Source organism: Armigeres subalbatus, chromosome 3 (genome assembly GCF_024139115.2).
Source record: "Armigeres subalbatus isolate Guangzhou_Male chromosome 3, GZ_Asu_2, whole genome shotgun sequence".
Classification (NCBI taxonomy): domain Eukaryota; kingdom Metazoa; phylum Arthropoda; class Insecta; order Diptera; family Culicidae; genus Armigeres; species Armigeres subalbatus.
The window spans coordinates 228,551,499-228,695,677 of NC_085141.1; the positions used below are offsets into that span (position 1 = coordinate 228,551,499).

General features: G+C 38.5%; 2 protein-coding genes across 2 annotated transcripts; both read right to left on the bottom strand.

The window, feature by feature from the left end:
- Positions 1 to 38,303: 38,303 nt before the first annotated feature.
- Positions 38,304 to 53,603, bottom strand: LOC134222331 (uncharacterized protein K02A2.6-like). The gene is made up of 5 exons (XM_062701481.1): positions 53,556 to 53,603; positions 51,686 to 52,976; positions 50,749 to 51,482; positions 47,881 to 50,268; positions 38,304 to 38,451 (listed from the first exon to the last, which is right to left on the bottom strand). Exons 1-5 carry the CDS (start codon positions 53,600 to 53,602, stop codon positions 38,304 to 38,306), a joined length of 4,608 nt encoding a protein of 1,535 aa, XP_062557465.1. The 5' UTR covers position 53,603.
- A 2,498-nt stretch (positions 53,604 to 56,101) lies between these two features.
- Positions 56,102 to 114,408, bottom strand: LOC134222332 (uncharacterized). The gene is made up of 5 exons (XM_062701482.1): positions 114,321 to 114,408; positions 101,561 to 101,795; positions 94,968 to 96,640; positions 78,921 to 79,157; positions 56,102 to 56,562 (listed from the first exon to the last, which is right to left on the bottom strand). Exons 1-5 carry the CDS (start codon positions 114,406 to 114,408, stop codon positions 56,102 to 56,104), a joined length of 2,694 nt encoding a protein of 897 aa, XP_062557466.1.
- Between the last annotated feature and the right edge of the window lie 29,771 nt (positions 114,409 to 144,179).

Here is a 144,179-nt window from a genome sequence, read left to right on the forward strand (position 1 = left end):
CCCGACTAGAAGGTCATATCAAAATTATATCATCCTATGTTATTATGTTATACTAAATTTTTATAACAAAATTTGTTAGAAACTAGGTGCAGGATGTTGTTAAAATATCTAAATTTCTATCAAAAACTGCACTACTGGAAACAAAAAACTATCAAATTTTGTTACAATTTTATCATAAAAATAACATATTTTGTTAGAAATTTATAACAGAATCAGATACAAAATATATTGTTTCTGTGCAGATGGAATTTTTACAGGTCGTGAGAGGTCTATAGATTGTCATCAACAATCACTTTTTTTTTTTGGCTGGACAAGAATATTTTTCGAGAACATCCCGACTAGAAGAGCATAACAAGAATTGAACACAATTTTAACATATTGTGATATTTATAACTTATTTTGATACAATTTTGTTCTCAGTAGTCATTATCTTTCAAATGTTGTAAGTGGATTATATCATAATATGATTTGAAAAATGCTTAACACCGAATTGCCCAACAGTAGGCAATTAAAATAGACGTAGCAAAGTCTCCCAGCCATAGATATCACAACGTTGATATAATAATTTGAGAAGGTTGCCTTATTTGTAATGTTTGGCAATCCTACGCCTTTGCTCGCATAGCTATTTGATATGCCTACTACATAGCCCCGTTCTGAGTCGACAAATACGTATTTAGTTTTCTTCTATAAAGCATCCTCAGTATTTTGTTAGAAATATCTAACAGAAAACGAAAAGTATCTTTAACTATTCTATCCTACTTATTTGTGTAAATGTAACCAGATATGAATCAGTTCACTATAACTTTAACAAAGATGGAAAGTCGTGGATTCCAAGGGCCCTTTTGAAGTCCGAAGCAAGTGATTAATTTTTTTTTATCCAGAGTAGATGACACCCAGTTCTTTTTATACACGGATGGTTTTTACTCGATTACGACCTTTAGCGTCAATGAAACTATGAGTTAACCATATGAAAAAATTCACAAAAAATTGCAGAAAATTCAGGTGAATTTCTATATTTTTATATACTTACTGATATAAAACTGAACTGATTGATCAAATTCGGGAGCATACGCTCCACGATTATTGCTTTCAAAGCGGCACAAATGCTGGGTTATTACCTTATTGGAAATGGTATATAAACGGGAATGAAGCGATTTATCACAGACTACTACTTCTCTTATTATAACTCTATTTTTCTCAAAACAGTTATTTGGCTTTGAAAAGTGAAATCGAAATTCCGTACATAATATAAAATCAATTTAATAAAAATTCCGCGAAAAAAAAAAATTAAATTTCGTTTCGTTTCGAAAAATTTCGAATTAAATGGACCCTGATTTCGTATCGTTTCGAAGACTCGAAAGTAAATCTATATTTCGTTTCGTTTCGTTTCGAATCAACATAGACATTTTAAATTTCGTTTCGTTTCGTTTCGTTAGGAAAAAGTGTGTTATCGCATACCCTTAATATTAAGATCTAAAATCGGATCATTATTAATGTAGTTACACTAGGTACAAAACTATGGTGTCGCGTTACACGAATTCAATGTTTTACTGAAATAATGGATAACCGGCTTTCTGTGTACGTATACAGTATCACAATGGCCCAGAAATAGAGAATAAAAATTCTTTTTTGCAATTCCTGATCATAATATCTGGTTTACAGTTCGTCTTTGAGTGATAAAACGGCCTACTTTTCCATACCAACGAAATGGGTGCTTTAATGAACATTATGTAACTCAAATGGGTTGCATAATATTCATTATAACACTCATTTGGGTGCTATAATGAAAAACCAACATCAGAACAGTAGTTACATGACTTCATTTTGCTGAATGAGCTGGGGGAAGTGTTCAAATAGTGTATTCTTTGCGTCGCGTAATAAATGAAATACATTGATGAACATGACATCAAAAATTTCTAAAGGCAAGTACAACGATCGCTTCACGGCTCATCGAACTAAGCAATGTGGCACGGTGCCATGGAAACTGATTGTTTTCGGCAGCAAAATAATTTATTAGCGATAATAGCCATGTGGAATAAATTAGACTGTACAAATTTGGTACGAATTTATCAAATTGAAGTCCGTTTTTCGTCATTGCAAAAAATAGCGTGTGCAACTCGTTGCAAAACTCGATATTTTCAGCACTCGCAGTATTTATCCAACTCGGCTAGCCTCGTTGGATAAACGTACAACTCGTGCTGAAAAAATCATCTTTTTGCAACTTGTTGCACAAACTACTATTTTAGTATATTAGGGTTTGTACGTGAAAAACGTAACAAAATTGGGGATGTAACGTGGTGTATTATTTGATAACTGTCCATACTAAAAAATGAGTTCCCATGCAAAAAATGTTACGAAGTGGTGGGAAACTGCAAATTTTGGTGTTTCGTAGAACTCGTAGGGGTCATCCATAAATAACTCACGAGAAATTTGAGCTCATTTTTTGTTCGAATAGATTGTGAGGCTTTTTTAAACGTCTCTCTTCGCGCTTTACCCTTTTACGGACCTTCAGACTCTTTGCGGATATCATGTAGGACGTTTTTTGCTTCAATTGTTTATTTGAAAATCTCATTTGCCGTGAAGCGTTACGGAGCCGCAAAAATGCTTTTCGATACTAGTTTTATCTTGATTCTTGTACATATTTTTGGCTTTGGAGAGCAGAAAGACCCGTGCTTTTTCTTTTGATTTGATGATTTTTAGTATTTTAATTTGGTTTTTCAACCGAGATCCGCACGGCCCAATGCTTGGTTCATGAATTTCTACTAATATCCCAGTTGAAAACAAATGTTAATTAATTGCAACACTTAAAGGAGGCGCCGTAACCATGCGTCAATTTAGCCGATATTTCAGCTTATGGAATTTCACCGAGATTTACACAGCCTAGAGCGTTGGTCACCGGCAGTTGAAAATATAATGATATAAGGGTCTATTGAAAAGGCAAACAGCAAACAGCTTCTGTGTGAAACATTGGAAATTTATTGATTTCACAGTTATGTTAATCGAGATGAACCTGTTTAGTTTAGGGCTAAAATCTCGGTATTGAAAACATATTATATTCGATTTTTGTGTTTTATTTTACATCAGGACATCAACATTACTCTTAAAATATTAACTCAAGAGCGTAAGGTCGTAAGGGTTTAAATTGCACGAAAGCAACTCAGTGCACAACGCGTCCGCTCATGTGGTAAATATTGCTTGAGACATGAGACATACACCAATGTATTCTGACATGTATGAACAAAAAGTTAAAAACATACCACGTTCCAGTAGAAAAGAAGACTAAAAACAACAGAAAGATACATCTTTAACAGAATCTCCAGGAAATCCAGGAGGAGATCGGCCGGCTGAAAACTACGAAGCCCCTGGAGTTGACCAACCACCAGGGGAGCTGTTTAAACACGGTGGTGAGGCACTGGGTGATTACCAAGGTTTGGGAGGATGAGGTTCTGCCGCAGGAGTGGATGGAAGGCGTCGTGTGTCTCATCTACAAAAGGGCGATAAGCTGGATTGCAGCAACTACCACTACCAACTACTACTTGGGGCAGTACCAAGCGGGATTTATGGGTGAACGCTCTACCACAGACCAGGTGTTCGCCTTACGTCTGATATTGTAAAAATGCCGCGAATACAACGTGCGCACACATCATCTATTTATCGACTTCAAAGACACATATGATACAATCGGTCGGGACCAGGTTTTTCAGCTAATGCACGAAAACGGATTTCCGGATAAACTGATACGGTTGATCAAGGCGACGAAGGATCGAGTGATGTGAATAATTCGAGTTTCAGGGGCATTCTCGAATCCCTTCGAAACGCGAAGAGGGTTACGGCAAGGTGATGGTCTTTCGTGCCTGCTATTCAACATCGCTTCGGAGGGAGTTATACGAAGGGCAGAGATTGACACGAGTGGTAAGTCCGTCCAGTTATTTAGTTTCGTCGACGACATTGATATCATGGCACGTAACTTTGAGAAGATAGAGGAAGCCTACTTCAGACTGAAAAGCGAAGCTAAACGGATCGGACTAGTCATCAACACGTCGAAGACGAAGTACATGATAGGAAGAGGCTCAAGAGAGGTCAATGTTAGCCACCCACCACGAGTTTCTATCGGTGGTGACGAAATCGAGGTGGTTGAAGAATTCGTGTACTGGTGAACGCCGATAACGATACCAGCAAAGAAATTCGAAGACGCATAGTGGCTGGAAATCATACGTACTTTGGACTTCGCAAGACTCTCCGATCGAATAGAGTTCGCCGCCGCACCAAACTATAAAACGCTTATTAGACCGGTAGTTTTCTACGGACACGAGACCTGGACGATGCTCGCCGAGAACCAACGCGCACTGGGAGTTTTCGAAAGGAAAGTGCGGCGTACCATCTATGGTTGGGCGTAGATGGTGGACGGTACGCGGAGGAGGCGAATGAACCACGACTCGAGTTGCATCAGCTGTTGGAAGAACTATCCATCGTTCACACCGCGAAAATCGGAAGACTGCGGTGGGCACGTAGCCAGAATGTCGGACAGTAATCCAGTGAAAATGGTTCTTGGCAACGACCCAACGGGAACATGGGCTGTTCCCCGTCTGATTTCTGTGTGATCGCATACCCCAGTCCCTTGTTGAGGTGAGCTAGTTGTTCCTCCGTAAACTGCTGTGTCGAACGGTTCACGACGAATCCTTCGATGATCTGTACGGTGGGTTTGTCAGTACGGATTTCCTCTGCTGATTTCACTCGCAATTTGTTCAGTTTTTTCCTGTGCAGTCTCCGCTTCCGGTCTGATTCACATTCTTCTGCCCTCTTTACCTTCTTCAAAACAGGTCGAATGATTCCGGGTTATCCTTAGCTAACTTCAAATGCATATTATAGCACTCCAAAGTCACTCGTTCTAATTTAGCGTAATGCCTCTTTATCGATGTCTTCATGAACTCGGACTCTGCTTTCTTATTAATACTTTTAGGTACATGAGATCCCATCTTAATCTTATGGCTGACGGGTGTCAGCTTCTCTTTTAGGCACTTCTTAAGGAAGGCCACGTCCTTATTAATACTAGCGATTGTTCTCCTCAAATTGAGTATTTTAAGTATTTCGCTCATGCCGCTCGGATGCCATTTTCAGAAAAATATATTAAGCTCTTTTAGTGGAATGTATTAAACCGTCTAAGACGAATTAAGTACTGTCCATTTAATTCCACCAGTTAATTTTCGTTATCTTTGCAGATACGTATTTCGACCACAACTGTGTGGTCGTCTTCAGTGTCTCGTACTTGACTCGACTTGAAGAAAACAATCGCAACTTACACTATTTATACTACGCTAGGTACCTAATCTAATCTTATTTGCCTACTTTATTTACCTATACAGTAAATTACTTTATTGTTTAGGCAGAAACTTGAAGAGCCAAGAGCTGCCATTTCCCTGATCCTTATTCAACAGCGCTGTTTGTACCTGTCGGTGGATTTCCAAACTCTCAGCTACATCGAGTTTCCATGGGGAAGAGACATTTCTTAAGATTTTAATATTTGGGTGGTTCAAAAAATCGATTTTGCTCCACAGTGCTCATCTGATTTTTTACCATGTTCTGAGTGTCCTCTGAAAATTTGAGCTCATTTGGATTAAAACTGATTTAGCACAAGCCGTTTCAAGTTTGCATGCAAATTAGTATGGGGAAATTTATTTTTTCATTATACTGTTAATGACGCTTCCCTATTATGCGCAGGTTAAAAGAAAACCTACATAGCTAAAAGGAATACTCAACAATTTAAATCATAATAAAAGCTTTTTTGAACAATATTTAGCACGAATAGCTATGTTTTAAGCAGAAGTGAACCCCAATGCAGTATTATACAGCCCACAAAATTCAGGAAAAGTATTTTTTAACCATTTAATTTATTTGTTAGGCTCAGTCGTGTGTGACACTTTGCGGAGCCGCTATTCTTAAGTATGATATTATTACAGTGTATATCATCCTATCATTAACAGTGGATAGGGAAGCGACATAGACCATAATACTCGTGGCGACTCAAGGTTAAAAATTACTTAATTCAGGACGGACGGGGTAGGAGTATGGGTTTAGGGTTATTCCAGCTGCTCATCCGGGCATTTGACGTTGGAAACGGTTTTGCGTGGCGTCGGGCTCGATTTTTGTTCGGCATGGAGCATCTTCCGGATGGCCAGGGCTTTGTGGTACACGGAACAGAAAAACAGAATCGAACGGAGAAAAAAACTGAGAAAGAGATAAACACGGGCATTAGACTTTGATATCAGCCGAGCGAAGAAAGGCATAGATGGCCTGCATATAATCCACATCGCGATCTCCCAATACACCTCTTACTTCCCTGAAGGGTTGTTTACCTCGGGCCACAAGGGTATCCAATAATTGCTCTCTGGAGGCGTCATTTTCCGAGCAGAACCAAACTACGTGATCGATGTCATCGTAACCGGCTCCGCGCCTACATAAGTTGCTATCGACAAGGTTTATTCTGTAGAGATGTGCGTTTAGTGAATAGTGATTGGACATAAGCCTCGACATCACGCGAATGAAGCCTCGACTCAAGTCCTCACCTCTGAACCACGCTCGCGCAGAAACTTTAGGAACTATAGAAAATAGCCACCGTCCAAGTTCGTTGTGTGACCAATTCATTTGCCAATTTTGAAGAGTACTCTGACGGACTAATGGGAAAAACTCGTTGTTCGAGATTTGTCTATCATAAACCTCACCTTCCTGTGCGCCCACCTTTGCTAGCGTGTCCGCTTTCTCATTGCCATAGATTAGGCAATGGGATGGGACCCATACAAAGGTAATCTTGAATGATCTTTCGACCAAATCACGCATCTGCTCTCTTATTTTTGTAAGAAAGTAAAATGCGTGCTTAACTGGTTTCATCGACCGAAGTGCCTCGATAGAACTAAGACCATCCGAGAAGATGAAATAACGGTCTACGGGCTGATCGTAAATAATCCCCAAAGTGAAGTTAATTGCTGCCAGCTCAGCAACATAAACCAAACACGGTTCCTGAAGTTTTCGGAAGGTGGTTGAATTTACATTGAAGACATCGAAGCCAGTGGATCCGTTGATGCGAGAACCATCAGTGAATTATCTGTTCTTGCAATTGAGATGTTCATATTTTTCTGAAAAAATGGAGGGAATAGATATTTGATATCTGGCATTCCTTGAATAGCGTGTTTCATGGACAGATCGTATTCAGTTGAGGAATTGTCGTTGAGGAAGTTAACTCGAGGTGGATTATAACATGGAAGACAAAGATCTGACGATATGTAGTTGAGGTAGACCCTCAGGAATCTTGACTGACGAATCAGTTCAAGGATATTATCGAAATTTTCTAAGACAAATGTGTTACTTGTTCCACATTTGATCAGTATTCTAAGTGAGAGTTTCTCAGGAAAAGTTGCTTCCTGTCATAAATATCAATTAAATAAGGTACCCGGGGCTAGTGAAAATACGGGGTAGGTGGGTACTATGGCTGCCGAATAATCGGTGAACGTTTTTAATGGTAACAATGTTCTAGAAAGATGAAGCAGAATTATCAACGAATTTTCCTGACACCAAAATATTTGGAATCAAAACCATTTGCGGCACCATACTAGTGGTATTGTTTAATAATGTCTTTTAACTACCGATAAAATCTATTACTTTTATTTTTATTCAATGGATTTTCAACAAAATAATCGTTCCTAAATTCATCATTGATGTGGAAAGTGAATATTTTGCGCAATTAAATAATTGTGTGACATCAAAAACGATTTAAACGTTTTGATTAAAGCCAAAATATGCAGTTTTCACTTTCCCTTGATTTTTAACATACATGGGGCAAGTGGGACATATTTGAACATCATTTTCGATAGAGCCATTTTACCTGTTTTTAGATTCTTGTCTAGTGAAAAATAACTTCGACACTCATATATCATATGGATCTGAATCAAATGCAGTTAATATCTTTAGTTGTTAGGAAGTAGTGTACAGTTGATTTACCAAACGTGTATTTCTGAAAATCATTTCCCTCGTGGAAAAGAGCAATGGTTATAACTATGCAATTTTTTTCGTTTACAGTGCAAACAATCTCCTTATTCTACAATAGATCAACAGGTTTTGTCTTGTGTTTTGTTATTTTTAAACTTCGCATCAGATTAACAGGTTTTCAGATAAATAAAGTGCTTAAGACATAAATTGGCCATTTCGTTCTATTACAAATTTACAACACCGCCTGAATAAAGTTCTGATTTATGAAATAATTTGTGTTAAACAGCGAAACATTCATTCGAAAAGTGAATAAAGATTTGCTTATCTCTTCCATCTAACACCAATTTGGTAAGAAAGTAAGCTAATGTAAAGCCAGACAACAGACAATTAAACAGTAAACCGGCTGTTGTCTTGTTTTTATATCTGCTAACATTGTAATCCCTTTCTTTTGCCAAAAACAAAAGTCTGACAATCAATAAACCTCCATGCATGATCTGAAATACTACGACTCATAAATTACATGAACATTATATCTACATTCTTCAAATTAGTTTCGTTCGACAGTATAGAGCAGAATAGGTCCCACTTGCCCCGTTTGAAGCGGTAAGTGGGTCCTACAGGTAAATTTATTTATGTCATTACCAATATTTTTGTAACTGAATAAGTGGCTTACGACACGTCTACACTTCAACAACGGAAGCATATAATGATGTATCCGTGGTTAATGTCCTGAAATACCCTGTTTTCTAAGTATGCGTTAGCGATTTTGCTGAACTAGCGTTTTTTTAGGTCCCACTTGCCCCGGAGTACCTTAATGCAGTCGTACGCATGTTAGGCCGGGAATGGGGTAAGAAACCCTATATAGAAACATAGATTTATTTTCCCACTCCCACTTTTGGGTTGTAAAGAATGCACGGACGCAAATTGCAGAAACTCGCTAAAACTCTCGTACGACTTACTTTCATTTGTTTAATTTGATGTTTTTGTATTCAAATTAACATATGCCACGAATTCCTCTGACTACAAACTCTACCATGCAACAGAATTTTTATGCTACGTGTTCTACCAGGTGAACCTTTTACAAGGAAAATGTGGTCAAGCCTGATATAAGGACAATTTAACCGATTTCTTACACAAAACTTTGTGACTTCCCAGCTCCTGAAACTCTTTTGATTTTCTTGAAACCCTTTTGATTTTTTTGTTTGGTCCTCTATGAGGCCGAAGCTGATCGAATACAAAGTCAGCAACTTGGACCAACTCAAGATGGTAATTCTCAAAATCTGGGACGATATCCCAACAAACATTGGAAGCTGAAGAAGAGCTTGTGTCATGGCAAATGAGCTTCTTCAGCTAAAAAATTAGCTTGTTCAGCTTAAATTGTTTGTTGGGATACCTTTGCAGATGGGTTCGAGGAACGTTTGAAGCTCGTGAAGGAAGCACAAAACGGAGGTCATTCCAAGAGAAATTTCCAAGACCAAGAAAAATGCTTTAAAAACAGTGGACAAATGAAACAAAATTATTTAATCTCATTTTTAACATATTTGGAAATGTGTCCGAACTTATTGACCAGCCTGTAGTCAACATGCATATAATAAGTGATAGCTGTGTAAAGATTTTTAACATCCAACATTACTACACATTTATGTTATAGGTACCCCAGGTGTAAACCGCTCATTTAGAACATCAATATTTTGAACAACTTAGCTCCGTTCTATTTCTTAAAACTGAATTTTAACAATAAATAACCATTCGTACAGAATTGGTTGAATATTTGTGACGGAAACTTGCGTACCAAACACAGCCTAATCGATTCGAGCACTGATTTCGGTCAATCAAGTTTGACTCGGCACCGACCGTTCCATTTTGTGGAGATCTCTTTTCTTTCAATGCTCCTCATTCATCGTGTCGATCCGGAGTTGACTTCTCATTTCACACGAGGCATTGCATAATCTCGCAGTCGTATCAAACACCACTGTTCCTGCCGTTAATATCTCGCTCATACTTCTTCCTCCATCACAAAAGCCTAAATTATGCCCCAAGGCAAAAACCATTTTCAACGAGTTATTTTTGTTTCGACCGTTATTGTTCATCGCGGATGTATACATTTCGGCTTTCGGAGCAAGAAGTTTTTTCCTCGCGGAACCGCGCGCGGCTCTGTGCTTTGCATACCTGGTCAAGGTCGGGCTGCTGCTTATTGCGCGTTTGTTTGCCAGCAAAGTGTGAAGCATGAAGCCATTGCCGTCGTCATTGTAGACACCTTCTTGCCACTGCAGCAGCAGCAGCAGGACCGAAAGCGAACTGAGCTGACTGCAACCGAGGAAAAAAACCGAGAGATGGTTTCGCGTGTTTCCTTCCTTGTGTTGTGATCTGACGCGACCGAGTTCTCAGGTGTATTGCAGCTTTAAAATTCAAATGAAGCAGCAGCGGAAAAACACAAAAGTTCCGAGTTGCCGTTTTTCCGCTGCTGCTCTATTGTTCACCGTTTCTCTGATTTGACTGAGCTCTCTACCGGAAATGCCGGAGAAGGACGAACTGCTGGTTGCAGGAAAAACATTGTGATTTTTTTTCATCCAGTCGTCGTCCTTTCCATGTCAATTCGGTGAGAGAACTCAAAAATCTTTGAAATTGATATAATTTTGCAATTTTTCGGAGAGCTCGGAGTTGATGTTTCTAAATTAATAAATTAATAAAAAAAATTAATAATTAATAATTCCAAATTTGTCCAGAAATAGTATTAGTTACGTAATGATCTCCAATTCCTTAAACCAACTATTTAAATAAAATTTTCATAAATAGTTCTCATATAGAATATTATTTATCAATTTTTGATTAATAATACTCTGTATGTGAAAGACTGGTCGAATATGCTTCCAAAAAGTAGTTCTTTCTGGAGATGGAACCACTCTGACTATCAACAACGGACGCGTGTTACTGTGACGTACTGCTGCCCGAAGAAGGCACAAAACGATAATGACGGTGATGGGAAAAGTTTTTCATATTTTTCCCATTTTTACACTTTTACTCCGACATCGGGTTTTCTTTTTTTCCTCTTGACTTGAACGGTTCTCGCCCTTTTACAAATCCCAACTTTTTTGGGGGCTTCTGCCAGTCTCGAAATATCCCCTCGATTCGCACCGTTCGTCCGTGCGTCCGCCCTCCCTGGAGGTATCCGATTGTTGTTTGATTGTAAGGTATTGTGTGTGAGATTTCCGCTGATTTCCGTGGTGCTTTTTGTAGCACTCCACGGATAGCATTTTTCCTTGCGTTGTTCGGTGAGTCCGCAGTTGGTGCCACTGAGGGATTGAGAATTAAAAGGTCTTGAATAAGTTGGAGAAGGAACGGGAAACACGACTTTGGAAACAAAATGCTTTCAGCGGGGATTTTTTTTGTGTGGGGCAGGGGGTCAATGTTGTCACTTTAAAATTGCGTATTAATCATTCAAGGGTTCGCAGGTTTGGTTGACAGTTTGCTCACTGTCATGAATGGCTCCAATCGCTCCAATATGTATTGGGCTTTGTATCAAAACAAATTATTTTAATAGACATTTCCTCATAATTACCAAAAAATACGGCCTCTCAGGTTAGTGTTCATCTGGAGTTTTCACAGTTACAATAGTTTCTAAGCCGAGTTACTATTTTAGCATTCGTATATCACGAAGCTAGTATGATGCTACTCTTATACCTGAGGAAGTCAAAATAATTTACAACCCAAAAATTTCCTGGAATGGATCGGAAATCGATCCCAGCCACTTTCAGCACTCTTCAGCATGGTATTGCTTTGTAATAATCTCCTGTGGAAATACAGAAAAAAAATCCCGCGAAATTTCAAATTTCAAACATTTCACAAATTTACCGAAAAAATAAAATTTAATTTCCTTTTGACATTAAGAAGAATTTTCCGAGTTAGAAGAGTTTTCTGATGAAATTGAGAAGGACAGGACACACACACAATTTCTTTTATGGTCTTGGTTTGTTAGATTGAAACAGGGTTTGATCAATTTGAAGCTAAATTACAATAGTCATGGGAAAATGTGTACATGAAGACAGGAATGTTCGTTTAGTGTTTAGGCAGCATTATTGCCAACTCCTTCAAGTGCTCTCGTATGTTCTGATGATTCAATTTCCTGGTATGTATTGTCGCAGCACAAATCTTCTTTATCGCTCTTTCGAATTACTCCAGCTGGGGCTACAAACGAGCAATTTATAAGTGTGCTTTCCTACCTAACACACGCTGACTGGCATTGCCAGAGCTTTGGTCCAGAATTCAAATAACGGTTCTGCTCTCCACCTTCAATCGTCACGATTTATTGAAGCAATGAAATGTGACCCGCTTATCGCATCTCTCAAATCATCTCTGGTTGAAAAAAAAACAGTCTTTTTTTGCTTTCGTCGCTGATACCAACCGTACGAAGACGAGACGACAGTCCGCAAACCCGTATTCGATGGTACGTGTGTAGAGCGGGCCACATCAAATTTGCATTTTATAGCATCTCCGGTGGATACGAGTGAGTATCATCGGTGCCTCAGGTCTTTCTTCGCGCCCGGCCGCGGAGGAAGTGAGGCGAGGTCCGTCGCCGGTGCGGTGAGAACGGTTTATCAAAACAAAACAATCAACCGAGAAAGAGAATTCCTAAAATCCTATCAACGCCATTGCGACGGATCGGAGAGACCTGCATTACACACGCGATTCGGTGCCATCTTGCTCCTTTCAACTTGTCCTCCAAGACGCCGCCGCCGCCCTCCGTCGTCGTAGCCCGTATCCTCCAACGACATCATCATGCAAAGGAACTGAAAAGGGGGAAGGGTATTCAATATTGAGCCGCAGGGCCGTATAAAGGTTGATAATATTTTCGGTGGCAGGGAATGGCAGTTCGAATGTGAGAGAATGCGATTGCTTTTGCTCGGTGCACACTTACGTGACTGCTTTGGTCCCTTCTTGTTTTTAGCCGCCATAACTGTCACTCAATTCTCATATTCCGCATATCTCATGTCCAATTTTCGAGGAAGTGAATGGTGGGATGAATCTTTCAGATACGAGGACAAATCCAGCAAGGATCAATTTTCATGTCAACTTCTGTGGTGGCTTGATGAGCATTTCGACTCGGCATTAACACGAAATTTATTCCTTCAAATTTATTGCGATTTTCCATGTGAACATCGTATTTGCAATGCCTTATACGTTATGCCCCATGTCCGGCTCTTAAACTGAGATTCCTAATTTCTAAAGCCAACCCTGTAGTATCCCCGAAACCCTCGGATTTGTGAGTCTTAGTAAAAACACGTGGAGTCTCGTTTAGAGTTCAAGTACGAATGAATGTTTTTATTATCGAACACCCACACACAGAAGACCCCCAGTCACCCTCAATCTACAACCTAGGTGTTAACAAAGAAGGTGTTCTAGATGATGTAGTTTCGATACTACATTCACTTTCTTTCTTTTATTTATTTATTTTTTTAATGCTTATCGTCAGAGCTAATCTGAATCGCTTGTACAAAGTCTCGCATATAGGCGGGCTTTCGGATGACTCGCTTGATTTTCGATTGTTGTAACTCGGTCGAGTTTAAACGTTCCTCGTCCCGAACCTCGTCCTTGTTCTTCAGAAAAGTTTTCGATTTTCCATCCTTGTCTCCTGCCGAGTCCGAAATCGCATCTTCATTATCTTCATTATCCATTCGCTGTAGATGAGACACGTGTCTACGATATTTAACGCCAGATTCTTTTGAGGATATCATAACATCTCCGCCTTTCCGCTTGAGAACTTTGAAAACCTGAGGCTCAAAATTTGGGGATAACTTATTGCTTTTCGTCATTTTCTTTACCAGAACATCGTCTCCCTCAGAAATAGGATTTGGTTTGGCATTTCGTCGTTCATCAGCGTATATCTTTCCTCTTTCCTTTACAATTTTGTCCTGATCAATTGTTTCCTCGTCCCCATCTTTCGGTTGATAGATTGATGGTAGCCGATCGCGTATGTTATATCCAAACAGCATTTCTGATGGAGTTTTCTTCGTGGTTGAATGCGGAGATGAACGATACATTAAAAGATATTTGTGCAATTCTTCAACCCAGTCAGTATTTGTAGCTTGACTGATTGTCAACCTTTTCAAAAGAGATCGGTTCTGTCTTTCGACTTCGCCATTTTGTTGTGGCCAATACGGAGTTGTGCTGATAAGCTTTATATTGTTGGCAGTGCAAAAGTGACGAAATTCCTCACTGGCGAATTGTGGTCCATTATCAGCCGTAATAGATAAAGGAAAACCTGAAAGTCATTTAAAAAGTCCGTTGCCAACCACTGGTGTCTTGAGAACTCCTGTAGGTTAAGCACCACTGCTCTATAGGAGCCGTATTTCAAGACAATGGTTGCCACGCACTTGATGGGTCGTATTTGCTGCGGTGATCTTTTGGACAAATCTAAATTAATCTCTATTACTTACCACTGATAATTTTAGGAACAAAAGTTACATTGAGTAATTACATTCAATCATAAAAAGGACGAAACAGCTTGATTTGTTGGACCATGCATAATAAATTCGTTTATTACATTATAAGAGGGACAGGGGAAATGTGGAACACATGTTCATTCGAATAACTTTGTTTTTACTTGCGCATTTAACGATCACTTTTCGTTGCGGCCGATATCGATGCTCGTTGGTCGACTTGTGGAACGGGAGCGGCTTCAGGCAGGAGGGGTGTGTAGCGATGACGTACGCAGCCGGCGAGGGGCACCAACTGGCTTGCAGATTCGGTTCGAACAGGGTCCAACTTTGCTTCTGCGGCAACTCGGCCTCGTAACGAATGGCCTCACGTTTCACTGTGGGCCCGGGGAACGGTACCGTGTGCACTTTTCTACGCGAGTCTTTCAAAATCGAGCAGGATCTAAACTGTTTGGTCGGAATCACATGCGGTTTTCTTCCAACGGTCCTATTGTCCGGCTGTTTGTCTGTCTATTGACTACAGATAACCCACGGACACACGCTATACAAGTACCGCTTCTTTCTGACACTTCATCGACCTGGCTTTCACTCGCGACGTATATACGTTTTTACAAATCTGGACCGCTGGATTTAGCTTAAAGTCCACACTGATCCTACTCGATAGACCGATTAGCGGAATATTAACGTATTCGTGTGGCTTCACTAAACGGTTTCACTTTTAACTTTTAACTTTAGCTTCTCGAAACGCGTGGTCACTATAACTGTGTGACGGACGCTGCCGCTTTTCGTCGTTCCTCCGGGCCAGTTTAGAAAATACAAGAGGGCGGCCACAGGGAATTGTGGCCTTTTATATCATTTTCCCAGCATCCAAATCGTTTTTCCCGCTCATTATCCTGCACATCGCCATCTTCCATTTGCCCACTGTGATGACCAGCGATACTATAACAGTTGTAACGTTTTCGAGGGGTACATAGTATTGGGTTGATGCCATTTGAATTTAAATTGTCTTGCACGCAAGTTTTAATAAATTAATTAACAAATTTTAATCTACCTGATTTTTAATCTAGTGAAATAAGTTTTAAACAAAGATAAATAAATAAATAATGGACAAAATTATATAAATAAATTTACATATAATTTGTGGCATCAACATTGCTAATAAATATAAAATCAATATTCACTCAAACGCATAATAGTAACGGAGCATAAACAATAATTTTATATTTAAACATTTACTGACATAATATTTCCAACAAAACATATTTACAAAATTTAAACAAAATCAAGCTGACGTTCACAAAACTCTTGGTACATTGTAACCAGTAAACGGTTGGTTACAATCTTCCCGGAGACGGGGTAAAAAAAACATAGTTTTTTTTTTCAGTGCACAGTGCGACTACTTCTCCACCAGATCTCTCGCTCAATTCGTCAGATGATTTTTCGTAATAAATCAGAGGAGCTCTCTCTAACGGATTGTGCTGATTTAGTGGAGTGAGCCTGTCCACGTCACCTTAAAAAAACTCTGTACTGTTGTCAAAATCAGGAACAATTCTTCTCATTGACCAGGCCTTGAATCGGTTTCGAAAGAATCCATGTGGAGGCTATTCAAAATGCGTCAGATTAACAGCCTACTGACTGTCGCTATAACGATAGACAATGATCAGAAACCCAGAATCGATAACCTTCTTTAACCTATACTACACATCAACGGTGAACAGGTAGAATAAATTTCTCTTCTTCCATTTTCCTGTCTCAACTAAATTGGACAAAAACTTCTTACCTTTCACTGTGATCTCGTACAATCATTTCATTCATACTCCCCCTCATTCATTCTTTCTCTTTCATCACAGCTCATGTATTCATTTATATTAAAAAAAATTAAAACATTTTACGATTTAGGGTACCCTATTCTAGTCGTGATTATATCTCATCTCCGCGTCTCATTTTCATGAGAAACGTGATAATAATCAACTTATTTTTCGGCATTCAGTAATTTCCCTCAGAATCTCTCATAGACCGAGAGCAAAAGTTTGGAAACTACTGAACCATAGCACGGAAATTTCCAACAAACGGCTGCGTGCTCTATATCGTACAGCCCTGAATGTCGACTCACTGATGTTTCGGTTTCTAATCTGTCAAACGATAGCTCACGATAGCCAAACGACTGTCATGTTGTTTTGATTGTGAAATCTGAAATTTTCACGAAAGAATGCCCTTTTCACGAACAGGTAAGTATTTTACTAATTCCTTTGTTTTCTTGTTTACTTTTAGGTACAGGTGAGGAGGCGATAATGCTTTTAGATGCAGGCAAAGTAAGACGAAATTATTTCGGTGTTTGTAGGATGAAAAGCTGCTGTTTTCGATGGTTTTTTTTTCTGAATGCGAGGAAATAAAGTCAATGAGAAGAGTGTTTTGTTTATCCGGGCTTGAGATGAATGGCAGGCCAGATCCCGAGATTTTTACCTGCGAGATCCTCCAACTCATAGGATGAAGTGCCGTGTTTACTTTTCACCCGGCAGGGGAGATATTGACTACCATATTTGGCATTATAGTGATTCGCAGCGTTAGACAGTTTCATGTTTTTTCTATATATTAATTGCCCTGGTACGAAGGCTTTCGCGAATCTGCGATGTCGAAGATTGTAGGCTGTATTTGACAAGTTATGTGCCTTGGATAGATTTTTCGCGACGATGTCGTACAGTTTTGTGAACATTTGCTGCTTTCTAGAAGCTCGCTGTTCAATTGTAAGCTCTTCGTCGTGTCTGGCCAGGCGGTGATCCGTTCCAACTTCTGACAACTCATGGCCGTGTGTAATAAAGAACGGTGTGTATCCCGTGGACGAGTGTACACTCGAGTTGAGAAACATCTCAATTTCTGGAAGTTTTGAGTCCCAGAGGCGTTGATCTTCTTTGACACACGTTCTAATCGCTGCATTGATAGTCCGATTTACTCTTTCGACCGGATTGGCCTGTGAGTGGTATCGGGAGTTCAACCAATGAGCTATTTTGTACCTATCAATCAGTTCCTTGAATTCTTTGGAAAGAAAAGAGCTTCCATTGTCCGTAATTATGATTTCCGGCACAGAATTGCGCAGAAACCATTGATCCTTTAAAATAGTACATAAAGATGCACTCCCGATACTTCTCACAGGCTGAATTAACACCCACTTCGAAAAGTAATCGGATACAACTAAGATGTGCTGGTTTCCCCTGCGGCTCCGAGGGAGGGGCCCGATATAGTCGACCGAAATTATCTGCCAGGGGCGTGTAGCGAGTCGCATCTTACCCATTTCGGGTGCCACTGGAACAGAGGCTGGTTTGACTTCTTTACAGGTCGAGCATCTTTGGCAGTACCTGCGGATTTCGGTAGCCATCCGAGGCCAATAATACCTCTGCCGGATTCTAGCGAGAGTTTTCTCGTATCCAGGATGGAATACCATTTCATGGCACTCCTGCAAAATATTGGGGATTTCCGCTTCCTTTGGAATTATCTTCCACTCGAAGCAAGAATCATACGGATCATTGCGGGCTGACACAAACTTCAGAAGCATGTTGTCTTCCACCTTAAAATCAACAAATTCTTCTGGACGCGTTCTTACCTTTTGTAGCATGGAATCGTACCATGGTGTAGTCGGTGCACTTTGCACGACCGCAACACTTCGTGACAGGGCATCAGGAACCACATTCTCTTTCCCCTTCCTATGAACCACTGTCATGTTGTGTTGCTGCAAATGAAGTGCCCATCTACTGCATCGAGAACCAACCTTCCATTTGGTGGTAAGAATGTGCGTCAGGGCGGAGGAATCGGTTATTAGAGTAAAATGGTATCCTTCCACATACCCACGAAAAGCTTCGATCGCGAGGAGAGCAGCCAGAGCTTCCTTCTCCGCCGCGTGATAATTTTTCTGGGGTGTTGTTAGCTTGTGGGAAAAGTACGAAATGATTCGTTCTCCGCCCTCCTGCTGTTGAGTAAGGACCCCAGCAACCGCCACGTCGCTTGCATCTGTTTGAATCGCAAACTCTCTTGAAAAATCTGGACTGCCGAGTATGGGAGATGTGATAAGACATTCCTTGATGTCACAGAAAGCCCGCTCAGCGTCGTCATTCCAGCGAATAAGTTTCGATTTCGTCTGCAATAGGTCAGTTAGGGCTGCAGTTATCCCGCTGAAGTTTGGAATAAACCTGCGATAATAATTCGCCATTCCTAGGAATCTTCTGAGCTTCGTAACGGTATTGGGACGTTCATACTCTACGATCGGTCGAGTTTTCTCCGGATTCGTTCTTAGTCCGTTCGTGCTCAGAAGATACCCTAGGAAGGGAATTTCATTCACCCCAAACTTGGACTTTTCCAAATTAATGCTAAGGTTTGCCTCCCTAAGACGGCGCGCAATTTCAACAAGGAGCTGCACGTGATGCTCGAACGTTTCCGTGACGATGACGATATCGTCAAGATACACGAAAACGTTCGGTTCCAGTACACCATGACCCAGAACATTGTCCATTAACCTTGCCAAGGTAGCCGGACTGTTGACGAGGCCAAAGGGCATTCTGGTGTACTGAAACAGCCCTTTGCCCTGCACTAAAGGCCGTATATTTACGTGATCCGGGCTCCAAAGCAACCTGTAAAAACGCTTCGGATAAGTCGATGGTTGTGAGGTATCTCGCTTTGGGAAGCTGCCCCAAAATTCGGCCAGGGTGGGGCAAAGGGTATGCATCACGCACAGTTCTCTCATTAATTTTGCGCGCGTCTAGGCACAGTCTTACCTTAGAGGGTTTTATAACGGGTACGCAATTCAACGACCAATCTGAATTACTGCGTTCGATAATTCCGACATCTAGCAGTCTCTGCAGCTCAATCGCTACCAGTTGCTGTGTCTTCGGAGACATAACATATGGGAATTGTCTCACCGGTGGTTTATTCTTCCACTCATCACTAATATCGATGCGATGTTCAGTGAGCGGAGTTATGGTTAATTGTCCAGTCTTTGCTGGGATAAAAAGGAGCTTGATATCATCAATCCGACGGCTCTCTTCTTCCGATAGATTCGTTTCGGCGTATGGTGAATCAATAGAAGCCACATTTCCTTGGTTCTGTAACCTTTCGTCCTGCAGTATTCTGGGTTGGATTTGAAACTTCCTCCAGAAGTCCATGCCGCAAATGCAGTCGAGAGCCAAATTTCGAACTACCAGGGTTGGAACTATTTTAATTCGATCGCGGAAACGAAAAGGGAGTTGGACTTGACCTAAAATTTGAAGCTCATCGCCGCTCGCTGATTTTAGGGCTACATTAGTGGAAGGGCGGTGGAGTTTTTTTGGCTTCATTCGAGTGAACATTTTTCACTGATGATGGTGAAATTGCTTCCACTGTCTAGCAGGGCTTTAACGGCATACCGTACACTTTGACTGCCACGTATGGACGTTGGTCGTTAAGAAACGGGTAGGTTATATGACATACTTCGGTGGGGTGGGTGTAACAATCTTCGGTCGCTGACTCCCAGAAGACTGGCGGGTATCGTTTGAAATTCGAATAGTTTACGCTTCGGGATTCGGCGGACGGCGATTTTCGTTCGCTCGCGTGGCGTTTTTTAAGCAGTATGGGCAGAATCCGGTGGGGAACCCGTGCAAACCACAGTTGTCGCAAAACAGGCGACGGGGCTGCCGGCACATAACCACGTGATGGCCTGGAGTGCCACAGTTGAAGCAGGTATTATGGTTCGGAGGTTTATGTGAATTAACTACTTGTTCAAGAGTCATTTGCGGACGGGAAGATTTACCGGACGGACCAGCAATCGGCTCTTTCGAATCATTATTTCTAGGAGCGATCGGAGTTGAAGAAGCTTTGTGGAAACTGGAAGAAGAGGGATTGTTTTGGAACTGAGGTGCAGAGTTGCGATTGGTTTTGTTTTGGTTGCCCGACAAATCGTTTCCTGATATCCGCTTAGGTTGCTGGTTCGGATGCTGGAATGTTTTCTGGCGATTTCTATCGGTGATGTTATGGTTCTCAACGGCCTGCACACTTTTCTCGGTGCCGAACACTTTATTGTACGCTGAAAAATTCAACGCGTCTAGCTTTTGTCCGGCAGCCAAGAGTGTCTCAAGGTCCTGTATAGGGATAAACGTCATCTGCCGTTTATAATCGACCCTCATATTTTGCTGCAATATTTGTACTTTCTCATAATCTGAGATCTGTACACTCATCGTCCTGAATAACTTCTCCATTTCAAAGTAGTATTCATGGAACGATTCTTGCTTCTGCTGGCGTCGCTGGTAAATTTTCATTTTAATCAGCGCATCCAGGTCAGGGTGTCTGTAGGTGCGGCGAAGCTCGAACACCAAATGCTCCCAGTTCATTAAGCGGCCGGTTGATCTTTGCGTCATGTACCACTTCAGGGCCGAACCCGAAAAGAGATGTACAGCAGAGTCAAACAGTTCGCTGTCTGAAATGTGTTCAGCGAGGGAAAGAGCCCGAACTAGTTCAAGGAACTCATTTAGCTTTAGGCCCTGATCATCGCCGCTGTATTTTGAAATATTCCATTTGGAAACTGGCAGAGACTGGCGATGTTGATAGTGTACTGGGAATTGAGAGGGCGTGAACTGAATTTGAGCTGGTGGTGGATTTCGAGAGAGATTATTTGGCAAATTATTAGCTTGAGAGTTCGTGGGTAATTGATTTTGAAATGTGAATGGAGATGATTGGTTCGGAGCAGACGGCATTAGAGTTGGGTTAGGAAGTAGATTAGTATGGTGATTTGTAGGTACTGTTTCGAAGGCGGGAAAATTATGGCTATTGCTTGCTGATTGGAATGGGTTCTGGGTATAGTGTGTTGAAAAACTTGTGAAATGATCTGGAAACGGACTGTATGATCTATCTATGAGATGATTGGAATTCGAAATAGCGCAGAGATCAGTTTGAACTGCTGCATTTATTTTCGATTTCTGTTTTTCTAGCTCATTCTCGAGACCCACGATCCGCGATTCCAGCCAATGGATCCAATCGAGTTCATTCGTGCTGAACTGAAGCATTCTTTGAGACACTGGTGGACCTGCAAGATTTGGTTCAATTGTTTGGCCAGCATTTTCCGGCTCGTTGTCTAATTGCGAATTCTCCCCCTCCTTTCCTAGCGTGTTTTCTTCCTGCCTTTGAGTCGATTCAGTGACTAATCCCTGATCCGATGAAAAACGACCAAAACTCTGCTCTAACTCATTGACTATTTCCACTACCATACCCTGCATATGGCTGTGAAGGTTTGGAGATCCTCGCGAGGCTGTCAACAGCCTAACAATACGCGCTGCATAGTGTAACAAACGGTGACAAAAAATAGTTCTTTTCTCCTCATCCTGCTCTGTTTCTAACAGAGTTCTAATGTCCGAGCACCGCAATGAACACTCTTTCAGTTCAGCGGAGGGGTCGCTCGGGACATGAATTACGCTATTACTTGCACTTTCACTTTCCGTTTTTATACAATCTCGCAAGGATTTCCGCTTGCGAGCGAGATTCATGTCTCGTGTAATAATGACTCGACGAGCCTGCAACTCGCCATCGAGTTCCTCATCCGTAAGAAAATCGACTCTCATCGAGAAATACCATTTAGAAATAATAGTACTCGCTTGGTCATATGACATAGTTGATTTAGCCATTATAATGTATGAATGAGAAAAACCAATTTCCAATAATTTATTTCAAATAAAAAAACTAATTAAACCATGAATGAACTAATTGAGAAAAACGGTAATAATGCATGAAAACCACGAAATATTAAAAAAAAAAAAACACACCAGGTATTTAACGGCGCTCAGCGCGACTACTGCTCCACCAGATCACTCGCTCAATTCGTCGGATGATTTTTCATAATAAATCAGAGGAGCTCTTTCCAACGGATTGTTCCAATCTAGTGGAGTGAGCCTGTCCACTTCACCCTAAAAAACACTTGGTTTGAAAAAAAAACTGAATAATGAGGCAGCAAATTGGAAGATAAACTAAGTATAATAAATGTATATTTAATAGAAGGTTATTTTAATAACTATTTTGGATTTCTGATCATTCCTGTCACAACAGCAGCAGAATTGAGGTGTGGTGTTTTCATCACTCGCAACAGCGCACAATTCAAAATTCTTAACCCTAACGCAACGTGGTTTTTTTGTCTGAATTGTTCTGATGACTACGCGATGATTTTGATTAATTTTTTAATTAATTGAAATTTCTCCACGAGACCACCTGAAAAAGAGGTTTACTTTTGGTCCTTGGAAAGTAAACCGCTTTTTCTTTTACGCTGGGCGCCAATTGAAAGTCATTTAAAAAGTCCGTTGCCAACCACTGGTGTCTTGAGAACTCCTGTAGGTTAAGCACCACTGCTCTATAGGAGCCGTATTTCAAGACAATGGTTGCCACGCACTTGATGGGTCGTATTTGCTGCGGTGATCTTTTGGACAAATCTAAATTAATCTCTATTACTTACCACTGATAATTTTAGGAACAAAAGTTACATTGAGTAATTACATTCAATCATAAAAGGGACGAAACAGCTTGATTTGTTGGACCATGCATAATAAATTCGTTTATTACATTATAAGAGGGACAGGGGAAATGTGGAACACATGTTCATTCGAATAACTTTGTTTTTACTTGCGCATTTAACGATCACTTTTCGTTGCGGCCGATATCGATGCTCGTTGGTCGACTTGTGGAACGGGAGCGGCTTCAGGCAGGAGGGGTGTAGCGATGACGTACGCAGCCGGCGAGGGCACCAACTGGCTTGCAGATTCGGTTCGAACAGGGTCCAACTTTGCTTCTGCGGCAACTCGGCCTCGTAACGAATGGCCTCACGTTTCACTGTGGGCCCGGGGAACGGTACCGTGTGCACTTTTCTACGCGAGTCTTTCAAAATCGAGCAGGATCTAAACTGTTTGGTCGGAATCACATGCGGTTTTCTTCCAACGGTCCTATTGTCCGGCTGTTTGTCTGTCTATTGACTACAGATAACCCACGGACACACGCTATGCAAGTACCGCTTCTTTCTGACACTTCATCGACCTGGCTTTCACTCGCGACGTATATACGTTTTACAAATCTGGACCGCTGGATTTAGCTTAAAGTCCACACTGATCCTACTCGATAGACCGATTAGCGGAATATTAACGTATTCGTGTGGCTTCACTAAACGGTTTCACTTTTAACTTTTAACTTTAGCTTCTCGAAACGCGTGGTCACTATAACTGTGTGACGGACGCTGCCGCTTTTCGTCGTTCCTCCGGGCCAGTTTAGAAAATACAAGAGGGCGGCCACAGGGAATTGTGGCCTTTATATCATTTTCCCAGCATCCAAATCGTTTTCCCTGCTCATTATCCTGCACATCGCCATCTTCCATTTGCCCACTGTGATGACCAGCGATACTATAACAGTTGTAACGTTTTCGAGGGGTACATAGTATTGGGTTGATGCCATTTGAATTTAAATTGTCTTGCACGCAAGTTTTAATAAATTAATTAACAAATTTTAATCTACCTGATTTTTAATCTAGTGAAATAAGTTTTAAACAAAGATAAATAAATAAATAATGGACAAAATTATATAAATAAATTTACATATAATTTGTGGCATCAACATTGCTAATAAATATAAAATCAATATTCACTCAAACGCATAATAGTAACGGAGCATAAACAATAATTTTATATTTAAACATTTACTGACATAATATTTCCAACAAAACATATTTACAAAATTTAAACAAAATCAAGCTGACGTTCACAAAACTCTTGGTACATTGTAACCAGTAAACGGTTGGTTACAAACCAAAACGGGCAAAAATCGAATTCAAACGTTTAATTGTCTCGCAAGTGTCAATCTTCGTCATGATTTCCACCTCGACATATCGGCTAAAATAATCAACTATCACGAATAGGTAATGACTTGATGGAAGCGGACCAAGAAAATCAATGGCAACGTGTTGCCATGGCCCTGAAGGTAACTCCCTGCGTTTCATCGGTTCCGGTGCGGGAGGCGCCGCGACCAGCATGCATCCTCGGCAACTTTTGACGTATCGCTCAACTTGCAAATCCAGTTTTGGCCACCAAACCTTTGCTCTCAATCTCTGCTTCATAATGGTCATCCCAGGATGACCTTCATGAGCTAAGTCTAGTGTGCGCAGCCTCAATGTTTCTGGCATTACTATTCTGATTCCTCGTAATAAAATGTTGCCTGCAAAACACAGCTCTGTAGCAAACACCTTCAACGGCATCGCATCTTCTGACCAAACACCTTGTTCTACACCAACTCGAACGGCTTGGATAGCCTTGTCAGCTTCTGACGCTTGCTCGATTTCTGTCATCTTCAGCGCCACCGGTAAGGCGTTTGAAGCTACCCAACCTACGTAATGTTCAGCACATTCATCGAAAGTTTTTCCGGTTATACTATCTGTTATTGCTAATCGGGAGATCGGATCTGCAATGTTCGATTTGCCCGGGCGATAAATGACCCTGGCTTTATATGATTGTAGTCGAACCACCCACCTTTCGATTCTTGCACATGGTTTCGATCTTGAACCGAAAATAGCCTCTAACGGTTTGTGATCCGTTATAAGCTCAAATGACCGACCGTACAAATAAAAATGAAACCGCTCGACGGCCCAAACGAGTGCTAGCGCCTCCTTCTCGATCTGTGCATAGTGTTTCTCGGTGTCAGATAAACTCTTGCACGCATACGCAATAATTCTTGGGCCTTCTTCGTTAATCTGCATAAGGACCGCTCCCAAACCAACCGGACTAGCATCAGCCACCAGTTGTGTCCGATCCGAAGCATCAAAATAGCCTAAGGTAGTAGGACGAACCATGTGTGCCTTTAGCTTTTCAAAAGCTACTTGTTCTTCAGATCCCCACACAAAGCTCTGTTTCTGAACCGTCAACCGCCGTAGTGGATACGTTAAAGTTGCTAGATTGGGAATATATATATAACACCTTGTTCTACAGAGTTCAAGTACGAATGAATGTTTTTATTATCGAACACCCACACACAGAAGACCCCCAGTCACCCTCAATCTACAACCTAGGTGTTAACAAAGAAGGTGTTCTAGATGATGTAGTTTCGATACTACAAGCCCATATTTCGAACCGCCATTTACTAATCTATATATCTATATACATAAAAATGAATGCTTGTCTGTCTGATCCTTATAGACTCGGAAACTACTGAACCGATCGGCGTGAAAATGTGTATGCAGAGGTTTTTGGGGCCGGGGAAGGTTCTTAAGATGGTTCGAGAACCCTCCCCACTTTAGAAAGGGAGGCTCCTTTACAAATGAAACATTTTTTTTGCACAACTCGACAATTAATCAGAGAATAAATCAATTTTAGGCAAAACGAAGATCGTCGGGTAGTATGAGGAGAAGAACTACTTCGGCAGCACACATATTCCCATCCTCAGCCTCCATTCATTTAATTTATTAGGCTTACATCCAAGACCCATTATAACCTGGAAAAGTACTATTCTACGAAATATAGCCTTCTTTCAATAGGACTCGTTTTTCAAGTATACGGCACACAGAAAAAATAATGTCTATTTGATTGAACGCGTTTGCCCGGTGTAAGGCACACAGAGGAGATTATGTCTTCTTCAAATGAATGCGTCTGCTCGGTATAAGGCGAACAGAAGAGATGATGTCTTCTTTAAATGGACGTGTTTGCCTGGTATAGGGCACACAATTGAAATAGGGGATCTGTTCCTATATCAATAAGGAAATGCGCATATGAAGTGCATTCATTTCTCAATTGTTAAGTAACATGAGAACAATAATGCTCGGCTCACATAATTTTTAATTGAAAACAATTTGGTTACTTCAAAAATGAAATTATTATCACCTGTCCCTATCTCAATAATACTGTTTTCAACATAAAATACGCACACTATTACTTGTGTGTCTACGTAACGATATGATTGCAGTGATGCCGAATTCTTCAATGTTTTGTATTTGAGTTGAAATATAATTACAAAATTTCAGTTTTTGTTGTAGTTTTCCATCTTATTAGTTTAATTTTATGTTTGTCATAGCTTATCTTTTCGATGTACATTATTTTACAAACATAAGAGAGGAATTTCACAATGAAAATACACTCAAGCATTATTGAAGTAAAAATATAGGTCGGCAACCCTTGATGATACTGCAAGCCATGTAAACAGTTTGGAACATGGACAAGGATATTTCAAGACAAAATTTTCAAAACGACTTATCTGCTTTTGTAAACAAAGATTCAAACGACGATTTGACGAATCTGAGAGCTCTCCCACGCAAGCCAACACCACCAATAGGTAGGTGAAGGTTTCCGCTACCTGTTGATGGTGTTGGTTTGCGTGGGAGAGCTATCAGATTCGTCAAATCGCCGTTTGAATCTTTGTTTACAAAAGCAGATAAGTCGTTTTGAAAATTTTGTCTTGATTTGAGACGTTGTTAGAATGAAATATATATCAAATTATGGGAAATCGCGTTGGGTTTTCTTTAATATAATTATATTATCCCTTCTGAATGTGTTCCATTCATTATTGTGTATTATACGATGTGAGAAATTGTAATAAAATTGATTTTTTATTTGGTTTACCGAAGGTTAGGGTTAATATACACCAGTGGTCCCCAGCCTGCTTACTATCGAGGGCCACACAGCAATTTTGAACTGTTGAAGCGGGCCGCGGTTTATTTGTAATTTTTGTTTATAAATAATATGATAATTATCATTCCGAATTGAATTTTGATACAATAATACAATGTAATCAAAGAATCTGTTTAAAAAACATACTTGTAGGGGCATTACATTCTACAGTGTAGCTGAGTTTAAGTTCATATTACACACTTCTACGATAGCGGACTTAGCGTGAAATTTTAGTTTTGCAACAAAATCTCCTTTGCTTTACCAAACAAAAATCTGTCGACCGATTCTAAGAGTTTGAACTGTTTTTATCCTCGATGATTGTTGTTGCAAATAACGACAGCATGTTTGAAACGTGCTTCTGAAGCCATGTGAACTTACCAGCAGTACTAATTTTCTGACTTTTTGACGTAGAATTACGTCTTTCGGTAGGATAGGGGGTCATTCCAAAATTTCAAATTTGGAACCGTCACGAAAAAGAGGCCAGGAAGTAAAAGCCAATAACCCAGCCGTTTTTCAACGGATTCTGGATATTTTGGTATGAATCGAACAATTAACTCTTTAAGATTTCATACTACTATTGTAAATAATTGATAAAATACATTTAACTATTGAAAATCCAATTTCGACACGTAGTGTTCAAATTTCACAATCACAGTAAATTGCCTACATTTCGGCTATATCCATCCGCAATGAACATGCACAAAAAATTGAATTTCGCATCCACAATGGAACTATACGTAATTCTACGTTCAATTTGCGGTCGTGTATTTGATACAACCTTCTACATTTTCGATCTGAGATATTCAAACGGAATTACACCTGCATTACCCGACGTGTCGACTCGTTTATTTATTCGTTTTTCAAGGAAAATGCTTATCAGGAAAAAGACTCAGTAACGGGCCGGAACGTCGGACTCTGCAAATGTAAACCCGTTTGAATGTCTCAAACTAACTAATTCAGAAAATGAGAACAATTATCCCAGTCGAACTACAATCACTTACCAGCAGTATTGAATAGAAAATTGAGTAAATCTGAACTCTGAACTGTTTACCGTGTTTCCATTATTTCTAAGTAATTGAATTTTCCGGAAACCTTTTCTTTATCATCCCAACTAATAGCAGCATGACAAAATCTTGATTTCGTTGAACATTTTTCTTAGTGTGAAGTACGTTAACATGACGCATTTTCAGGAATTATAAATCAAGCTATTTTTAATCGAATTTTGCCACAACTTAACTTATTTTGAAGAAGGTAAGAATTCATATTAGGGTGCAATGTATGACAACATTATTTTTACCTAAAAACGTTGTATATTCAGCGCCAAAAATACCATCAAAGTATGTTGCCGTTAGTCTTCATAGCATGTATGAAGTGAGAAATTCATTTAATCATGCTGATAAAAAGATTCTTGGTTTATATTTTTCTTGAACATCATAATGATGTGAACTTGACTTATACCCAGCCAGAGTACAACGAAAAACTGGACACAATGAAAGCTATTGATGTTTGTCAATGGGCCACATGTAGTGTATATTCTGAAAACCTTCGCGGGCCGCAGGAAAAGGCTTCAAGGGCCGCATGCGGCCCGCGGGCCGCACTTTGGGGATCACTGATATACACTATACAGGCTGTCATTAACATGGGAACAGAAACCCTAGTTCCTTAATCACAGCACAAATTCGAAAACTGACAGCATAATGTGTTTAAATGGGTGTTGATATTTTTTAATCCGGAAAATACCGAGTCGTCGGATTACCGAAGTCCGGATAAGCGAGGGGATTATTTATTTATTACCGGACTAAGGCCGGAGTGGCCTGTGCAATACATAAATGTCTTCTCCATTCAGCTCGGTCCATGGCTGCACTTCGCCAACCACGCAGTCTGCGGAGGGTCCGCAAATCGTCCTCCACCTGATCGATCCACCTTGCCCGCTGTGCACCTCGCCTTCTTGTTCCCGTCGGATTGTTGTCGAGAACCATTTTCACCGGATTACTGTGTAAGCGGGGGGATAATGTACTTAAAATCAAGTATTTTGCTAGCACTGCCCTTTTTGGATATTTGAATGTTTACATTGATGGGTATTTATAACTTCCTTCGAAGATTATTTCTAACTCCCTTCTGAGTAGTTTCGATTCTGTAGGCTTTTTACTTCAATTTGGCTGGAAAAATGCTTCAGATATAAAAGCATATTTTAGTGATTCCGGAATATGTTTATCTTTATGGATGAAAAGTGGAGAAACCTCGGAAAATTTAACCAATTTTATGTGTAAGTAAATAAAATCGATGAACTAACATTTTATTTCTATATATTATATTTTCAGTAAACCTTCATCACAGCGAATTTGGAAAGAAGGATTAGAAATGTGTGAATCGAAGGAAATAAAATGATAATTTATTCGTACTAGTCATCGGATTCATAAGCACAATTTGATAAATACAGAATTTTCGTGAAAAATCGTTTCTCAATCCTGGTTATTTTTCATTCAAACCGAAGTCTTTTTAATATAGTAATTCTGACTCAAAATTAGGTCTCCTAAACGGTGTAGTGTAGCGTCGTGCTCGAGTTGTGGTTCGCCAGGGAGCATCTTCAGGATGGCCAAAGCGAAATGGAACATTAAGACAGAGACAAAAAAACCGAGATAGAAAAAATAGAGGTATTAGAGTTTTACGTCAGACGAGCAAAGAAAGGCATAGATAGCCTGCATATACTCCACATCGCGATCCCCCGGTGGCGTTTTGGGGTACGTGCCTTACCGTCACGGCTGCCTGATGACGACTGACAACTTGTTCTTCTCGGAGGCATTCCCCCAACGTACCCGGATAAAAATGGCAACCGAACAATGCAACGATCATTGGATACACGACATGGACAAACGGACACAATGGATTCGCGATGAAATGGACTGGCAAGGCCAACAGTAATGGTAATGAATGTCTAAAAATAGATTCTGTGTGGATTATGTACAGCAGAATACCACAGTAGATCTCGGCACAGTAGCGGTTAAGTAACACAGAGTGCCTAACGAATAAAGAAGGAATAAAAAGAAAGTTATGCATCATTTAAAAACAATTTTCAAAACTATGCAATAAGGTACCAGTCATGGTCATAGTGGTTCTCAGTTGGCCATGAAAGTGAACCAATTATGGACTGATGGTTACTTAGTTTTGAATAGAATACAAACACCATTGAAATATGTTCGAAATGCATCGGGTTTAGCCAGTGGTGTAGCCACGGGGTGGTTTTGGACATAAACGTCCCCCCCCAGAGACAACATTTTTAGAATGAATTTTTTTTCAAAAAGGAATAATGTTCAGAAACCCCCCCCCCCCCCTCAGACCCATTTTCTAACTACGCCACTGGGTTTAGCATTAACACTCGTGTTAATGGTTTCACAGCGCTCATTTGTTTTTGGTGCACTCAAGCACAATTTTCATAAATTTTTAAATTTTTTAATTTTTATATCTTCAACGAATTTAAATTTGTAAATTTTAAGTTTGAAAACTTAGAAATTTTGAAATTTAAAATTATAAAGTTCTAGAAATTTTAAAGTTAAAAAGTCTCAAACTCTCTCAAATTTTGAAATTTTTAATGTTAAAAACTCAATTTTTTAAATTATTAATCTCTCAAATTTTAAAAATTTTAAAATTTTAGAATTCTCAAGTTTTGAAATCTTTAAATTTTCAAATTTCTAAATTTTAAAATTTTTGAAATTTTGAATTTTTAAATTTTTATGTTTTTAAATTTTAAAATTTTGAAAATTTAAAATTTTAAAATTTTTAAATTTTTAAATTTTTAAATTTTTAAATTTTTAAATTTTTAAATTTTTAAATTTTTAAATTTTTAAATTTTTAAATTTTTAAATTTTTTAATTTTTTAATTTTTAAATTTTTTAATTTTTTAATTTTTAAATTTTTAATTTTTTAATTTTTAATATTTAGATCTTAATTTTTTTTAATTTTTAAGTTTTTAATTTTTAAATTTTTAAATTTTTAAATTTTTAAATTTTTAAATTTTTAAATTTTTAAATTTTCAAATTTTCAAATTTTTAAATTTTTAAATTTTTAAATTTTTAAATTTTTAAATTTTTAAATTTTTAAATTTTTAAATTTTTAAATTTTTAAATTTTTAAATTTTTAAATTTTTAAATTTTTAAATTTTTAAATTTTTAGATTTTTAAATTTTTAAATTTTTAAATTTTTAAATTTTTAAATTTTTAAATTTTTAAATTTTAAAATTGTGGATTTTGAAATTTCTAAATTTTTAAATTTAAAAATTTAAAAGTTTCTAAATTTCGGAATTTTTAAATTTTTAAATTTTTAAATTTTTAAACTTTTTAATTTTTAGATTTTTTAATTTGTAGATTCTTAAATTCTTAAATTCTTAAATTTTTAAATTTTTAAATTTAATTTTTTTTAAATTTTAATTTTTTAAATTTTAAATTTTAAATTTCAAATTTTAAAATTTTTAAATTTTTAAATTTTTAAATTTTTAAATTTTTAAATTTTTAAATTTTTAAATTTTTAAATTTTTAAATTTTTAAATTTTTAAATTTTTAACTTTTAAATTTTAGATTTTTAAATTTGTAGATTCTTAAATTCTTAAATTCTTAAATTTTTAATTTTAAATCTTTAAATTTTTAAATTTTAATTTTTAAATTTTAAATTTTTAAATGTTTAAATTTTTAAATTTTTAAATTTTAAATTTTAAATTTTAAATTTTTAAATTTTAAATTTTAAATTTTAAATTTTTAAATTTTAAATTCTTAAATTTTAAATTTTAAATTTTAAAATTGTGGATTTTGAAATTTCTAAATTTTTAAATTTAAAAATTTAAAAGTTTCTAAATTTCGGAATTTTTAAATTTTTAAATTTTTAAATTTTTAAACTTTTAAATTTTTAGATTTTTTAATTTGTAGATTCTTAAATTCTTAAATTCTTAAATTTTTAAATTTTTAAATCTTTAAATTTTTGAATTTTTAATTTTTTAAATTTTAAATTTTAAATTTCAAATTTTTAAATTTTTAAATTTTTAAATTTTTAAATTTTTAAATTTTTAAATTTTTAAATTTTTAAATTTTTAAATATTTTAAATTTTTGAACTTTTAAATTTTTAGATTTTTAAATTTGTAGATTCTTAAATTCTTAAATTCTTAAATTTTTTAATTTTTAAATCTTTAAATTTTTAAATTTTTAATTTTTTAAATTCTTAAATTTTTAAATTTTTAAATTTTTAAATTTTTAAATTTTTAAATTTTTAAATTTTTAAATTTTTAAATTTTTAAATTTTTAAATTTTAAAATTTTAAAATTTTTAAATTTTAAAATTTAAAAAAAATTTAAATTTTAAAGTTTTAAAATTTTAAATTTTAAATTTTAAATTTTCAATTTTAAATTTTTAAATTTTAAATTTTAAATTTTAAATTTTAAATTTTAAATTTTTAAATTTTAAATTTTAAATTTTAAATTTTAAATTTTTAAATTTTAAATTTTAAATTTTTAAATTTTTAAAATTTTAAATCTTTAAATTTTAAATTTTTAAATTTTTAGAATTTTAAATTTTAAATTTCTAAAATTTTTAAATTTTAAATTTTAAATTTTAAATTTTTAAATTTTTTAAATTTTTAAATTTTAAATTTTTAAATTTTAAATTTTAAATTTTTAAATTTTAAATTTTAAATTTTAAATTTTAAATTTTAAATTTTTAAATTTTAAATTTTAAATTTTTAAATTTTAAATTTTAAATTTTAAATTTTAAATTTTAAATTTTTAAATTTTAAATTTTTAAATTTTAAATTTTAAATTTTTAAATTTTAAATTTTAAATTTTAAATTTTTAAATTTTAAATTTTATTTTAAATTTTTAAATTTTTAAATTTTTAAATTTTTAAATTTTTAAATTTTAAATTTTAAATTTTTAAATTTTAAATTTTAAATTTTTAAATTTTTAAATTTTAAATTTTAAATTTTAAATTTTAAATTTTAAATTTTTAAATTTTTAAATTTTAAATTTTAAATTTTAAATTTTAAATTTTAAATTTTTAAATTTTAAATTTTAAATTTTAAATTTTAAATTTTAAATTTTTAAATTTTAAATTTTAAATTTTAAATTTTAAATTTTAAATTTTAAATTTTAAATTTTTAAAACTTTAAATTTTTAAATTTTTAAATTTTTAAATTTTTAAATTTTTAAATTTTTAAATTTTTAAATTTTTAAATTTTTAAATTTTTAAATTTTTAAATTTTTAAATTTTTAAATTTTTAAATTTTTAAATTCTTAAATTCTTAAATTCTTAAATTCTTAAATTCTTAAATTCTTAAATTCTTAAATTCTTAAATTCTTAAATTCTTAAATTCTTAAATTCTTAAATTCTTAAATTCTTAAATTCTTAAATTCTTAAATTCTTAAATTCTTAAATTCTTAAATTCTTAAATTCTTAAATTCTTAAATTCTTAAATTTTTAAATTTTTAAATTTTTAAATTTTTAAATTTTTAAGTTTTTGAATTTTTAAATTTTTTAATTTTTTAATTTTTAAATTTTAGATTTTAAATTTTAGATTCTTAATTTTTTAAATTTTTAAATTTTAAATTTTAAATTTCAAAATTTTAGAATTCTCAAGTTTTGAAATCTTTAAATTTTCAATTTTTTTAATTTTTAAATTTTTAAAACTTTGAATTTTTAAATTTTTAAGTTTTTAAATTTTTAAATTTTTAAATTTTTCAATTTTTTAATTTTTTAATTTTTAAATTTTTAAATTTTAAAATTTTCAAATTTTCTATTTTTAAAATTTTTAAATTTTCAAATTTTTTAATTCTAAAATTTTTAAAATTTTGAATTTTTAATTTTTTAAGTTTTTAAATTTTTAAATTTTCTAATTTTCAAATTCTTAAATTTTTAAATTTTTAAATTTTTAAATTTTTGAATTTTGAAATTTTTAAATTTTTAAATTTTTAAATTTTTAAATCTTTAAGTTTTTAAATTTTTAAATTTTTAAATTTTTAAATTTTTAAATTTTCAAATTTTTAAATTTTTTAATTTTTAAATTTTTAAATCTTTAAATTTTTAAATTTTTAAATTTTAAATTTTTAAATTTTTTAATCTTTAAATTTTTAAATTTTTAATTTCCTAAATTTTAAAATTTTTAGATTCTTAAATTTTTAAATTTTTAATTTTAAAATTTTTAAAATTTGAAATTTTAAAATTTTTAAATTTTTAAATTTTTAAATTTTCAAATTTTAAAATTTAAAGTTTAAAAGTTAAAATTTTAAAGTTTAAAAGTCTCAAACTCTCTCAAATTTTGAAATTTTTAATGTTAAAACTCAATTTTTTTAATTATTAATCTCTCAAACTTTTAAATTTTTAAATTTTTAAATTTTTAAATTTTTAAATTTTTAATTTTTTAAATTTTAAAATTTTAAAATTTTTAAATTTTTAAATTTTTAAATTTTTAAATTTTTAAATTTTTAAATTTTTAAATTTTTAAATTTTTAAATTTTTAAATTTTTAAATTTTTAAATTTTTAAATTTTTAATTTTTAAATTTTTAAATTCTTAAATTTCAAAATTTTAAAATTTTAAAATTTTAAAATTTTAAAATTTTAAAATTTTAAAATTTTAAAATTTTAAAATTTTAAAATTTTTAAATTTTTAAATTTTTAAATTTTTAAATTTTTAAATTTTTAAATTTTAAAATTTTTAAGTTTTTAAATTTTTAAATTTTTAAATTTTTCAATTTTTCAATCTTTCAATTTTTCAATTTTTCAATTTTTCAATTTTTCAATTTTTCAATTTTTCAATTTTTCACTTTTTCAATTTTTCAATTTTTTAATTTTTCAATTTTTCAATTTTTCAATTTTTCAATTTTTCAATTTTTCAATTTTTCAATTTTTCAATTTTTGAATTTTTCAATTTTTCAATTTTTCAATTTTTCAATTTTTCAATTTTTCAATTTTTCAATTTTTCAATTTTTCAATTTTTCAATTTTTCAATTTTTCAATTTTTCAATTTTTCAATTTTTTAAATTTTTAAATTTTTAAATTTTTCATTTTTTTCAATTTTTTAATTTCTCAATTGCTCAATTTTTCAATTTTTTAATTTTTCAATTTTTTAATTTTTCAATTTTTCAATTTCTCAATTTTTCAATTTTTCAATTTTTCAATTCTTCAATTTTTCAATTTCTCAATTTTTCAATTTTTCAATTCTTCAATTTTTCAATTTCTCAATTTTTCAATTTTTCAATTTTTCTATTTTTCAATTTTTCAATTTCTCAAATTTCCAATTTTTCAATTTTTCATTTCTTTCAATTTTTATGTCATTGCTGTCTATCCTATCCTTCAAAATTGTTTAACCATATCATAGATGGATTCGGTTCGATTCCAATAATGCACTTCTCAATCAATCGATTGAGGCAACTTTTATTGCAATTATGTTACAGCGAGTCTCTAGTCTACAAATTTTATCTAGAAAACCTCCACCATTCCATCATGCAATCCCTCCTAAGCCAACCACCGCTGGACGTAGCAGAAACGGTAGTCCGTTGCGTGAGCCTTGGACAAGGACGCCCTCCGGATGAAAACCAAAAAAGAAATCACGAGAAGCCAAAATTAACGACTGTGTCCGGTCGTTGTCGTCTTTTGAAGCAATTGTCCACTCGGCTGGTTTCAAAAGTGAGCGTCTGGAGATTTATCCGCATGTTCATCGGTTTGTCGACATCCGCCCTACTTTTTTTCTTGGTGTTCTTTCGCAAACGAATGATAATGCCTCTCCGCGGACAGTAAGCCCGTTGTCTAGGATTTGTGCCACTCTCTGCAATACCCGGCCAAAAAACAGGGACCACGTGTGGTAAGCACAATGGCAAATGGCACTATGGGCAATAGAGGAAGGCTTTTTGAGAAACCCCTCATGTTCGAGAAAATTGAAGAAAGACGGTTTATATACTACAATCTAATATTCCAGTTCTGTTTCTCACACTAATGTTGAATTAAATAGCAAAATGCTATAAAGACAGTGGCGTATCTAATATCATCAATAGCAGGCAGAGTTACAAAAACATATTTTAGATTTACACTCAATTATGAACTCAAACTCTTTATTTGTGTTAAACTTTTGTTGTTTCACAGCGCAAATAAATTTAAAATTTGCTCTTCAATGTATGAATCCATTTGTTCAATTTGAACGGAAGTCAGAAATCTTATTTCGTTTGAACTTAATTTCATTCTAACGTCCGTTAGCGAAATTCCACATGTGGGCCCATAGCAACAACAGCAAAAGGGCATCGTATAGAGAGTTCGGATGAAAAATTAAAAAAGTGACTTCAGGATACAAAGCCATTGAAATGAAGGCAATCCCAGAATGATATATATTTACCGAGAGACGACTTTTGACCGAGTGTGTGGTGAAAAACCCAACAACAGAAGCACAACCGGGGCTGCGACCGTCGTCGGTTGGTCGTTTGGGGATGGGACCAGAATGCCGAAAAAAATTGAAAAATTGTTTCAACAAGACACGGGAAACATATTAGAGGGTAGGAAATGCTTCAACTTTTGAATGCGTCGCGGTTTTTCTACCTGGCGAGGAAAATGGACCGCCTGTCCGCTGTCCGAAATTGAGCCATTCATAACAGAGCAGAAGACGGTTTTATCGTACCAGATTGTGTCTATGATAAATAGCCGATGCAATGGTACACAAAGGAATAAACAAGCTCTCTCGTTGCGTAAAAGTCAATTTAGGGAAAAAGATCATCGTTAGCTTCGGGTTTTGTTTGGGTAAGTCTATAAAGAAGAAACGTTAATGCTAGATGAGAACAGCGTTAGGAATAACTTAATCAAGTAGCAATTATCGAACACCCGTGTGTCATTTAAAGTTGCAATATTCTGCTCATTTGCGACGCATCAGCTCGCTTCAAGTGGCGCCAGAAATTAATCAAGCGCAAATTATTTTACACACTTTCCAGGTCCAATGAGTTTTCAATCGCCCTGTGAAACAGAACATCGTCATAATTTGGTGTTCAAGATTTTGTTACGATTGACTGTTGACCAACTGTCATTATGATCCTCTATAACCATGCATTTTTAAAGCACAGTCATAGAGTGAATGTGCGAAGAAGCATAAGGAACTCCTGTTTGAGCTAATAAAACCGTCGAAAATTGCTTTATTTGCGGAGTTATTCGAGAAACTGGCCAAATTAGGAACATAGCCAAGAATGGTGCAGTTACCCTACTTTCATACTGTTGTAATCAAAACGTTGGAATCAAAATAAAATTCCAATTATCAACAAAAAAATATGCTGCATAACAACCTGTCATAACACACGTACTCACATCAATCACAACTTTTTCTTTCAATTCCTACAAAACATCGCCCAGTAAAGTTCTGACAAACGAGTGCTCTTCAAGCTTCTAAACTGATAAAAACTCAATCAACTAGTGCTGATTCAATCACCACTTGCATATCTATTTCTTCCTAACTCAATCTCCGCCGTATCATCGGCACACCTCCCTTCGTTTCCTATTTCAGCATATCGAGGAGGAATCCAGTTATGCAGCTCAAAATGAACTTTAAAATATCTTTATCAAATCGCCGACATTGCATAATAAATTGCTTTTCCCTTTTATTTAATCTCTATCCATCAGAATAACAAAGTGCGAGTTCCAAGTCCAAGCATCCCAAGACTGTCGGATTGCCGGAGACATTCGGTCGAATCAGAGAACAGAAAAGATGCAACTTTATTTCATTCCTTCACTTCAAAACACTCCACAATAAATTGCGGTGTCAATCAGAAAAAGTCCCCAGAGCTGCACTGCCACGCGCTTTGCCCCTCGTCAGCTCCGACCCACCCGCACCGGCGCATTCTGGCCCCAGATTACCGATGTCATCGTTGTCGTCGGCGACACTGGCCTGGCCCTCTGTCAAAACTGGGTGGATTCCGGAGATGAGGATAAGCACCCCTGCCCCCTTCTTCCAGTGAGTGCGCGGGGAAAGCGGCGAGCCCAGACGAAAGAGAAAACTTTTCACTCTCGTCATCGTCATCATTGGGGATGAAGTTTTCATTTTCTTCATCATCATCGCCATCATTGCCGTCGCACAGTTGGATCATCTCTTCGTGTTGTACAATGCCGAACTTTCCGCAAGGTGGATTCATGTCTTGTGAGCTTCATAAAGAACACTATAAGACTTAAGTCAACAATTCAATATGTTAATTATTATGTTGAATGATGAAATAGTAATAACTCGTCGTATACACAGGTGATCGTATTAAGTTATGACCGGTCGTCGGCCACTATGCGCTGCTGGTCGCTGACGTCTGGTTGGTTATCCACCGGAAGGCTTGTGACTTCAGCTGGGTCTTGGGGCTCCTCCGGCTCATCCATTGTCGCCGGCATCTTGATAGTCGAGCAAATCATTTCGCTTTTGTGATAACAATAAAGTCATCGAGAAAGTGAGTTCTGCGAAGCTGCCAGCATCGCCCGGCGCACAGGACTTCCCGAAGACATTTTCCGGGTGTCAGTCAATGGGGGGTGGAAAATTCAAACCATCCGTAAGTTGGCCGGTAGGAGAAAACATGATGCTGCTGGTAACAGACTGCAGCGAAGATTCGTAACACGTGAAGTGGAACGAAACTTATTGATGGAAAGGAAGTTTTTGCTCCAAGAAGCAACATTACCAATATATCTTCGTAGATGACAAAATCGCCACATAGAATGCTGAATTGATGGGTGGACTGTTGACACATGCACCAGTAGTGGCTGCAGGACCGCATTGTCAATGGATGTACTTGGAATAGAAGTAAATCTAATTTGTCAGGGTGGACAGCTTGGGGAGAGATGTATGTGTGAACAAGCTAGCATCTTAGAAGCATGGTTCTTAATATTTTATTTGGAATCTGTTCAATAATTATTCTAGTTTTACTTTCTTCTTGGCTTTTAGAAAACAGTCAGTTAGCAACGTATGTAGGAAACGCCGTAATCCAACGTTGAATCGTCTATAAAACGAGATGTCATATGCAAAAACAAGAAAACAATCCAGAAACCTGAAATGAAATTCAAAGAGTTTATTTAGGCCGAAACAAGAAAACAACCGCGGCGGTCGTCGGTATCGAACATTGTTGATGATGGGTAGTTTTGGGTGTAGTTCAACGAACACCAGATAGTGGTCAGAGTCGATGTTAGCGCCACGACATGTCCTGACTTCGATAATGTCGGAGAAATGCCGTTCATCAAGCAGAACGTTATCGATTTGTGATTTTCCAATTGTATCGATACAGAAGGCTGTTTGGAAGGTAGGTGCTACGAATGGCCATATTCTTGGAGGAAACGAAATAAATTAGTCGTAGGTCGTTTTACTTCATCATTCGGTGGGTGCTGAACTTTCTAATAGTTCATCTGAATCCTACTCCTAGTCAACCTGAGCGTTCAAATCTCCTATGATGATTTTGCCGTCGTTGCTTCGGCAGCTTTTGTACTCACATTCGAACTAGAATGCGTCCTTATCATCATCAGTGCTTCGGAAGTGTGGACTATGGACGTTGATTATGCTAAAGTTGGAGAACAAGCTTTAGATCCTTATCCTACACATTCTGTTATTGATCGGCCATCACCTGATCCCACCCCATTGCATATCGACCATCAATATGAAAGTTGTTCCCAGGTCGTGTGTGTTGCCGCAGCTCTGATCAGTGGTATAATTACCTCTAAGCGTTCGTACTGTTGATTCCAACATTACAATAAACCTCCTGCAGCGCTACGATACCAAAGTCAGTTCAGAAATTTTCAATTCCACGAACCGTGCTTCCAAGCACTAGTCTTTTTTTTTCTCGCTGTGGTCTTTACCAGAGCTGGCATTTCCTCACACACTGTGCACAATGAGGAGATTTTAATACACACCACAGAGAGTGACGCTGATACTCATCGTGTAACAAAGCCAACACGGTGAGTGAGGACGAAGACGAAGAGTGAGAGAATTATTCCGGTGAGAGTTGGGCCAACACAAAATTGTGCCACTTAGTACAATATTCTTGGAAACGATATCGTTTTCTACCAGGCCGGCTGAATTTTTTTGGAATACACATATTTCGCCTTGAAAAATTAGTTAATTACGTCTCAGTTAGAAACGGCGGGGTTTTAATAAAGTTTAATGCTCCATGCTAAAAAGTATAGCATTGGCAAATAAGGATTGAATAAAAAAGAATAAGAAGAAGAAGCCAAAAGATGATGTTTGAAAGGAATGGCACGGGAAAACAAGGTGAAATTTTTAAAACGCTTCTCGAAATTTCTAGAAGCAATTTAGATGAAACGGTTAGCAGTACGGGGATGAACTTTCCTTGTATTGTATAATAAACACATAATTTTGATTTTGATTTTTATTTTGTGATATTGCACTTGTGAGAAGAGTTTTAAAAATTGCTGTGCTTTCCCGTGCCATTTTTTTTTCAAATATCTTTCCGCTTCTTCTTCATCATGCAACCTTATTTGCATAGAGACGGAAGGGGAATTTAAACTGATTATTTTTAGCTTGGCGTAAATCATAAATCTTTTCGAAATTTATTTAACACAGAGTTGTGCATAATAGACAGTGTTTTGCAATGAAATTGTATACACTTTCATACGGCCGTGAACATTATTTTGAAGGTTGTAGACAATGAAATAACTTCATCTAATAATAAGGGTTGATCAGTATTCCGAAGACAAACACACAAAAACCCATTGTCAGAGCAGGAGTATTTTAATTGGGCATGATGCTAACATCAAGAAAAAATTAGCGCTGAAATGAAATAATGTAACTTTATATAGGTTCAATGTTTTCTGTTTTTTTTTCGAATTTAGAACCTTTATATTTACCAAGATTATCTGACAGAAATTGTATTTAGAAATCGTCTCGTCAGTAACTTATTCTAAATCGCTTTTCCCACAGCCAGCAAAAACAAAAATAACGTATGACGCATAAATAGTATCAACATCAACAGCTACGTTTAACTTTATTTGGCAATATTAATTTTCATTCTGTTTGATTCACCGTTTTGTCAAAACCGAGCCGGTGACAAGCGTGGTGTCATCATCATCAATGGACATAGACCGCTGTCATTATTGAAACGCAGTATGAAAAAAAATTATAGCCCGGGACATCCTGGCTACGATCCGGCGATGGGCTAAACAATAGGAAGTCAATAGCCTGGTCAAAACTCATTGAGGAACACGATGTGTTTATTGCATCATTTATCCTCAACTCTTTGTGTCTGGCAAATGCATTCGCTACAGAGTAGAAACACAAAGAGGACTCACTGCGTTGTGGAAGAGAAAGAATGAGCGATAAGCGAAACACACTCTCTGCGGTCTTTTTGAGGAGTGCAAAAGACACGCACATTTCGACTACTCTGAGGAGTATGCCAGCCCTGGTCTTCACCAATTGTTCCGGTCCATATTCTCTAGTTGATTATTCGTTGATTGTACTTGTCTAAAGCTGGTGTGCAGGGACTGATTCCAACCCCTAAATTTCCGATGTACCGTGGTGTACAATTTAACAGTGAGGGACCTGTTACTCGGATGATGATCTGCCGCCACTAAAATGGAAAACAGACGCTGTTGTGAACCGCTCCTAACATGGAGTACAGGCGCTCCGTCAGTTTTGAGAAGCAATCCCCCCCTTAGCTGTCAGCATACCGCCAAAGTTCCAACCGGGGTTTGTTATCCGATCTTTATTACGGTTGCTGGTATCTCAGCAGCCTCCACAGGAAGGTAGGGATAGGAGTTGCTGAGTAAGAGGATAAGGACCGCGAGACAGGGTCTACTGTATTCTTTGGGTACGCGAAGTATTATTTTATTATTTATTATCAGACTAAGGCCAAAGTGGCCTGTGCGGTGCATACATTTCTTCTCCATTCAGCTCGGTCCATGGCAGCATGTCGCCAACTGCACAGTCTGCGAAGGATCCGCAAACCGTCCTCCACTTGATCGATCCACATTGCTCGCTGTGCACCTCGCCCTCTTGTTCCTGTCGGATCGTTGTCGAGAACCATTTTGACCGGGTTTCTGTCCGACATTCTGGCTACGTGTCCGGCCTACCGCAGTCTTCCGATTTTCTGGTGAATTTTGGAAGGTTTTCATAATAGCTGATGCAACTCGTGGTTCATTCGCCTTCTCTACGTACCGTCCGACATAGATGGTACGCAGCACTTTTCGTTCGAGAACTCCTAATGCGCGTTGGTCCTCCACGTGCATCGTCCAGGTCTCGTGTCCGTAGAGAACTACCGTCTAATAGGCGTTTTGGAGATAGTCAGTTTGGTACGGCGGTGAACTCTATTCGATCGGAACGTTTTGCGGAGTCCAAAGTACGTAAGATTTCCTGCCATGATGCGTCTCCGAATTTCTCTGCTGGTATCGTTATCGGCGGTCACCAGGGAGCCCAAGTACACGAATTCTTCAACCACCTCGATTTCGTCACCACCAATTCAAACTCGTGGGGGTGGCTTATGTTGCCCTCTCTTGAGCCTGTTCCTATCATGTACTTCGTCTTCGACGTGTTGCTTAATGACCTTCGCTTTTCAGTCTGATGTAGGCTTCATCTATCTTCCGAAGTTACGTGCCATAATATCTATGTCGACGGCGAAACCAAATAACTGGACGGACAACGTGAAAATCGTACCGTAATCCCTGCCCTTCGTATTACTCCCTCCAAATCGATGTTGAATAGCAGACTAGACCAGTGTGCCGATTGAAAATTTATCGGCGACGGCATGATAGATCATTTTTAGCCAGCGGCGGCGGCGTGGGTCGGCGTGACCTGATTTCGAACGTTAAAAATTTTTCAGTTCCTTCGGAAATTCTTCAACGAGTTCGTTGGGAAGTTCATCAAAAAATTCCTCTGGATATTCCTTCAGCATTCCTCCAGAAGTTCATCCGGAAGCTCCTCCAGAATTTCATCCAGAAGTTGCTCCAGGAATTCATCCGAAAGTTTCAGGAATTTATCAAAAGGTTCCTCTAGAACAGCGGTTTTCAACCTGGGGTAAATTTTGTCTTGTACATAATACGCATGGCGATCAGTAACTCAAAGACTATTGAATCCTTCCCTCCACAACCAGCACAGTGGATGAAGGGCTCTGGGAGAAAGGATCAAAAGGACAGAACAACGAACGAACGAATTTAAAAAATCTTCTATGTAATCTACCTGATCGAAACAAAATGTTGAATGATATGTTGAGAATATGCTTCTGAACTAAAATTTAGAGTCTGCACGTTCGGAAGCCACAATTTGAAAGATATGAAACTTTACCGAAAAGCTCGGTTGCTTCGAAAGCCTCCTTCTAAACAGCTCGGAGGATTCCTTTCAAGAGGCTCGGAAGCCTCCTTTCAAGAGGCTCGGAAGCCTCCTTTCAAGAGGCTCGGAAGCCTCCTTTCAAGAGGCTCGGAAGCCTCCTTTCAAGAGGCTCGGAAGCCTCCTTTCAAGAGGCTCGGAAGCCTCCTTTAAAGAGGCTCGAAAGCCTCCTTTCAAGAGGCTCGAAAGCCTCCTTTCAAGAGGCTCGGAAGCCTCCTTTCAAGAGGCTCGGAAGCCTCCTTTCAAGAGGCTCGGAAGCCTCCTTTCAAGAGGCTCGGAAGCCTCCTTTCAAGAGGCTCGGAAGCCTCCTTTCAAGAGGCTGGAAGCCTCCTTTCAAGAGGCTCAGAAGCCTCCTTTCAAGAGGCTCAGAAGCCTCCTTTCAAGAGGCTCAAGCCTCCTTTCAAGAGGCTCAGAAGCCTCCTTTTAAGAGGCTCAGAAGCCTCCTTTCAAGAGGCTCAGAAGCCTCCTTTCAAGAGGCTCAGAAGCCTCCTTTCAAGAGGCTCAGAAGCCTCCTTTAAAGAGGCTCAGAAGCCTCCTTTAAAGAGGCTCAAGCCTCCTTTCAAGAGGCTCGGGAGCCTCCTTTCAAGAGGCTCGGAAGCCTCCTTTCAAGAGGCTCGGAAGCCTCCTTTCAAGAGGCTCGGAAGCCTCCTTTCAAGAGGCTCGGAAGCTAGAGATGGGCGCTCCGCTCAGGAGCTGTTCCAAAGATTCGCTTCCTTACATTGAGCTGATGAGCCATGGATCTTTTTTAAAGAAGCCCAGCTCAGCAGCTCACTTTAAATTAATGAAATCATTGTCAAACACGCGCCTAGAGAAACTCCCTCGAGCGTACGCACTCGAGTACGTGCGCTGTTGTATTTTGTACAGCACAAACGAAAATGCCACGCTCGCGGTATACAACACAAGCGAGCTTGTATGGGCATTCCAGTCCAGTACCGCGCACGTGCTGATCGTTTATTATTTGCACCTCAAGCACCATCAAGCCAAGCGACAGCACCATCTAGCCAAGCAACAGAAATCATTTCTGCTGCAGAGAGGAATAAGAAACACACCAGCAAAAATAATCTAGCTTGCCGAGTTTGCCGCCTATTTCTTAACCCATACCCACATACTCGGCGCTACGAACGGACACACAAAAGATACCTAGTAGTGCGGTAGCGAACGAACCGTACTAAGCAAAAGATCCGAAGATCCGAACAACTCTCAGTTCCGCTCATGTCGTCGTCCAGCTCGAAATTGCTGTGACATGGAAGCGAGAGCTGCGCCACTAGCTCAGATCCGTGCGACATGGATCTCGATCCGGATCAGACGCGACCGATTCTAGCAAGCGAACCGTGTGGTTCAAACGAACCGAACAGGGAGCTGTGTCTTGCACGGAGCGGATATTTTACTTGCGACGGGTTTTCCCGCCAGCATACTGCTACATGTGCACTCGGTTTGTTTGTAGCACCGTGCTCTGTATTTTTTACTCTCTTGTTTTTATTTCTCTCGCATTTCGGGAACCAATATAGATGAATAGGCCCGCTTGTATGAAAATGTCAACTACGCATGGTTAGAACGGTTAGAAGCGCGCGCAAACAAGGCATTGATTGACTGCACCCAGTATGGAGAGAAAACTTATGACACGTGATATGGTTCATATACATATCAGAGATTAGGGACTGAATTATTCAAATTAACGATTTGAGAAACGTTATCAACAAAATGTAACTTAGAATTATGAATAGAAAATAATGTTGAGTTAGTTTTTGTATAGAAATAAATGTGATGGTTCTAAATGAACTCCTAGACAAAGATTGTCGGTTTTTCAATAGAAATTATTACCTCACTGTAGCTTAACATTTTAAAAATTTCAAAGTGAGGTAAATAGATGAATGATGAATGAATGAATAAATTAATGAATGACATAAATTTTTCAAATTTTTTAACAATAATTAAAATAATAATATTAACAATTATGTTTTAATATATGTAGCATTAAAGAACTGAAGAGCTGATCCAAGGAGCTGACTCTTTTCAATGAGCTGAACGGATCAGATCCGCTCACTGCAATGAGCTGTTTTGCCCATCTCTATCGGAAGCCTCCTTTCAAGAGGCTCGGAAGCCTCCTTTCAAGAGGCTCGGAAGCCTCCTTTCAAGAGGCTCGGAAGCCTCCTTTCAAGAGGCTCGGGGAGCTTCTTTCAAGAGGCTCGGAAGCCTCCTTTCAAGAGGCTCAGGGAGCCTCCTTTCAAGAGGCTCTGGGAGCCTCCTTTCAAGAGGCTGGGAGCCTCCTTTCAAGAGGCTCAGGAGCCTCCTTTCAAGAGGCTCAGGAGCCTCCTTTCAAGAGGCCTGGGAGCCTCCTTTCAAGAGGCCTCAGGGAGCCTCCTTTCAAGAGGCCTGGGAGCCTCCTTTCAAGAGGCTCAGGAGCCTCCTTTCAAGAGGCTCAGGAAGCCTCCTTTCAAGAGGCTGGAAGCCTCCTTTCAAGAGGCCTGGAAGCCTCCTTTCAAGAGGCTCAGGAAGCCTCCTTTCAAGAGGCTCGGAAGCCTCCTTTCAAGAGGCTCTGGAAGCCTCCTTTCAAGAGGCTCAGAAGCCTCCTTTCAAGAGGCCTGGAAGCCTCCTTTCAAGAGGCTCGGAAGCCTCCTTTCAAGAGGCTCAGAAGCCTCCTTTCAAGAGGCTCAAGCCTCCTTTCAAGAGGCCTGGAAGCCTCCTTTCAAGAGGCCTCAGAAGCCTCCTTTCAAGAGGCCTGGAAGCCTCCTTTCAAGAGGCTCAGAAGCCTCCTTTCAAGAGGCCTGGAAGCCTCCTTTCAAGAGGCTCAGAAGCCTCCTTTCAAGAGGCCTCGAAGCCTCCTTTCAAGAGGCTCTGAAGCCTCCTTTCAAGAGGCTCGGAAGCCTCCTTTCAAGAGGCTCGGAAGCCTCCTTCCAAGAGGCTCGGAAGCCTCTGTGGTACTCCTCACCGTCCATTTTTTTTTGCTCTGGTTTTTTTAAACTAGGATCCGAACCAGCAGATGTTTCTTCTCCGAAAATCATACACTGAATGCCTCGAACCTGTTCTTCACAACACGCACCAAGGAAACATCGCTGCATTTCAACGATCACTCTTTCCTTGTCGTGTAGCTACTGACATGTATCGTTTTATACGAGTTTACTTCTCTCTCTTTCTGTCGCACACCAAATTGGTTCCGACCTCTCAGTTAAGAGCGTTTCCGGTATATTTGCGTTCAACGACCCTTCAGAAGTATCCGTTCAAAGTACACAGTTATATAAACTATTCATAAATGTTTAAATTTGGTATTCAATGTGATCGTACTAATTATATATCCTACATTATTCCCCTTCTCTACTTAAGATTGTTTCTTGTACACAATATACATGGTAAAAAAAAATGTCGGGTTTCTTCTTTTGTTTAAGTCATAAATTTCATTCCCCATCTAATTTTTTCTCTGTTGGTTCAGAAAACATCACGACACTTTTACTCTAGAAATACTACAATAAGAGATCGGCGAAGACGCCATCTTGGTTTCAAGCGAACCGTCAAAAGCGGTTCCAATTCGACTTGTTTGCATTTTGCATTCATAAGAAGCAAGCAAAAAGTTCAAGTGCTGCCACTCTTATTTTCACGATTTCATGCATTTTCATACGTTTCCATTTCGACAGTTTTTCACACCACCGGTTATAGGTCTGGTTATAGGGTTGCTAGGTCACTCTACGCGTAGTCCGACGTCAATGATGTTTGCTGCATAGGCTTACATATTGAACGCCCAAAAAATATTCATATTCACCTTATTCACCACTCTATAATCAAGCTGTCATCCGTTCAAAGAACTTCGATAATCAAAGGTGGGAAACGATCAACGTATATTGACAGTTAGTAACTGTCAATATACGTTGGGAAACGATACAGGTTTTGTTTTTGTTGTTATTGCAGTGTGCTAGTAAAATCCTGGCATGAACACATCTATATTCCACCTTTAAAGAGGTATAAACATTCCCATGAATCATGATTGTAATTCTCAAATTGATCAAGGGAAAATGACGTCACACTGTGACTGATCCTCTCCTGAACACGTTGTCATTGAAATCATTCGGTTGGTTTGGTTTGTTTTGATCAACTGAATTTCGCTGAATTTCGCTAAGCAGAAGTAAATCTATTTATTTGAGGCAAAAGCTAGAGATATAATAAGGGCGTTTTAGATCGCAACTATTCCTTGCTCAAAACGCACTTATCCATCAATTTTCTAAACGTAATCCTAATAATCTATACAGTAGATGTGGGAATTAACAGTGCGAATGGAGCATATCAAGGATTTCTTTGCGGTTATGTTGACCAAAAGTCTGGAAACGGAGTATTAAAAAGTGGGAGAGAGTCAAAAAAAAAAAAACCTTCGATGTAATAAATTGTAGGTATGTACATACGTAGTGATGATTTTTCCACTTTTTTGTTTATTCGATAGTTTATTTCATTATCTTTATGCTTAAGCTAGTATAACTTTTATGAATTTACTCATAGATAGCGTACACAAAATTATCATTAAATCTGGCTGGCTTCTTGACTAACTCCCTTTGACGGAGCCCTGGTCGTGCTTGTTCGGTGTCATTCTCTTGAACTTCCTCTGTCACCATTAGATCCTCAGATGTATTGCTGATATCAGGTTCCAAAGCGATTCCCACCGATGATGGGCCGGGAACCTTTTTCAGGTCGTTAACGCTCCTCGCGTATTGAACTCCATTGCTGCTTGTCACTACCATTTTTGAACCTTCCTGTGCCACAACGGTATACCTCTCGGAAGAGAATGTTGCATCAACTTTGGACTTTTTTGGTTGTTTCAAGAATACAATATCTCCGATATGTATGTCTGAAGGTTTAGCTCCTCGCGTTAAATCTGCATACTTCGCGCTCACTAGCTTTGCATCGGCATCTGCTTCACGTACTTTCACACGATCTAACTCCTTAACTTCGGTTTCGTTCCAGAGACTAGGAAAAGTGCCTCTATACTTCCATCCGACGAGAAGTTCAAATGGGGTAACCTTTAACCTTGAATGCGGTATCAATGTATTATGATTATGCACAAAATTCTCCAATGCATTTCGCCAACTTTTTCCTTCAATTTTAGCCGCCGACAGTGTTTTTATTATTGACTGATTCTGTCGTTCGACTAATCCGTTTGACTGCGGACTCAATGGAACTGATTTGCGTACTCTGACCCCCTTTTCTTGCCAATGATTGCAGAATGCAGAACTTTGGAATGGGGGCCCATTGTCACTCTGAATTATCAGAGGCAATCCCCAACGCTTGAAGGTATCTTGAAGAGCAGCATTAGTAGCGTCGGCATTGGTACGGTGCATTTCAATGACAACCAAGAACCGAGAATAGGTATCCACGATCATGAGAAACTCACCAGTTCCAAATCCTGGCACCATGAGAAAATCTATTTGTATTATTTCCCATGGTCCTTGGGGCATTTCACGTGACGACAGAGGAACTGGTGGATTCCTTCTCGATAGAAGCACACATGTTTCACAGCTTTTGATGAACTTTTCTATTTCGTTGCCCATTCTCGGCCACCAGAAAAAGTCGCGCATAATTCGTTTCATCGCAACCTCTCCGATATGTCCGCTGTGTGCCGAAGTTATTGCCTTGATCCTTAATGCTTTCGGTAAAATAATCCGGTCCCCTTTGCATATTAATGCTCCAAGGCTATGCATGTTTTTCTTGTGTGCCTCGTATTGCTTTAGATCGGTCGACCATGTTTTGTGTTCCAAGGCGTACCGTAGGCTTTTCATTTCTTCGTCCTGTTCTGCACATTTTTCAATCTCGCTCAGAGATATTTCCATGCACCCGGCATCCAATGTGCATAGCACGTTGGAATCATTGTCGTCCTCAAATGGCTCCGCGCTCTGGGAATCACGTATTAATCTAGATAGCGCATCTGCCACATTTTCTTGACCTCCGATTCTTTCCAATGTGAAATCGTAAGGCTGAAGCCTCAATGCATACCCTTCGGCTCTCGAGAATGCTCGTTTTCCGATACGATGATTAGAATGGTAGATAAATTCATTAGCAGTAGCATCTGTACGCACTACGAATGATCTTCCTGTAAGATAAAACGCGAAACGTTCAACTCCCCATACTACCGCCAGGGCTTCTCTGTGTGATTGTGGGTAGTTTTGTTCCGTATTAGTGAGTGCTTTAGAGGCACATGCGATAATCCTAGGTGTACCGTTTGTGTTGTACTGTACCAATACAGCACCTAACCCTACAGCGGAAGCATCGACGAAAAGTTCAGTCTTATCGCTGTTGCTGAAGTAACCTAAGGTTTTGATTGCTTCAATCGCGTCCGTCTGCAAGGCAATGAACTCCGTTTCTTCAGCCTCGGTCCAATAAAATTGGGCAGCGTTCGCCAATGTCCTCAGGCTTACTGTCTTGGTCGCTCTATCGATAAGGAATTTATCAACGAAGGTTATTAGCCCCAAGAAGCTTTTAACCTCCGCACAAGATGTTGGTGGTTTGAACAGTTTGATGGCATTAATCTTCTCTTGTTCAATGCGCCAGCCTTCGTTTGTTAATTCAAAGCCTACAAATTTCACACTTTGGCTGCCATAAACACATTTTTTAGCATTGACCTGTACGTTGTGATCCTTGAGCCTTGACTGAACTGCTTCTAGATTTCGGTCGTGTTCCTGTTTCGTTGCACCGAAAACCAATACATCATCGAGATAATTTACGACGCCTTCACAGTCCTCTAGTATAATACGTTCCATTATCTCTTGGAATATGTCGGGTGAGTTGCATAGACCGAATGGGAGTCTTGCGTAGCGGAACATACCGAACTCAGTCATAAAATTGGTTAAGTGTCGTGAGTTCTCGTGTAACTCGACATGAAAGAAAGCACTGGCCAAGTCAATGGTCGAAAACCATTTTGCTCCTTCCAGTTTAACTAGGATGCTGTCCAAATTTGGCATTGGGTACGGGGTACGAAGAATATATCTATTAGGACCAGTGGTGCAATTTATCAACAATGCCTGCTGAGTGTGATTCTTTTGTTTTGTATTTTTCTCTGCTCCTCTTTGCCTATGACGGTGCCTTTCAGTCAGAAAGACAAAGCAGGAGTAGTTTAGCTAACTCGGTTTGCCAACAGCGGGTTGAAGCTGATGATCATTCGGCACAAATTTCCTGTCATTGTCTTTCAAGTGATAGTATTCACCCATGCATTTATATAGGGCCGTCGCATTCACGCAGCAGCGAGTGAACTGAATGGACTGTCACTGCGGGCTGCGTGTGCAATGAGAAGAGAGGTCTTTTGTTTACTCTATCTTTGATTGTTGCTGCTAACCATTTTCAGTTTTCACTGTTAGGAAGTGAGTATGAAGAGGCAATGGTATCAATATCCAACAAATTTCAGTCACTGAGATTGAGAATTCGCACCACTGATTAGGACCCCGTAGATCAACTACTAGTCGAAAATCGTTTGGACCTTTGGGCACAACGAGCATTGATGAACAAAAGGATGTGTCCATTTCATCTGTGACGCGTTCAATTATCCCTGCTGATGTTAATTTCTCAAGTCGTTGTGACACTACGCTTTTCATTGCAACCGGAATATTCATATAAATATTACGGCACGGGGGCTTCGTAGAGTCATAGCTAATCTTAATAGAGGGGATGTTGAATTTGGGAAAAATTGTATCTGAGCAAATAAACGATATTTTCTCCCATTTACTATCAAATTCGCCAATGGCGGACACGTCTCTTACGGGAACATTCAAACCGAGAAGTAATATGCTATACCTGGTCGCTGTAGCCCTGCTTAGTAACGATCGCACTTCTTGAACTACATAAAATTTCTCGAGTAGTGTTGGACGATCTTCCGAAATATGTAAGAATGCCTCGAAGGTGCACAAAACATTTATACCACCTATCGCTGCATATGGTTTTAAAATACGATCGGTACCTTGTTGAATGTTATGAAGTTCCTTGCTATACTTATCGTTTGCGATTAACTTCTCAAATACTTGTGCTGTCATCGTGTTGACTTGTGCACCCGAATCGATGAGGAACTTGCAGGGCATTCCCGCTACGCTTGCCGTTATCTCGCCGCTGTCTTTCGATTCACAAACCACTGCCAGTGTCGTTACGGTGTTTGTGTTTGGCTCGAGAACCTAATCAAAAATGAGTTATTAGTTCAGCGAACCCGAAATAATTTTGCCTATCGAGGTTCTAAATGCAAGTGTGATATGGTTCTCAAAAAGGATATACACTAGGTATGCATAAATCGAATTCAATTTTATTACCGGACAGATATAACAAAAAAACCGTAGCCTATCGCTAATCTATATAATAATCATACTTATGTTTCACTTACAGGTTTTGCGGCGTTTCCTTCATTAAGTTTTGTCTCGTCCTTAGTCGCTACACTTGATACTTCAAATGGCGTATTATTCGATCTGCGATCAACGGCATACCGCATGTTTTTCGTTATCACTGGCTTGCTGCACGCTCTCAGAAGATGTCCCACGCCACCGCAATTATGGCAAACCATTTTGATTGCGAAGCACCTTTCTGAAGAATGGTAGACGCTGTTGCACCGTGTACATCTATCTGGTACCATCGAGTCTGCGTTGCGCCATACCATGCCGCTTCCACGGCTTCCTCGCACTGTGCGTTGTCCTCGGTTCTCGCGAACATTGGATCTCTGCAGCGGAGTTCTACCGTATGCTGGAACTGAACTTCTTGCGACATATCGGGATGGTCCTGCAGCCGCCTGTACAACGTTCACTGAAACTGGAACCGATTCTACGACTGATTGTTTCTTAGACACATATGCTTCATTTAGACGAATCGTCTCGATCTCCCGGACTTTGTCAATAAGATCCTGCAGGGAGGCTTTACGGCTCATCATTTTGAGCGCTGCAACTCTCACCTCCCTATGTTTTGCTTGTTCAGCAACCGTACTCAAAACTTCCTCAAACAGCTTTGCTTCCGGGTAATCGCATTGTCTAGCTGCCAATCCGACTCTTCTGATAAAAGACAAATCAGACTCTTCTGGCTGTTGTGTCATTAAGGCGAGCCTCCGACGCTGAAGCATGACATCGGAAGTGGATGCGTAGTACTTTTTGAGGCGATAAACTGCATTAGAATAGGGGCATGTTACTAAGTCGGGAGCGTCGCTGGATGTTTCGGTAGCTCGGTACACCTCTAGCAGCTTCTGCCCTGCCTTGACTTTGAAAACTATGAACTGTGTCGTCTCATCACTGATGCCTGCCAGAGCCATAGAGTTTGTCAGTAGGTCTTGCCATGCTTCGAAGTCATGTCTCGAGATATCTTCGCCCTCTGCACTTGCCTTGCATTCCGGGACACTGATAGAAGATACCGATATTTGATTCATTGATGAAACGAATCTGGACAGCTCAACGGTGGCATGCCCAGAATGACGGTTCGATTCAGTTTGACGCTTAGTACTGCTAGGGCCAAGCCCATTATCAAACTCGACACTGTTGGTTTCCTCACTTTCACATCTTGGAGACGAAAGATTGCCTTGCAATGCACGAATGGTGGCTTGTGCCTTAGCTAGCTCTTCAGCTAGATGTGCATTACTAGAGTTAGCTTCTGATAATTCTTGCATTGCCGCATGAAGTTTCGATTTTTTTTTCTTCCTGTAAATTGATTCGAAATAGCCTGTTTTAGAATTATTTTCCAAGCCACTTTTCTTTTTCTTTTTTTTTTTGCCGATACGATGCAACAATCAATAAAAACAGTCAAATTTCTTAAAGGTTTTACGCTCTCTCTTCACATTATTATCATTATTGCTGGGCTTACCTTATTTTTTTGCCAACTGCTCGAAATGGCTTACCTATATTTTTTGCCATTTTGAAGTTCAACGGTTATTGTTATCGCTGTTATTTTGGCTTACCTTCATTTTTTGCCAGCAGCACGAAATGGCTTACCAATATTTTTTGCCATTTTGATGCTTACCGTATTCTTTTGCATCTGAAATGTATTATCATCTAGCTTATCTTTTATTTTCCTGTTTTTTTTTCTGCTACTTGGACGCTTACCATACTTTTTTTTTGCGTCAGCCATTTTTGATTATTTGGCACACCTTTTTTTGCCGCTAGCAAGAAACGGCTTACCATTTTTTTGCCTGTTTCGTGACTAAATTGATTGTTATCGTATCGGGTTTCTTAAATGTTCACTATTTATTTCCGTTTCTCCTTCTTTAGAATCATACTTACCTAGGGGGAGCGATAACCGCGCCAATGTGGTACTCCTCACCGTCCATTTTTTTTGCTCTGGTTTTTTAAACTAGGATCCGAACCAGCAGATGTTTCTTCTCCGAAATGTAGGATATATAATTAGTACGACCACATTGAATACCACGAACCTGTTTTTCACAACACGCACCAAGGAAACATCGCTGCATTTCAACGATCACTCTTTCCTTGTCGTGTAGCTACTGACATGTATCGTTTTATACGAGTTTACTTCTCTCTCTTTCTGTCGCACACCAAATTGGTTCCGACCTCTCAGTTAAGAGCGTTTCCGGTATATTTGCGTTCAACGACCCTTCAGAAGTATCCGTTCAAAGTACACAGTTATATAAACTATTCATAAATGTTTAAATTTGGTATTCCTTCCAAGAGGCTCGGAAGCCTCCTTTCAAGAGGCTCGGAAGCCTCCTTTCAAGAGGCTTGGAAGCCTCCTTTCAAGAGGCTCGGAAGCCTCCTTCCAAGAGGCTCGGAAGCCTCCTTCCAAGAGGCTCGGAAGCCTCCTTTCAAGAGGCACAGCTCTGGTAGAAAGTAGCCACTCGATTCCTGATTTTCAACACTTTCTGTCCTGTCCAGCAGGTTCCCTGCAGAGCTGCGTCATTTTGCTAATTATTTGTTACGAGGGGCAGACACTTACCCTGCGTTGTAAATGCACCTTTTGTTGGTGCTGTCGGCGACGGCCACTCGACTATGTATTTTCGGCTGAGACCGCTGCTATCGGCAGCATTGTAGCGACAGAAGTGCTTCTGTCGGCGGCGACCACTTACCACTGCTGCTGGTCGACCACGCCACTGCTGACCAATGAGCTATCGGTGCCATAGTTGAGGTTAGAGGATCTGCAGCTATCACCCCGCCCCGTTGACCACCATCGATGCGATGATTTTCTGTTAAAACTGCTACCTCCGTACTGCTGTGGCCGCTCTGCGTGAAATCCTTTTCGAACTGAGAATTAAGTCCAAACCCACAATTTTGATGTCTGTGCTTGCTATGCATGTACAGGAGTGTTTGGTTTACCTAGTTCTAAACTTTTTAACAATTATCGATAATAAATAGTTAAAAATCTTTAATTTCAGAACAATACAAAGAAGAGTTGATTCTCCATTGATCGAATGGCAATAAAATTGAAAAACCCATCGAAGAATCGCTGAGATCTCTACGTTTAGGTCTATCATATTTTCGTGACGGTCACCGATTTTCGCAATCACAAAGTGTGCCCCATTATAGAAAACATAGGCGTATTCCTTCGTAAAAGAAGCAAACTTCATGTTCATAACAAAGGTGGGACTACGTGAGCGATCTAGGACCAAAAGTATGTTATCGCATACCCCGACTTGGTTTTGATCTGAAGAATAATACTTGAATGAGTGAATCTTGAAATGAGTACCATACCAATTATTGTCTTTATCAAAGATAGGTTTGGAATAATTTTCTTGTCCTCTTGTACCATGGTACAAGTACCACAGGTGTGTCTTTAGTATAACTGTAGATCGATGCGCAGATTATACAAAATACAGATTTGAAGCATTGTCTATTTGTTTAACATTATTTTTCAGCGCTCACCCGAATACTCAATGAGAGAGCAAAACCATCCATAGAAGAAAGCTACATTGTAAATCCAAAACCTGTTACGTCAAACCGATGATATCAATTATCATCATTTTTCATATTCATTATCTCCCGAAAAATGTAATGCGATATCAATCGCACATGATCAATCAATGTTGTATCGTTTCTTACCGGTATTAATTTCTCACGATTCCCCAGTTTGGAGCTTTTGTCGCGTTTGTGAATGGAAAACGACTTCATTTTTGTTCGTTATTCAATATGCACAAGTGGTCCTATTTTCGGCTCCAATATTCATAAAAGCACACAGGTCCATGAACATGGTGGAGTTTCAAGAACCTGCTCGTCCAGGTTGAAAGTGAATTCATAGCTCAGCACCGTGAGGTGGCAACAATAGATGTGTCATAGAGGAACGACCAGCAGGGGGGAAAAGCGATAAAGCCCCGTTCCATTGCATAGGAAGCAATCTAATTTCATGACTGATCAATCAATCGTGCGTACGACATACAGTCAGTTTGCCTTTTACGAGCCCAAACCGTATCTTCCACGCCGACGCACAGTGTCCGAGGGACGTATAAAACCAAAAGCAGAACGTGCGGAAGGCGGTGGTGCGGCATCAGCTGTTTCTCAGAACTGGCAGTAACACGACACTTTCATTTGTCATAATATATCTCTGACATGGGGTCAAGCGCAGTTACTGCAAAATCGATTAGTCGATTAGTTATCGATTGGTGTGATGATCTAAGCTGCAGCATGGTCTTGGCAGAATTGTTATTTGGTAACCCATAAATCGCAAACAATGTTAACGTTCATTTTTTATTATCAACAGAAAAAAACGTAGACAAATCGATAGCATATCGAACATGACTTTTGTGGCTTTGACCGCCCCCCACGGACACTGTGCACCGTAACTCGGGCTGTCACATGCCGAAACGAACGTGGTTTCCTTTTCACGCATCGTATAATGGTGATGTGATGTCATGGTGATTAGGCCGATAGCCATGTAACTTTGGCGCGCGAGCGTGAAGGTTTTTAAGCCACCCTGGCCGCATCAATTGAAATGCTCGCCGGCCAATTGGGGGAGTCTCTTTTCGGGCACCTCCAAGCCGGTCCTGCATATCGATTTTCACCCCAAAGCCCACGGCACCGAGAGTTGTACCAATTGGTCCGGATCGGTTGGTCGGTCGGTCGGTCGAACCGCATTCGGTGGTGGTGTCGGTGATGTCTCCAGCAATAAGAGACTGGTGACACAATTTCCGAGATTTTGCGGTTGGCCGCCAACGACCACTCGGCCTGGTTGGTTGGTTGGGCTGCAGGGCCGACTGCGGCCGATGCTGGCAAACCGCGTGGAAACAATGAAATTCGTGGAAACAGCTTCGATTGGAACTCGAGCTGGAGCTAATTTCCAGCACTGTGAATTTAGAAATTGGATTGGACACAACAGTGCGGATGAACTAATATGATTAAAGCGTGCACCTGAGGAGAGTTTGTGGTCTAATATGGGGCAGTGACTGAATCGAGTTGGAATGAATTTCAATTGATGTTCCACCTGCCATTGTAATTCCCGTTAACAGAAGAAGTACGGTGAAAATGGACGGGCAGTGCATGGAAAGCTATTGAAAATGCTGTTGCATTGATATTTGAATCAGAGGGAAACTTTCATACACAATTGCTAAATATTTTATTGTTACGCTCAAAACATTTGGCCACCACCATTTGACACACCATGCCTAGATGTACCGGAAACCGTAGAAAGTAAATCAAATTCAGGCAGTGTGGAATCATAATGAAATTTATTTTACGATATGAACTAATGAAAAAGAAATGTTTGAGAAATAGCAACAAAATAACATTTGGAGCGCACAGTTACTTTAAGATTTTAAGCTGATGAGTTTTGAACAAGTGATTGCCAGAAGCCAAGCTGTCTGGTTAGATTGTTTCGTATAGACTTTTTAAGTTTGATTTAGTGAAATGATAATTTTTTATTCATGTTTAGGAACACGATATTAAGCTACCGAACTTGAAAAAGGCGTCAGTTTCGTTTTAGTTTCTTCTATTCCGAAAGATTCTCTTAATCGAAATCGAATCTGTCTATACCGACTAGACTGTCAAACGGTCGTCAAGGGTAAAACAATGTCGTTAATTCAACATTTTCGTTGCAGTAAGGCTTCCAAAGGTTCATCAGAAAATTGCTTGAAAATTTGCTGAATTTTAGTGAGTTCAAGACTTGCTTCGGACATGGACACTTACATATTCTAGACTGGGAGTATTTGTGATAGCTATATAGAGCCCATTGATTTTAGCGAAGGGTGACTCGACCTATGGAAACTTATCACTCGGGGTCTCAAAGGCATTTTCGCCTCTGTGTTGAAGATGTGAAGTTCATGATAGAGGGAAGATCTAATCATGAGAAGGCGTTGAAGTACCTGAACGCAAAGCGGTGTTAGTACTACACGTACAGCGAACAAAAGCCATCCGACATTACAAATTTGCAAGGTAAGGGCGCTCCCCAATACGCCACCGTATGGGCTGCGCATCCTTCGACTGACGAGGGTTTGGTAGAGGGACTGGGAATCGAACCCATGACCATACGCTTGTAAGGCGAACGTGTAGCCAACTACGCTACGGGACCCTCCTGGTTCGACTACCTTAAAGAACATCAAGATGGTATAGTTTATGAACAGCACCGTCATATAATGGACCAAGTACAAACCGATACAGCTTGACGTCTGTCTCCGGTTAGCCCACGGAGCTCAGAAGTGGAAGGGTGCCTCCCCAAGTCGCAAGTCAAGCCACATTAGGTCAGGTCCATCCAAAAGCGGATGGCCACTGCTCCCTTACCTTGGATTCTGTCAGCAATATGTTAAGCGCCCTTCTTTTCCGGAGGATTCCGCTCCCCTCGACAGGCTGGAGCAGCTGGCTCCGTGAGCCCTGACATCGTGAGCCCTGACATCGTGAGCCCTGACTGCCTGGGGCCCACGAAAGAACTGACACCTTCATGACGGGGAGGGGTCGATTGGCCGAAACTCATTCGGCTGAATTCCATTTTGCCGTATGCTGCTTGGTCGAATAACACGTTAGACAGTGAATGCGAAAAGTGTGAAAAGTTTATTTGTCTTTTTTATTTGTTAAATCAGGGTAGGGCCGTTTGGCGAATGCGATTTGGCTGAAGGCCGAAAGTTGTTTGGCCGAATAGTCGACTAGACGAATTGAACGTTTAGCCGAAACGGTGATTAGGTCGGAAACCGTTTGGCCGAAAATGTAAATTGGCTGAAAGCGACATACGATCGAAAGGAACATACGGCTGAACTGGTCATTTGACTAAGGGTATGCGATAAGACAATTTTTCCTAACGAAACGAAACGAAATTTAAAATGTATGAAACGAATCGAAACAAAATATATATTAACTTTCGAGACTTCGAAACGATACGAAATCAACGTCCATTTAATTCGAAATTTTTCGAAACGAAACGAAATTTTATTTAAAAAAAAAAAGACAGGGTCACCGTCTTCGACCAGAGGTCGCACAGACTGAACACTCAACATCTAATCTAGCATTAGACAACGGACAGGACATTTACACAACACCCAGTGGACCAGTGGAGAACTTTTCGCTTTACGAAAAGTTTTCTCCTTACCGGGGCGGGAATCGAACCCACACTCCACAGCACATGCGTCTAGATGATTGACGTCGCTAACCGCACGGCCACGAAGCCCACGTTGATTCTTTATTGAATTGATTTTACATTATGCACGCAATTCTGATTTTATTTTCTCAAAGTCAAATAAATGCTTTGCGACCAATAGAATTATAGTAACAGAAAAGGCAGAGCTTGCTTACTAGTCATTGAGTGTGCTTACTATAGACACTACAGGTTCCATAGACGAGCTGAGGCGAAGGCGAGTGTAGCCAAACAACTGTCAGTTAGTGTAGCCAGAAGATGTTCAATTTTGATACACATAGTTAAGTTTGCCATTTGAGATATTGCGAAAAAAGATTCGACTGCCGGTGGGACTTGATCCCACACTATTCCATTAGGTACATAGAACGTGTTACCAATTATACAACAGCTGCCTTGCGAGAAATTGTTCCATAACCAGCTAATAACGATGGGATATCAGTCAATTCCCCATATCCATCGAATCTGCTTTGACAATAAAAAAGTAAAAATCTGACTTCCCTCACAAGTCATTAATCAAGAAAAATATAGTCTTATATACATATAACTTGTCGAACCAAGCTATTGTCTGTTTGTCCTTGTAGATGTGTTTGTTCATATGGGGCATGCAAAAATTGTTGTCAAATTTTCATCTTCAACCGACTTCAATTGAGTGCAAGAAACAGCTACTATGGCCAATATGAGCCAGTCACGCCCTTACAGTCAATTTAGGATTAGGAGAGGAAAATTAGTTTGATACTCATTATTATAATATTATATATAGGAAGTCTCTGCATCTCCGTGAGCGCCACAGGAAAGGAATCTTTGGTTTGTTGAAAAGGTAGTTCATGTGAAGCCACCTTGGTAAGCGACTAAATATTTATTGTAAACGAAGTTATTTTGAAAACTCGAAGACGAAAACCGTGTTTCAAATCAATCCAATGCAAAATCATGTGTTTCATTTAATGTTTTCTGTATGGCCGCGCTTAAACCTGGTTTGAGGCATAAGAGATGAAGAAGTTGGCCTTTAATAGAAAAGAGGTGCTCTATAAATACTTCACAAGGGCCTCAAGAATCCACGCCACGACATTGCCTCTTTGCTAAGGTTGTACTGATCTGATTCATATCTGATTACATTAACATTCTGAGCCTGACGTCTTAAATATTGAGTCGGATCACTTTTGAAAAAAAATGGGATAGAATAATTAAAGATATTTTTCATTTTCTGTTGGAGATATCTAACAAAACACCGAAGACATTTCTAGAAGAAAACTAAATACGTGTTTGTCGACTCAAAATGGGATTATGTAATAGGCGTTAATTGAAAAATTTGTATAACATAAAGTTTTGAAAATAGCTTAAGCGGGCTTGGTAGTCATATGGCTACTGCTTCTGCCTCATACGCAGGAGGTCGTGGGTTCAATCCCAGGTCCGTTCCATTCTCCTACTTTGTATCTTTCTCTTTATTTCTCATGTTCTAGCAATCGCTAGAACTGGAAATGGACTTCCATACCGTTTCCATTACTATTGCTATACCTTCAACAAATTCCAACAAATTCCGCATGAACTCGTGGCAAGTGCAGAGTTATATTCGACTTGCAGTGGGCGAGTGATTGCATCATCATTTCCTCCCCCTTCCCTACATTGACTTGCATTCTGACGTGGCAGGCGCCAGTATGACCTAACAAATGAGATCACCAGTACTTGTACATTGAAGATGTGTGCTAGTCCCAAGCAAACATCTGTTGGTTCCCTGTGCAAGAACAGCTGATCTGGTTATAATGGAGTAGCAACTACGAGCAGCCAATCAAGCTCAAGCTCAAGCTCATAAAGTTTTGAAAACAGCTTTATGATTTTGTTCAGCGGCGCAGCCAACATTTTTTATAATACGCGACTGTACGAGACAGTATGGTCCAAGTCTAAATTTGTTTCGAAATTCCGCGGAATTCCGTTAAATTTCGTTATAAGCGAAATTTTTGTAATTTTACGAAACGAAACGAAATCAAGAAATCTGATTTCGCCATGCTTAAATTCCGCGAAATTCCGTAGAATTTCGTTTCGAACCACCTGAAACAAAATTTTTCGAAATACCGCATATGCTTACATTTGACCAAAGGGGTTGTTTGGCTGAATAGGTCATTCAGCAGAAAATGCTGTTTGGCCGAAAATTTCGTTTGGCCTAACCGGTCATTTGGCCGACAAAGTTATCTAGCTGAAAATGTCATTTGCCCAAAAATGTTTATTAGAAATTACCATTTGGCCGAACGAATCATATGGTCAAAATTTCATGTTGTTTGGCCGAACAAGTCATTGACCGAAATAGACGTTTGGCCGAAAATGTCATTTGGTCGAACGGACAGTGAATGTGAAGAGTATGAAATGTTTATTTGTCTTTTTGCCTTTCTCGTACAACAAAGATGTACCGAAGGCCCGGAGACCCGTAGTGTTATATACCGATCAACTCAGCTCGACGAACTGAGGTGATGTCTGTATGTGTGTATGTGTACAAATTTTGTAGACACACTTTATGAAACTTAGCATTAGCCGATTTACTCGCAACAAGTTGCATTCGATGGGGAATGTGGTCCCAATGTTTGCTATTGAAAATTGGCTCGATTGGACATTGCATTTCGGAATTATTGAAAAATTATTGTTTTTTTGCGAGGAAAAAAAATTCAAAAACCGAAAAAAAAAGTTTTTCCGAAAATGGTGGCAATGCATTTTAACTAACGCAAAAACATTCAAAATGATCGAAAAAATGTGATTAATTCTCCTAGAGAGCTTTTTTGACCTTTCTGATGTGATTTTTTTCAATATATTTTATAATGCACGGGAAAGACATCATCACTGCTAGGTGGATTAATCTGGGTTTTTATTTGTTAAATCGAGGATGGGCCGTTTGGCGAATGCCATTTGGCTGAAGACCGAAAGTTGTTTAGCCGAATATATCATTTGGCCGAATAGACCACTAGGCCGAAAGTCATTTGGTCGAAAGGGTCATATAGCCGAAAAAGGTCATTTGGACGAATAGGCTTTTGGCCGAAAATGTCCTTTAACCGAATAGCCATTTGACCGAGAAGGTCATTTGGCCGAATAGGTCATTTGGCCGAAAGGGTCATTTAACCGAAGAGCCATTTGGCTGAATAGGTCATTTGGCCGAATATGTCATTTGGCTGAATAGGTCCTTCGGCCGAATAGGTCATTTGACCGAATAGGTCATTTTGCCGGAAAGGTCATTCGTCTGAATGTGTTATTTCACGTCTCACATTTCACTTCTCACTGTGTAAGGTGAGAAATAAGAAGTTAGTAGTGATGAGTGAGAAGAGAGGCGTCTTCCATCTCACTTTGCTCTTCTCACTTCACGCAGTGAGACGTCTCACTACTCTCTTCTCACTCCTCGTTTTACACATCTCACTGTGAAAAGTGAGAAGTCTCACTTCTCACTCCTCTTTTCTCACTCAAGTGAGTAGTGCGAAGTGGATAGGGAGACAGCTCACTACTCACTTCGGTCTTCTCACTTTTTACTGTGATAAGTGGGAAATAAGTAGTGAGACATCTCACTTTTCACAACACATTTCTCACTTTTTAAATGACCTATGCGGTCAAATGACCTGTTTGGCCAAATGACCTGTTCTGCAATATGACCTATTCGGCCTAGTGACCAATTCGGCCAAGTGACCAATTCGGCCAAATTACCTATTCGCCCAAATTACCTGTTCGGCCAAATGACCAATAATATCAAGTTGTTGCAACAATTTTCAATTGACTTGTGTTGCTCGGGATATGTCCTATTAGGCCAAATGTTCTATTCGACCATATGTCCTTTTCGGCTAAATGTCCTATTCGGCCAAATGTCCTGTTCAGCCAAATGACCTAATCGGCAAAATCAAGACAAAATTTTCAAAAGGACTTATCTGCTTTTGTAAACAAAGATTCAAACGACGATTTGACGAATCTGATAGCTCTCCCACGCAAACTAACACCATCAATAGGTAGGTGAAGGTTTCCGCTACCTGTTGATGGTGTTGGTTTGCGTGGGAGGGCTATCAGATTCGTCAAATCGTCGTTTGAATCTTTGTTTACAAAAGTAGATAACCCGAGTAGCACAAGTCAGACAAAAATGGTTGCAGTAACTTTATTGTGACTGAATCCGGTCACATATGAGTTACAGCAACCTATGTGGAACTTCTGTGCTGCTAGGGAAGTCGTTTTGAAAATTTTGTCTTGAAATGTCTTATTCGGCCAAATGGCCTTTTAGCATAGCATAGCATATGTGATTGTACAAATCGTGGGTGGCTATACAATGCTCAATTCAAGCTCCATCTGGAATAAGGGCGAATGTCGCAAGAGAGGACTCTCCCCGTCGACCTCCCCTCCCCTAAACAAAAGTGACAAGAAGCAGATCTCTCTGCGGTTTATCACCTCAGAACGAAAGAAAACAATGCGAACTTGCATTCTGAGGTGATAAACCGCAAAGAAATTCCCTGCCTGTCACCTCCATTCGAATGAGGGGAAGTCGACGAAGAGAACCCTCTCCCGCGACACCCGCCCCCTTACCAGACAGAGCTTGAATTGAGCAATCTACTGTATATTGTCGCAAATTGGTACTTGGGATTAGTACCTTTTCCTATACAGTAGCAGTTGTATACCTGGCCACGTCCTTACAATCACGGAAGGAAGGGAAGGAATGTTAGTTCAACATCTACTAGTGAAGATGCAGGGAACCCATACTACCTTCAGAGATGTCTCGGGAAGGAAAATTTGTGTTAGTGGGAAAGGTGAATAATAGGGAGCTCTATTCGACAATATAGAGCGTTTGTCAATAACAGTATATGCTGTGAAAATAATAAAATATATTCATCAATTTACTTACGAACCGTCCTAAGGGAAAAACAAAACAAAACACAAAATTTCGGCAAATCGCGCGATCGTTCTGCCGTCCGAAACAAGAGCCAACACGCACTGAACACACCTTCCTTTAGCTTTTGTAAAGACATAAATTTGATTTGACTTTCATATTCTACGGAATCTACGTGTTCTTTACATTTCTAAACTGTCTTTCAGAAGGAGAATATTATTTAAACCTAAACACTTCCGAACTGAAAGCTGTTATAAAAACTTCCTTTTTATGTCACGGTTGAACAAAATTGTTCAATCACGCCTTTTCAGTTTGAATTCTTACACAGCTTTTCGAGTGGAATTTGTTCTGGATATTGCACTCTTCGCCCTATATAGATCCTACTTCAATGCAAGCTGAACTATTTTGCACCGACATGCATTTGTTGATGATGATGTTCTACACTATAGTTCGGGGGCCAGAAATTGCCACAATAAAAAATCAGAACACACACCGCACGGGTGGCCACTAAATAGCGGAAATGAAAAGAATTGCTCGGGACGACAAAGAAGTATAGTTCAAATCTGATATACGTTATATAAAGAGTTGGCCTTAGTCTTAAAACTTAGATTATTAAATAATAGCATATGGTCCGTGGTCCGCCGTGCGGCGTACTTTAATCTTGCAAGTATCACATGGCCATTGGACGGCGGCTATTTCCGGATGATGCTTCTGATTCTATTGATGAGTTGCTTCGTGTCTTTGGTCTTCTAATCACCTTTGAATACATGGTACTTTGGTCTACTTGCAATCCCTTAACAGTTTTCGAAACATTTTCACGTTCAAAATTGTGCACCGTGTACTTTTCTCCACATCTTTGTTCGCTTGGAAAAAATGTACAATGCGGCGCGCGTACTTCCTGATTTGTCGGCATATTTGAAACAACTGAACATGTTGGAGTAAAAGTGTGTGGGCGACAATTTTCTGAATGTTCTAAGGAATCATTTACATAAGAAAATATTTCTCTGAATGCATTGATGTTCTTATAGAAAGGTATTGAAGTACACTCAACCCTCTCTTTACGTCGGGACGTAAACCGAATGTGACGTAAAAAGAATTTTTGCTAAAATTTCTAGTATTGCATTTAATTTAATGGTCGTTGGATACTTTTAAATACATTCATTTCCTTCTTACATGAGGTATTGTAAGTTCTCTCCAAATCCAAGCATATGAGATGTTTCAAATTGTCCTAGAGTTTGAATCAAATGGTCTACCGAATCAAACAAAGCTTCCACGATATCCCCAGCCGCGATGTCAACCCAATATTATCTTCTGAATCTTTCACTTACGTCGCAAATAAAGTCATATGATGAGATGTTGTAAGATCTCTAAATTGTCCTGGAGTTTGAATCAAATTGTCTACCAAATCTACTAAAGCTTGCATGATGTCCTCAGCCACGGTATCATGCCCTCCGAGTATTTGACTTGTCTCAAGCCCAGGTATATGAGATGTTTTAAGATCTCCAAATTGTTCTGGAGTTTTAATCAAAAGTAACCAGCCTCGGTGTCATCCGAATTTTGTCCTCTGATTATTTGTCTTTCACTTGCGTCTTCAATTCTTGCATGTATGAAGTTGTGAGATCTCCAAATTGTCCTGTAGTTCAAACCACATGGTTACCGAATCAATTCCGCGATGTCCCCAGTCGCAGTTTCAACCCAATTTTGTCTTCTGAGTAATGGTCTTTCACTAACGTCTCAAACACAGGCATATGAGATGTTATAAAATCTCCAAATTGTTTTGAAGTTTAAATCAAATGGTCTTATGAATCAACCAAGGCTTCCATCGTGCCCCCAGCCGCAGTTTAAACCCAATTATGTCCTCCGAGTATTTTCCTTTCACTTTCGTCTCAAATCCAGGCATATGAGATGTTTTAAGATCTGCAAATTGTCCTGGAGTTTGAATCAAATAGTCTACCGAATCAAACAAGGCTTTCACGATGTCCCCAGCCGCGGTGGGTTGACACCGCCTTGTTGTGTCTTCTGAGTATTAGTCTTTAACTTACGTCTCAAATTTTAGCGTGTGAGATGTTGTAAGATCTCCAAATTGTACAGGAGTTTGAATCCAACAGCCTTTTGGTTACGCGTGTTGATTTTAAGGATTATATTTCAGGGATGGATGATATTCATGGCTGATCTGCAATGGAACAATAGTTGAATCCGTATTCACTTTGGCTCTATGGATCAAAAAATGGCATGGCCAAATTCATATGTGAAAGGATTTAGTCACAATCAAATTGCTACAACCAATTTTGTCTGACTTGTGCTGCTCGGGTTGTTACTGCGACTGGGGACATCATGATGACCTTGGTTGATTTGGCAGACCATTTAATTCAAACTATAGTGCAATTTGGAGATCTAAGAACATCTCATATACCTACATTTGAGACGCAAGCAAAAGACAAATACTTGGAAGACATAATTGGGTTGATACCGTGGTTGGGGACATCATGGAAGCCTTGGTTGATTCGGTAGACCATTTGATTTAAACTCTAGGACAATTTGGAGATCTTAGAACATCTCATATGCCTTTGAGACCCAAGCGAAAGACAAATACTCGAAGGTTGGAACTCGAAGGACATAAGTGGGCTGATATCATGGCAGCGAAACTCATGGAGGCCTTGGTTGATTCAGCAAACCATTTGATTCAAACTCAAGGGTAATTTGGAGACCTTAGAACAACTCATATGCCTGGAATTGAGACGCGAGCGAAAGACAAATACTTGGAGAAGATAATTGGGTGGTTACCGTGGCTGGGGACAACATGGAAGACTTGGTTGATTCGGTAGACCATTTAATTCAAACTACAGAACAATTTGGAGACCTTACAACACATGCCTGGATTTAAGACGAAAGTAAAAGACAAATACTTGGAGGACATAATTGGGTTGTTACCGTGGCTTGAGACATCAAAAAAGACTTGGTTGATTCGGTAGACCATTTGAATCAAACTCCAGGACAATTTGGAGATCTTAGAACAACTCATATGCCTACATTTGAGACGCAAGTGGAAGACAAATACTTGGAGGACATATTTGGGATAAAACCGCGGCTGAGGAGTCTAAGGAATTCTCGGATGGCCTGGAAAGGAACGGCTGCTTAAGACATATTTAGTTTGGTTGAATAGATCACATAGCGCATCAATTATTTTTCAAAACAGATAAGAATCCTTTGGTTACAAGCGTAAACCTCAAGACCCATATTCTAGGGAATTCTTGGATGACCTCCCAAATAACAATTACAAGACTTCTTTGATTTATTTAAGTGTTATAAAGGTTTTATAAGAGCTGTGTCCAAAGCAGCAAGATTAGCTTCTATTGTGCACTTGTAGCTGTCTTCAAAACCATTATAAATTTTGTAATAAATCCTCAAATGTCAAACACTTTTTAAACTTATTACTGGTCATGTGGCCAGTCTTGAAAAGTCTCATAAAACCAATTTTGAGAACTGCTATAAGGCCGAATATTTTGGTCTCTATTTTATCTTACAAATTACCTCTTCGTGGTTTTTAATCGATTTATAATGGCATTGCAAAAGATGTTTATATCAAAATGTATGAGCTATGGGTAAACAGATGACATTAAATACATATTTTCAATCATATTGTTTCTAATTTTTTATGAGATCATGTCTAACGTGAAGAAAGGTGATATGGACTATATGTTTGAAAAATGTGTCTTTTCGACCATCTTACGGCAATTTCTATTCCATTGAATGGTGCTAAAGCAACAATTAGATTTTATACTGTTACTTCTGACCAAATACATTTTATTAAAATTTATCGTAAGTCATACTTCTCCAAAATTATTGCTTTCGAATGAATTCGATTCATTCTAAAAATTACCTCATTTGATTTGACAAGAAAATGCGTACATAGCATTTAACCGAAAACAAGAATGTGAATGAAATTGAACATGAAATATTATGAACCTTGTTCTAATAAAAAAAAAAATAAAATGTTGATGTCATACTGATCCTGCATAGCATAAGCATCACATCCCATATTTGGCATATTTTTGCTAAAGCATTTGTATATATCATAGCTATAAGTACTTATAAAGTATATTCAAACAAATTTCAATTTAAAGATTTCGTAGACCTCACCGCCGGTTAACGACCCCGAAAACTTGTAACATAGTCTGCTATTAAGTATCACTGTATTACGGAAGCTAATTTTCGACTTATGTTGTGCAACAATTAATTTTGCCCATCAGTTTATTCGAAGGCTACCCATAGTGCAATAACAGCCATGTTGATAACTTAAAATATTGTTCATATCTGTAAAAATATTTTGCAAAAATCGCTTACAAATGTAATTACCATCGCTTTCAACAATGTGTTTAATAATTTAGATAATCAGCAATATCACGAATTATTCAACTGACCAAAGAAAAAAACATAATGATTCTATATTTTCTGTTATTTGATTACCGTAAATAAGAATATTTTTACGGCGCGCCAAAATATTATGCTTTTCTTACCTGTTTTCACTAGAAATTCAAGCGCGCACTTAAGTTTGATGCCCGCGAACGAATTCTGGTGCATTCATTTTTTCGATGAATTGTTTCACTTTCATGTCCATAGCTGTGTGTTTTATTTTTTTCATTTATCCATTTCGATAATTTCCTTTTTCCTTCAAAACAATAACAGCTGGCTCCACGGAAAAAAAGAAGTTCACTTTTTTGACAGCGGTTTTATGGTAGTCTTATTATCAGGCTTGAATTTGTTTTAAAGACGTTCTCAAGAGTGGGCCACTTGGTCAACTTACTCTTGTAGTGATCTTCAAGACGTTATCATGTAGATCTTAGTTTTAATGATAGTTTTGAAAATTTACTTTCCAGAACTGCTAATAGAGTATGATAAAACTCAAAATGTTACTTGGGCTGGAACGGAATTTGGCTTAATATATCAAATAGGGCATGAACCATTTTTCAAAAGAGATAAATGCTCTTTCGTTACGCTTGTAGACCTCAGGCCCTCGGTTACGCATGTAAACTCCAGGAAATTCTTGGATGACCTGGAATGGAACAATTGTTGAAGGCAAATGATGGATATCCAAAGCATCTACTTTGTTCATTGCCTTCTTATAGGCTTACTTTTGGATATTACCCTTTTGTTACCGACAAAAAAAAACACCCTTACGTTACCGACAGGGTACCCGGGTACCCACGGACTTAAAATGATCATAACATTGTCAGTTTTTCACCGATTTTGACGATTTTGGTTGCTACGGATTCAGGAACTTACCCGCTGCTCGATACATGTTACATAGAACCGATTCGGATTACCTGGTTACCGGAATTCCGGATTAACTGGGCCAAGTGGCAAAGTATGTATAAATTGAAGATATTTATTCAACCAAATGGAGATTCTTGCGTCATGACTCATAAACTTCGTTGGAAATTTAAAAAATATAACTTAACTACGTTACAGGACCATCCTATGATTAAATCCCGGAACGGTTATTCCGTTATTATGAAATTGTTTCGGAAGCGTGATTTGATAAGTATTTGGACCATAGGATGGTTTGACAACAACGAGAAGCCTTGGCAATATGGGTATCAACATTCATGAAATTGTTTCGGAAGCATGATCTGATAAATAATTGGACCATAGGATGGTTTGACAATGGACTGGTCATCCTGGAACAAGTTCTCGTGGAGCCTAAAGTGGCCACAAACTTATTCTGAAGAAACCCTGGCAATATAGGTATCACAGTTCATGAAACTGTTCCGGAAGCATGATCTGATGAGTAATTGGACCATAGGGTGGTTTGACAATGGATGGGTATCAAAATTCATGAAATTGTCTCGGAAGCATGATCTCTTGGGTTATTAGGCCATAGGATGGTTTGACAACGGACCGGTCATTCTCAAACAGATTTCCGTGGGGCCCCTCATTTAGAAGAAACTATGACTATCTTCTTTTTCCATTATTTCTTGCAAAAAGACTTAAAAAATCTTGACAGGTACTCAGAAATGATTTATAATAAACCACAGGCGCTGTAAGTTATTTCATAAAGATCATTGTTGTTTGCTGAATAATTTACAAAAATAAAAAGAACGACTAAAATTTCTTTCATTTCACTTTTCACTTTTCTCTTTCCACTTTTCACTTTCCACTTCCACTGCTCACTTCTCACTATTCATTCCTCACTTGTCATTCAACCTAATAACCATTCGGCCTAATGACCCAGCATCAGTCCCATCTTATTGGAAAAACATGTTTCCGAAAATATTCCAAGAATTTTGATGCCAGGGTGTCTTCTAAATGAGTTTGTGGCCACTAAAGGCCTTTCGGGAACTTGTTCCAGGATGACTGTTCCAGTTGATATCCATCCTATGGTTTCAACTTTATGGATAATATATTTCCGAAACAATTCCAAGAATGTTGATACCCACATTGCCAGGGTTTCTTCTAAATGAGTTTGAGGCCACTTTAGGCCCTCCGGGAACCTGTTCTAAGATGACCGTTCTGGTTGATATTCATCCTATGATTTCAACTATCTAGAAAACATGTTTCCGGAACAATTCCAAGAATTTTGATACCCATATTGCCAGGGTTTTTTCTAAATAAATTTGTGGCCACTTCAGGCCCTCCGGGAACCTGTTCCAGAATGACCGTTCCGATTGGTATCCATCATATGGTCTTAACTACATGGAAAACATGTTTCCGGAACAATTTCAATAATTTAGCCAGAGTTTCTTCTAAATGAATGTGTGGTCACTTTAGGCCCTCCGGGAAACTTTTCCAAAATGACCGTTCCGGTTGATATCCATCCTATGGTCTCAACTATATGAATTACATATTTCTGAAACAATTTCAAGAATTTTGATACCCATATTGCCAAAGTTTCTTTAGAATGAAGTTGCGGCCACCATAGGGCCTACGGGAACCTATTCCGGGATGTCCGTTCTGAGTCCATATGATCAGATAGTCCTAATACGTTGGGAAGTCATAATCCTCGTTTTTTCTACGAGATTGGTAACTCAGGATACAAGAAATCATCATTTGAATTCTATAAGATCAACTTCTCCATTTTTGAGACATGGTCTAGCAAATCCGGAACTCCGGTAACCAGGTGATCCGGATCGGTTCTATGTGACATGGATCGGATAGAGGATGAATTTCTTAATCCATAGCAAACGGAATCGTCCAAATCGGTTGAAAACAGACGAAGTTATGGTCATACCAAAACGTGGGTACCCGGGTATCCTGTCGGTACGTTACGGGGTAAAAATATTCAGACGCCCCTCCCCAAGCCCCCCCTCCCTTACTGGATTTTAATTTTCATACCACCCAAACGTTAATTTTGCCGAGTTTGAAGATGTCACGGAGTTTCAAATTCCTGCTATGTTTAGAACCCTAAAAAACTTCAAAACCAAAAAGGTACCCAGGTACCATGTCGGTAACAAAAGGGTTAATAATGTTTCAAATTATTTTTACGTCACGTGCCGTAAGAAGGAGGCTGTAAAACGAAGTGACGTAAAAAAAACTGCCGTAAAAAGAGGGTTGAGTGTATTGAAATTCCCGTTTTTTAGTTACTTCCCGTTACATAACGATCCAAAAGCTCTTGAAGTTATGATAATAACGTCATTGTACAACAGTGCAAACAATAACGGACCTAGATTGCTTTCTTGTGGAGCACCAGAGGACGAAAGGAACCAGCTCGACGCTGTTGATCATATTTTCACCCTCAACTTTCTACCACATAGGTAAGACCTGAACCATTTGTACATATTTTCTGAGACACCTAGACGTTGTGAGCCATCGAGCAAGTAAAGCCTGTCCACTTTAAATTTCTAACACCCATCTTACAAGGCGATTTTTGAAAATTTTCACAAACCACTGAGACAAACAATTTACACGACAGCTGAATCCTTCTGCTTTATGTGCTGCTTTCGGCATGTTTTAAATACGCTCAAGTTGATAAAATGACAACAAATCAATTGGACATTACCTAAGTATGCGAAATTTAACGTGGACAGGCTTTAAGTACAGTACGTGTTTTAGTCGTCGCGAAAATAAAAAGAATATCTATTTGGTTCTCGGTGGCGCGATATTCAATAGTTTGCAGTAGCCATCAAGCAAGTTCTTAATTGAATGTGCTACGTATCGGACGCGGATTCGGGCGTTTAGTTTAATTTTGTGGGTTTGGATAGTAGATCGGCAGAGAATCCCCCTCAGAATTAACGCGGGATCCAAGAATTTAGTTCTGTATTGATCACGCGATTGATCGTATTTCGATTAACTAGCAAAATGGTCGCGCGATCCGAGATACTTTGTTTTGCTCTGTACTGTTCGGAGAGTAAACAAATTGATGCGCGTTTTTATTTGCATTTCATATAATCCCCTTCCATAGATCGCATCACTCATCAAAGTGAATCCAGATAAAATATCCTATACATCTAACACAATGCCATATCTCAAAACAATCGTGAAGATGATGAGGTGTTCTCCCAAATTTTAAACTTTGGAATGAAGGACGCAATTCTACCAAAAAAACTCTTCTCATTCACAGTTCAAAATTATGCCCAATGTCCGCTATGCTAAATGATCCAGACCCCCTGCAATCAATACCAGCGTACTGAGATGCCTGCGCTTGAGACACGTAGCAGACAAGGCCAGAATGGTGGACATCAGAAGTAAATGATTTTTTCCAAGAAATCAACGCTGTCCCAGTAATGTTCTGCCAATTGACCAAAATTTTATTAAGAAAATTATTTTGAGCTTTCAATGGAATGTCTTCACTTGTCATAAAACAAGTTTGTACTATCATATTTAATTTCATCACTTGATTGTAAATACGGATAAGTAAGTCGAGTCATGTACGAGACACTGAAGACGGCGTTACTGTTAAAGTCTAAATACGTATCTGTATGTACAAACAAGTGTTGGAATCAATTACACCCCTAGTCCGTGCACCCATCCAAAGGATGCCCGATTTTCGAACAACTCTGCAAAGTAACCTTGCAAAATCTATAGCCTTAGATTTCGCTATATACAAAATTGTTACATTCTTATATAATCATTGTTACAATTCTCCATATGTTTGGCTTTTTACAAAATCGTTTTTATATTAACTTTAATCTACATTTTATTTATCATGGCCATATCAACTTAAAATGAATTTCGAATAAAAATTACTCCAAATGTGCGTATTAAACAAAAATTCTCAAAATATTTGTAGTTTTGTTCATGACTGAATGAAATGCGTCAAGAATTTTGGCTGCAAGCCGACAAAATCCATCCAAAAGGTTTCATGCTATAGTTAGTAGGTATTCGGCAACCGGCACAACTCGACGACGACGACGACAACAGCAACAACGGGTAATGCCCTTAGAATGGCCCGCCTGCCCCAAACGAGCCGGAATATTAAAAGTGACAACCTGGATTTGAATGAAACTGAAAAGTATACCGAGCGAATGAAGTTTAAATTAAAATTGCTGGCGAAAAAAAAAGTTCCCTATTTTCCCAGTCGGTGCCTTTCCGGAACCAGCTTTCGCGTCCGCGTTTTCATTGTGTCTGCAGAAGTGGTCTACGCTTTTCATTTGCCTTTTGCCAGCTTCACAGCTACCTATAGGTACTTGGTTCGCTTGGCGGGGCTTGGGGCTGACGTCACTGCATGTATCTGTCAAAAGCAGGAACATCCACCACCGGCTGGTTAGCCATTCGGATGCCATTGCCATTGCAATATGGCGAGGTCGCGGGCGCGGACGCGGCGCACAGCAGGACGGAAGGTGAAGGTGGACGGATGCACGGAAAGCTTTCCAACGACAGGGCATTGGCCATGTGCTTCGTGCTGCCTGGTGGGTGAAAAATCGGTTGCACTACGAGTGAAAAGATCGCGAAAAGTACGATTTTCCTGTTAAACGTGGATGGGACCTGGAAGTACGGAGTGTGCAATGTTATTTTTTTTTGCTCTCAGAAATGAGGAATGTTTTATTATGATTATTGAAGGATTTTTCCGGTCCATTCAGAACCACGCACAAAAGCTGCATATTTTTATGGCAGATTCGGCTGAATGCAAATTAATATAAATTAGTTGGAATGGAGGGGCTGACTGACAGAAGAGGTTATTACTAAGAAGTGACCTTTTTTTCTACACAGTTCAACGCATCCTCAAGTGCGGTAATATGCAACTATTTCGAACATCAGAGCAATGGATATAAGAATGTATCACGGTAGATAACATTGAGTACTAGTTATGGACCCTTTAACGGCTGAAATTTACTTCCTCCGTTCCACTAGAGCGTGTTTCTTGATCAATTGTAGTTCAGCTACACCAGATGACAAGCATCAGGTATCATTAACGTGTTTCGCACATAAACCTACCTAAAACATACAGTTCTACTACTAAAACAAGCATTTTTAAATAATGGAGCTGGTAAACCTATTATGGCCACTTCCGAGTGCATAATACGCAACGTCAAGTTTGTTTAGGAAATCGTAACGTAAGCTTGCAGAAAATCGCCGATTTCTGTGTCTTATTCAAATAACATTATATTCTATTGTATACTGAACATGATATGGTAAATTAATTGAACATATTGAACCAATGCACATTTTTTACAGGTTGGTTGGCTTATATCTGAAAACGCCAAATTTATTCCAAATTTCAAACCGGACAAAAATCTAGGTTTCTAGTTATCGCCCAATCAGTATGATTTCTTCAATATCAAACTGTTTGAAAAGATTTTCTTGATTTTTATTATGTCATTTTAATGCGAATTCAATTTTTGCTGATGAACAATTTATTTTTCGCCATTAGCATTCAACCACCCATAAGCTATTGAGAGTTAAGAGTTTAATTCGACTTTATAAATCTAGAAGACATTGGGCTGGGTTCGCTCGCCCTGGTAAAAGAACAGTGTTTGGCATGAAGGTTTAAAAATTATTGATTTTTTTCTCTCTGTAAACCATAAAACTGATCCAAAATTATTCATCAGAAAGCTCAGTGCAGGTAAACTACCAGAATTCGAGATCAGATAGATTGTAAGAGCTGATGCTTCCCTAAGCAATACATTGGCGCCCATATTGTAAAACATCTGATTTAAAATCGAGGTGTCAAAAATCGTTGTTTGCAGACAACACGGGCCTTTTCGCCAAAGTACGAAGACTTCTTGAATTTGCTATAGGTGGCCAAAAAGTTTGAATACTTTTTTCACTTACTTGCAGAAATGGAAAATTTCCCCAAATTCTTCCAAAACTCAGTTTATAGTTTCCTCACATAAGCTGAGAACTTCTTGATTGGACCTAACATTTGGGACTTCTGTTACAAAAAATCACATTGGGGCATTCACGCCAAATGAAAGAAATATGTCTATGTCTAAGTGTCCATTATAAAAAAAAAATTAAAACTTTGTCTTGAGAATAAATTATTGACGTATAAACAAATGTTTACACCAGCCATGTTTTAAGCATATGCGGTATTTCGAAAAATTTCGTTTCAGGTGGTTCGAAACGAATTTCCGCGGAATTTCGCGGAATTTGAGCATGGCGAAATCTGATTTCTTGATTTCGTTTCGTTTCGTAAAATAAGAAAAATTTCGCTAGAAAAAACAAGCTTCTCACGAAATTTAACGAAATTCCGCGGAATTTCGAAACAAATTTTAACTTAAACCATACTTTGTATCGTCAAAAATTTTGGCTGCGCCGCTGAACTAAATCATAAAACTACTTTCAAAACTTTATGTTATATAAATTTTTCTTTTAACGCTTACTTTTTCTTCTTCAATGGTTTTACATTCAAACTGGAACTTGGCCTGCTTTTCAATGTATGTATCTTGTGTGGTAAGACAATGGATACACTATGCCCAGGGTATCGAGAAAGTTTCCAACCCGAAAACATCTCGCCATCTCCGGATTGGCAATACTACGCCTTTGCTCGCATGGCTATTTGAGATGCTTACTACATAACCCCTTTCTGAGTCGACAAATACGTATTTCTTTTTCTTCTACAAAATGTTTTCAGTATTATGTTAAAAATATCTAACAGAAAACGAAAAGTATCTTTAACTATTCTATCCTATTTGTGTAAATGTAACCAGATATGAATCAGATAAGTGGATTCCGAAGGCCCTTGTGAAGTCTTTTTTGAGCGCCACCTATTAAAGACCGATTTCTTTAACTTCGCTTAGGCCTCAAACCAGGTTTAAGCCATGGGTAAGCACCGCTTAAGAGTAAAGAAGTCCCTAAGGGATAGATTGACTGTAAGTATGTGACCGGCATCATTATTGGTCATTTATTGGAAACTCCGAAACAAGTACAATGAGAATAACTTTCTTTTTTTATCAAAAGTAAATTTACAATTGGTGAGCCCATTAGAGTGATTCAAATTTTGACTTTTTCGCTTCTATATGCTCAAACGATGACATTTGTTGTTTTAATATTCCTCCTTAATCTTCAGCTAATTAGGATGCTACTAGACTGAGCACAAGTCACTAGACAGTAGGGTGGCTCAAATTAGTACGGGAAAAACTTTTTTCAATTTTTTTTGATGGGCCGCCCTCTTATTCGGCTCTATTTGATGCCCTGATGCTCTGGACAAAATTTTAGCCAAATCGGTCAACGTTTGGGCAGTGCTAAACTCGTTGGAAGTTTATATGCAAAAATGTACGCAGAAACATCCAAAAACAGTGAATTGCAGTTGGACGGCACAACTTACGATGAAGAACTATGATACTCATTCAGATCTTGTAGAATTTAATACAGAATGTTATGCAGAAAACCGCGAGAAGATTAGAGTTTGCCCGGCTAAGTTATTAGCATTTCTCTGAAGTGGTGTTTGAGCAAATTTCGTTTCTTTTACCTTTGAAAAGAAATAAATTCACCCCTACAACACTCCAGTAAAATACTAATATCTTTGCCTAATAAACTCTAATCTTCTCGCGGTTTTCAGCCTAACATTCTGTATTTAATTCTACAAGAACTGAATGAGTATCATGCTTCTTGATCGTAAATTGTGCCGTCCAACTGCAAATCACTGTTTTTGGATCTTTCTGCATACATTTTTCCATATAAACTTTCAACGAGTTTAGCACCACCCAAACGTTGACCGATTTGGCTGAAATTTTGTCCAGATAATCAGGGCATCAAATAGAACCGAATAAGAGGGCGGCCCATCAACAAATTTGAAAAAGTGTTTTTGGGCCACCCTACAAGACAGTCACAAGAGCAGTTTCAAGTTTAAATAAAAATTACTATGAAACAATCACTTTTGTGGAAAACCGTTTCGCTATGAGCTTAAGACTACGTTTCAAACATAGAAAATTTTATTATGAAACTGATCGTCTTTGCTGTGAAACGATTCTATGCTTGTCTTGCGAGCAGAATCGTGGTAAATTTAATTTAACACGTAAAAGAATAATATCACTATCAATAATGAGTAGTTTTGTTTCCTTTATAACTTTGCTTACAAAAGTCAGATCGCTTCGCAACAACAACTGTCCTCTAGCTTAGGAAATATTCTACAAAGTCATCGTGTCGATTACATTTGAACAGTTAATGGGTCGCAACACGGAACAGTTTTTCACTTAAGTGGCGATTCCTATAGTAATTCATATACAAACTTCAAACTGCTCAGTCTAGTTACATCCAAATTAGCTAAAAATTTAGTAATCCTAACCAGCAAATATCATCGTTTAAGCATAGAGGAGCGAAAAAGTCAAAATTTGAATAACTCTACTTGGCATATTTGCTATTTCTCGGCCAATCATGATTAGCAACTGCGATTTGTACAGTTAATCAAGTTAGGCTCTTCTTTGACTATTTGCACAATATGTACGGAACAATGCAAAGTTGTGGGCATTTCTAGATCATTGCATGAAATTTGCAAAAAAAAAAAAACAAAATCCAGAACGGGTTGGAATATCATTAAAATTGCTGAGTTATTTACTCATGACTGCTTTCAGGCAACATTTTTTTTATTCCTCATATGCACAAACACATATATAAGGACAAACAGACACTAGCTCATTTCGTCGAGCTAATTGATATAACTTAGTTTCATAGGGGCGTAACTGTATTGATCGATTTCTCTTAATCGATTTAATATTTTGTTAATAATTCAATTGTTTCAAAAGCTACAACCGTGATTATTGATTCTGGTGCAATATACAATCATCCTTGATCACACCAAATCATAAAGTCTTCGCCAAACTAGCGCAATTCACCACAATAATAAAAAGAAAACACCGACGAAGAGAAATCGATCAATACAGTTACGCCCATATGAAACTAAGCGCGAGATAAGACTATGGGCCGAGTCTCCTATAAAAAAATTGATTTTGGAAGGAATGATAGCCTTTTGATACAACTGTTTTGTACGAGAAAGTAAAGATTATGTCATATGTATTATGTCATATATATATGCTATTATCAATTCTCTATCTGCGTTCACGCACAGCGGAGTATCCCAATGGATAACTATTATCGGGGGGTTGACGACTGATGTTTTGCTATTAAGATTGACTTCTTTCGGCGATAGCAATCTTAATAAGTAGCAAATACTTTGTTGCTTTTACATCCTACGTTTCGGTTAATTTATTTAACCTTCTTCAAAGGGTTAGGAGTTTGTATTTTTGTTGGTGTTTGTTGCATTACACACACGAACAAAAATACAAACTCCAAACCCTTTGAAGAAGGTTAAATGAATTAACCAATACGCCGGATGTAGGAGCAACAAAGTATTTGCTACTTATTAAGACTGCTATCGCCGAAATAAGTCAATCTTAATACCAATGGATAACAAATATAATCTGTGCATTCATTTTTTAATTTCGAATTAGCTCAATACCATAAAACCACGCTCATAAGTCAATATGCATAATCACATAATTCTTAAGTGACATAAGGTTTGCCTTATCGCCAATAGAATATAAACGGGAACGAGGCGATTTATAACAGACTACTTCTTCACTTATTATAACTCTATTGATCGCAAAATTTCGTTTCGTTTCGTAAAATTTCGAATTTAATGGACCCTGATTTCGTATCGTTTCGAAGACTCGAAAGTAAATCTACATTTCGTTTCGTTTCGATTCGTTAGGAAAAAGTGTGTTACCGCATACCCTTACTCCGATGCGTGTGACGAGGGAGAGTTTTTGGATTTCGAGATCCAAACACAAAAGCGTTTAAACGATGTATTACCTTCTCGGTGGTGGTGGTGGTAGAAGAAATGGTTGGTATGCACGTCGTTGAATAGGTCGCGTACCTTCGTCGGCGGTGTTGCGGCTTGTAGCTTCGATGAAGGATGGGCGGGTATCGGAAATGGGGCTCACTCCGATGATGAAGTAGCCAACGATCGCCGAGAAGTAGGCTTCCAGGATGGTGAGAAGTTGGCTTGGAAGATGGCGGGGAGGTTGCTCAAAAGCTATCGTGTAGTCGGCTTGAAATATGGCGTTTGGACGGGGAACGGCGGCGGCGAAGGCGGCGAATGGCCACAATGATACTATTGAAAGATTTCACAATTTTAAATATTTGGGAATATTTCTTGATTCAACAATTTCATTGAAGGGCCATATTGAATGTGTAAAAAAGAAAGTGGTAGTACTCTGTGGCTAATACGAAGAATAAACTCATTCATATCTCCAAATGCTTTGTTGGAGTTTCACTTTTGAGTAATTTATTTATTTATATTTATATATTTATATAGCTTTCGGCGAGTATATTGAGGATCCGAGTTAAATTCTCCAGAAAGATGAACCGCTCGTTAGTTATGAACAAAATCATTTTAATGCACCCCTCGATTTTTGTCAATTTTTGACTCACCAAAACAGTCATAACTCCAACATTTCTCAACCGATATTAGAGATCAGCATATCGTGAGAAAGAGGAAGAGTGTATCCTCAATTTGCAATAATAAAAATAGCGATAGCCATATTGAATTTGGCCGCCATCTTGGATTTCTTTTTAAAAACTATTTTTCCGCTAGGTTCGCAACCACCGATTTTGAACATTAATACATCGATGAAAAGCTTAGCTTATATTGTGCATTGTGTCAAAAAATCTCAGGTGTATATTTTTTCTATCAAAAGTTGTGTACGATTTACCAATATCAAAATTCTTTAGTTATTTATACAATAACTTGAATACGGCTCCGTTATGCTCAAAACTTTTGAGCCCTTCAAATAAAATACTGTTGTAGATATGCTTTTCATTTTAAAAACATATTTGACATATAGAATAGTGTATGAAATCAAGGAACTGACTTCGTAGTATCGTATTAACGATCAAATTACCGCCACTCACCAGAAATGTCATCATCATTGATCATCAAAAGAGAAAAAAAATGTGCAACCGTTAGCTTGTAGAGCTTCGTATGGCATTTTCATTGCAAATTTTTCGGAGACGATTACTTCAAGTTCTAATTTAAACATTATTCTGTCACTTACTCACCTTTTTTGGGCGGAAAAATAACGTAGTCGAAGAAAAACTGGTATAGAAAAAAATCTTCGAAATCCAGTTCAGCACTACCACACATGTTGCAACTCACAGCGTTACAGCTCCACCCCGGAAGCTTTCAAATAAAACTTTTTTTTCATCATCTTCCATTTAGATTCTTGTCTCAAAAACACATCACTCGTATTACGCACTATCAAATTTTCACAAAAACCCCCATTTCACGCAGTATATTGATTAAAATTGAAAAAAACTGCATTTTTATTTCAAACCCAACAGGTGCACAAAATAAAACCAAAACATAATTAATACGCCAAAAACTCGTAGTGCTATTTATAAACGTATACACGGGTGCATTGGTATGCGAAGCAATTAGTAACCAGAATTGCCAAAAATGTTTTATGAAAATCTATAAAAAGTTAATTAAAGTACTATAAAAGTAAGTATAGAACTCAATTTTCAATGTCAAATTATTAATAAAAGCATGTAAAGTATATAATGTAAGGAAAAGGTTATAAAAAAAATACTTCATAGTATATTTTTACTCCTATTGGTTCGTGTAAATTATTTTTCGCCAGCTTTCTGGTAACACTGATAATAAACCCCACATATGATTGATCATATGTTTTTTATTTACATTCGAAGGATTTCAAGTGGTGACCTCCACATGACTTATTCGTCAAATGTTTATTTGAGATTGATCCAGTGCGCATATGTGCAGTGCGGCTTAGCAATTTTTGTTCAAAAAATGCCACAAAAAAGAAAAGCGCAGAAAGCTGCTCTAAAACGTGAAGCATATAAAAGAGCAATCCATAGCGGTGTCCTTGATCAAAGTTATATAGGTAATTGTGATTCCCCAGATGATGCATGAAGAATATTGTGAGGATTTTTTCGATTATCGCTCCGTGTGCTCCACCGAATCGGAATCCGGAACGGATATAAGTGATAGCGAGTTCGAATATAGTGAATCTGGAATTGAAAATTTGTTGGCTCAAAGTGGTACTGCGAATATTGAAGATGCATGGCCATCATTTAGTGTTTTTCGCGGGATCTCTCTTTGTCAAAAGGGGACCTGAAGAGGGCGTTTTATGGCCATGTGATGATATGGCAGCACCTCGTCCGCCTTTCCTGAGGAGCATGTCGTGGAATTATCGAATGAACTAGAGGACGTTCCATTGCCTGCTTTCGAAGGATTGGGAGTAATTCAGACTACCGGTAAGTTAATATATACGATATTTTTTCCATCTTATTAATTAAATGCATGAAGAGGACAAATGACCGCAACAACTAAACGAATCTATGACAAAAGGTCGAAAGACAAAAGGTCGAAAGGACAAAAGGTCGAAAGACAAAAGGTCGAAAGGACAAAAGGTCGAAAGACAAAAGGTCGAAAGGACAAAACGTCGAAAGGGACAGAAGGTCGAAAGGACAAAAGGTCGAAAGGACAAAAGGTCGAAAGGGACAAAAGGTCGAAAAGGACAAAAAGGTCGATCAAGAACAAGTTGATAACAAATTTTGTGTATTCCAAAGGAATTTGTGAAATGCATTTAACTTCAAGCAGAAATTACACACCCATCTCATTAATCAAAGTTGAAGAATGAGCAATTTTCAAAGAAGGAGTAATGACTATGAAACAATATTATGAATATCTAGATAGTTCTGTTAGAGATGAAAAAGATTGTTGAATTAAAATTTGTATTGCGCGACAGACAGAGTTGTTCTATACAGTTTTCAAAACATTGCTCTTTTATTTTTTATTATTTTTTCCACTCACTTTCACTTAATTTTACACTATTTTTAATAAAATTCATTTAATGAGTGCAAATAATAGATGTATATCCAGGTTTTCTAAATGTTACTTTGATCTGTCAAAATAGTGCACGCCTCAGCCGCGCAGACGCGTGCATTAAAAATACACCTATGTGTAATACACGCCGGTATATTTTATGTGCGGCGTGCGCCATTTTGACAAATCGAAGTGACATTTAGAAAACTCAAGCATCCATCTATTAGTTGTACTTACTGTATGAATTTTGTTCAACTGTTAAAAATTGTGAAAAATGAAAGAGCAGATTTTTTGTCAACTGGGTAGGCCAACTATGGGGCGAGATTGATTCTCTCCGTTTCAGTTTCTTGTCTATTTCGACCTTTTGTCCCTCTCGCATTTCTTATTGATATTTTTTTTCGACCTTTTGTCCCGTTCGACGTTTTGTTCTTTCGACCTTTTGTCCCATTCGACGTTTTGTCCTTTCGACCTTTTGTCCCTTTCGACCTTTTGTCCTTTTCGACCTTTTGTCCCTTCGACCTTTTGTCTTTCGACGTTTTGTCTTTCGACCTTTTGTCCTTTCGACCTTTTGTCTTTCGACCTTTTGTCCCTAACCCCAACTAAACTGCTAGATCCCAAAGCCAGTCGTGTTGATTGTTGCTTGGCTCGAAACTAGGAGGTAATAAAAAACTACTTCCAAAGAAATATAGATAGTAAGAGGACCTCATATTTGAATCATCTATAGGGCCTGACTAAAAATTTTAGTCGACTTTCCAGTGACGTAGTGTATTCTTGTTAGCCAGATGATGAACAAATGCTTAGTCAGGAATCTTACATAGTTCTGGAATTGATTATTGCTTATTGCCTAAATTGTTATTTTTTGTTTTTTTTTTTTCATTAATATTGTTAACCACTTTTTGGAGAAATAATTTTATTACCTTAAATATAAGTTAAATTTATTACAATATTCCACAACAGTTATAATTTAGTTGCATCACAATACTGCCCATGCATCCTACATGACACAAATAATAGGCATGCAAATGTATTAGTTTCCCTATCAAATGGTTTTATACAGATCTGCACAAATACTATATAAACGGCAAAACTACGAAATATACACACGAATGACGAACATTTGAACCATAAAAATAATGTGCGTTGGTCAGATAGGCCTTCAAAAAATAATTTGGTAAATCGTGCACAACTTTTGATAGTAAAAACATACACCTGAGATTTTTTGACACAATGCACAATATAAGCTAAGCTTTTCATCGATGTAATAATGTTGAAAATCGGTGGTTGCAAACTTAGCGGAAAATAGTTTTTAAAAAGAAATCCAAGATGGCGGCCAAATTCAATATGGCTGTCGCTATTTTTATTATTGCAAATTGAGGATACACTCTTCCTCTTTCCAACGATATCCTGATCTCTAAGATCGGTTGAGAAATGTTGGAGTAATGACTGTTTTGGTGAGTCAAAAGTTTACAAAAATCAAGGTGTCCATTAAAATGATTTCGTGTATAACTAACGAGGGGTTCATCTTTCTGAAGAATTTAACTCGGATCCTTAATATACTCGCCGAAAGCTTTCGAATGAATATAAATTTAGGCATTTTTAAGAACCTCGTGCAAATAGTGGCCCGGTCTCAGCGAGAATTACTCTTTTAGATTCTTTCACTATTTCAGTACTCTTGTAATGTTTGAGGAAATTCCAGTTGGAATGTAGAGCCATAGAAGAAGAAGAAACCTTAAAGATTTCATATAGGAGATCGTGATGTGGTCTATATGCAGGCCATTTCTCGCTCAACTTTTCAAAAGGACCTAAGTAACATTTTGTCATGATTTAATTTGAATACTGCAATCAATAGCTTTCATGTTGTTCTGTTGATTGCGCTATTCAAATTAATTCATGAAAAAAAGTTACTTATGTCCTTTTGAAAAGTTAAGCGAGATTTATAGTTTTCCTTGTACTTCTGACATCAAATTCTACTAGGGTAATTCGTCAAATGTTGAACGGCTAATTTCTTCGCCTATTGTTGAACGCACGTGCATTTCTTATGGGGGTTCAACAATAGGTAGCCGTTCAACATTTGGCAATATTCCCTTATTTCGGTTTTTTTTTCTTCATTTTTTTTGTTTAGTCTCTGCTTTCTGCTCCGCAAAGCACCATAGCTCTTGCCATCCGGAAGATGCTCTCAGTCGAACCATTCCTCGAGCACGACGACACGCCACATCGTCCCTGATGCCAATGAGAACCCGGATGAGAAGCTGAGTTAGTAAGTTAGTTAGTAAGAGAGGGGTAGAAGCCAGCGTACTTGTGGTGTTTAAGGATGAACATTGTTAACTAACCTCACCACGAGTACGCTGGCTTCTACCCCTCTCTTACTAACTGAAAAATTAATTTGATTGTATATATCACAAAAGTGTTATACACGCCTGAGCGTACCAAATGAACGAAATTGAGAAACAAAGATTTCATTTAAAACTAACCACCGTAAATAAGGGAAACAACGGCTTTGGCAGGTTTTGTTTTATTATTGTCAAGGGGGTTTTTGTTTCCATTTTTCCATGAAATTTGGCCACAACTATATTTGGTATTCAAAGAATGTTTAGACCAAATTTGACCATAATTAGTTATACAAAACCTGCCAAAACCGTCATTTTCCCTCATACAAAATAATTTCTTTTTATGTATTTTTTGTTTATCTTATTGGTTTTTTCAAATTATTTTTATTCTCTCTGAAAACTAAGGATTATTTATCCACTACTGGAATCAATTTAGTTCGAAATTAAAATGAGTGTCATCTTCTACCGTCCTCGTAACTGGTATTTTAACTTTTTGTGGAGTCTATCGTAAGGGGACTCAACTGAGCTCTTTGTTATGAGGTAGTTGGTGATCCTTTAAAAACAGACATGACGCATTCGGTGCGACTGTGAATCTTTTTTGTCCGCAGTTTCTTCTGGAGCCCGTAGTAGGACCGACTTCCACAGATGATGCGGCTTCGTATTTCACGACGAACATTATTATCAACCGTTAGCAAGGATCCAAGGTGGACGAATTCATCGACCACCTAATAGGGGTCGCCAGTCGCGTTTCCGGTTTATAATCGGATGGTTTATGCACCACTCTTAGAAGGAGACCATCCGACGAGTTTGCGTTGCCCGGCTTGAGACCTTCTAAGTGGTAACTTTTCCTTGAACGAAAGCTGGATACGTCCGTCGTACTTCTCGTTTCCGAGCGGACACAACTAATCCCGAGAGATTTCCCACATAAATTCCTCCGATATCCGTCCTGGATCCAAAGACATTCAGGCGGGGGTTTTCCTCATCGGACCAACCCAAAATGTTCACCCGCTCTACTCCGTCCAAGACTAGAAAGCGGTAAAAAAGTCAGAATCGTGCTGACTACCCAGTAAACAAACCAAATATTCACTAAAAACCCTGATTAATCCACCTAGCGGTGATGATGCCTTTCTCGCTCGTTCAAAAGGGTTGACAAACATATTAGAAAAGTCTAATATATTTAACACTAAATAGGGCTTATTTTTCACATTTGTTTGTGGCAGCCCTTTGTACCGTTAAATGCACAAAAACGATCCATAAATAACATCTGAATGTTCAATAAAACGCTACCTTAAATCCAAAAAATAGTTCAGGCTTCTCCATAAAGAATAATTTTAAGATCCATAACTAAGCATAACCAAGCTGAAAAAATATATCAAATAATAATTGGAAAATAAGTATGTACCTTCAAACATGATCAAGAAAAACAATATCATTCCTGCTGTTTTCCCATGAACAAATGATCCATAAATATTTGGAAAATTATCCATAGAAAACTACATTTAATAAAAAATACAATTTTGCAAATATTTATCGTGATTATGATCCATAACTTCGGTAATATGATCCATAATTTTGTTCAATTGACAAACTTTCGAGTGTTTCCTGTTTTGAAGTCAGAATCCAGCTTAGGCTTCTGGCACCTTCTGGAATAGTATGATTCTTCATCATATAGATAAGAATTCATTTTTTGCTGATGAGCAGTTCCGTTTTTGTCATTGAATTTAACCACTTTTTAGCTAAGATTTACGAATTTGATCCGACTTAATAAAATCTGAAGAGAATTCTACTAGGGTTGCTTTTCTTCATATGGAGAGCATTTCGGAGTGATTAACCGTAGGTTTGATTAAAATTGATTAATTTTAATTTGCTTTTGTATATATTATACTGAACTGATCTAAAATTATTTATCAGCTCACTCTGTACAGGTAAACTATCCCTGTACAAAATCTGATAGATTACTGGTAACAGAGCTGGTGTTACCTAAATCAGCATACTTGGGCCTATAATGTGTAATACTTTATATCATACTGAAGGCATACCTGATATTATTCTATCAGGGAATCAAAAATCGTTGTTTGCGTTAGTGTAATTTGTTATGGATAATAGCAAGGATGTTTTCGATCATTTAGTAATATAGGTTCGATAATTTAGTAGTTTGTCAATAACTCATTTCAGAGGTTAAATGTCGAAAAATATTCGCATCAGAAGTCCACCATGAAACACGTTTTAAAATTTAAATTCTGGTATGAGTAATCGACAAACTAAATGATCGAACTTAGATTACTAAATGATCCAAAACATGCTTGGATTGTAGAAAAGTTTGGATACATTTTCCATTGACTTGCCAAAAAGAAAAATTTTCTCCCAGCTTCTCCCACATAATCCGCGTGCTATTTTAAATCTTCACACAGATATGTTGTCGCTATGAATGGGGTTCCAATTATTTGCTCTAGTGAAGTCCAAGATTTAGGACTTATGTGTAGCATGAATTAATTAACTATCAAAAACACAGAAGGTATGCAAGCGAATAGGTACGAATATAGTAAGTTCATATTTATAGAAAATCAAAACCATTTACTAAAATAAATTGTTTTATTTACAAACTAATTGTTAGGCCAGCCATGTTTACATATACTGTGCCAATATGAATTATGTATTTGCTGCGACGCCAAGAAGAGTACATTACAGTGGATTCAAATCAAATGTTGAAATTGATTCTGACGTTGCTTCCTTGCACACCAAAACACTATGAATATTAGGTGACATATCTGAATGAATTGACACAAAAGCACATGACGTAAACTCAATCGTATATGTTTTTCAACGTCAGATGATTTAAATATGCCACGGAACCTAAACACAGCACCCGGTGCGTTGCCGCACGAATGCACAAGCAGCCGATGATCAGTGCAAATTGCGTATAACCTGTTATACTTCGATCACCACTCTTTCAAGGAGTAAAGATGGTTGAGGGGTGAAGTTCTAGGCTCTCACTCAGAGAGTCTGCGTTCGACGCTCGATCAGTTCTAATTTTTTTTTTCAAAAACATATTTTCTAGTATAATACCAATGCACTTTAAACAATTTTTATTTTCTATAACTCAATACCAAATTTTTAAAACGACTTCTCTGCGTTTGTAAACAAAGATTAAAACATCGATTTGTCAAATCTGAGAGGCGAGAGCACTCCCACGCAATCCAACACCACCAACAGGTAGCCGAAGTATTTACCTATATGTTAGACTGCATATCTACACACAACACATGGATGTTATCGATCATTCAGTAATCTGCGTTCGATCATTTAGTAGTTTGTCTATAACTCATTCCAGAGGCTGAATTCCAAAATGTGTTGTATGGTGGACTTCTAGTGCGAAGGTTTTTCTATATATCTGCCTAATATATCGATGTTTAAATTCCACCATTGAAGGAGTTACAGTGCTAGTTGCAGTAACTTATACTAAATGATAACAAAATTCCAATCATTCAGTAGCTCTATAGCTCTATTATCTGTAAAATTCAAACATCGAACTGTTAGGCAGAGTTGTAGATAAACCTTTGAATTAGAAGTCCACCATGCTACACATTTTGAAATCTAGCCTCTGGAATGTGTTATTGACAAACTACTAAATGATCGAACGTAGATTACTAAATGATCGAAAACATGCTTGTGTGAAGATATGTAGTCTACACAAGTATTTTAATCAAAATAATCAGACTTTCATGTTGCCAATCTAAAAGAAAATTAAATTTCGAACCCAAAAAATCAAACTATATTTTCGGCTAAAATGTGTTTTAACGTTTTAATAATCATTTTAAAATTGACGCCTTATATCCCTTGCCGGGTGAAATAAAAAAGCATCATCCGGCCCTCATTTTGTTTACTTATACTGACTAATAATAACTAATAAAAAATAATGTTGTTATCATTTAGTATAAGTTATTACAAACAAGAGCTTTATCTCTGTTATTAGTTAAATTAAAACAACAAACTGTAGGGCAAAGCTGTCGAAAAATATTCGCACCAGAAGTCCACCATAAAAACGTTTTGAAATTTAACCTCCGGAATGAGTCATCGACAAACTAAATGATCGAACTTAGATTACTACATGATCCAAAACATCCTTGGATTGTAGAAAAGTTTGGATACATTTTCATTGACTTGCAAGAATGGAAAATTTTCTCCTAATCCTTCCGAAACTCAGCTACTCCCACATAATCCGAGTGCTATTTGAAATCTGCAAACAGATATGTTGTCACTATCCAATTAATTGGTCTAGCGAGACCAAGATTTAGGACTAGATTTAGGATTTATCAAAAACCACACAGAAGGTATGCAAGCGAAAAGGTAGGAATAATAGTAGATTAATATTTATAGAAAATCAAAACCATTTACTAAAATAAATTGTTTTATTTACAAACTTAGACCAGCCATGTTTTACATATACTGTGCCAATATGGATTATTTGCTGCAACGCAAGGAAGAATGCGTTACAGTGGATTTAAATTAAATATTGAAATTGATGTTGCTTCCCTGCACACCAGAACACTATGAATATTAGGTGACTTATCTGAATGAATTGACACAAAAGCACATGACGTAGACTCAATCGTATATGTTTTTCAATGCCAGATGATTTAAATATGCCACGGAACCTAAACACAGCACCCGGTGCGTTGCCGCACGAATGCACAAGCAGCCGATGATCAGTGCAAATTGCGTATAACCTGTTATACTTCGATCACCACTCTTTCAAGGAGTAAGGATAGCCGAGGGGTAAAGTCCTAGGCTCTCACTCAAAGAGTCTGCGTTCGACGCTCGTTCGGTTCTAATTTTTTTTCAAAAGCATATTTTCTAGTTAATACCAATGAACTTTAAACAATTTTTATTTTCTATAACTCAATACCAAATTTTTAAGACGACTTCTCTGCATTTGTAAACAAAGATTAAAACATCGATTCGTCAAATCTGAGAGGCAAGAGCACTCCCACGCAATCCAACACCACCAACAGATAACCGAAGTCTTCACCTATATGTCAGGCTACATATCTACACATGTTTTTTAATCGAAATAATTAGACTTTCGTGTTGCCAATCTAAAAGTAAATTAAATTTCGAACCCGAAAAATCCAACTATTTTCGGCTAAAATGTGTTTTAACGTTTTAACAATCATTTTAAAATTTACGCCCTGTATCCCTTGCCGGGTGAAATAAAAAGGCATCATCCGGCCCCCATTTTGTTTACTCGCTTTCGTCAGGGCCAATGCGGTGTGTGTTGGTGATGCTTCTTTCTGCGATATTCATCCGACGGCAAGCGACTGAAGCGAATGCAGTGCCGTTCGCTCCCGCCGAAATGTGCTTGCATAGCGTCCTCACGCACATCAGCTGCGCTCCCATACGCTGATTGAACGCCACAAAAAAGATGCCACGTGAGAAGTTCACTCGTATATAGGGTATGCGAGCGCATGATAGTAAAATGATAGAAAAAATGGGCCTGATTACGTTTAGTAAAGAGAAACGTTATTAATCATGAAACGTTAGAGAAACGTTATTACGATCATGCCCTCAGTGGAGACAATGGGTTCTTAATCCAGCTTTCCATTCTCGCCATAATGGCGGATGCTATAAAAAGTTTGACATTAACTGCTTCCAGACACTGAACTGAAATCATCGTCTAAGCATGCATTGATGTTCTTTGTCGTCAACGACAACCCAAAATTTGTTATTTTTTCGTCAACAATCTATACTCGAGTATCCAACTTCACTATTTTCCAATTTCATATAATCAATTTCCAAGATAACATTGGACCATACCGGTGTGTGTTCTAAATCCCAACACGAAAAGTTGCTACAGCACACCCTGTCGTACAAAAAATCCACAATGCTGTAGTAGACCCAATTGCATACAAAGCATGCAGAACCAATGCCGATCGTGATTCGTTTTTTGATGTGGGTCATTTAATTTCGTGACATTTAATTTCTATGTGGGTCTTAGATAAATTTTTATAGAAGTAGGTATCCATCGTTCGTTGTAAATCGTAATGTTGATTATTGTGCATAACGAAGCAGTTTAGTATATTATTGGGGCAACACAGGTACAACTACTAAAGAGGCATCTACGGAAGCCGAGAAACGCAAAACGAGAAAATAAAACTGCTGGAAAGTCTAGTGGTCGTATTGCGAGAAGTTTTAAGGCAAACCGGAGTTGCCTGAAATGAAATGTGTTTGTTGACCAGGATCCCATTTTGAAAGTTTCCTGCCGTGGGGTCACTTAGAACAAACCTTATCCCGCACAACGTCGTACTTGTCGAATTAAGCCCTAGCTTCCTCGCTAACAAAAATTGCCTTCTTCCCATCAATATGGCGTGCTGATGAATTAGTTGTCGAAGCCCAGGACCAGCTGCGGCTTTTCCTGCAATACCCATTAACCACCAGCAGATTTCCAGCGATTCGATGCCGATAAATTCAAACCGCCGCAGGCCGCAATCTGTTCGAGCCCACCCTAGAGCCTCCGTTGACGTAATACCATCAGCTTGAGGCTTAGGTACAACTCCTTCTGGAACGGAGCAGAACTCCCAGTGTCAAAAGTAGTTTCAAAACGAAGCAGCAAAGACCCTATACCTTAGATGTAATGTTGGTTCTCCACTTTAATGACAAGCTGCCATGCAATAGTGAGAGCGAATCCAAGACTTTTTTGACGATGCCCCTCAAAGTGGATTGGCGATGGCAAGGGTATCCGAAATCTATTTCACCTCACATTGCTTTGTCTGAACACATTTTTTGATTCTGGAATAAAAAATTAAAATGTAATCATGAAAAATGTGAAAATTGTAAAGTTTGATACTCGAATAGATTGTTGACAAAAAAATAACAAATTTTGGGTAGTCGTTGGTGACGAAGAACATCAATGCATGCTTAGACGTTGATTTCAGTTCAGTGTCTGGAAGCAGTTAATGTCAAACTTTTTATAGCATCCGCCATTATGGCGAGCGTGGAAAGCTGGATAATATTGTTCATCATTGCATTACTTAACGTTTGCTTTACTTGAAGCGACACGTTGTCATTATGCCATTATGAATACTAATTGAAAACAATAATTTCCCAAACAAATTGGCTTTCCTACCTATATACTGCCGCCGCAAGTGTAACTGTTCCATATTTTCTTCCATGCAAAATCAATATTGGACGATTATGCTTGCGACGGCAGTATAGTGGAGCTCATTTTACCTCCAAGAAAATTAGATTGATTATCAAGACGAAATGAATCCAATTTCATTTCTAGCAAATTCAAAGTTTGTCTATTAGTTGATGCATTAAAACTATCAATTTTGAATTATCAAATATATATTTTCTTTCTTTGATTCAATAATACTTCCAATATTGGTACCGTTACCCTAGCAGAGTGAACTCTGTGGCTTTGAAAAGAAATGAACATATACCAATTTGATGAATACTGTACGACTTATATTTACTCACACCATGTGTGTTCCGATGGTTTTGTGGTATGGCAAGCGCTTTCCACCCCAGAGGTCAGCGGTTCGAATCTAGGTGAATTCAGCATAGAACATTTTGCTATTTTTTTATACGCAAAAACAGTTTTTTGGTCATAACTCCAGATTGCGATGAGCTATTGATCTAATTTTCAATAGCAAACAATGGGACTGAATTCCGCGTCGACTGCAACTTGTTGCGAGCAAATCGGACAATGGGAAGTTCAAAAAAGTGTGTCTACAAAATTTGTACACATACACACATACACACACACATACATACATACACACACACATACATACATACACACATACAGACATCACCTCAATTCGTCGAGCTGAGTCGATCGGTATATAAAAATCGGCCCTCCGGGCCTCCTATCAAAATTTTGTTTTTGAAGCAATATTATAGCCTTTACGTACACTTAGTGTACGAGAAAGGCAAAAACTAAAAACGACCGCGAAGCGACATAATTTCTTTACAAGACATCAACTAAATACATTCAGAACAGTAGATTTTGAACCGGTCTCACGGTTAGATTTTGGATATTTATTTCGGCTCTAAACCCTTCCATACATGAAGCTCCGATTCACATTTACGACAACTTCTCCTTCGAACTCACTCGCTCACATGCGGAACGTTTTTCAGTGAGCCATCTTCAACGGGCTACTACGGACTTACAATATAAATTGTTGTGTCTCTATTGGGTCACATGGCCATGGACGACATAAACAATTAAGCATGCATTTTACTCACGGTTTCGAACTAACTAGTTTTGGAGTGGACCTACGGATGGGGCCGGAGCTGCTTTAAGCACTACTCCGGGCCAGAACTCACACCGACGGACGACGTATTGCGTCGATATTGATACAGTCACTCACTCCCTCATTCGGTGCGCTGGCTTACGCATGGGCTCGGTACAAGCGTCCGTTCGTCCTCCTGACGCGCAGAAGAAAAAGTTGATGCGCCGTCGGTACTTTGCTTAACGTTGACGACGGCAACGGCGATCTGCTGCTAGGCGGTTGGAGGACGTTGAAATTTGACTGATGTGGATTACGGTGATTTGGCTTCGCCTTCCAAAGCTGCACAAAAGACAATACGCAACCTTCTCCGGCCAAGTGTACTCCGGGAACCTTTGTAGCCGATGCTTGGGGTCAAAAGATGGTCTTACTGCTGGATGTAGTGTGTCGGCTTCACCTATGCTGCCACGGACCTAATTTCCAATACACAGAAGTACACACGCACGAGTTTTTGAGAAACTATCTCACCTTTCAAACTGCACAATTTACCTTTCTTAACATGGATCTACGCACACACAACCTACCAATAATGGACCGAACTGAGCTTTTACTGATTCTGCTCGACTAGAGGGAAACAAGAACATACATTAGCTAAAACCTATTAAAAATCTATGTCACTTTTCTCCTTTGAGAACGGAACAAAGTGAACGATTCCGGGCTGGAAAAATCCTCAGATACCGCGAAATTTCAGACATTGATTTTAGAGTTCGCGAAATTCAACGAAGTTGAAATTTGAAAATCCGAGCATCTAAAGAGTTCCACGAAATACCCCAAAATCGTGAATCTCATTCCCACAGACGATTCAAATTAGCCAATAAGCTTGCTCGCTAAGAATCGTGCCAAGCGTGGAATGCCGGACAAGCCAAAGGTCAACGCAACTTCAAAAGACCGGCGTGCGGGTCGTTGGCCGCAAGCCACGCGCTACTTTTGGCGTCATGATGCGCTATATGCTGGCTAAACCCCATGTCAACCGTTCAAGACGAATTAAGTACTGTCCATTTAATTCCACCAGTTAATTTTCGTTATCTTTGCAGATACGTATTTCGACCACAACTGTGTGGTCGTCTTCAGTGTCTTGTACTTGACTCGACTTGACTCAAGTCGAGTCAAGTACAAGACACTGAAGACGACCACACAGTTGTGGTCGAAATACGTATCTGCAAAGATAACGAAAATTAACTGGTGGAATTAAATGGACAGTACTTAATTCGTCTTAGACGGTTGAATACATTCCACTAAAAGAGCTATATATATATATATTTTTCTGTAAACCCCATGTGTTTCTTTGGTACCTGACTGTAGGGAACTCATAGGACTCAATGGATCAATCAATAAACAAAAACTGCCGCTATGAAACGAACAGATCGAGCCACCGTAGACATGTTCTGTCAAAACAACACGAATAGAAATATGCGTATACAGTGCCTCCTTTGTTTTGGTGCGGTGATTGCAAAATGAGTTACCTTGATTGATCCATTCTTAGCGTAGGTAACTCAATATCGTACTTCTTCTAGACTAGGGATCCTACATTCAGAGATATGCGAAAGCGGCCATCTTGAGAGAAGATATTTTAGTTACCAGATAAAGATTGTCGCTGTCGTCGCTGTCCGGAACATCTTTTGCTGGCGAGGATAGGGGAGCTAAATGTCAAAGAAGGAAAATCCATACGATTTGACAGCTTAGTACTCAACATGTTCCGGACAGCAGAACAATAGGAACCGAAGCGACAATCTTTATCTAGTAACTGAAATATATTTTTTGCAATTCCTGATCATAATAACTGGTTTACAGTTGTCATTTGAGTGATAAAACGGCCTACTTTTCCATACCAACAGAATGGGTGCTTTAATGACCATTATGCAACTCAAATGAGTTGCATAATATTCATTATAGCACTGATTTGGGTGCTATAATGAAAAACCTACATTGGGACAGTAGTTACATGACTACTTTTAGCTGAATTAGTTTGGGTGAGTGTTTAAATAGTGTACTCTAAGTGTCTCGTAATAAATGAAATGGTTTGTTGGACATAACATCACAATTTTCCAAAGGCAATTGCATCCATCGCTTCATAGCTTTTCAAGCTATGCAATTTGGCAGATAAGATGGAATCTTATTGTTCTCTGCCGCAACACAATGTATTCGCATGAATGATCATGTGGAGTAAATTCGATTGTACAATTTTGGTATAGAAGTTAAATCACGGGGATTCGAACATGAGTTTTTAAAAAAAGAACGTCTACTCTAAATCACTGTTAAACCAAGAATGATAATTATATTCAATTCTACTTAGAGCTAACCTATGCAACTGAAACTAGCTGACCTACACTTTCCGAAGCCTGTCCAAGGGTCGATCACTGTTGTCGTCGTTGTCCGGATGTTATTTTGTTGATGCCGCAGTTTAACGTCAAAAGGTAAATGAGCTATAGGCTGTTATGCGTTTGCCGGTCGCTCACGTGGTTGTTGGGGTTGATGCTTTTGATGATTCGGGCCAAATAGTGTTTGCAGGATGTTTGGTGTTTTATCGTTGCCAACTTGATGTGACGTGGTGGGTTGGTTGGTAACTGCTCCCCCTTTAAGATCGTATCGTCCCGATACGATTATTGGAATGGTTGTTGAACGTCTCCTGATAATGATGTATGAGGTAACAAGGAGCACTGAAAGGATACTAAAAGTTGAAAGGCCTACACTGGTGTAGGTGTATTTGATATTCTCGTTTTCTAAGTCAGAAAGTTTCTGACGATTATGGATATGCAACTCATGTAGCTTGTGCATGGAAATATCGTGTTCGATTTTGTGTTCTATCTGAACTCCGTCGAGTGGGATGATGTGTTGATGAGGTTTGCTGTACAGTTCCAAGTTACTGTAAGTCTTGTTATTCAGTGTTATTGTACAGTTTGAAAAATATATCAGTATTGTTCCCTTCAGAGTTCTGTTGGATAAATTGCAGTTTGTACCCATTTCAATAGATGATGTGTTCTTGATGATGATGTGGTTTTCGGTGAGTCTTTTGACTACTGTTGTATTGGAGTGTTCGGTGAAAGGGCATTTACCTGGGTATCCTCTTAGAATTTTTGAAAAGCAGTTATCTGTGGAAACATCCATGAGGTCGTTCCGGTTGCATAAAGTGTTTGTTTCGATTGCTCGACAATCCCTTTTGATGAAAAACGTTGAGTTTATTCCGAATAGTGCTGATGTTGTAGGTATCTTCATCGTTCTACCGTTGATAGGTACTGGCTCTAAGAGTAGTTGGTTGAAGCTGGAAGGTTCTAGTTGGGGTATGAGTATGATGAAATATAATGTTTTGTCTTTGAAGACTGATATGATATCTAAAAGCTCGTAAACCTGATCTGTATTAATGAACTCTACGTGTTGTTCTTCTAATTTGTCCTTGATAAGTTTAAGCTCGCTCTTATCTAGAAAGTTTCTGGGAATAATTTTCAGTTTAGCAAGTTGAATAGTTTCAAATACTGATTCTAAGAAGTCCTCAATTTGATCTAAATGATATGAAATTTTGAATGTTTGCATGAGAAGGGTTACATTGTGGTTCTCTAATCTATTATTTTTAGCTTTTACAAGTTCTTTTACAATTACATTTTGATGTTTGTTGAAGCTTTCTGTCATCTCGTTTAGTTGCTTTTCAATCCTTTCATTGATGGCTACCTGTACGTTATTCTGTTTAATTAATGATTGGCTTTTTGATTTCAAGTTTTGAATATCATGATTTATTTCTATAAGGTCGTTTTCATCAAGATTCCCTGTAATCAATTTGATACCTGATCCTAACAAATTAAATGCACCTCTTCTAGCTCTTCTATGTGGTAAAAGGTTATAGTACAATTTTGAAACATCTTGAAATTTTCTCGTCAGTAATTCTGTTATATCGTGAAAGGACTGAAAAGTTCTTAGGCCTGAAATAATTCTTTCAACTTGTACCAATACATTACCGTATTGGGTAAGGTCGACTTCGTGGTATAGTCTGTCGTAACTATTAATGATGAGGCTTTGTCCTGTTTTTATCGTCAGTAGTCCTGGGTTGTTCGAAAGGTCCTGTATTTGTATAGTCTGCGTCTGCGTGGTCTTCATAATGGACAGTGGAATTAGGATGGTTAAGATCAGCATGGTTTTCCTAAAAATAGAAATAGTAAGCGTTACTTACGAAGTCTTTTAAATTATTTTTATGTAATTTGCGATTCGAGTTATCTATGAATGTTTTATTTCTATTCTGGATAACTTGAACCGCGTCAAATTTTTTCTTGGTTTTACATTTGATTCCTTGCACTTTGTGGAACACTTTCTCGTTCTCCTGCAATTCAGGTTCCTCTTCTCTATTTTGATTGTGTTGATCTAGATCCTTTTTCTGGGTTCGTTCCAATTGCATGACAACGTCATCGTATACCTTGTTTCTATTTGCCAAAATTTGATCCATATCAAGTGGGCGTTCTTCACCATCTTTTATACCAAAGAAAATCTCTCTGGGTTTTAATTTTGTTGCCGTGTGGATTGTTCCGTTATACAGAGTGCAAGCAATCATGTAAACTTCTTTGCTACTTAAGTCATTATACTTATCCTTGATGCACCTGTAAATCTCAGCGAGAGTACTATGAAATCTTTCGACTATACCGTTAGTCTCGCTACGATTTACTGGTGTGAAATAAATTTGAATCCGTAAATCTTCTAACAGTCCCCGAACCTCAATGGATTTCATTGCTGGTTCGTTGTCTGAGATGATTAGCTGTGGCTTACCGTGGGTGCTGAAATATTTTAAAAGCGTTTTCCTGATGTCCTGGATATTCCTACTAGCTAATGGCAATATGACTGCAAATCTGGAGAATTTGTCTACTATTGATAGAAACATGTTTGGTTGGGATATGAGTATGTCTAGATGAATGATTTCTAAAGGTGCTTTTGGAATGGGCGATTCCCCATGTTTAATCTTGTATGGTTTACGCTCATATTTATTTTTGTTGCACGTTTCACAAAGCAAAATGAATTTTCTGATATTTTGCTTCATTTTAGGAAAGTAATATTTTCCTGCCAGTTCCTTAAAATTTTCCCAAATTCCTCTATGTGAAAGTTCGTGAGTTTTTCTAACCAACTCGTTTTGCTCTTCCAAAGTTTGTACGTCTTCCAGTAAAATTTGAGAAATCCTGACTTTAAGAATTTTATTTCTGCTGAAATAGTTTTTGTACACGACTTGAATGGTAGGAATGACTGACTCTGGACACATAATGCAGTTCACCTGTTTGGGGTTCATGTATTCTTTGAAGATGTTGATTAGAGTAGGTACGCCAAACGTGATTCTCGAAATTGTTCGCCTAAAAATGCGTGGAAAGATTTCTTCTACCTTATTTTCATCATGGTCACTAATACGGAGTATTATTTGATTAGAATGTACATTGAGAGGGCGTATAGTCATTGGAACGAATTCGCTATCATCTGTATCTGCCGAATGAACGGTTTCGTCATCTGACTCGTCTTCTTCGTTTAAGTTTACTTCATGCGGAATTCGAGATAAACCATCTGCGACAATATTCTGTTTGCCTGGTCTATACTTAATTTCATAATCATATTCCTCAAGTTCGAGTCTCCATTTGATAAGTTTACTATTTGGAGTTTTGAGGTTTAGTCCATATGTTAAAGGTTGATGGTCTGTGTATAACACAAATTTTCTACCAAAAAGGTATGGCCTAAAGTATTTGCATCCCCATCGAATAGCCAATAACTCTTTTTCGATGGTGGAATAGTTTTCTTCTGACTTTGTTAGGGTTCGTGATGCGAACGCTATTGGCTTGTCATTTCCAATAGTACCTTGGGAGATTACTGCACCAATTGCGTGGTTAGAAGCATCGGTTGTTAGTATGAAATTTTTGTTGAAATCTGGGTATTGCAAGATACTACTACTAGTCAAAATGTTTTGCATCTCTCGAATGCATTAACAAACTCAGCAGTGTGCTTAATTTTTCACCTTTTCGTAGGCAGTTGGTGAGTGGTTTTGCAATTTTGCAAAATCTTGAATAAATTTGCGGTAGTAACCTAGAATACCTAAGAACCCGCGAAGTTCCTTATCGGTCTTGGGTATGGGCCATGTTTTGATTGCACTAATCTTGCTTGGATTTGGTTTAACACCCTCTGGTGTTACGACATGTCCAAGAAAAGCGACTTCTTTACGTAGGAATTCGCTTTTATCTAATTGAATCTTCATGTTATACTTTTGCAAACAAGTGAAGATCTTTGCTAAGTTTTCCAAGTGTTCTTGGAGACTAGTAGAATACACAATTATGTCGTCCATGTAAACTAGACATATTTTGCCAATGTATTCTCTAAGTATATTGTCCATTACCCTCTGAAAGGTGGATGGAGCGTTTCGCAATCCAAAGGGCATACGTAAAAATTCATAATGCCCATGTTCGACACTGAATGCTGTCTTTGCAATGTCCTCTTTTTGGACTTCAATTTGATGGAATCCAGAGGCTAAGTCGAGGGTGGTAAAGTAGAGACATTTCCCTAGCTTATCTAATATATCGTTGATATTAGGAATAGGGTATCTGTCTTCAACAGTTTTCTCGTTCAGTTTTCGATAATCGATTACTAAACGCCATTTCTTTTGACCAGAGGCATCCATCTTTTTTGGAACTACCCACACTGGGCTGGACCAAGGACTATTTGAATGTCTGATAATACCCTGCTCAAGCATTTTCATGATCTGCCGTTGTACCTCTTCTTTGTGACAGAAAGGATACCGGTATGATTTAGAATGTACGGGTACGTCATCTTTGGTTTTGATAGAGTGTTTAATGCCATTAGTGAACGTAAGAGTTTTATCTTCTTTGTGAAAAATATCTTCGAAATTACGAATAATCTTTAGAAGTTTTTCACGCTCTTCAGTATTGAGATGGTCTAATCGTAGTTGATTAGATAACTGTATCTCTGTCTTTTCCTGACTAACTTAGTCCCAATGGGTTTTGTATCAAAATTATTCAATTCTCCAAACACAAGCCTGTTTGGATTTATTTTGGCAATGTCCTCCGTTTTGTTCTCTATTATCACTGTCGTTTTGTTATTTTTCGCGTGGTAAATTCCCGGGAGTACAACTATCTCATCAGTCAGAGGTAGTTCGTTGTCAATGAAAAAATCCCGTTTGTAACATCAGTGGACAATGTAATACCTATTTGTTCGTTGGAATTAACGCAAACTGTGTATGAATCAGGATATTTCTTTTTCAAGGGTATAGTGCAATTTGGAAACTGTAGTTTGTTGGAGTGGGTGATAATATTAGCTTTTAAATCGGCCAAAGATTCATACCCTATAAGTCCGTCAAAAAGGAGTGAAATTTGTGGAGGTGAAAAGTTAGTGGAAGTCTCCCTTGAAAGGAGAGAATTTTATGTATTTGTCTATCTTATGATGTCCGTTGACGCTCTTTACTACCGATGGGTTTGACATTTTTATCCATGATGTACCTACTAATGATGGATCAATATAATTTTGTTGGCTCCCGTGTCAATGAGGAGTTTAAGATTACCAAATTCTGTTTTAAGTTCGATATAAGGCAGAAAGTTGTTGCTTCCTATTTTTCTTCTATTAAGTCGGAAGTTATTCGAAAATTTACGTCGTCAACAGGGGTTTCCGACGATTCATTGGGTGCAAGGGATTCTGATGATTCATTGGTTACACAAGCAGAGTTATCAATGGTGTTTCCTTGTTCATTATCACTGTGGAGATGGTTGCTAACATCGTTAGAATAAAATGGATTTGTTTCTAGGTAATATTCTTCTGGGTACTGATATTGTTCATATGGATAGTAGTGGTTGGCTAATTCGATGTTTCTTAATTCTTCAACATGAAATCTGTTAGCTTGAGGTGAAAATGATTTCGTGGGGGAAATTGGTTGTAATTAGGTAGGGGTCGATTCATGTAATTGACATGTTTGCTCATAGTAGAGGGGTCGACATCCATCGGGACGGCCCTTGGAATTGGTTTTGGGAATGGTCTTGGGGCCATCGCTGGTGGAAAAACATTTCTAGGAGGAAATCTTTGAGGCATGTAATTATTGGGATAAGGTGGTCGTTGTGGACGTGGTCCTGGTGACGGTGGGAATCTTTGAGATGAGTTGAAATGAGTATGTGTTTGATGGCGTGGAGCAAATGTTGGTTTGGCTGGGACTGGTGGTAACGGCTTGAAATTTGGTTTTGCATAATTATAATTTTGTTCCTCCAGACACAATCGAAGGGCATCCTTCATTGTATCTGGTCCGCGTGCCCTAATTATTGGACCTAAGGGTTCTTTTAACCCAGCCAAAAAGACTTTTAGCCCCATCTGTTGATAAAACTCCTTTTTCGAGGCAATAACTGCTGCATTATTTTCAATAATGTTTAAATTATTGATCAGTAATGAAATGGTGTGGGACACCTTGCTGTAAAACTCTTCGACGTTGTTTGTTTGATAAATTTTGAAAAGATCACGAGTTAGAGACACTTCGTCTCGTCGATCGCTATAATGAGTAATTAGATTTTGTTTCATCTCGTTCCAATTTAAATTGGTGCCATACAACTCGAGTATGTTGTCTGCGTCACCAATAATTTTTGTGCGAACCGCTTGGATCCACACATTGTGCACGTTACTTCCCTCCGCTTCATTTAGTAAAGGCATTATGTTGTCGATTGCCCTGATAAATGAGTTTAATTTCACTGGGTTCCCATCGAAGCAGGGAAGATCCCGTATAATTTGTGGGGTTTGGAGAGATTTTAAAATGCCTCTGTTCTCCCAATATTAGCAACGGTTGGTGCTGGGGGCACATTCGCATGTTGGTGGAGCGCTTGTTCGGCTTGAGCTCGAACGTGCGCTAGCTCTTCGTCGCGATTAGACACGTGTTGAGCTAACTCTTGGAGTTGCCGTTGCAGCTCCTCAATTTGTTGGTCTTGCAAATTTCTCGCCATATCAAAGCGATTATTACTTCTTCGGGCTATTTTCGCACTATTTTAACACTGTTAAGCACTGAATCACTTTTATCTTACACTTGTATCTTTAGGGAAATTAAAAATTCACTTACCTAAGTTTTTTATCGATGTTCCTTCGATAGTAGAGAGGACGTGTCCGATTATCCGTCGATGCTGGTCTCTCTCGGGATGTCGATATTCCTTCGACAGATTCTGGTTCCTTATGATTATCCGCGTTGGCCTTTTCTTCTCTGTGATGTGCTGCAAGTCTTCGATATTCCCTCGAAGATGTCTTTTCGACGAACACACTCACTCGCGAACTAAGAACTCGGACGCGGATCCTACCGACTGCGCCAGTTAAACCGCGGGGATTCGAACATGAGTTTTAAAAAGAACGTCTACTCTAAATCACTGTTAAACCAAGAATGATAATTATATTCAATTCTACTTAGAGCTAACCTATGCAACTGAAACTAGCTGACCTACACTTTCCGAAGCCTGTCCAAGGGTCGATCACTGTTGTCGTCGTTGTCCGGATGTTATTTTGTTGATGCCGCAGTTTATCGTCAAAAGGTAAATGTGCTGTAGGCTGTTATGCGTTTGCCGGTCGCTCACGTGGTTGTTGGGGTTGATGCTTTTTGATGATTCGGGCCAAATAGTGTTTGCAGGATGTTTGGTGTTTTATCGTTGCCAACTTGATGTGACGTGGTGGGTTGGTTGGTAACTTAGATTTATTATATTAAACCCCTTTTTTCGTCATTGCAAAAAATAGCGTGTGCAACTCGTTGCAAAACTCGATTTTTTCAGCACTCGTAGTATTTATCCAACTCGGCAAGCCTCGTTGGATAAACGTACAACTCGTGCTGAAAAAATCATCTTTTTGCAACTAGTTGCACAAACTACTATTATTGAAAGCTGTCAGAATCTGAGCCAAATGAACATTGTTATTGTTGTGGATTGAAGGTATTGCGATTGTAATGAAAAAGATTTTACGAAAAGTTTTGTCGAATAAACAATTTGTTTTACACTGGCTAGTTGAAGTAGTCCAGTTTATGCATGGTACTTTGTTTATTTGTATTACACTTTTATTTTACTGATAATGCATTGTTGGACGTTAGATAACGAAATCTGAAAATACCATTATACGCAAAGTCATGTTCGAGCTCCAGCATTTTGCGCCACGGCAAGTGCTGGCAGCGTTTGTTTACGAAAGTAACAACGTTGCTAAATCGTCTGGAAAAGTATTCGCACATCTCTTAATATAGGATCCCTATTCTAGACCATTCTTGCGGTGATCCAACACAAATATTTATTTCAAAAGACGCAACCGGACATGCAAAGTTTTATAATTTAAATAAATAACAAAATATATTTACAGAGATAAATTAAACATTGAAATAAATAAATAAATGAATATGGCGTACTTACTACAACATTCCCCACTAAAAGTACGAAACTTTGATTGTCATTTGGGAATGGAGATGAAAAATGGCCATACAAATTTTCGTAGGCAAAGCAAGACGCATTGTTTAACAACTTTCGATAAGATCGCCAGCCGAAGTTGACTCCTTCTCAATTTACAGCACAAGTTCCTATTACTACTGGCTGCCACTCCATCCATCAGCGACATGAGTTTACAGTCTATGATGATAGATAAATTCTCAAAAATACAACATGCAAACGGCTTCAACTCTAGAGTCGTGCGCTACTCTGAGTAAGCTCCCATAAAACATTGACACATTATTTCACACCAGGACTACGCCGATATACAAAATAACATTTACGAAACATTCACATACATGTGAACAAAACTAACAAGTCAGTATGGTTGCCTCTCACCCAGCACGTAGCGAGCAACGCGAGACACCAAGTTCCTTCCCAAAACAGGGTTCGTTTCAATTTAGGATTCGCTTGCACGGAGTCTTTCATCCGCAATATACGATCACCATAACATAGAAACTCAAATTTCTTCTTAAGAGTACACTGCCGCTAACCGCAAGTCAGACTTATCTGGATATGGGCGCCATATACAGATAAGTCTGACTTGCGGTTAGCGGCAGTACATTCTACGCCTAGAAATATCTGGGTATAAAGTACTCCAAGATAAACACGCAAGACGTAATAAATATATCAATCATTCACTCTTCTCACGCACTCACATATGCATCAGAATCCAACTCCAGTTGAACTTCGACACGCGCACACTCATCTCTTAAGACCGGTCTACCAAATCAATAAAGAACTGCGATCAATAAAGAAAGTGAACAAAAGTGCAACCATAACAGTTCGCGGACGGGAAAGACCACGCTTTCCCAAAATTTTGGTAAAAATCTGCGATGGAGCGGCTGGCGTTGGAAATTTTCAGGAGAGTGAACCTCTAGTTGTTCCAAGCCTATCTGGTGTAAGTTGTTTTGTTTATTTATTCACAGGAAATCGAGAAAAGCGGGCTTGGTAGTCATATGGCTACTGCTTCTGCCTCATACGCAGGAGATCGTGGGTTCAATCCCAGGTCCGTTCCATTCTCCTACTTTGTATCTTTCTCTATATTTCTCATGTTCTAGCAATCCCTAGAACTGGAAATGGACTTCCATACCGTTTCCATTACTATTCCTATACCTTCAACTTGAGTATTCTAACAGTAATCTGCTAGAATTGGAAATGAACTATAGAGCTCGTTTCCTACATCCAATTAGTAATTCCATCAGTTGCCTTCTCTATCGATCACATTGGCAGCTCGTTAACCAAGACGGAACTCTGACTCTCGAACCTAACCCAGAAATTCCAACAAATTCCGCATGAACTCGTGGCAAGTGCAGAGGTATATTCGGCTTGCAGTGGGCGAGTGATTGCATCATCATTTCCTCCCCCTTCCCTACATTGACTTGCATTCTGACGTGGCAGGCGCCAGTATGACCTAACAAATGAGATCACCAGTACTTGTACATTGAAGATGGGTGCTAGCCCCAAGCAAACATCTGTTGGTTTTCTGTGCAAGAACAGCTGATCTGGTCATAATGGAGTAGCAACTACGAGTAGTCAATCAAGATCAAGCTCAAGCTCACAGGAAATCGGGAAAACTCTGCGGTGAAGTAGCATCGGACAATATGGAGAAATATGTAGCTTGAGCTTGCTTGAGCTTGATTGACTGCTCGTAGTTGCTACGATACCATATTTTCAAACAAACATTAAAAAAAAGCTGTGGACCTGATAACTTCCACCCAGTATTATCAAAGATAACTCAAAAAAGTTTTCAAAAATATTTTCAACACTTTTTAATCGAATACTAAGAAACGGCGTATATCCAGACTGTCTCAAGTTAGCTAGAGTAATACCCATCTTCAAATCAGGTAATAAATCTGATGCATGTAATTACCGTCCTATTTCCACATCATCCGTATTTAGTAAAGTATTTGAGAAGTTGATAGTTGTTGAAGTAGACTAACTGATTTTCTGAACAAACACAATGTTTTATATAAATTTCAGTACGGTTTGCGGAAAGGATGTAGTACATCAATGGCTATTGCTGAACTTGTTGACTTTTTATTGGACAATATTGATAAAAAGTGTATAGATGGTGGTCTTTTCATCGATTTAAAAAAAAGCGTTTGATACATTTAATCACAATATATTATTGCAAAAATTTGGAAACCTATGGGATTCGTGGATTAGCAAATGATATAATTCGTAGCTATTTGACCGATATAAAAGAGTTCGTGGTATTAAATGATTCACAAAGCTCACTGAAGACCATAAATATTGGAGTTCCGCAAAGAAGGAATATCGGGCCCCTCCTATTTTTGCTACATGTTAATGATATTGGTAATTTGCCATTGAAAGGTATTCCAAAACTATTTGCAGACGATATAGCACTATTTTATCCAAATCCCAATTCGTCATACATTGTTTCTTGTATAAGTTACGACATGAACTTGCTTATGAATTATTTTAATACAAATTTATTGTCCCCAAATCTATCTAAAACTATATACATGCTGTTCCATTCGCCGAGAAAAAAAATCCTCTCCCCAGTAATCCGCCAGTTGGGTCTTGGGTCTACAGAGCTTGAGAAGGTGAAAAGCTTTAAATACCTCCGTATAATGCTCGATCCTATACTGTCATGGAAAGATCATTTAGAGCAAATTTGGAGTAAAGTTACTTCATTATGCGGTTTGATGTATCGAATCAAAAACTACGTACCAAGAAGCGCTCTTCTGAAGTATTACTATGGGTGCATACACTCACTCATGCAATATTTAATTATATTTTGGGGTCATGCTAGTAAATCAAATTTGCAAAAAATACAAGTTTTGCAAAACAGATGTTTAAAAATTATTTACTAACTACCACGACTTTACCCTACTGTTCAACTTTATACTGATTTGCCACACAATATCCTACCGCTACGTGGGCTATGCAAATTACAGACATGCTTGTTTATCCACGACGTGTTGAAAAATGCAAATACACATCAGAATCTCAACTTTACGACACAAAACCATGTACATAATACTCGATTTGTAAGTAATCTATTGCGCTCAAGTGCAACCACCTGTTTGGGGCAAATGCGAATTTCCTTTTATGGTCCATCAGTATACAACTCCCTTCCAGTAGATTTTAAAACCATTTACAATCGTGCTTTGATTAAAATCAGATGAAAACAACATTTTAAGTCCAATATCAACTTACTTTTATAATTTGAACCGTGTCAATCGCCAGCCTCAACTGTAAGAATTTACACTTTTTTTTTAAATTAATAATTTTGTATCAACTCTTTAAAATGCATATTAGGAAACCCTTTAAAGGAACCAAGTTCCGCTGGGTATAACCTATTCATAACTGTTGTTGTAAATAGTCCATCACACATACCGTAGCATGCATATTTGTTTTTTGTTATTTCGTTAAATTATAATGTTTGAAAAAAATATAGATGCGTCCATTACCAGGGAGCTCCGAAGATTAGCTTCTTGGTGTAGGGGATAGTGGTGGGCCATTGAAAAAAAAAAGGTTTTTCTTTCTCGAGCTCGGCAAAAATAGGCACCGCTGTACCTTAGTAAAATTCAGAACTGAAGTTCGGCAGAAAAAATGGTTAATTACCGATTTTCGGCAACATATTTACCGTATCTCAGCAACTGAAGCGTCACATTTACTGAGATCTCGGCAAAAATCATTTTTGCTGAAAATCGGCGGTGTCCACCTCGGGAAAATGAACAAAAAATGCTGAAATCTCGGCGTAAAAAATTAAGTGTATAAGTACTAATCTGGGGCCCTCCTTGGCCGTGCGGTAAGACGCGCGGCTACAAAGCAAGACCATGCTGAGGGTGGCTGGGTTCGATTCCCGGTGCCGGTCTAGGCAATTTTCGGATTGGAAATTGTCTCGACTTCCCTGGGCATAAAAGTATCATCGTGCTAGCCTCATGATATACGAATGCAAAAATGGTAACCTGGCTTAGAAACCTCGCGGTTAATAACTGTGGAAGTGCTTTGAACACTAAGCTGCGAGGCGGCTCTGTCCCAGTGTGGGGATGTAATGCCAAGAAGAAGAAGTACTAATCTAGTTCAAGTGATAGGGAAATATGCTAACTAACAAACTAATATTTACAGCTCACTGGAGAGTGAGAAAGTCTAAGAAATGTCCTTCAATTGACTCAAATCGTGTTTAGGTTGGAAAATGTCTGCCCGAGTTTCTGTATTTTTGCGAAGCTTAGTTGTTCGTAGTCACTTTCAAAAAGTTGCATAGCTTTTAAAATTGTCATAGTTTTAGGCTCAGTCGGTACCCTCAGTGCTAGTTAGTCCGAGAACCGTCGATCTGTCCGTAGATGTTATGACCCCGTAGGTGTTTTCTTTCATTGGTGAATTGTCGCTCTAAAAAAGGTACATAGCTCGAAAGTATCCCCGTCTATCGTAGCACTGCTTCCCAGGCGGGAGATGCATTCACCACCAGTACAACTATTTTTGCATCACGTTTCATGCGGGTGTACAATTCTGCCATCTTTGCAAATGTTCGGTCGACAATGTCCAATGTCATCGGCGAAACAAATAAATTGACTGGATCTGTTGAAGATCGTACCCCGCTAGGTGGATTAATCAGGTTTTTATTTTTAATTTTCCTGTTAAAAATTATACAATTATTCACCATTCAACCATTTTAAAGCTTCCATGTTTTGCCTTTCTCGTAGACTAAGTATACGGTAAAGGCTATATGATCGCTCCAAAAACAAACTTTTTATAGAAGGCCCGGAGACCCATAGTGTTATATACCAATCGACTCAGTTCGACGAATTGAAGTGATGTCTGTGTGTGTGTATGCACAAAACGACGCAAAAAATGTCACTCATTTTTCGGGCACTTATCCTCAACCGATTTGCTTGCAACAAATTGCATTCGACGCAGAATCCTTTCCCATTGTTTCCTATTGAAAATTGGCCAGGTCGGACTATGGGATCGGAAATTATGGCCAAAATACAAATTTATACGTAAAAATCGCGTAAAAAATGTCACTCATTTTTCGGGCACTTATCCTCAACCGATTTGCTCGCAACAAATTGCATTCGACGCATTCCTATTGAAAATTGGCAGATCGGACTATGGGATCGGAAGTTATGGCCAAACTACCTTTTTTTAATAGAAAAATCACAAAAAAAATGTCATTTATTTTTCGGACACCTGACCTTGATCGATTTACGTTCAAAAAGTTGCATTCGACGCAGATTCCTGTCCCATTGTTTCTATTGAAAATTTATCAGGTCGGACTACCTTTTTTTAATAGAAAAATCACAAAAAAAATGTCACCTATTTTTCGGACACCTAACCTTGATCGATTTACACGCAACAAGTTGCATTCGACGCAGATTCCTGTCCCATTGTTTCCTATTGAAAATTGGCCAGTTATGGCTAAAATGCAAACTTTTACGAAAAAATCGCGTAAAGAATGTCACTCATTTTTAGGCATTTATCTTCAGATTATTTGCTCGCAACAAGTTGCATTCGACGCATAATCCTGTCCCAATGTGTCCTATTGAACATTGGCCAGATCGAAATATGGGATCGGAAGTTATGGCCGAAACACCATTTTTGCCTTTTGTCTACAAAGTATACGAAAAGGCTATATGTTCGCTCCAAAACCAAACTTTTACAGAAAGCCTGGAGACCCATAGTGTTATATACCAATCGACTCAGCTCGAGATGTGTGTGTGCTTTTCACTTTTTTGGTACTTATCCTCAACCGATTTACTTGCAACAAATTCCATTCGACGCGGGATCCTGTCGTATTGTTTTCTATTGAAAATTTGGAAGATCGGACTATGGGCACAAAAATTATGGCCAAAATGCTTTATGTTATAAAAAAGCGCGTAAAAAAGTCTATCTCATTTTTAATGCACTTACTCTCAATCGATTTACTCACAACAAATTGCATTGGACGCGGAATCCTATTCTATTATTTTCTATTGAAAATTGGCCAGCTTGGACTATTACCTTAGAAATTATGGCCAAAATACTTTTTGCCTTTCTTGTGCTACAAAGTTGTACCGAAAGGCTATAATTTATCTCCGAAAACGAACTATCGGATGCTTCCACACTGATACACTTTTTTGTGTAGTCATAGCTTCAGTTTAACAAACATCCAAACATCCTTAAAATATATAACTGGGTAAAATAAAACAGCGGTATGTACATCAAAAAGATTGGAAAAGGAAAAAAATTGTAGAAATTCTTATTAGCATATTGTAGATCAAGTTGAAAACCGCACCGAGATCTCGCGTTTTCATCTGGATCTACAATATCTTTGCTTGAAATAATCCGATTTTCATAGAACGGACAAAGAAGTTTTTCTTTTTTACTCCTAGCTACTAGCTCATCTACTTTCAAGCAAACACATTTTACGAAGGTCGAGAAAGGCACCATCACCGCTAGGTGGATTAATCTGGGTTTTTAATCTATCACTCCTTATATTTTTTAATTTTCCTTTTTTTAATTTTTTAGTTTGAGGCTTTTAAGTTCTATGCATTTTCAAGAATTTTAAAATTTAAAATTTATATTTTTTTAAGTTCTTAATTTTTTATGTTTTCAAATTTGTTTATTTTTAAGATTTTAGGTCCACAACTTTTTTTTTAATTAGGCTCCAAAATTCCAAAATTTGATTTTTTTTATTTTGATTTCTATAATTGACAATTGAAAATTTTTCTGTCATCTAATTTCCTAAGTTTCCAATTTTTGATTTTTTTTAATTTCCCGATTATTTTTATTTTTCAGCTATGCATTTTTTTAGTTTTCTAATTCCACAGTTTTTGATTATTGAAATTACCATACTCTTCCCAGGTCGACACCACCATTTTGTTCTGCTTTGCGCGGGGGAGTAAATTAATCAGAAAGTGAAAATTTGTTTCTTGTCTAGTCGTGTTTCTCCAGTAAGAGAGTTGCCATCGAGCAAGCATTTTTCAGTGGGTGTTTTAGTTTTCGCGAAGTAGTTAAGATATCGAATCATTCTTCGGGAAAATACGTATGACCAGAGCATAAAATATTCATCTTTATGAAGCAACTTCGGTCCGAACTTTGACAAACATCGCATGATTATTCAAAACACAGAATGACATAGTCAGACGACTACTCCACCAACTCATTCATTCGACTGTCACTGAGTGTGCTTCTTCTTTTTCTTCTTCTTATTGGCATTACAACCCCACACTGGGACAGACCCGCCTCACAGCTTAGTGTTCATTAAGCACTTCCACAGTTATTAATTGTGAGGTTTCTAAGCCAGGTTACCATTTTTGCATTCGTATGTCATGAGGCTAGCACGATGATACTTTTATGCCCAGGAAAGTCGAGACAATTTCCAACCTAAAAATGGCCAAGACCGGCACCGGAAATCGAACCCAGTCACCCTCGGCATGGTCTTGCTTTGTAGCCGCGCGTCTTACCACACGGCCAAGGAGGGCCCCTGGGCATTTACATTGATGTTTACCGTTGAAAGTGCCCCGCGGATGAAAATCTATTCAGTTCTATGTGATAAAAAACTTTACTCATTTAAAACGTGTTCATATTTCAGATAATTTATCAATTTGTAGATTTTGCATAAATATACAATGACTAATATTCAACTGAATATTGACAGTCCAGAGCCAACTATGAATGTGTCTAGAAGTGAGCTGACAAGTGAAGAAAGGTGGACTTCTTCAAAAAAATTCATGAATATATAATAATAACTTTATTTTTTTATTATTTAATAACTTATAATAATTTATAATAACTCAATAATTTCAAAAAAAAAGTCGCTTACCAAGTCGATTTCCAATATATTTCCTTCCCAACTAACATACTATTCCTTTCCAGTGCGCTCATGGAGATGCAGAGGATTCCTCGGTATCTTGTAGCAATGAGTGTCGAACTAATTTTCCTTCCCTTATCCTAATTGACTGTGAGGATGTTACCGACATCGTTATTGGTCTTGAATTAAAGAAACTCCGAAGCATGTACAGTGAGAATAGCTTTCTAGTCTATTCAATTGATGTGCTGTGCACTATTTGTTGTTTCTCGGCCAATCACTACTAGCAAGTTCCAGTGGTGCAATTTATCAACAATGCCTGCTGAATGCGATTCTTTTGTTTTGTATTTTTCTCTGCTCCTCTTTGCCTATGACGATGCCTTTCAGTCAGAAAGACAAAGCAGGAATAGCTTAGCCAACTCGGTTTGCCAACAGCGGGCTGAAGCTGATGATCATTCGGCACAAATTTCCTGTCTTTTTCTTTCAAGTGATAGTATTCACCCATGCATTTATATAGGGCCGTCACTTTCGCGCACCAGCGAGTGAACTGAATGGACTGTCACTGTGGGCTGCGTGTGCGATGAGAGAAGAGGTCTTTTGTTTACTTTATCTTTGATTGTTGCTGCTAACCATTTTCAGTTTTCACTGCTAGGAAGTGAGTGTGAAAAGGTAATGGTATCAATATCTTACAAATCTCAGTCACTGAGATTGAGAATTCGCACCCCTGGTACAGTCAATCAAGCTAAGCTAAGATAATGTTCAATATAATTTTCGATTTTTTACAGTTTTCAAGCAAATTATCAGTATCGATACTTCCCATTTTTTATAAATTTTCAGTTAGGTCTGCGGTCACATTTCATGTCAACTGAAGTTAGGTCTGCAATGACATTCATACACTCCACCAGGGGATGGCAGATTTTAATACAATTCTGCATAAGAACCTTACAGAAACTGTACAATAATTTGGCATATACAATTTCGGAAGATTTTAATACAATTTTTGTATTGAAATAATACAGATTTGTATCATTTTAATACAATATTTGTATAAAAAGCTTACAGAATTGTATATGCCAAGATTTTATACAATGATTGTCAGATTTGTTTTTTGGGTGTATTTTTTGAATCTGCATCTCCCTTCCAGGGTTTTGGACTGTTTTTTTTGTAGATGGAAATTTTGCATTATTTTGGGAAATGTTATATTTATTTATTGCTCCTTCTCTTATTTCTTTTTTGGCAATTTTCTATTTTTGAATGTGGAAAATTTCGAATTCTTTATAGACATTTTATTTTGCTGCCGTCTTAGTCATTAGTTCACTTTTAGTTCAATATAATTAATAATAAATACTTTCGAATCTATAAACTACGAGTGAAAAGGTTATTTTGGTGGGATTTCCTTTAATTTAGTGTATGATGCAATTTAAAATTAAATACATTTGAAGCATGAGGCATTATTTTCATTTATTTGTTAATGTCACATAACACCATTTGAACTTTTGGATCTTCCACTGCAGTATGATGTGCGTTGCTAGGAAATCCTGGAGATACCGCATTTCATGGTATTCCTGAGTACTATTGAGTGTGAAGTGAATATATACGGATGCAAAAAAATGTAACATGGCATAGGCAGCTTATAGTGAGTAACTTATTTCCAAACACCAAGCTTCAAGTGGTTGTAAATCTGTTAGAGGATGTAACAACAAAAAAACAGTTATAGTTCTTTTTTATTATTGCGGGAATTCTTATTTAACCAATTGTACATAAAACTCCATTTCATTCACTTGTGATTATTTTTCCAATGACCCTGATTCTTGGTAGAATGGAGCTTTTTTTTAATTAAATGTAAACCACGAGAATGGAATAAAGATGAAGCCTCCTTAAAATCTCTTTGATGCACAGAATAAGGATGCGCGAAGAAGCGGAGAGTTCGTACACAATCGAAATTGACATTAATTATTCATTCACTTAACATCGTTGCTGGTGATGAAACTCGTGGGTGGAATTCCTGAAAGGAATGAGAAAAGACCCATTCAGGCTTTTAAATTTCTTCATTCGCGATTACGGCCGCCGAGCTAAAGCAAAGCCACAATGGCATCCGATTGCGGTGCTGAAGCTGCTGGTGGGGGGATGGCGAGGACGGCCGGTGTGCAATCTTATTCGCGTCCAACCGAGCAGGGAACGCATTTTCAGATCATGCCAGCAGCATTCTCGGGACTCGCGTGGCAGCCTGAAAAATGAGTGGGCTGTGTGCATTTTGATGCTCGGGTTAGGTCCAGATGCCGATGCACTTTCGATCGATGGACGGCGTAAAGGTGGCTCGGTCAAGTGGCGGAATTACATCGCTATTCGTTTGAATTAAAGAACAAACAGATAGAATTTAAAGAACCTGACCCAATTTGATCTAAGATTCCATTTATTGCCTCACCGTCGGCGCAAAAGTCTAATTTGAGCTGAATTCGCACAAAGGCTTTATTCTGATTGCTTTCATATGGCACTATTCGTTTTTATTATAATCACTCCAGTTGATGTGTATGGAGGCTGCGGAACTGATTTTCCATTCGGGCTGGTAATGATTTGAGGGACACTATCGTGCAAATGAAAATGAAGTGTTATTTTTTGTGCACTCCAAATTATAGGGTACGGGATGCGGAACCGATGGGGAATTTGATCTTAAACCTAAATTGAACGCGATGAAAAATCTTCGAAGAAGAGTGTATTAATTAATTAGAAGAACCAATAAGAGAAGTAAAAGATGAATCATTGGATGAATGGAGTGAATAAAAAAAGAAGTTATTATGGAGATTCCCACAAAATGATAATGATTTCTGTTTGTATTTCGGTTACACGCAGCAGCCGAGATGGAGATAACGAGCCGGGGCTCTCCGTTGAACGAAATGATGTGCTTCTTTAATGCTGTGCGTGCGAGTAGATATATGTGATCATGGAGATCACTTTGGTTGGGCTTAACAGAATGAGCAAACGAATCTTAAGCAATGAAAAATTCTTACAGATGCTCTATCCGAAATCTCTCCATTTTTGGTCGTGTCCAGTGTCATCATCACCGGGAAAGCAACGCTGGAAGGAAACGAATCGCTTCACAGTGGGATAATCTTTCGACCAGGGTAGTTGATATTATTTTACCTTGCAAGAATGTATTTGTCATTAAGTAAGGAAATTTAAAAAATATTAAAAAAGCAAAACAATTTCCAATCAGTGCATTTCTTGGTTCTCAGTTTATTCTGAGGTTACTTTTGAAAGAAATCCTTTAATGTGGTATGTGTGCACTAAATTACCAAAACGTATCAATGATCATGATGTGTTAATAAGATTTTAGAATTATAAAAAAATATATACAAATTTGACAACATTTTAATTCTGTCCAACTAAATTGAAAAAATACCTGTCTATGCGTCTCGTAGACGCATCTCGAGCTTTATCGAGACGACACCGGGCCGCGGAGGCAAGGGGTTCAGGACGTTTTGGGTACGACAAGTTGGGAAGAAATATAATCTTCTTTTCATCGAATTGAATGGATTTTCTGTTCGGTCAGGAGAGCCCCATATAGGAAAATAAAACTGAAGATCTACATGTATAATGTGAATCATCCTCACTTCTGTTCGGAGATTCCGTTCGCACGAAGCCCAGCAGGGCAACGCAGAGTTGCTGCCGTTTTCGGGTTCGGCTGGCCGTGCGGTTCATCACTCGATAAAAGGTAGATTAAAGTCACCCGCGAACGTATCAGTCCAAGCGAGTTTCGGTATGAGCGCTAGCAGCAATCTCGCCGGATTGATCTCGAGCTTTTTTTTCGAGTCTAATTTCTCTCCCATTTCCTTTCGTTCTTCACAGGAGCCTGTGGGGTGTGGTTTGAGAGGACTGTTAATGGTGCAGGAACGTATTCATCCTAATATAATTCATTTTCATTTACGGGTCTTGTGAGGGCTGTGGTTTAATGCATATATTTTTTACATTCGTTTCGCTTTCATTCGATTTCATGGAGCACCTTTTGGGAGCTGTTAATAACTTTATTAGCCAACGTTCATGCGGAGATATCGTGAGTTAGACGCTTCCAGCAACTGACACTGAAGTAGACTGAAAATGATTCCATTTGATATGCCACTTTGCAGAACGAAATGTGTTAAAACGGTTTGAATCGTTTCTGTTGGCGTACATAAACATTAAACATATTTGGGAGTAATGGCTGGGTTAAGCCATAATTAGAGACGGGAAAGTAATTTGCCTTCACAGGCTAGGGGCAATTGCATTCTTATTCTCCATATAAGATAATTTAATTTGATTTTCTCAATGATATTTACACTGTTGTTATATAAATAATCAGGGGCGCATCAAGGAAAGCGCAGTTGTACGTCATAATGTTGATCTGGTGGCTGGTCAAATTACTGGGGACTTCGTTCATCATCTTAATGAAGGTGAGCTATACTGTGCATGATTTTATAGTTGACGTAACAACCTTTCAAAATTACGGCGAAATTTGCTTACTACGCACAGAGCCGTAACGTGGCCTCCCGGCGCCCTTGGCGATATTTTTTTGGCGCCCCTTACTATCTTGCAGATGTTCAAAACAAAGAGCGCGTTAATATCAGGGAGATTTAAATTGATTTTAAATCTTATTGCGTGGTGTAGAATTTTCTTTATGAATTCCTCAAGCTTCTATAACCTTACAGTAAGCATTACTTTTCCTTACTAAAATTCCTAGAAATCCGTTGAAATTTTTACGAGTTTTTGAAATAAATAAATCTACGCAAACAAAAATAATTTGAACTAGTAGTATGCGGATTCTCGACAAAAATATCCGAACTTCCTTTTTGTACATTCACGCACTAGTGGATTTAGTTAAGCCAATAAAATATGTGCCGATCGGAGCTTGAAGCTATGTTGGACCTAGACAAATAAAACCCCCTTTTTGGAGTGGATAAGATTACCTTCAGAAACTCCATATTGATTGTGAAAAAATCCACTCTAGAGTCGGTGGTTTCAAGGAACTAAAGGACTTTCAATTAACTTCTTTTTATTTAACGTTTAAAGCTTAACCAGTTTACATAGAACCAAGAGGAAAAATCAATGCTCATCGAATATAGGGGAACTGTTCCATTTTCCATCTCACTGAACATATATTAATCTCATCGCAAAACAAAGAAATACAGCACCAATCTCGTCGCTTCTTTTTGCTAACACGCGTGCTCACTGGTGAAATAAATCACAAAAATAAGAAACAAACCAAATTCCTTTTCATTGCTTTGTTTTTGATGGGATGGAAATAGGAGCTATGGGATGAAGTGCCGAACCGTTCCCCTACAACGTTGTCGCTTTGTCTTTTTACCATTGAAATCATATACAAGTTTCTGGTTTAATGAAATTGGAAATATGATTACTTACTTATGGATCCTGTACACCTCCGGTGGTGCAAAGGGCCGACCTGAAAGATCTCCATCCTGAGCGTTGCCCGGCTATCGCTTTAACCTGTTGCCAGGTTAGATTTCGGTCGACTTCTTTTATTTCTTTATTGAGGCTTCGCCGCCATGAGGCTCTGGGTCTGCGTCTGCTGCGATGTCCCACTGGGTTCCAGTCTAATGCTTGTTTACAGATTTCGTTTCCGCCCCTACGTAGCGTAAGCCCGACCCAGCCCCACTTCCAATCGCGAATTTCTGTTGCTATCGGCTCGTTGCTTGAGATCCAGTTGTGAGGCCACCAGAACCGAATTATATACCGCAGGAATCTGTTGATGAACACCTGCAGCCGTTGAGTGTTCTCCACTGATGAAACACCATGTCTCGCTAGCATATAACAGCACAGGTTTCACGTTAGAGTTGGAAATTCGTATTTTGGTGCGTTCACTTATCTGCCTGTTTTTTCAGATAACTTGCAAAGATAGCCATTGCTTTCTTGATCCATGCGCCTATGTCGATCATGGTGTCGCCATCTGGCGCCATGTGGCTACCAAGATATTGGAAGCTTTCAACATTCTCCACTGGTTGCCCGGCTACTGTGAAACTGGAAGGAGTCACTGTGTTTACATCCAACGATTTGGTTTTGTTGACGTTGATGACTAAACCTGCCGAGGAGGAGCGCTCGGCAAGGTCGTTGAGCTTACTCTGCATATCAGAGCGCCGTTGCGCGAGGAGTGCAACGTCATCAGCCAATTCGAAGTCATTTAGGTGCTCCATGGTTATAGGCTGCCATAACAGCCCGCGGTTTGGTTCACGGTCAATCGCATCTACCAGAATCTCATCGATTACGATGAGGAACAGTAACGGTGATAGAATACATCCGGATAGGGTCGGACAGGACCCCATTGTGCAGCACTCTACACGAAAAGGCCTCGTACTGTGCTTCGATGAGGCCGATGATTTTCCCAGGAACCCCCTTGCGTCTCAGGGCGCCCCACATATTCTCGTGATTGAGACGGTCGAAAGCTTTTTCGTAGTCAATGAATACCAAGTAAAGGGACTCTTGGAATTCGTTGACCTGTTCCAAAATGATTCGGAGCGTGACAATATGGTCCACACAGGATCTTCCGGCACGGAATCCGGCTTGCTGCCGCCGGACAGTCGCATCGATCTTCTCCTGAATCCGGGCTAGGATAATTTTGCACAGAACTTTGAGAACGGTACACAGCAACATAATGCCTCGCCAGTTATCGCATACAGTCAGGTCACCCTTTTTGGGCACCTTCATTTAGATACCTTTCATCCAGTCGACAGGGAAAGTTGCGGTGTCCCAGATATTACGAAATAAACGATGCAGTAGTTGAGCGGATGTCATGGGGTCAGCTTTGAGCATCTCGGTATGCGGTCGACCCCTGGGGCTTTATTCGATTTCATGCTTTGGATGGCTGTTTGAATCTCTAGCAGCGATGGAGCTTCGGTATTGACGCGTGTTATAGTCGGATCCTAGGCAGATCATGCCGAGGTGGTGATGGCCTGGCTGGCACTTGAAAAAGTTGTTCGAAGTACTCGCACCAGCGTTTCAGCTGGTCAGTTGGATCGGTCAATAACTGATCATTCGCGTCTTTCACGAAAATATCACTGCATCAAATGCGATCGTTTTCCGACCTTAGTTTGTCTGCGTTAAATGAGCAAATTTATCTAAAATTCACACAAACTCTCTATCACTTTTTCCGTGTTTACGTATTTTTACAGTCTACTCTGTGTATCTCCTTTAACGTATTGAGAAGTCCCCTTCTAGGGCTCCTTTCCTAGAAGCCTGTTTCATGCTCCTTTCCATTTGCATTTCCTGTTCTTATCATTTTGTTTTTACTTCCTTATCCGTCAAATAAATGATGAAAAGGGCGATGTCACAAATCTCCTAAATTGAGGGAACGTGCCCCTGAGCCGTCGTTCGAATAAAGGTATCGCAGTTATATACGGGAAAGGGCTCTCCGGATACTAGTCAAACGGTTGATTACAGAATCTTTGATTACCGAGGAAATCATCTAATCGCTTGAAACTGAATTACTTTGAACCAGTGAATTTGAGAATAATTTGTGATCATTACCCATAGCGAAATCCTTGATTTCGGCGCCCCCTTAAGGCCTGGTACCCACATGCTACGACACTGACTACGCATTTACTAAGGTATTTAGACCGCTGTAACTTCGATACATTGCATGCTTCAATCTCTTTCAAGTGTTTACGGGTTCAAATGTTTTAAATTTGTGATGTTCGTCCATAAAAATCCTAAATAGGTACATGCTTAAGTGCTATAAAATAACTATGAAATAAATTAAAAAATATGGGCGAATAGGTCATTTAGCCAAATAGGTCATACAACGCCTCACTTCTCACTCTGAATCATTTTTTCCACTACTCTCTGCCAAAAATAAGAAGTGAGAAGTTAGAAATTATGAGTGAGAAAAGAGGCGTCTCCCTTCTTACTTCACTCTTCCCACTTTTCACAGTGAGAAGTACTAAGTGAGAAATAAAGAGTGAAAAGTAAGAAGTGAGACGTTTCACGACGTTTCAAGTAAATATTAGTTGTTAATGTTCAGCCCTAAGCAAAGTCATCTGTTGACATGGTTTCAGTTTTGTTTCAAATTCTTTTGCTTTTGCTACGAAAAAAAAAATCACTGAAAGAGTTAGGGGAACGGTTCGCCACTTCATCTCATATCTCCTATTTCCATCCCATCAAAAACAAAGCAATGGAAAGGAATTGGGTTTGTTTATTATTTTTGTAATTTTTTTCAGCAGTGAGCACGCATGTTGACAAAAAGAAGCGTCGAATTTGGTGCCGTATTTCTTTGTTTAGCGATGAGATGGATATATGTACAGTGAGATGGAGATCGGAACAGTTCCCCTATTTGTTCGAAAGCCATTTGGCGGAAGACCGCTAGCCCGAAAATTGTTTGGCAGAAACCCATCTTGCCGAAAGTAATTAATCCGAAATGGACATATTGCCAAAAATGTCTTTTGGCCGGACAGGGAATACGGCAGAATAAATCATATGAACAGAAATACACATTGGCGTAACTACAGAAGGACTAGGGGGTTTTAGAGGGGGACCAGGGGGACTAGGGGGTTTTCCCCCTCCCCCCTAGAAAATTTGGTACTTTGTATAAGTAGGCATTGCACATATCTCGCTCTGTTTTCGATAATGTTTTCAACTTCGAGCATTTTTTTTTATTTCCCGATAAGAATGCTAAACATGAATAATATTTCATTAACGTCAGATAACATTCTTAAGATTTTGAAATTTTTATGATTTTGATTGAGCAAAGAAAATTCAAATAAATACCAAATTATCTGTACTGTCCTCATATTGAGGAGACTTGAAATTTTGGTCAAGTTGTTCTAGTTTAAAATTTGGCATACATTGCATTGCTTTGTTTACCGAAAATTTTCTAGCAATTCCAGATTTTGCAATGGAATTATTCAGCACATGATCAATCCTTGAAAATTTTTTTCCAGTTTTTTCAGCGCTTTGTGAGTAACTGTTAACTAAATTTCTGACAAAAACTAATCCAATTGTAGTTGCAACTCCTATTCTGCCGTTATACGCATAATTGTCTCATGTACATGAAAAATCCCAGTAAACATGGAACAACTATGCGTATAATGGCAGGATTGTAGTTGCAACACTATAACCAGTGAAAAGGTCCCAGTAGGCATGAAAAAATAAAGTTTTGTGACAGCTCGTGCAAGAATTTTATTAGAAAGTTAATTAACAAATATGCGTTAAACTTGTTCCTATAAGTTAACTTCTGGTTAAATTTATTAACTAAATTGAAAATTATCGACAAATAAGTTGTACAGTCGCCTCTCCACATCTCGATATGGAAGGGACAATGGAGATAAGGAGAGATCGAGAAATGGAAGGAAAATTGAAAAGGGTATTTGAGTCAAAAACCTCGTTGTTATGAAAAACAGCAACAGATCGAATGTCGTTTCCTGTTGTTGATGTGTTTGTTATTGTCCAAAGATGGTCTAGTAGCCTAAAAATTTGAACATATCGACATACACGGAAGAATTAAACTACCCAAAAGTGAGTTTAATTCACCCAACCTCGAACATCCGTACGGGAAGCCAAAATTGAGTAAGTAGGGTCGGAGTAGTTTGCCTTTACTCCCATGTTGAAAAAGTACCCAACGGAAAATTTATTTACCCAAATGTAAGTTTAATTCACTCAATTTCGACCTCAGGTAATAAAACTCAAAATTGGCTTCCCGTATTGAACTGGCGTCGTTGGATTGTTTGGCTCTTTTGTTTTTGACAACAAAAGAAAGAGTGGATGAAAGAGAAGAGAGAAAATAACTCAAAAGTAAGTTTAAAAATACTCAATTTTAGGTACTTTTTTTCTTCCGTGTACGGAGAGAGAAAGAGTGAAAGTAGAAAGCCTAAATGTATGTAATTGAAGGGACTGAGGAAACCATCGACATAGGGAGAGATATTGAGATGTAGAGAGTCGACTGTATCAGAATGTAGATTAAAATTTTAAAAATTATCCTATAATTTATTCTAACAAGAAAGTAATGTTAGTCTGTTGCGGTAAGATCGCCGTTTGAAAGCTCGTAGGATTGTCGAGCCACTGAATTGTAAGCCGAAAAAATATTTAACCAACTCATTTATCCAATATTTAGGTTCTGGGTTCGAAGCATACCAATAAAGCATGCCTTCAAAGATCTGTATCAATACGGCGAACGCAACACCTATGGTTGTCTGAATCTATCAAGTTTTTTGGGAATCCTACGAGATTTCTAGATTATTTATGTCGGGGCTGAGCATCGATGAACATCATTTGAAATGTTTAAGTCGTCGTCCATGCACGGTTAGAAAAAAGTATCTAATTTTAGGTACTTTTTTCTCTATCGCATCTCTCACCCTTCTCCCTTTGTTGTCATAAAATGAAGAGCAAAACCACTCAACAAAGGCAGTAAAGTGTGTGAACCCAATTTTAAGTAATCTCATGTTTACAAAAGTAAAGTAAAATTTATCTAACTTTGGTTAGTTTCTATTCAAAATTCAGTATATTTTACTCAATGTTAGGTAAATTTTACTTAATTAAAAAAATGTTTAGTTTTGGCTTCCCACACTGAACCCCCGATTTGAGTGAAAAGTACCTAATATTAGGTACTTCTTTCTAACCGTGTGGATATCTGGTGTAGGGCAACTTGCGAACAATATGCATCAGTTAGGTTGAGCGAAAATAATAAACGTCCTGTGTTATGACTGTAAGAATAAAAAAGTCAAAAAAGTTACCCCCCCCCCCTAGAATTTTTCATTAGTTGCACCATTCGCAATGTCCCAGTGGGGGATGTAATGCCAGACGGCAATGTCCCAGTGGGGGATGTAATGCCAGTAAAAGAAGAAGAAGAAGAAGATTGTGACGTTTTGGCCATATTAACCGTTTACTCGAGCCAGTGACAAGCGCGGTGTCATCATCATCAATAGACATAGCCCGCTGTCATCATTGAAACGCAGTATGAAAAAAAATATAGCCCAGGACATCCTGGCTACGATCTGGCGCTGGGCTAAACATTAGGATGTCAGTAGCCTGCGTATACTACATTCCCGTTCTGCCAAACGTCCATTTCGGTCAAACGCCATTTTCAGTCAAACGTCCTATACGGCCAATCGACCTGCTCGTGACGGTCAAACATTTTCGCTCAAACGATCAATTTGGTCAAATAACCTGTTTGGTGATTTATTTCGACTTTCAATCTGTTTTTTAGTGTTTCGTATGAAATACAACTGTATATTTTTGTTTTCCAACGTTTCGACCCAAGAAATCATTGGAACTATATTACGAAACACCGCCATATAAGGCCACTATACGGCTATTTAAAAACTTATAAGCATTAATGTAGCACTATTTGGCCGATTTGGTGAAATATAGTGCTTATTGGTTACTTGGGGACTCTTATTGGCATAAGGATCGAAGCGTTGGAAGAAGAAAACATATAGATGTTTATCATTAAAAAACAGACGCTAAATAAATTAACGAAAGTTCTTCGCCAGCAGGCGACAGCATAAAAATAAACTGTTAGGACAACTTTAACGGCACAAATGACGTTTCAACGTTTGACGCAAATGACATTTTTGACGTTTTCGACCAAAAAACTAAATGGAATTCGACTAAATGGCTTTTTGCAGAGTAACTTTCGGCCAGAGGACTTTTCCCTGTTCACAACAAATCAAAACATCGTCATATTTATTTATATATAATATTTTTCGATCACGATCATTACGTATTGATTGTTTTATCCAAGCAGCCTGCCGACTCAACATCTTTATATGTAAATAAAGGGTACGGAAGGGTACGACGGGCAGGGTTTTTTCTTCATATCCTGAAGTGGGAGATTGTTTTCGATCCCTATGGGATCAAGCATTACCCGATTCAGGTCTCAGTCCATGCATCGCCTCCTTCCATCACCAGGAGACCACGATATGGCGTTACGATGACGCATGATTGGGATACTTTCGACCGCTATCTACAACGAACTTTTGTGAGAAGCGACCAACTCAGGGATACTTTTCAGAGTCGGCCTAAATGTCTTCGGAGCGATTCACGCCCTTTTCTAATAAACCAGGCCATAGGATTTTGGAATCTCTCAAGCGATGTTGAACCACGTAGTCCTTACAAGACCAAAGTTTTCACTATGACTCTCCCGCAGCGTGTGATCCGGTAATAATTACAGGCTTGCGAGACACCAAAACCAGACTCGCCGGTACTGTGGATCACGATCGGTATTTCATGTCGGAAGTGGCACTGCACATTTAGGATCACAGAGTATCTTTTTATTTTTCTGCAGGCCATCTGGAGAAACCGGGGGATCAATTTGAACTCTACCCCGGTACACTTTATCATTTCGATCTTTTTTGTTAGATCCTTCCGTCCTTTTCGATTGCTGTTTACCACCTTCTCCTCGGTCTTCATTTTATGAAAGTTAAAATATATTTTAGATAATTTTAAGATACATGTCAGATGTAATTATGTTGGGTATTTTTCAATTTAATTTAATGCAAAACAATCAAATGGTCGCACTGTAAAAAATAATGGAACATAGAAACCCCTCACCAATTCACGACTTCACTTTAATCGTTTTAGATGCCGGGACAATCGTTTTTCAAACCCGTAACCGATCGGGGCGAAACGTCTTTGGTTGAAAATCTGATTAAATGCGTCAGGTGGTGAATGTCAGAGGGAAGCCCTCTTAGTGTTCAGGAGGCTATCCACCGGCTATACAAACCTGAGCCTGTAAAATAAACACAATAGATAAAAAAACGCTCTCAGTGTCAAACGTAGATCTGCCCCCTGTCAATTAAATGTCTAAGATCGAAAAATCTTCGATTCTCCAGAGGATGTCAACGCACTGGGGCAACATATTGCATTTCTTAATTCGGTTAGTGGTCATACAGTGGAAATCGTACAGTGTTCAAAATAACTTTATCAAGCCATGAGAGGTGGTCGAGGAAGACCGATACGCTCGATGTAAAGGTCCAATTCCGGATCGAACCTCAGTCGGACTTCGGTCTCCAGTTCGAATTTGAGCACAATAATTATTTAAACATAGCCGAGAGAAGAGACCGCTCCTTGATCGATATACTTGAAGATCGGGAGTCGTCGGGAACGACGATCCGTAAAGTAAGCGCCTCCATAGAAACCACAGTTACATGACAAGCTCACGGTACATTGAATTTGAGCCTGAGAATAAGGACGATTTTTTAGTAAGATGGATCAATTAAACTATCCAAACATTTGTATTAATTACGAAACTATTATAAGGCATTATTAGGGCACCGGATCTTAGCGATTTGAATAGAAAGAGTGGTTCTGCCGGCATCCTATTCTTAATATATTATGAAAAAAGCGCTCTTCTATGGTAACCTTCAGCATGGTGGTCACATAGCTTGGATGTCAGAAGTATGAATTGCTAAATCCGCCTTTAACAGAGAACCGCTGTCGCTTACCAGGTTATAATAAGTAGAATATTTTAGCTAATATGCATTATTGTGCTTATTTGTCTAATTTGACTTTTCTACTAATTTGTTTTATTTTGATAATTTGTTTAATTTTAATTAATTTGCCGTATAGTCAGCTAATTGGCCTAATCTGTGTTTTAAATTGTTCGTCTGGTTTCAAAAGAATGCAGATTTGTTAAATTTATATTTGTATTATAACTAGCAGACCCGACAAGCTTCGTTTCGCCTGAAATTGATTTATTCACTGATTAGTTTTTGAGTTATGCCGAACTTGATGTTTCATTTGTATGGGAAACCACCTTTCCGAAAGGGGAGGGGTCTCGAACCATCTAAAGAACCTTCCCCGGCCCCAAAAACCTCTGCATACAAATTTTCACGCTGATCGGTTCAGTAATTTCGGAGTCTATAAGGTTCAGACAGACAGAAATTCATTTTTATGTATATAGAAGAAGAAGATTAGGAACGATTGGTCTAATTTACCTTCTACTTAAATCGGTCAAATTTGCAACAATAATTTTGTTTTCCTGTCGCTGTGTGATGGAATTATTAGACAGCAGATGAGATCCTCGGTCACTTATATAGCAACATTAACGCACTTTTACGTATTCGAAATTTTAATATTATCGCCGGAATGCCCTCCAACAATACGAAACAATCCAATTACTTAAAATTAAATCCATTTAATTTGTACCAACGCTCCAGTAAAACCTTTTTCCTTAATCATTATTTACACTTTTATTTGCAGTTAAATGTTTATGAGTTCTGATTCCCCGAAACAGCAGCGTATACAGACTATGGAGCAATGATAAAACACAAATATTCCACGGCGATGGTGCCTGATGTGCGTGACCTCAATTCTACTTCGCCGTTTTTTTCCCCCATCATTCCACGGAAGGTGCGAACACGTTGAGCACGCGATTTTGGCACAAGGACCATTTTCGCGATATCGAACTCCAATGCAAGGTAATATTTAAAGTGCACGATAAAACTGATAGGTAGGCGTTTTAATTCACTTTCCATCCGCCCGACGACCCACACCGTTTCTTCGACCATTCTCAGGGCTGCAGGATTTTTTCTCGGTCTTCTGTTTTGCTAGAATGCCATCACTTGCACGGTTATCAGAAATAAACAAAATGCTTTTTCTAATTGACTTTGACAGGAAAGATTGATTATCTTGAGAAAAATGTTAAAACAAATCTAACAGATTTTAAAGGAAATATAATTTATAAGTGCTGATACTAGGCCCCTAGAGACACTTTTCATACTGCATTTGAGGGAGATTCTTTTCCAAACAGATCTACAACAGGTTGCTAAGAGATATTGAAACTATTTGTGGAATAAGAACGTTCAAAACGTTCAATTTCAACTTTCAATTTATTCTTCTGCCCTTTCGTGCCACTGCGCGATGGCGTGATTGTGCATCGGCTCGTTTCGCCCTCGTTGAACTGTGTAGGCACTTTCCTCCTGCTGGCTGCCAAAGTAGGTATAACGAGAGTCACAATGTTATGCCTTGTTATTATTACGGCATCACCAAAACAACACCGCGCTGTATTCTTTGGCCTTCCTTGTCCATGCCGGCGGCATCCTTGGCGGCATCACTACCACTGACTGAGGATAAAGCTGGGTTGTTGTTTTAAATGTAACAGAAAATGTTTAAACTCAACAGCATTTCGGGTTAAATACAAAATCGCGGAAAATGTAATTGAATCGAAAAAAAATCGTGCGCAAGCTGTGAACAGAGTGAAAGAATTAATCATACAGATTTGCATTTTGAGTCGAGCCAATATTCCATAAAAGAGCTGGGGGCATGTTCATTCTTCTTTTTACTGGATGGCATCCTCTAATAGAGCATTGCCACCTCATAGCATTGTGCTTTTCAGCACATGCAAATCTGTAATATCGTCCAGCAAATAGAACTCGAAATGTAATATCGCACTCATTGATCTCATCTGTCTTTCTTGTGAATGCACCGACACCAGCCAGTTGAAGCTTGCTTCAAGTGTTTCGATTACGTGGTCACAAGTTCTTCGAGTGTAAAAAGGCAGACCATAGTAAGCTGTTACTGATGTAAGGTATAGATATCGAAGGCTACAATGCCATAAGCAATCAATTCAATCCGAAGTGCTTTATCTTAACTACATAAATATCCATCCAAATCCAATCCAAACCAATCCAAACCAATCCAAATCCCATCCAAATCTAATCCAAACCAATCCAAATCCATTCCAAACCAATTCAAATACAATCCAAACCAATCCAAATCAATCCAAACCAATCCAAACCAATCCAAACCAATCCAAACCAATCCAAACCAATCCAAACCAATCCAAACCAATCCAAACCAATCCAAACCAATCCAAACCAATCCAAACCAATCCAAACCAATCCAAACCAATCCAAACCAATCCAAACCAATCCAAACCAATCCAAACCAATCCAAACCAATCCAAACCAATCCAAACCAATCCAAACCAATCCAAACCAATCCAAACCAAACCAATCCAAACCAAACCAAATCCAATCCAAACCAATCCAAACCAATCCAAACCAACCAAACCAATCCAAACCAATCCAAACCAATCCAACCAAACCAATCCAAACCAATCCAAACCAATCCAAACCAACCAAACCAATCCAAACCAATCCAAACCAATCCAAACCAATCCAAACCAATCCAAACCAATCCAAACCAATCCAAACCAATCCAAACCAATCCAAACCAATCCAAACCAATCCAAACCAATACAAGTCCAATACAACCAACACAAACCAATCCAATCCAAACCAATCCAACCAATCCAAACCAATCCAAACCAATCCAATCCAAATCCAATCCAAATCCAATCCAAATCCAATCCAAATCCAATCCAAATCCAATCCAAATCCAATCCAAATCCAATACAAATCCAATACAAATCCAATACAAATCCAATCCAATCCAAATCCAATCCAAATCCAATCCAAATCCAATCCAATCCAAATCCAATCCAATCCAAATCAAAATCTAATCCAAATCCAAATCGGTAATCGTAATTCACAAAAAGTATGTGCTAAAAAATCATACACTAGACATTTAATTTCGTGTGGCCTGCCAAATTTATCACGGTCGATAATGGTGAACGACAGAGTGTGTGAAAAATGCTCTATGTGTATTGCTGGACAAATGGACCAATATACTGTTTGCGAAGGTGATTGTGCGTGCCTTTTTCATGCCGAATGTGTTGGATTGCGTGATCACGACTTGGACGTATTATCGCAATCCAAATCCAAATCCAAATCCAATCCAAATCCAATCCAAACCAATCCAAACCAATCCAAACCAATCCAAACCAATCCAAACCAATCCAAACCAATCCAAACCAATCCAAACCAATCCAAACCAATCCAAACCAATCCAAACCAATCCAAACCAATCCAAACCAATCCAAACCAATCCAAACCAATCCAAACCAATCCAAACCAATCCAAACCAATCCAATCCAAACCAACCAAACCAATCCAAACCAATCCAAACCAATCCAAACCAATCCAAACCAATCCAAACCAATCCAAACCAATCCAAACCAATCCAAACCAATCCAAACCAATCCAAACCAATCCAAACCAATCCAAACCAATCCAATCCAAACCAATCCAAACCAATCCAAACCAATCCAAACCAATCCAAACCAATCCAAACCAATCCAAACCAACCAAACCAATCCAAACCAATCCAAACCAATCCAAACCAACCAAACCAATCCAAACCAATCCAAACCAACCCAAACCAATCAAACCAATCCAAACCAATCCAAACCAATCCAATCCAAACCAATCCAAACCAATCCAAACCAATCCAAACCAATCCAAACCAATCCAAACCAATCCAAACCAACCAAACCAATCCAAACCAATCCAAACCAATCCAAACCAATCCAAACCAATCCAAACCAATCCAAACCAAACCAATCCAAACCAAACCAAACCAATCCAAACCAATCCAAACCAATCCAAACCAATCCAAACCAATCCAAACCAATCCAATCCAAACCAACCAAACCAATCCAAACCAATCCAAACCAATCCAAACCAATCCAAACCAATCCAAACCAATCCAAACCAATCCAAACCAATCCAAACCAACCAAACCAATCCAAACCAATCCAAACCAATCCAAACCAATCCAAACCAATCCAAACCAATCCAAACCAATCCAAACCAATCCAAACCAATCCAAACCAATCCAAACCAATCCAAACCAATCCAAACCAACACAAGTCCAATACAAACCAATCCAATCCAAATCCAATCCAAACCAATCCAAATCCAATCCAAACCAATCCAATCCAAACCAATCCAAACCAATCCAAACCAATCCAAACCAATCCAAATCCAATCCAAACCAACACAAGTCCAATACAAACCAATACAAACCAATCCAATCCAAACCAATCCAACCAATCCAAACCAATCCAATCCAAACCAATCCAATCCAAATCAAAATCTAATCCAACCAAATCGGTAATCGTAATTCACAAAAAGTATGTGCTAAAAAATCATACACAAGACATTTAATTTCGTGTGGCCTGCCAAATTTATCACGGTCGATAATGGTGAACGACAGAGTGTGTGAAAAATGCTCTATGTATTGCTGGACAAATGGACCAATATACTGTTTGCGAAGGTGATTGTGCGTGCCTTTTTCATGCCGAATGTGTTGGATTGCGTGATCACGACTTGGACGTATTATCGCAATCCAAATCCAAATCCAAATCCAATCCAAATCCAATCCAAATCCAATCCAAACCAATCCAAACCAATCCAAACCAATCCAAACCAATCCAAACCAATCCAAACCAATCCAAACCAATCCAAACCAATCCAAACCAATCCAAACCAATCCAAACCAATCCAAACCAATCCAAACCAATCCAAACCAATCCAAACCAATCCAATCCAAACCAATCCAAACCAATCCAAACCAATCCAAACCAATCCAAACCAATCCAAACCAATCCAAACCAACCAAACCAATCCAAACCAACCAAACCAATCCAAACCAATCCAAACCAATCCAAACCAATCCAAACCAACCAAACCAATCCAAACCAATCCAAACCAACCAAACCAACCAAACCAATCCAAACCAATCCAAACCAATCCAACCAATCCAATCCAAACCAACCAAACCAATCCAAACCAATCCAAACCAATCCAAACCAATCCAAACCAATCCAAACCAATCCAAACCAATCCAAACCAATCCAAACCAATCCAAACCAACCAAACCAATCCAACCAAACCAATCCAAACCAACCAAACCAATCCAAACCAATCCAAACCAATCCAAACCAATCCAAACCAACCAAACCAATCCAAACCAATCCAAACCAACCAAACCAATCCAAACCAATCCAAACCAATCCAAACCAACCAAACCAATCCAAACCAACCAAACCAATCCAAACCAATCCAAACCAATCCAAACCAATCCAAACCAACCAAACCAATCCAAACCAATCCAAACCAATCCAAACCAACCAAACCAATCCAAACCAACCAATCCAAACCAACCAAACCAATCCAAACCAACCAAACCAATCCAAACCAACCAAACCAACCAAACCAATCCAATCCAAACCAATCCAAACCAATCCAAACCAACCAAACCAATCCAAACCAATCCAAACCAATCCAAACCAATCCAAACCAATCCAAACCAACCAAACCAATCCAAACCAACCAAACCAATCCAAACCAATCCAAACCAATCCAAACCAATCCAAACCAATCCAAACCAATACAAGTCCAATACAAACCAATCCAATCCAAACCAATCCAAACCAATCCAAACCAATCCAAACCAATCCAATCCAAACCAATCCAAACCAATCCAACCAACCAAACCAATCCAAACCAATCCAAACCAACACAAGTCCAATACAACCAATACAACCAATCCAATCCAAACCAATCCAAACCAATCCAAACCAATCCAATCCAAATCCAATCCAATCCAAATCAAAATCTAATCCAACCAAATCGGTAATCGTAATTCACAAAAAGTATGTGCTAAAAAATCATACACTAGACATTTAATTTCGTGTGGCCTGCCAAATTTATCACGGTCGATAATGGTGAACGACAGAGTGTGTGAAAAATGCTCTATGTGTATTGCTGGACAAATGGACCAATATACTGTTTGCGAAGGTGATTGTGCGTGCCTTTTTCATGCCGAATGTGTTGGATTGCGTGATCACGACTTGGACGTATTATCGCAATCCAAATCCAAATCCAAATCCAATCCAAATCCAATCCAAATCCAATCCAAACCAATCCAAACCAATCCAAACCAATCCAAACCAATCCAAATCCAATCCAAACCAATCCAAACCAATCCAAACCAATCCAAACCAATCCAAACCAACCAAACCAATCCAAACCAATCCAAACCAATCCAAACCAACCAAACCAATCCAAACCAATCCAAACCAATCCAAACCAATCCAAACCAATCCAATCCAAACCAATCCAAACCAACCAAACCAATCCAAACCAATCCAAACCAATCCAAACCAATCCAAACCAACCCAACCAAACCAACCAAACCAATCCAAACCAACCAAACCAATCCAAACCAATCCAAACCAATCCAAACCAATCCAAACCAACCCAAACCAATCCAAACCAATCCAAACCAATCCAAACCAATCCAACCAAACCAATCCAAACCAATCCAAACCAATCCAAACCAATCCAAACCAATCCAAACCAACCAACCAAACCAATCCAAACCAATCCAAACCAACCAAACCAACCAAACCAATCCAAACCAATCCAAACCAACCAATCCAAACCAACCAAACCAATCCAAACCAATCCAAACCAAACCAAACCAATCCAAACCAACCAAACCAACCAAACCAATCCAAACCAACCAAACCAATCCAAACCAATCCAAACCAATCCAATCCAAACCAATCCAAACCAATCCAAACCAATCCAAACCAATCCAAACCAATCCAAACCAATCCAAACCAATCCAAACCAATCCAAACCAATCCAAACCAACCAAACCAATCCAAACCAACCAAACCAATCCAAACCAATCCAAACCAACCAATCCAAACCAACCAAACCAATCCAAACCAATCCAAACCAATCCAAACCAATCCAAACCAATCCAAACCAATCCAAACCAAGTCCAAACCAATCCAACCAAACCAATCCAAACCAATCCAAACCAATCCAAACCAATCCAAACCAATCCAAACCAATCCAAACCAATCCAAACCAATCCAAACCAATCCAACCAACCAAACCAATCCAAACCAACACAAGTCCAATACAACCAACACAACCAATCCAATCCAAACCAACCAAACCAATCCAAATCCAATCCAAATCCAATCCAATCCAAATTCAATCCAATCTAAATCAAAATCTAATCCAAATCCAAATCGGTAATCGTAATTCACAAAAAGTATGTGCTAAAAAATCATACACAAGACATTTAATTTCGTGTGGCCTGCCAAATTTATCACGGTCGATAATGGTGAACGACAGAGTGTGAAAATGCCCATGTGTATTGCTGGACAAACGGACCAATATACTGTTTGCGAAGGTGATTGCGTGCCCTTTTCATGCCGAATGTGCTGATTGCGTGATCACGACTTGGACGCATTATCGCAATCCAAACCAAACCAAATCCAATCCAAACCAATCCAAACCAATCCAAACCAATCCAAACCAATCCAAACCAATCCAAACCAATCCAAACCAACCAAACCAATCCAAACCAATCCAAACCAATCCAAACCAATCCAAACCAACCAAACCAATCCAAACCAATCCAAACCAATCCAAATCCAACCAAACCAATCCAAACCAATCCAAACCAATCCAAACCAATCCAAACCAACCAAACCAATCCAAACCAATCCAAACCAATCCAAACCAATCCAAACCAATCCAAACCAATCCAAACCAATCCAAACCAATCCAAACCAATCCAAACCAATCCAAACCAACCAAACCAACCAAACCAATCCAAACCAATCCAAACCAATCCAAACCAATCCAAACCAATCCAAACCAATCCAAACCAATCCAAACCAATCCAATCCAAACCAATCCAAACCAATCCAAACCAATCCAAACCAATCCAAACCAACCAAACCAATCCAAACCAATCCAAACCAATCCAAACCAATCCAAACCAATCCAACCAATCCAAACCAATCCAAACCAATCCAAACCAATCCAAACCAATCCAAACCAACCAAACCAATCCAAACCAATCCAAACCAATCCAAACCAACCAACCAAACCAATCCAAACCAACCAAACCAACCAAACCAATCCAAACCAATCCAAACCAACCAAACCAATCCAAACCAACCAAACCAATCCAAACCAATCCAAACCAACCAAACCAATCCAAACCAACCAAACCAATCCAAACCAATCCAAACCAACCAAACCAATCCAAACCAATCCAAACCAATCCAAACCAATCCAAACCAACCAAACCAATCCAAACCAATCCAAACCAATCCAAACCAATCCAAACCAACCAAACCAATCCAAACCAATCCAAACCAATCCAAACCAATCCAAACCAACCAAACCAATCCAAACCAACCAAACCAATCCAAACCAATCCAAACCAATCCAAACCAACCAAACCAACCAAACCAACCAAACCAATCCAAACCAATCCAAACCAATCCAAACCAATCCAAACCAACCAAACCAACCAAACCAATCCAAACCAACCAAACCAATCCAAACCAATCCAAACCAACCAAACCAATCCAAACCAACCAAACCAATCCAAACCAACCAAACCAACCAAACCAACCAAACCAATCCAAACCAATCCAAACCAATCCAAACCAACCAAACCAATCCAAACCAACCAAACCAACCAAACCAATCCAAACCAATCCAAACCAACCAAACCAATCCAAACCAATCCAAACCAACCAAACCAATCCAAACCAACCAATCCAAACCAATCCAAACCAACCAAACCAATCCAAACCAATCCAAACCAACCAAACCAATCCAAACCAATCCAAACCAATCCAAACCAACCAAACCAATCCAAACCAATCCAAACCAATCCAAACCAATCCAAACCAATCCAAACCAACCAAACCAATCCAAACCAATCCAAACCAATCCAAACCAACCAAACCAATCCAAACCAATCCAAACCAATCCAAATCCAATCCAAACCAACCAAACCAATCCAAACCAATCCAAACCAATCCAAACCAATCCAAACCAATCCAAACCAATCCAAACCAACCAAACCAATCCAAACCAATCCAAACCAATCCAAACCAATCCAAACCAACCAAACCAATCCCAAACCAATCCAAACCAATCCAAACCAACCAAACCAATCCAAACCAACCAAACCAACCAAACCAATCCAAACCAACCAAACCAACCAAACCAACCAAACCAATCCAAACCAATCCAAACCAACCAAACCAATCCAAACCAACCAAACCAATCCAAACCAACCAAACCAACCAAACCAATCCAAACCAATCCAAACCAATCCAAACCAACCAAACCAATCCAAACCAATCCAAACCAATCCAAACCAACCAAACCAATCCAAACCAATCCAAACCAATCCAAACCAATCCAAACCAACCAAACCAATCCAAACCAACCAACCAAACCAACCAACCAAACCAACCAACCAACCAATCCAAACCAATCCAACCAATCCAACCAATCCAAACCAATCCAAACCAATCCAAACCAATCCAAACCAATCCAAACCAATCCAAACCAATCCAAACCAACCAAACCAATCCAACCAAACCAATCCAAACCAATCCAAACCAATCCAAACCAATCCAAACCAATCCAAACCAACCAAACCAATCCAAACCAATCCAAACCAACCAAACCAATCCAAACCAATCCAAACCAATCCAAACCAATCCAAACCAACCCAAACCAATCCAAACCAACCAAACCAACCAAACCAACCAAACCAACCAAACCAATCCAAACCAATCCAAACCAACCAAACCAACCAACCAATCCAAACCAACCAAACCAACCAATCCAAACCAATCCAAACCAACCAAACCAATCCAAACCAATCCCAAACCAATCCAAACCAATCCAAACCAATCCAAACCAATCCAAACCAATCCAAACCAACCAATCCAAACCAATCCAAACCAATCCAAACCAACCAAACCAATCCAAACCAATCCAAACCAACCAAACCAATCCAAACCAATCCAAACCAACCAAACCAATCCAAACCAATCCAAACCAACCAAACCAACCAATCCAAACCAATCCAAACCAATCCAAACCAACCAAACCAATCCAAACCAATCCAAACCAACCAAACCAATCCAACCAACCAAACCAATCCAAACCAACCAAACCAATCCAAACCAATCCAAACCAATCCAAACCAACCAAACCAATCCAAACCAATCCAACCAACCAAACCAATCCAAACCAATCCAAACCAACCCAAACCAATCCAAACCAATCCAAACCAATCCAAACCAATCCAAACCAATCCAAACCAATCCAAACCAACCAAACCAATCCAAACCAATCCAAACCAATCCAAACCAACCAAACCAATCCAAACCAACCAAACCAATCCAAACCAATCCAAACCAACCAAACCAATCCAAACCAATCCAAACCAACCAAACCAATCCAAACCAATCCAAACCAACCAATCCAAACCAATCCAAACCAACCAAACCAATCCAAACCAACCAAACCAATCCAAACCAATCCAACCAACCAAACCAATCCAAACCAATCCAAACCAACCAAACCAAACCAACCAATCCAAACCAACCAAACCAATCCAAACCAATCCAAACCAATCCAAACCAATCCAAACCAATCCAAACCAACCAAACCAACCAAACCAATCCAAACCAATCCAAACCAATCCAAACCAATCCAAACCAATCCAAACCAACCAAACCAATCCAAACCAACCAAACCAATCCAAACCAACCAAACCAATCCAAACCAATCCAAACCAATCCAAACCAACCAAACCAACCAAACCAATCCAAACCAATCCAAACCAACCAAACCAACCAAACCAATCCAAACCAATCCAAACCAACCAAACCAATCCAAACCAACCAAACCAATCCAAACCAATCCAAACCAATCCAAACCAACCAAACCAATCCAAACCAATCCAAACCAATCCAAACCAATCCAAACCAATCCAAACCAATCCAAACCAATCCAAACCAATCCAAACCAACCAAACCAATCCAAACCAATCCAACCAATCCAAACCAACCAAACCAATCCAAACCAATCCAAACCAACCAAACCAACCAAACCAATCCAAACCAATCCAAACCAATCCAAACCAATCCAAACCAACCAAACCAATCCAAACCAATCCAAACCAACCAAACCAATCCAAACCAATCCAAACCAATCCAAACCAATCCAAACCAACCCAAACCAATCCAAACCAATCCAAACCAATCCAAACCAATCCAAACCAATCCAAACCAACCCAAACCAACCCAAACCAATCCAAACCAACCAAACCAATCCAAACCAATCCAAACCAACCAAACCAATCCAAACCAACCAATCCAAACCAATCCAAACCAATCCAAACCAATCCAAACCAATCCAAACCAACCAAACCAATCCAAACCAACCAAACCAATCCAAACCAATCCAACCAACCAAACCAATCCAAACCAATCCAAACCAATCCAAACCAATCCAAACCAATCCAAACCAATCCAAACCAATCCAAACCAATCCAAACCAATCCAAACCAATCCAAACCAACCAAACCAATCCAAACCAACCAAACCAATCCAAACCAATCCAAACCAATCCAAACCAATCCAAACCAATCCAAACCAACCAAACCAATCCAAACCAATCCAAACCAATCCAAACCAACCAAACCAATCCCAAACCAATCCAAACCAACCAAACCAATCCAAACCAACCAAACCAATCCAAACCAACCAAACCAATCCAAACCAATCCAAACCAATCCAAACCAATCCAAACCAACCAAACCAACCAAACCAACCAAACCAATCCAAACCAACCAAACCAATCCAAACCAATCCAAACCAACCAAACCAATCCAAACCAATCCAAACCAATCCAAACCAATCCAAACCAACCAAACCAACCAAACCAATCCAACCAACCAAACCAACCCAAACCAATCCAAACCAATCCAAACCAACCAAACCAATCCAAACCAATCCAAACCAACCAAACCAATCCAAACCAATCCAACCAAACCAACCAAACCAATCCAAACCAATCCAAACCAACCAAACCAATCCAAACCAATCCAAACCAACCAAACCAACCAAACCAATCCAAACCAATCCAAACCAACCAAACCAATCCAAACCAACCAAACCAACCAAACCAATCCAAACCAATCCAAACCAACCAAACCAACCAAACCAACCAAACCAATCCAAACCAACCAAACCAATCCAAACCAATCCAAACCAATCCAAACCAACCAAACCAATCCAAACCAACCAAACCAACCAACCAAACCAACCAAACCAATCCAAACCAATCCAAACCAACCAAACCAATCCAAACCAATCCAAACCAATCCAACCAACCAAACCAACCAAACCAATCCAAACCAATCCAAACCAATCCAAACCAATCCAAACCAATCCAAACCAATCCAAACCAACCAAACCAACCAAACCAACCAAACCAATCCAAACCAACCAAACCAATCCAAACCAATCCAAACCAACCAAACCAATCCAAACCAATCCAAACCAATCCCAAACCAATCCAAACCAACCAAACCAATCCAAACCAACCAAACCAACCAACATCCAATCCAAACCAATCCAAACCAATCCAATCCAAACCAACCAAACCAATCCAAACCAATCCAAACCAACCAAACCAATCCAAACCAATCCAAACCAATCCAAACCAATCCAAACCAATCCAAACCAACCAAACCAATCCAAACCAATCCAAACCAATCCAAACCAATCCAAACCAATCCAAACCAACCATCCAAACCAATCCAAACCAATCCAAACCAATCCAAACCAACCAAACCAATCCAAACCAACCAAACCAATCCAAACCAACCAACCAAACCAATCCAAACCAACCAAACCAATCCAAACCAATCCAACCAAACCAATCCAAACCAATCCAAACCAACCAAACCAATCCAAACCAATCCAAACCAATCCAAACCAACCAAACCAATCCAAACCAATCCAAACCAATCCAAACCAACCAAACCAACCAAACCAATCCAAACCAATCCAAACCAATCCAAACCAACCAAACCAACCAAACCAATCCAAACCAACCAAACCAATCCAAACCAATCCAAACCAACCAAACCAACCAAACCAATCCAAACCAACCAAACCAATCCAAACCAATCCAAACCAATCCAAACCAACCAAACCAATCCAAACCAATCCAAACCAATCCAAACCAATCCAAACCAACCAAACCAACCAAACCAATCCAAACCAATCCAAACCAATCCAAACCAATCCAAACCAACCAAACCAATCCAAACCAACCAAACCAATCCAAACCAATCCAAACCAATCCAAACCAATCCAAACCAATCCAAACCAATCCAAACCAACCAACCAAACCAAACCAACCAAACCAATCCAAACCAATCCAAACCAATCCAAACCAATCCAAACCAACCAAACCAATCCAAACCAACCAAACCAATCCAAACCAATCCAAACCAATCCAAACCAACCAAACCAATCCAAACCAATCCAAACCAATCCAAACCAATCCAAACCAATCCAAACCAACCAAACCAATCCAACCAAACCAATCCAAACCAATCCAAACCAATCCAAACCAATCCAAACCAACCAAACCAATCCAAACCAATCCAAACCAATCCAAACCAACCAAACCAATCCAAACCAATCCAAACCAACCAAACCAATCCAAACCAATCCAAACCAATCCAAACCAATCCAAACCAACCAAACCAACCAAACCAACCAAACCAATCCAAACCAATCCAAACCAATCCAAACCAACCAAACCAATCCAAACCAACCAAACCAATCCAAACCAATCCAAACCAATCCAAACCAATCCAAACCAACCAAACCAATCCAAACCAATCCAAACCAATCCAAACCAACCAAACCAATCCAAACCAATCCAAACCAATCCAAACCAATCCAAACCAATCCAAACCAACCAAACCAATCCAAACCAATCCAAACCAATCCAAACCAATCCAAACCAATCCAAACCAATCCAAACCAATCCAAACCAACCAAACCAATCCAAACCAACCAAACCAACCAAACCAATCCAAACCAATCCAAACCAATCCAAACCAATCCAAACCAATCCAAACCAACCCAAACCAATCCAAACCAACCAAACCAATCCAAACCAATCCAAACCAATCCAAACCAATCCAAACCAACCAAACCAATCCAAACCAATCCAAACCAACCAAACCAACCAAACCAATCCAAACCAACCAAACCAATCCAAACCAATCCAAACCAATCCAAACCAATCCAAACCAAACCAACCAACCAAACCAATCCAAACCAACCAAACCAACCAAACCAATCCAAACCAATCCAAACCAATCCAAACCAATCCAAACCAATCCAAACCAAACCAATCCAAACCAACCAAACCAATCCAAACCAATCCAAACCAATCCAAACCAACCAAACCAATCCAAACCAACCAAACCAATCCAAACCAATCCAAACCAATCCAAACCAATCCAAACCAATCCAAACCAACCAAACCAATCCAAACCAACCAAACCAACCAACCAACCAATCCAAACCAATCCAAACCAATCCAAACCAATCCAAACCAATCCAAACCAATCCAAACCAATCCAAACCAACCAAACCAATCCAAACCAACCAAACCAACCAAACCAATCCAAACCAATCCAAACCAATCCAAACCAATCCAAACCAACCAAACCAATCCAAACCAACCAAACCAATCCAAACCAACCAAACCAATCCAAACCAATCCAAACCAATCCAAACCAATCCAAACCAACCAAACCAATCCAAACCAATCCAAACCAATCCAAACCAACCAAACCAATCCAAACCAATCCAAACCAATCCAAACCAACCAAACCAATCCAAACCAATCCAAATCAAACCAAAACCCAATCCAACTCCAACCCAAATCCACCCCAACCCCAATCCAACTCCAATCCAAACCCAATCCAAATCCAATCCAACCCCAATCCAAATCCAATCCAAATCCAATCCAAATCCAATCCAAATCCAATCCAAATCCAATCCAAATCCAATCCAAATCCAATCCAAATCCAATTCGTCAGTTATGATTTCTGATAAAAGCTTCTTCTTCTTTTTCTATGGCTCTACATTCCAACTGGAAGTCGGCCGGCTTTGCAACTTAGTATTCTGTTGACATTTCCTCAGTTATTAATAGAATGCTTTTCTATGCCCGCCATTGCGTAAGTATGTATCTTGTGTGGCAAGTACAATGGATACACTATGCCCAGGGTGTCGAGAATATTTCCAACTAGAAAACATCCCAGACCGGACCGAGAATCGAACTCGCCGTCTCCGGATTGGCGGTCCTACGCCTTTGCTCGCAAGGCTACTGGAGACCCCTTCCTATAAAAGCTACACTTCTGTAAATAAAATTTGGTAAAAGCATATATTATGATTTCACTGTAAGTCAAATGATATAAAATAAATGTATAACAGTTAATTGTTTTAACCTCAAAAAAAAAATCAGAGTGTTATTTATGTTAAAGAAGAGAATCTTTAATACAGTATTTACTTATCACCTTAAAAGGTATAGAAGACAATTAATTAACAAGTCATTTCGGGTAATAACTGGAGCACTAGTAAAGTAACGCATCATAAGAGCTCCCTTGTATGATGTGATGATATGAGATGGGCATTCCGGTTGAACGGTTCCAGTTCAACTACGATTAAATATTCCAGTTTAAATTTTGCATTATTTCGTCGCTTCTAATTTATTACTTGTTCGTCTGGATCTTTTACGAACCTTTTGTTACAATTCCATACAACAACAAGTCAGCACTTCGATCGCACAGCATCCAAAATACATTTCTTGTGGGTTGTTGTTCGATGATAATACCCTTGCCATAAAAAAGTGCATCACAAAATGGTCTGGAAATTATTTAACATGATTTCATTTTTTGCCAAATTCATAATTTCCCGCTTACCAAGCCGTTCCAACGAGAACCACATTTCGGATCATGTTATGAGAAATCCTTGTTCGCGACCAAAACGAGACAGTGGCCGGGGACCGCGACGACGATGCGCGTGCACTCCCGGCCGTACGTACTTGAACGCTCTAGAGGATTTTTTAAAGCGACGATAGGTTTTTGTAAAATTTTGTTCAAAATCTACGATGCTCTTCAAATTGAACGAACAATACGAATGCTGTAATAAACGAGTTCTTATACAGTTTGCATTAACTACGATATTGAATTGGGACTGCGATGTTTCTGTCTGTTTGTTTCTCAACAGATGCTCTATTACGACTTTAACTCTTTGGACGTCTCTGTGATTTTATTCGGAAAGTAAACTCAAACTCCCGATCGGTAGTGTTCGAAGACGACGACGACGAGTGCGAATACGCACATCCAATCGTTACTGCGGCTTGGCCGAGCGAGCGCGCGCGCGGGTGACGAGGGAATGACCCGTCTGTTCCCGGGGCATGACTTTGACCGGATTGCCGAAAGTCCGCCCCATCTCACGCGTCCGTACACGGACACCAGCAACGGCCGAGCCTTGTTGAGGCCATTCCAGTTGTTGGAAGTGATTGATAGCTGATGGTGTTCCGTTTTGTAAGAAAGAATCGCGTTTCTGTTTTATTGCAATGATGATTTTATTTCTCGGCGTCCGTCGGGCGAGTTACAAGGCTTCAAGCCTTGCTGGGGGACTCGGCGGAAGGGTGGCGGTGAATTGACCGAAATATGAATTTAATGAAATAACGAGAAACATGCTTTTTGTCCCAATTTTTTTTTCCTGCCTTGTGCGATTCAGAGCAGCTTCCAAGCCGCGAGTTGTTGCTGGGAAGTCCATTTGGGCGAATGAAAGAGATGTTGAGATTGGTAAAGAGGAAGCAATAAGTAAACGAATTCGTTCCAGTGATTTTGGAGCACTGATTGGAAGCGATTGAATGGTTTTTTCTTCATTGAAGTCAGCTTCAGCAGCATTTTTTATATATTTTTAGACTGGCCACTGAATAGGTTATTACGGCAGTTTAAAAAAGTTTTCTAATAACAATTCTATATTTTACGGATCATCTTCGTGTGTACACTGACTGTGTTGCGCCTAGAAAATCATCTTGATAGAGCCTGGGAATGTTTTGTTAGCATGATTGTCCCTAGAAGGCGAGAGCAACAGTCAATATCTTTATAAGCTGTGAAAAGCAAACCAGCAGCAATTATTGCTCTATTTACGGTTCCGCTGACGGATGAAATTGGTTGGAAGAAGAGAAAAATCTTGCGTGTAATAAATAACTATGTTTTTTTTGTACAAACCTTGTTGACCAGTTCTACGCTTTTTCTATTTTGTACGATCTTTGGGAAGGTCCCAATTCTTCCTTTTTGTTAGCATCTTTACCCCCGTTGAAACATTGATGTCTCGCAGCTTAGAAGGCATTTCATCGGTTATTAATGTTGAGATTTCTAAGCATATATACTATTATTGTATTTGCCCGTCATGATGCTTACTCGATAATACTCTTTCGCTCAGTGGAGACGATAAAATTTCTAACCCGCAAATTCTCTGAATTCGGACAGGAAATTGAATCCAAACACCTTCAGCATGGTCGTGCTTCATAGTCGAGTATCTTACCGGCAGGCTAAGAAAAGGCATTCGATTATGAAGGATTCTTTTCTATTATATCCGAATTTATTCGATTTTTATATTTTTACTCTTGTACTTGATTACATACAAATCATTTCGATTGTATACTATTCTTTCTTCGGATACATTCATTTCGATTCATTTCTTATTTTTTCTTTCATTTGAAGTATACAATATACAATTTATTTCAAATAATTTATTTGACACCACTCGATTATATTCTATTCTATCCGAATTTATTGGAATCTATTCGATACCATTCGATTCATTTCTATTTTTTCAATTTAAATCGATTTTTTACATTAATTAGTCTCAATTCGGTTCTGTTCGATTCTATTCAAAGTCTTTGGACTTTATTCGATTCTATTTGATTCTACTCGATTATATTCGATTCTAAATGATTCTCTTTGATTATGTGCCACATTCCACGGGACTCAAGTATTGTCGATTTCGACTAATTTCACGTGAGCGTGTCATTCAAATGGGAGGTATCGACAATTCTCACTTCATTCGAAACGTCTTACCTTCTGCTGGACGTAGCACATCTGTTAGATTTAATTCGATTCTATTCGATTTTGTTCGATTCTATTCGATTGTATTCGGTTCTATTCAATTTAGTTTGACTCTATTCTACTGTGCGGGACCGAAATCCGTACAGCATCGAAATCTGTCCACCTCAAGAGAAATTAATAGATTTAAAAGAATTTAAAGTTATTAATTTACAAATAATTTATCTTATCCTGTTCTCTTACTTGACAGTAAGCTTTAAGGCCATTGATATGGAAAGTAGGCTTTGAATTTAAAACAACATAAATCGAAAACAAATCGCCTCCCACCTAACGCGGAATTTCTGACGTCATTTTTAGGCGTATACACATAAAAAAAAATAATGTTATTTATTATTAAGATTTCTAATACTTTTTTGCCAAAGCAGGCGCTAAATGATATGTATAAGAAAAAATCAGAAGGGTTATGTACAAGACACAACCGCCCAACGTAAACTACGTAAGGCAGTTTTGTTCATTGAGGATTGTAGTGCCATCATGCATGAATACTTTTAGAAAATTCATTTGATTATTTATGTCACTGGTTTCGAACAAAACTAGCGTATCTTAAGATATGAAAATTGTTGGATACAATTGTTTAAAAAATTTACTATGAAAACCCAAATTTAGTCCTCAGAGGTGATGATGCCTTTCTTGGATCCGAATTGCCTACATTTGGGTTTTGAAGCATTTGATGAAATATTTCAATAGAAGAAGCCCTAGGGAAGCATTCTCTTTTCCGTTTGCAACATTTATTATTCAGAAACATTCCAATCATAGGCATTCTTGTTTTTCGTGCATCACTAGAAATCATAAAAAGTCAATCATGTACCAAAACCCAACTAATTTGGTTGTGGTGCGCGCGAGTAGTAAACGTTGCGGACGGGAAAAGATAGTGTGTGTTATTACATTCTAACTCCTACTGTCTGTCAAAAAGATATTTTAGTTACTAGATAAAGATTGTCGCTTCGGTTCCCTTTGTTCTGCTGTCCGAAACATGTGTGGTACATACCTGTCATATCGTATGGATTTTCCTTCTTTGACATTTAGCTCCCCTATCCTCGCCAGCAAAAGATGTTCCGAACAGCGACGACAGCGACAATCTTTATCTAGTAACTAAAATATCTTTTGTCTGGCAGTGTCACCAGTGTTGGTAAAATTTCAAAATCTCAAATCTCATCGGCGATTCAAAGCATGCGTGAGTCAAATCCCATCACAATTATGGCCGAGAAATTTGCTCATGATTTAAATCGCAATTTGCATCATTGCATGATATTCACGTGTTCTTCATTGAATAAACTATTTTTCGTCTAAAACAATCTATCTATAATCTATATATATAAAAATGAAATGGTCTGTGTTCGTATCCGCATAACTCGAAAATGACTGGATGGATTTTCTTCATTCCTTCGGCAAAAATGTTCGCTATCGTTTCCGACGGGTTTATATGATATTTCTAAATAAGAAAATCACGAGTTAGGTTGAGTAAATCGGGAAAAACTAGAATTAGGTTGCGTATGAAATTTTCACATGGGTAGTTCTCAATGCGCATTTACGCCTACTATGCAAGACAACGTCTGCCG

What these genes read in the sequence shown, in the direction of transcription:
- LOC134222332 (XM_062701482.1), bottom strand. Translation starts at nt 114,408, where the DNA reads ATGAACCGCACGGCCAGCCGAACCCGAAAACGGCAGCAACTCTGCGTT. An exon ending in GCATCAACCCCAACAACCAC is followed by an intron (nt 79,158 to 94,967) that starts GTGAGCGACCGG and finishes ATCTTTCAATAG; the next exon opens with TATCATTGTGGCCATTCGCC. An exon ending in CCGCAACACCGCCGACGAAG is followed by an intron (nt 56,563 to 78,920) that starts GTACGCGACCTA and finishes CTAAATTCACAG; the next exon opens with TGCTGGAAATTAGCTCCAGC.
- LOC134222331 (XM_062701481.1), bottom strand. Translation starts at nt 53,602, where the DNA reads ATGGACGGTGAGGAGTACCACATTGGCGCGGTTATCGCTCCCCCTAG. An exon ending in GCGGTTATCGCTCCCCCTAG is followed by an intron (nt 52,977 to 53,555) that starts GTAAGTATGATT and finishes ATCAATTTACAG; the next exon opens with GAAGAAAAAAAAATCGAAAC. An exon ending in AAGGAAACGCCGCAAAACCT is followed by an intron (nt 51,483 to 51,685) that starts GTAAGTGAAACA and finishes ATTTTTGATTAG; the next exon opens with GTTCTCGAGCCAAACACAAA.